The sequence below is a fragment of the Lagopus leucura genome, unplaced genomic scaffold (genome assembly GCF_019238085.1).
Source record: "Lagopus leucura isolate 7727_CA_CO unplaced genomic scaffold, USGS_WTPT01 Super-Scaffold_100037, whole genome shotgun sequence".
Lineage (NCBI taxonomy): Eukaryota > Metazoa > Chordata > Aves > Galliformes > Phasianidae > Lagopus > Lagopus leucura.
In genome coordinates, this window is record NW_024962286.1 from 4,679,115 (window position 1) to 4,823,293 (window position 144,179).

A 144,179-nucleotide genomic window follows, 5' to 3' on the forward strand; every position below is an offset into this window, starting at 1 on the left:
TTTGCTGCTCTGAGTACTTCAGATAGAAACCCGTTTGGATGCCGCATCCCTAATGGGGCATCTGTTGCTGTGTGCAAGCACCAACCTGGAGTTCTCTGCACTTGGGGTGTGCAGACACAGCTGATGGTGCGTGGTTCCTCCCTCCTTGCTGCTGCTCTGCGATCCTTGGAGCTGGCACTAGGCTGCTGTGTGCGGCAGTGCTGGGCTCGGAGCTGTGACACCTTTTTCCCTTTGAAGGGGACTTCAGAGCACAGAAACACAAATAGTGTCTGAGCTCGGTGCGATCCTTGCCCGCATTGATCCTGGCTGAACCTCAGCCTGTTTGGTTTGGTGAGGTTTTTTGTTTGCTCTTGTAATTGTTTGGAAGACCATGGATTTGCTTCACTTTTTTAGTTTACTGGGGTTTATCTTCATTTATACCACGGTGGTAGAGCTCTTCCATTGGAGAGCAGGCGCTCACTGCATCACGAAGCAAGGCTATGAGCAGTGCTTCAAGTCGTTCTTGCATCAGAAATATCTCAGTTGTGTGTACGTGGCACTGCTTTCCAGCCTTTTCTTTTTGCGTGAGGTTCGCTGGTAACAGAGCTAAGCTGTCGGGCGTGTGTTTTACGTCTGTATTTCAGCGTTAGTCGGAACGCTCCAGCCGTTTTGCTCCCTCGGGCCGTGCAAGAGAGGACGAGCGGGCGCTGGGGCGGCGCTCCGGCTGCGTTCCGCGGGCTGCCACCAGGGGGCGCCGTTCCCTGCGCGGAACCGCGGCTTCAGCCCGACCGCGGCCCTCCGGGCGCCGCCATTTGACGCAGCGGTGGCCGCCTCGCCCGGAGCTGCGCCGGCGGCCCCCGGGTCGCGGATGTCGGTCCCCGGGAGCCGAGCGCGCCGTCCCCGCGCGGTGGCGGCGGCTCCACGCCCGGTGCTCGCCGCGTGAACGCGGAGCGCGGCTGGTGCCGGACCCCGCGCTGCGCTGCTTGCACGTGTGGCATCGCCTCTGCTGCGGCTCCGCGTTAAACTCGCTTGCCGCAAGTAGGTTTAGCGGCGGCGGGGCTTAGGTGGTGCTCTCGCGCTTCGCGTGCGCGCTGGATACACGCGCTGCCGTTTGTTCCCTTTATTTATTTTTTTTAACTGTTGTCCAGAAATAAAACGACGAGAGGAACGAACCCGCGCGCTCCCGCCCCTCCTTCGCGGCGCGCCGCTCTGTGAACCCAGCAGTTCTCCCTCCCCCCGGCGCGGCCGCCCCAGGCTGAGCTGCGCCTGCCCGTGCAGCAGCCGCGCGGGAGGGGGGAGGCGGCCGCTGTTCCTGGAAGAGCCCGGCCTGGGGAGTTGGTCACATTCTTGGCCGGGATTCAATGACTGAGGCAGACACCAACAAACAGAGGGGGGGGAGGAGGAGGAGGAGTGAGGGAGGCTGAGCCAGCCCGCATTAGCTCAGCTCTCAGGCACTCTCAGTCTCTGCTGGAAAGAGGAGCTGGGAGGATGTGCGCGCTGTTACCGCGGCTCCCCACGGCACGCTGAGAGCGAGAGGAAGAAAGGAAGAAAGGGGAGCGCGGCGCCGGGGAGCCCGCCCGGATCGAGCGAAGGGACCGCGCGGGGAAGGCAGCCCGCCCGCCCGCAGCCCCGCGCCGCTTTGGAAGTGCCGGAGATTGGGGCCTTTTAATTCTATTCCGCGTTGCTCCTTCCCCGCACCGAGCCGCCTTCCTCCTCCCGCTTTTTACTTTCCTCCCCCGCTCCTTCTTCCTGGTGGATATGGACACGAGCGGGATCGCTGCAGAGAAGCAGCAGCCGCCAGCGCGTATTTAACCCGCGGTGTCCGGAGCGCGGTTCGGACCGGCGTTCCGGGGCTGGCAGTGCGCGCTGCCTGCGGCCGCCGGCTCGGATGAGGACCTCGCTTCGACGTGACTCTGCGCTCCGGCCGGGCGGCGTCGGGGCCGGGCACGGCGAGAGATTGTGACGGAGCGACAGAACGGAAAGGAGAAAGAGACGCGTCCGAGAAGGATTTATTTCCTCGCCGTCTGTGGATTGCTAAACCTGAGTGGGAAGGGAAGAAAACAAGGGTGGGTTGTTGTTTTGTTTAAAAAAAGAAAAAATCCCTTAAGTGGATTTGTACCAGCGTGGAAGATAACTGGGGATTTTTGTTGTTTGTTTTGGGAATAGAAACTAAAAAATGGAGACTGTAAGTAGAAGCAGCTTCCAGCCTCATCCAGGACTGCAGAAGACCTTGGAACAGTTTCATCTGAGCTCTATGAGCTCCCTGGGTGGCCCTGCTGCTTTCTCAGCGCGATGGGCACAGGAGATGTATAAGAAAGACAATGGCAAAGACCCGGCGGAACCTGTGCTGCATCTGCCCCCTATCCAGCCCCCCCCAGTGATGCCTGGTCCATTCTTCATGCCCTCGGACAGATCCACTGAGAGGTGCGAGACCATCCTGGAAGGGGAAACCATCTCCTGCTTCGTGGTGGGTGGGGAGAAGCGCCTTTGCTTGCCCCAGATCCTGAACTCGGTGCTCAGGGACTTCTCCCTGCAGCAGATCAATTCGGTGTGCGATGAGCTACACATTTACTGCTCCAGATGCACCGCTGACCAGCTGGAGATCCTCAAAGTCATGGGCATCTTGCCCTTCTCTGCCCCCTCCTGCGGGCTGATCACTAAAACTGATGCTGAGAGGCTTTGTAATGCCTTGCTTTATGGTGGCACCTATCCTCCCCACTGCAAGAAGGAATTCTCTAGCACGATCGAGCTGGAGCTTACAGAGAAGAGCTTCAAGGTGTACCATGAGTGCTTTGGGAAGTGTAAGGGACTCCTAGTACCAGAGCTTTACAGTAACCCCAGCGCAGCCTGCATCCAGTGCTTGGACTGCAGGCTCATGTACCCGCCTCACAAATTTGTGGTCCACTCTCACAAATCCTTGGAAAACAGGACTTGCCACTGGGGCTTTGACTCTGCAAACTGGAGGTCCTACATCCTCCTCAGCCAGGATTACACTGGGAAAGAGGAGAAAGCTAGGCTGGGCCAGCTCTTAGATGAAATGAAAGAAAAATTTGACTATAACAACAAATACAAGAGGAAAGCCCCCAGGGTAAGTGATGCCTTAAATTCTTATTTTAAGAAGGAGTAGGGGGGAAGAGAAAGAGAAGAGGGATTTTCGATGACGTCCATAGATGTACTCAATTTGTTACCAACTGTTTTCCTTTTAGAGTCGTTTAGCAATCTAATCGCATTCTTAATTCTCACCACGTGTGCGTTCATGCAGACGACCAGCGTTCGACATGGCTCCTTTTTTTCCTTTTTCCTCTGGTTGCGTTCTGAGCACAGGAGCTGGAGTTCAGTGATACTATATATATGTTTGTATATCGTGTTGTACACGGAACCTGATCTTTGAAACCCATCACGCTGCCCCACTTCAGCAGGAAGTGATTTGGGGTGCCAGGAGCTTCACTGGAGGTCGAGACGAGGAAGAAAGAAGGGGAAAATAACTCTAATTGCCCCAGACACAAATGCATGCAATTTTCTTTTCGACTGCATGCCTCCAGGGATGGAGGCAGGGGCTGAGCCGTTTAAATGCTCGAGCTGGAATAAAATGTGGCTGCTGAGAAAAATCCTGACAGCGATGCAGGTTACTGGTGTTCATTGAAGTGCAGAATGGGAGCAGAGAAGTCTGTGCTTTTAGGGGATCCCAGATCCCAGCAAGACAGGCTTTTGTATATCGGATTATGTGTACGTTCAGTGAATGGATCTGAAGGGCCAGCTGCAGCAGCTCGTTGCGGTGTGCCCCGCTGTCCCGAGGCCGGACAGCCCGAACGTATTTCCAGGTGCCCGGTGTTTTTCTTTCAGCCTGGGCTGCCTGCAGGCCCCGCCATTCCCGCTGTGTGGGCGAAAGGCGCGGTGCCACGGGTGGGCAGCGGGGGGGGGAAGGGGGGCGGCAGCTTCTGCCCCTTCTCAGCCCCCCGGAGGGAGGTGAAAGCAAACCAGAGCAGTCTGGCCTGCAGGTTTGGGGGCGGATTCTGCCTTCTCCATCAGAGATCTTGGAAGTTTTCTTCGGTTTTGTGTGTCTGGAGTGGAAGGGCAATCACATAAAAAGAAAAGGAACTTCGAAAGCCTTCTGACAATGTTAGGTGAAATTCTTGGTTAACTTCCCAAATACCTGTTTAGACGTGCAGATACACGGTCAGACTAAATATGGCTTATATTAAACAACAAAAAGCAAACCAGGGAGGTTTTCAGCCCCCCGCACGCAGTGCAGCAGGCAGTCCAGCTGGCCCGAGGGGCCTGGCCAATCCATTTGGTTGGGCTCCGCGTTTCTGCCTCTAGGATTCTCTCTCTCCAAGTCCAGTTTCTCCTCTGCTCTTCTGCTTAGCCCCCGTTTCGGTCCTTGTCCTCACCCCTCCCTCTTTCCTCCAGCCGGAGTGTCAGAGCCGCTGTGACAAAGCGGGGCTGTAATGAGCCCCATTATCTCCGTGGCTGGAGGTGGATGTGTTTTTAATGGCTTGTCTATTCTCTGTCAGTCATGTGCTAAGGGGATGCTGGGGAAGATGCGCATGAATGTCTGCGAGAGGAGAAAAGGGCTCCGGCGGCGGAGCCGTCTTTCAGCCTGCGCGGTGAATTTTCTTGGGCGTGCTCTGGGAAACTAAATAAAAGAATCCCCACTTTCTTCCTTCTGGGAGGAGATTGTGCGCCTGGGTTGGTCATTTCCACAGTGTGATTTAAATGAACGCTTTTAGAGGTCTGCATTTCTTTTCTTACAAGGCTCTTACGGCACTTTCTGTTGTGTGATTTATCCGGTGCCCCAGGTGAGGACGCGGGTGGAGAACGAGACAAGACTGCAAAGTTTTGGCATTGCCTTACACTTGTGGTGACCCCTTAGCAGTCCTGGCTCAGAACATGGCAAGCACTCTTTCCGCCTGCCCTCCAACATTTGCTTGCAGCTCTTCTTGGAGAGTGACTTCAGGGTATCTGATAGTACCTAGCAGGGGACGCCAAAAATTAGACAAGAAAATCATAACTGGGTGTTTCTGAAACGATTTTGCAAAAGTGTCGTAACAAAATGTTAAAAGTCTCCTGTGTAGGTTCACTTGGGAGTGGGAAGGACGGTGTGGTTGTGTGTGCTCAGATGACAGGATAGCACACATCCTGTGCAGGACGCCTTTGAGTTTCCAGGCTCTCGAGTTGTCTTCTCGGCTCCTATTCATGTGGCACACTCTTCACGAGGCCCTGACATCACTGGTGGAGTTCTGAACGCTTATCCTTCCTTTTTCTGTAGTCTTTTTTCCATAGGGTTTAGCCAACGGATATCATATGCTAAGGTCATTTGTGCTAGCAGAGTGTGTGGATAATTACGGCGAGATTTAATCAGGCTGTAAGGTTGGTAGACTGTGGCCAGGGGCAAGTAACACTGGAGTAAAGTTTAGATGCCTAGTAAGGAAATGAAAGGATGATCCTGTGTCTGCCTCTGTGTGTTACTGTTAATCGCTGTCAGTCTCTGTGTGGGTTTTATGTGTCTGCTGGGCTCTGTGTCTGTCTGTCTCTGTGGATGAAAGGGTGAAGCATATGTGTCTTTGTGGTGGTCTTCCTTTTTGATGTAGATCTCTGTGTTGCTTTGTTCTGCTTTATGCAGAGGTGTCTGTGTGTGTTGTATGCCATAATCTGCTGTGTCAGATGCTGTCTTCTATGTGCAAGAGGCTTTCTAAAATAATTTTCCCGATTAATTTGTGTATGTTGTACAGTGTTGTGCTTTCCCTGGGTTCTGCCAGTGCGTTGCAGCTTGGGATGCAGCTGCCCTTTGCTGTGGCTGGTTAAGAAGCAGTGAGTTTTTAGACCATTTTGTGTCTTCGTGAGGTTTCTGTGATGAGGTATGTAGGCTTTTGCTAGCACAGCTCTGCCTTTTAAGGGATTGACTTCTAAATGCAGGAGCTGGGCTGGCATGAGCCCCCACTGCAGACTTGGCATACTGGCCAAACTGCCTTTTTTCCTTCCCCAGCCCCCCCTCTGTTGGGTGGTTTTAAAGCACTGCTACAAGGCATCGCTTTGCCTAGATGCTTACTTCCCACCATGTATTTGCATCGAGCAGCCATTGTGCATATCTATCCATCTATTTATCTGTACTGAGAAATAGATACATAGATACATTGTCTCTCAGCATGGTTGGTTGAACCAGATGAGCTTTTTCTGGTCTTGCCACTTGCAGAAGCAGCTTTAATCTACATCTATAGTGCAGTGAAGTCAGCAAAGGGTCCTAACCAAAGCTGGGATGAGTTGTGACAAGAGCCCCAGCAGAGGGGAACCATCCGTAGGTGGCTCAGCCACTTTCCTTACCCTCTTTTAAAAATCAGATTGTTATATCCTCCCTGTTAATCCGTGGATAAATGATTTACCTCCCATAAGCTCCTTCACCTTCCTGCCACTTCCTGAAGCTTTTTCTGTTTTGGGCCATATTGTAAGCTCTCAGTTTTCCTTTGTATCCTTTGCTGGGTTTCCACTTTGTCATGTGCTGATGCGGTTTCTCAGCTGTGATCTCTGCCTGGGCTTTCAGAGTCCCCACGTACCAGCACTACTCTTACTTTTGTGGGTGTCCTCCCTCCCTGCCTGTCACACATTGCGTCTGCCTTTACTGCCATGGAGCACAGCTGTAACGTGCTGGGGGAATTTAGAGAGATTCAAAATGTGAGTAACCTGACGGGGTTGCAAAACAGGGTCCTGGAAATGCATCAGCAGTGCCAGTGCACTTTTCTTGAGCTCAGCTGCTGGTGCATGTTGTGTTCACTTGCTGGTACAGATAGGGCCTTGGTACATCTATCATATTCTCTTTCCTCTTTAGTGTAATACATCACTGCTTTTTAACATCAGCATGTCTCCTACAATTGGATTAGTTCAAAAAGCAGGCCTGAAGGCTCTTTGGTTGCTGTTTCCAGTAAAGGAGGGTGCGTTTGGCTCTGTCTCTTTTGAACTTTTTTTTTTTAAATATTGAACTGAGCAACGTTTGACAGTGCTTTCATATCTCCTACCTGTGTGCCAGACATCTGTATTTTTAGCAAAACTGTGTATGATCAGACACTCAGAAAATACAAGAGCTTCCCTTGCACATGTGTGAACACACCCACACATGCAGGCACCGCCGTGTTCCCACGGTTCATGTCCCAGCAGCACTTCTATGAAGTAGCTGGAAGCTAGAAGCAACATTCTGATACTGACACACAACCAAGCACGTAAGGCCTCCCACTTCATTTCACAATGCCTCCCAGCCCAGCGCTGCCACAACATGCAGCTTTCTCAGCTGGAGTAAGGTTTAGCCAGGTCAAGTGTGCAGCCAAATCAAAGAACAGAAACTGCTGGAAGTGAAACGGGGGGACTGAGTGAGTTCTAAGGGAGCTGTGGCCTTTTAGGTGCTGTGTGGTGGTTGCTACGCTGCATTTTGTGCCCACTTGAAATGTTGCAGTAGTAAATCTTAAATGCGTATCTTTGCGTATTTCAAAGTCCTGCCTTCTAGCAGTAATAAACTTATTGAGTTGTTAATGGTATGTATCCCATAGTGTGTAGAGCAGAGGGATTCTGGTATTTTTTTGCAGGTATTGGTGTTCAGACAGCTGGATTTATTCTGTACAAACTGCCTCAACAAATACTGTTAAAAATTTTGCCTGAGAACTGTTTGTTCAGGTATTTTTCCATGCAGCAAAGAAGTAATTTGTTCACTTGCCTAATGTTTAAGAATTATATTAAGAATTATCCAGTAACAATTTTGAAGACTATAACAAAAATGCTGAAGCCTGCAAGGAGTGATTTAAACTTGGAGTCATTGTACAGCTTAGCAATAGGACTTGAAAAAGGATGCCAACCTTGAGCACAGTCCTGCAGCACTGAGGAGGTGTCACTGTTTGAGCAGACGTCAGCATTTTTCTTCCAAGAGTACAAACAGTTTTACAGATGTTGAGATCGAGCAGGTACGTGCATGTGTGCGAGACAAAGAGTGTGCTGCACATAGCAATGTGGAGATGTTGAGTCAGCTGTGGCCCTCTCTTGCCCCAAAATTAACAGTTTCTTGAGTTCAGTCCTATTGAATTAGGGACGGAATTATAGAAAATCTCTTCTTTACAAAATCACTGCCTAAAATATTAGAACGTCTGCTGCTCCTTTCACTGTCTGGGCTGTCTCACTTGCTTCTCCATTGCTGTAGTCTTGGGCTTGGGTGGATGTTCTGCCCAAAACAGTAGCGTGCTTTGAAGATGCATGTAAAAACAGTGTGTTTTTTGGATGTGCTCAGAGCCTGTAACACCTGGTGAGTCTGCCAGGAGATGAACACGGATATCACTGGCTGGAGCTGGCTGACCGACGAGGGTGTGCTTTTATTTGCTGAGATGAGTGTTGACACCAGTGTTGTAAAAGCATCTGGAGGCGTCTGTGCAAGGCTGCTCAGAGCATGTCTAGACAATGCAGCGGGTAAAATCCTGGCAGCTGCTGGTACCTTAAATACACCTCGCTTGGCACTGCTGCGACGGGGAGCTTGGGGGCTGCGTCTGAGTGCTTGAGGCTGAGCAAAGCCTGGGGGTTTGAGGAAGGTCTGTCATCCGTTCTGACTGAAAGTTCACGTCAGGTTTGTCTGTTAGCCAGCATGTGTTGCTGAAGGTCAGGGGTTCCCTGTACTGACTGCAGCGAGCAGTGGGCTGGCTCTGGGGATAGCTGGTGGTTGGAATTCGCCCTGCTGGCTCAGCCAGCCCAACTGCTTTGTCATCATACTAGGAATGTGTCTCAATGCAAAGTACTTGGACCCAGAAATCTTGATTAAATTTTAAAAAAACAAAAACAAACAAACAAAAAACCCCACAACACTGAACTCCAGAGTCATTTTTATTTAGAGGGAGCTCTGATGGAAGAGTCGCTACGTCCAACAGGAGGCTCTGGGAAGAACACACAGACAAAGTAACTCAATCCGAGTTGTAGGGAATCTATCAGTAGAATATTATCAATTACTCAGCTGATCTGTTTCATCTGAGTGGCCATAGAGCACTTAAATCAAATTGATTTTCACATAAAGGAAGCATTACTTTAAAATGTAGTAATATAACACACTTTTCTTTTAAATTTGTCAATTATAATATATGTGTTAATAATAAATAGGCACCGCGTTTTTATTTTTAATGCTGTTCTGCTCAATTTCTAATGTAATCAGTATTTGTCATTCCGGGGAGTGGGAAACGAGCTGTTGTAATGTTTTTTCTTTGCAAAATAATTATGAAGAAGCAGGATTGCTCCGAATGGATGTACTCCATTCCATTGCTCCCTTATATACACCTTGTCTAGTCTTATGCTTTTCACATTTCATTGTCTTCGTTGCCACTGTAGAAATTCAATCTCGGGTTGTTCTGGGCTGGTTCTGCAGTTCTCACTACAGCAATCAGCAGCTCAGTAATTGGAACCAGTTCACCCACAAACCGCAGAGAGCTGTCTATGGATCAGGCTCCTTCCTGTGCCTTGCCTGGCAGTGCAGGCAGCCACGGGGTTGAGCTACAGATTCTGAGCCAGGGTACAGTGATGCCAGCACAGGGTAGATTTGGTGAGTTTGTGGTGAGACCCAGCATTCATGGCCTGTGCTGAAGGTGATTGTGAACCTGTAGCTTTGTGCTGCTGTGTTGTTTTGGTGATGCTCTGATCCTGGCCGACTGTACTGAACAGAGCAGTGGCTCCTGAGCTGCAAACTGGTTCCTGGCTTCAGACTGAAAAGGTTTTGTTTGCTGCTCACATGTGTAAGACTGTGCTTTCAAGTTGCTGTAGGTATCTATCAGATTGGGCTTTTTCTTGTTCCCGTATTTAGGATTTGTCGGTCTTTATTTTTTAGTTTATTTTTTCTACTGCCTTAGAGATCTCTAAGGCTGAAATGAGGGTCAGCTTTATTTTCCTTGATGCAAGTTTGAGGACTATAAACTTGGCCTCAAAATTGCATCAGGTGCAGCTCTTTGAACATGCCTCAGTTTGCCCATATTGGGCAAACGTGCTGGCTGACACACCGGCCCCTGTGCACTCAACTCAAGTTGTTGCTTTGACCTTTGGTTGGGTGAGGTAGCAAAAACAGGTACAAATTCAGGTCCTGATCCTGCCAGCGTTTGGTGCGCAGAGCTCTTCTGGGAGGCAGTGGGAATTCCTGCCTGTGGGTCTTTTATCATTGGCTCCACCTGAGGGTTGGTTGCTCTCACTTTTATTTGGGTTGCTCTGAGCACTGGGTGCGTGTTAAAACAACCTGTTGTGCTGCGTGTTGGGATGATCGTTGGCATGAGACGTGTTCTGCTACCCTTACATGTGTCAAGCAGTGTTCTGGCTGTTTAAATAGCTCTGCTTAGAGTCAGGGGTAACGTGCATGTGTGCAGAGATTGTGTGCATGTGTAGAAACTGCAGCATCATTCTGTATACTGGAGATAAACAGCAGAGGAGCTGATCGATAACCTGGTTCCTGGCTTTGTTGCTTATTGATTGATATGCAGTTACCTTTGCATATGCTTCATAGAAAATGTGACTTATTTTTTTTAAATCGCAACTGTTTCTGCTTTGGTGTGAACATCATTTGAATTGGAAGCACAAGAATTGCTTGGGTTTTAATGATTAAAAGCCAGCAGCAACATAAAAACAAGATGGAGACTGCAGCTTGTCTTCAGTTGTTCTAGGGAAGGTTCAGAGGCCGCGTACCCCTGTGCTTTGTTCATCCTCCATTCAGCCAGTGGCATCGTTTTATAGAATAAGGTCATTGACTTGGATTGCTTGTTGGTTTCTCAACCCTTTTCACCAGCCAGTTTGTGTAATGTCTGTCTGAAATGTTGAGTAAGGGCATTGAAATAGCAGACAGGATATCAAGTGTTAGGAAGTCTGGGTTAAGTATAACAGACAGTTCTGGCTGGTGAAAGGGGAGCAGCTCCTTGAGCTGGGCTACAGCTCAGTCTCTGTGGAAGCAGCAGGCTCTGGGCTTTGCTCTTCCAGCCTTCCCCCTGCTCCTCTGCATGCATATAATCAATTGTGTGGGTGCACCTCTTTTCTAGAGATGTCTTCTTTGTTTCTTAGTGGCATGGAATTGTCTGTAATAATGTCTCTTTCGAAGGATTACATAAGTTTAAGATGATTTCTCCGCTGGGAGAATTATGCAAGTTTAAACTGAAATGTATTTAGAGAGCTTTTATGTATGTGTTTTCTGACTCACAATGCAGAGGGTGATTTATTTGCATCCTTAATTGGACAACATCTGTTAGGGTTGGAAGAAAAACATTTCCTATCCTTCCAGTGCCATAACCTGCATTTTTTTTTTTGGAGCCCCTTCTGCCTACTGCAAGGTCTGTGCAGGTCTGGCTTACGCAGGCACACAGCTTGGGAGCTTCTGGGGAGGGATCTGCAGAGTTTTGATGCATACTTGCAAAGAGAAAAAAAAAAAGTTATATGTGCCAATGATACTGTTAAAATCAGAAACAGTAACACCTGTTTTCTGTCTTTACTCTTCTCCTTTTATAAGAAGATGATGCTTTTGTTATCATTAAACAGAAAACAAGGGCAGTAAAACTTCCCAATTCTGATAGCGAAGACGAGAGTCTAAAATATTTCTGTAATGCTGCTCCCAGTGATCTCTGACCGTTTAGCAAAAGCTCTGCTGCTGGTTTTCAGCACAGTTAAGCTGTTTTGTAACACTTCATGCAGGAGAAGAAAGCAGCTCTGCTCATGTGTGGACATTGACTGTCAGGAGGCCAAAGTAACCTCTTGGCTTAACGTGAGCTTCTGTGTGCGGCTGTGTGACCGGCCCCTGCAGCCCCAAATCTGGCACTGACCCCTGCGTGCAGCCCTCATCGCTTTCAGTGGGGAGCTGCACAGATCTGAAGAGCTGCCCATGCAGATCAGATTGCAGGAATGGGATGGGGACGGTCCTTGCTGTCATTATGTAATACTGGAGTGCTGAGTGTCTTGGACTGAGTGCATAATGCTTGTTGATGGTTTTTTCAGGATCCAGCTAACCAAATTAATTCTGTTGAGTATTAAAGTCTATCGGTTGCACGGGGATCCTGCTGCTTGCTAAAACAGGGACTGTAGTAGTACCAATTACAGGCAGCAAATTACTTCAAATAATTAAAAAAAAGCAAAAACAAAAAAAACCCTCTAAATATTAACTTTGGCTAGGTCTACTATTTGATTTGACAAATAACTTTAAACAGCAAAAAAGAAACCTCTGGAATAACACAGATAGTTTTTATGTATTTATAGCTGCAGAGTAATAGGACAGAAAGCAGCCAATGCTAAATGCTAAGGCTGCAGTGTGGTCTGATTCCAGTAACCTAGATCCTTGACGTTCTAGATTTCCAGTTTACACTGCTGTTATTGAGGAATTCCAGGCTTCTAAAATCCTGTCACTCCACAGTTGATAAACTGAGCGGAGTTGGAAGATAATGAAGTTTCCTGGAAGTTTTAAAATGAATTAATTAATTTACTGAATGGTTCCCCATTCTGAACTCCCCACTAGCAGTTGCAGTTAATTCAGTGGGAGTGAATTCTCACCCATGCTGGTATGACTTAGCAATACTCTGTTCACTACGTGTGCTCAGAGCAGTGTTGGAGCTGCTGGGAGAGCCTGCAGCATTGTGTCCGTTATTGATGTTTCCTTGTTCCCATGTAACTTGCAGTGTTATTTACAGCGTTAACCAACCCGTGTCTTTTAGGTACATTTGGTCATTTTTTTTTTTGTTTATTTTTTTTAATTAACCTAGCCATGATGAGACTTGAATGAATATCATCTGCACACCTGTTTAATATTAAAGATCAGGCATTCAGTGCTTTGTGGCTTTAGCTTGAAATTCAAGTTGCTTTGAGTCATCCCTTTCGTCTTTTGTTTGGGTGGAAAAAAGGAGTGGCAGTAAACGGCCTGCAGCTAAGAAATGAAAGAGTTGAATTAGGTTTTAGAAATGTTAGTCTTGGCATTTGGGACATTTGCATTTGTACAGATTGTCACGCTCCTCTGTATTTTATTTGGAGTATAGAAGTTCAGTGCTCAGGATGAAAAATGTTACATATCTTTTTCCTAGTATTGTGACACATGAATGCTGCACTGGAGGAGTGGGAAAGAGCTGCAGTGTGAGCTGTGCTCTCACACGTTGAGCAGATCACTGGTAGGCCAGCCTGGTCATTGTCCCATCTGTGTTCCCAGCTGAGGGTTCTTTTCTGACAATAACTTCTAATTCTGTGAACAAGACGATAACCCACATGTTAATTATAAGAAATCAACGAGACCAAAACTGCAAATGAATTCATTTTGGTGTAGTTTGTAAAGCTTTCTCAGTTCACGTGTAGCTGTAGGAGAAGCTGTGTTAGTGCTGCCTGGAAGGGACAGAACGCCCAGGAGATATGGCAGGAGCATCTTAACCCTGGTCCCGACACTGAGCAGCATGCAAGCACTGTTACATCCCTGAGTGCTGTTACAGCAGATGTATTGTAAGCATGTGGGTGACGTTCAACTTCTGCCATTGTACAGAAGATAATATCTAAAGTGACTCTGGTCTAGACCTTGAGGGTCTTTAATCAGCTTATTTGCATGGTGTGCAGTGAGAGTAACACATGACATCAGTATAGCTGTGCTGCTGTGCAAACCATGCCAGGAAGTGATTCAAGTAAATGAAGGAAGCAGGAGCTTCTTCAGAAGACCCTGAGTGTGATGGTGAGTGCTTTGGTCATACTGTGAGGGTCACATTGCACGGAGATTTGCCACGTGAAAATGTAGGAATGTATCCAAGTTGTCCTCATTCACTGGACGAATTTATCAGTGCAGCTTTCTCTTGTTGCAACTTGATTTGATTTCAGTCGATTCACGCGAATCAAACTTCATTTCTTTCTTTGTTTCTGAGAGGGATGCTCATGCTCATTCATGCTCTCCTTACAGAGCAGCTGGATCTCATCACGACAGATGTGAAAACCCTTACATTTATGTTGCTGTATTTTTTTGTGTGAGAGTTTTTCATGAATTAAGCTCTTGTCCTTACTGGCCTCCCTTCAGACTTGTTACTTGATGTGCAGATGGTTCACATACCACAAAGTGAGCATTGGGTCCCAGGAAAACAGAGAGATGTGTGGACAAACTTCTTAAAAATAAAGTATCTATATTTTTAAATTTTTCTTTTAAAAAAAATAATGATAATTGCAAAGTAAGAACTGCATTGCTCCAAATTCCCCCTCCAAAGTCTGCTTCAGTAGCCATGCAGATTGGCTGAGCTGGCTTCCCGTCCTTTTGGTTTTGATGGAGAGCTTTTTGTTTGGCATTTCACAGTCTGGTTTTCTCCTTTGGGCTATGTTACGGTAGGACCAAAACTGAATTGCTACCATGGAAAGCTTTTAAGAAACTGGCGTGGCAGAGCCGTGTCCTGAAGGAGTGCTTTGCAGGAGTGAATTCACAGCGAGCAGCTCAGTTGCTCTTCGTGCTGTTTGGGACACATGTCTCACTTTTGGTGGTGTGGAGGGGTTCTGTTTGTTTGTGTTCTTTTTTCCCCCTCCAAGCTCCTTCTGTAGGCTTTCAGCCCGAGTGCATCTTGGGATTTCCCTTTTGCTGAATGAGCTGCTTGTTCAAGAGGGAGGAAGTGAGGTCCCTTCTGGATTAGGAGGGGATGGGGGAGGAGGGCGGGGAGATGTCCTGTTTCATATGCAAAGCGCAATGAACTGGGGGAAAAAAACAACAAAAAACACATGGAAACCTATTTAACAAAACCATCCGTGTCCCGGGCTGCCAGAGGAGTTGCTGGCTTTGTTGGGGAGAAACCTTTTAAAAATGAGATAAAGGTGGAACTTTTTTTTTACTACCAGCTGAAGGAAAGAAATAAATGTCTCCTTATGGTAGGTCCCTGTGAATGGAGCACGCAATGAACTGAGGTGATGCCAACCTCCACAGCAGTCACGAGCTCACAGATGTCCGTTGTGATGTATGCTTCCCTAAGGTTGGAATTGAGGGATGGCCACCATTCTTTGGTCCTTCACATCAGTATCAGCTGTGTGTAATTTGATTTCAGTTACATTTCTCCTACTCAGCCAAATAAATATTTAGCAAAAGAAAAAAGTAACGTAGTTGTTCCAATGTTACCATAACGTTGCTTCAGTTGGGAGCAGTAAAGTCTGTGCAACAAATGGTGAGTCGAGGGCTAAAGCTGTTTCTTTTTTCTGCATTGATGTTTCTCCATTGAGGATCAGATGAAAAAGTTGCAGTGATGCAAAAAGTATGGAAGGCAGTGATATTTATTGGGCATCCTTGGGGCAGACTTTGGAGGACTGGTTTTGTCCTCTGCACTTTTGGTCATTTGTTAGCAATGCCGATGGCAGATCTTTGCATGTTTTCCTTGACTCTAGTTGATCTTGCAGAAATGAATATTACTGTTAAAATAGCAACTGCTCGGAATTAGTTGCCATGTTTTGATGCTGTTAGTTGAAAACTTCTATTCCTTTCCAAAGTTGACATTGCTTTTTCCTATTACTCTTGGTTTATTTCTTAGCTGTCTTCTGTACAAGGAAGGGCTTGCGTAATGCCCGAGCCATTCCCATTCCTCACTGAATGATATGCAAATCTAGTCAATTAAGCAGGGGGGATTTAATTAGCAGTTTAAGTTCATGTGTGAAGTGTCTTGCTTTAATTACTTAACAGTTTTGTTGCAAATTTGCTAATTTTTTTTCCTCAGAACTATCGAAACTGTGATTTTTTTTGTGTGTAACATTTTCAAATAGTGAGTATTGCCCAGCACGTCTGACCTTTGTACTGCTGTGTGTGTGTGTATCCCTTCAGTTGTAAGGGTCTTTTCCAAGCTGTGCAGAGAAAGCAAAGCTATGTTTGTTGTTTCAGAACAATACTTCAAAAAAAATTTAGGATTTTTGTGCTAAAAATTTGGAGTGAAAGGCTGTCTGTTGTTCCTGCTCTTGTAGCTGGATGATACCAGTGTTGTGGTATCTGTCTAACTGCCCCGTGTAGTTGCAGTGCGTTATATCAAATGGTTTCTTTTGTCCAGACAGAACTTGAAACAAGTGGCTTTTCTGCACGGCTGCAGAACGTCAGCACGTTGCTGTGTCAGTGTGGCTGCAGTGATGGAAGTAACTCAGCGTTACAAGAAACAGGTTTGTGACAGTGCAGAACTAGGGCTGGTTTTTGTATCCCCATCTTTTTATTAGAGGTGCCTGAGCATGTGAGAGGGGCACATTTACTCAGGCGATACTGCCAAGGCCATCCCTGCCTTTCTGAGTCACCTGTCGGGGTGGTGGTGGTGTCTTGTGGCCTTGTTTGGCTTCTCCAAACGTGGAGGTGATGGTGGGAATAAGAGGAGAATTGAGAAGAAGATGGATTGATTTCTGTGACTTCCTCCCTTAGCATCACATGTTAATGCACTTCAGACAGATATGAGTACATGACTGCACTTTCCTCTGGCTCAGCACAGCAGATGGCCCAGCTGAGGCTCCTGGCGCTCTGCAAATTGAGTATAACTGGGTACAGATCTGCTGTTTGGATACCTGCTACCTGTTTTCAAATAACATTTATCCCAGTGATAGCAGATACATCAGAGGTGGATCTGGATTGCAAAGTAAAGTTTATCATCTGTTGTCATTCGGGCATGCTGGCTGTGGAGAGCTTCCATGCACAGCCTGTAGGTATTTCTCTCTTCCTTGCTCCCCACCTCCTCTGCCTAGGTTGCCATATATCAGGATGCTGCCATGAATGTGCATGAACAAATAGGAATGGTAGCTCATGAGAGGTCTGTAGGATATTTAGCCATGAAGCACCATGCTGTAATGCAGCATTTGGTTTGGAAGATGCTGGTTTGGTACAGAGAGCTTCCTCTGAGCTCCCAGCTGCAGGATTTTAGATGTTACAGCTATATCATTTCACACGTTGCACTTCACGTGGAAGTCCAGAGAAAAATTTAGAGAAACATCTGTCTTGTCTGTCTTCAAAAGCATCTCTAGGCAACAGTCAGGTGATAAGTGAAGGAGGTGAAGAAGCTAATGTTATTACATGCAGATCTGCCATTATGGAGCAGCCCCAAGCCTTGTTTCTTGGAGTAGCTGTAGTGTGCAGGCAGTGATCCCGTGGTGCACTGAAGGACCCAATGCCCATTATGGTCAACTGCAGCTTGTTTCTGTTGTTTGGAAAAGTCACAGCAGGAGTATGCAGGAGATCCAGGATGGAGAGTGCTGGGTGCCAAGGTTTGCTAAATGAGCAATTTCTCATTTGTACATCTGGTGCTGGGAGGCTCCAGCAGCCATTCCTTAGGATGGTAGATAGCGCGGCTTTTGGGGCAGCAGAGTTTTTATTGAACTGGACTCCTGCTGTAGGACTGAACCACTGTGAACTCTGGTACACTGAAAAGCCTTTCTGTGGTGGACTGAAAGTGTTCCATCTGTTTTGGTGTATAAGAGCAGTACGCTGGCTGCAATTCCTTTTGCTGCTCATTGGCTGCAGTTGTGTGTGTGTGTGTGTGTGTGTGTGTGTGTGTGTGTGTGTGTGTGTACATGCACAGATGAGAGGCTAGGAAGGAACAAGAACAACATTTGCACTTACAGTCCAATGCACCACAAGTTTACAGGTACTCCCCATTCATTGTTTTACAGTATTTCTTTATTATTTGGCTTAACTTTGTCAACACACATAGAAATTTTCCTCATTTATCTTCTACTACAGTCTTCAGTTTCACTGTAGGGTTGATGATCGAGTAGTGGCAACTTCACTTTAGAGCTTTTAAACTGGAAAATGGGGTTTTTACCAACCAAGGCTTTTTGAGAGAGATGGATAAGAAACTGCTGCATTAGTTTTAGTGACGATTTCCTGCATCTCTGCATCTTGGATAGATTTAAATGATTTAACAAATGCACAGATACTGGCTGTAGCAGCGGTGCAGTTAAAATCACTTCAGTCAGCAGCCATCCAGGCTGGGCAAAAGGCTGCAGCATTTGATTGAAGGACCCTGTTTAGAGAGTCACTGTGGTACGGAGTGTTAAGAAACTCACCCCATTAATAATTCTTTTTATAAAAACAGGAGAGGCATTTCCAAACCAGTGCTCTGTGTTTCATGCATCTGCTTTTTATGAAATGCTTTTGTGAAACAAAGCAGTGTTAGAAATGCAGAAAAATGTTACACTTCTGACATGTAGGAGTTCAGTCTTTGCCATATCCTCAATGGGGATCTCAGCACTATAATGCAGAGTGCTGCTGCTTTTAAACAAGGAGCCACTCTGCATTTTCTGTAGTCCTGTCCTGGTCCCACTTCCTGATCTCACTGTTAGTGGGCCAAGGAAGCAAAAGTTAACAGCAAACATGGAATCTCCTGGCCTGTTTGGTTTCCAAGCAGAAGCAGAGATGTTGTAATTTAGAAACTTCTTTATACTTGTAAAAATAATGGGATGTATTAATTCCTTATTTCTTTCTGTGCTATCTTTTCCAAGATAGTTTCTGGAGACGTTTCATTCAAATTTGTTATTAATCTTATTAAGAACCCGTGTTACCGCTGTTCTATTTTTAATAGAATATCTTTCCTGTTTGGCCAGGGCAGCCCTTTTGTTGAACCTCCTTTTGGACTGTGTTCCCATGTGCTGTGAAGGCGCTGACACATGACCTCGTTACACATAGAAAATCCTAAATGTCCTGCCCCTTGCCAAACCTATCACAAAGCTACCCATCACCCCCTTTTCAGGATCCCAGATGGTAAATAGCAGCAGGAGGTGAAAGGGGAGCTTTGTCTCCATTCTGAGTCCTGTTTTAAGTATTCTGTGTCTGTCTGTTTCCCTCTGCTTTTCCCACTCTGCCCATAAATTAGCAAGCCAGCTTTTCTGACAAGGGAAGACAAAATGTCCATAAGCTGCAGTAGCATCACCTACTCAAGATAACGTTTTTGAACATTCTTGGTTTTCGTTCTATCTGGTTGTGATCTCCTCCTTTGGGTAGAGCAGCTCTCTGGCTGCTTGCTGGAGTATTTAGGGAAATGCTGCTTTGACGAGGATCAGGCTGCAGCTCTTAGCTTCTGTCCCAGCTTCTGAAAGGGGCACATCTCACAGTGACGTTTACCTACACCCTGGGTGGCTGGGCTCTGGTGATTTAAAAAAAATCCTACAAAGATCTGCCTGCCCTATTGTTTTCCTAAAGCCCAAGTTGTAAGGGAGGCAGCAGTCTGTGCTTGGGGTGCCCTGGGAGCAGCTGGCTTTATGAGCGTGCAGGGGGTCAGCAGTGAAAGGAGGAGGGACGTGGTGAGGGGATACTGCAGCCCAGAGCCGTTGCCTGCAACTCTGTGACTGTTTTCAGAAGCTGGGCTTCGCTCCTAGGATTCACTGAGCAGGATATTGTCTCTAAGCACTCTTCCCATGGAGTTCCCCTCGTTTTGTACAGGAAAGCTGGCTTGGGCTCTTGTGCAGGTGGAAGTAGGAGCTGTGCCGGTGTCACTTCAGGAATAGTCTGTGTGTATCGAGGTGATAACATTCAGCTTGGTGTCTGTGATATTTTTTGGTGTGATAGGTGTGAAGGACGTACAGAGCTTTATCCATTAATCATCTCTCCAATCCAGGGCTGTGGTAGTGTTTCCTATGAGAAGAGGAAACTGACTTTTTTTTTTTCTCTCTCTACTATTTACCTGCAGCTATACTGTGTAGGTTTGATGGCTTCTGCTAAGAAATGCTGATTTATGCTAGCTGAGCATATGCCTTTGTTTGTTGGGGACAGGTTGGTTTGTTTCCATTAATGAAGGCACTGATTCTCCTTAGCCCCATCTAATTCCAGGAACAACCTGCGATTGCCCGACCTGAGCTCTGACAGCTCGGTGTGATGCTCGTCTTTTCTCTGACCTCAGTGCAGCTGGGAAATCAGAGACTGCTGAAATGAAATGCTGAAAGTTTAATTAATTTTATGGATTCCCTGTTTTTTGTGCATCTTTATTTTAAGCTGTTGAATATTAATGTGGAAAGGGGAGTAGGAGTGCAAGGTCTGTTTACTGTCTAGTGCTTGAAAGTGGTTTCTTTTTCTTTTCCAGTTGTTTCATTTTATGTTAGAAATACAGTTGCATTATTCCCAGGTTCCTGCACGGTCTTAAGATGCCAAGTGAGTGTCAGCAGGGAAGCTGATGGGAGGGATTTAAAGCCATAATGCAAGCGTTGTGGCTCTGAAACATAAGAGTGACTCCACTTTGAACATGAATTAATAAACTTTGATATTTAAGTGTCGAGAAAGATTAAGAAGAAGAGAGGGAAGAGCTCCTATGTCTTTTGGCTCTGTTTTCTGGGTAAGAATGCTCTGTTTTCCACATTGCGAGTTAATTAGTACAGTGTTTTTTTTTTCTCCTCTGGGATCTCCTGCATTTCTTCTGACCTGTAATTCTCTGTATAGTCATCAAGTAGAATAGATCTGATGGGCTCCGTTCTGACACGTTGTGTTTTGACAGCACATTTTGTTCATAGTGAGTCAATACTTTTGAAGCTGGATTGCTTGGTCACTTTAATTTGACATATACCTACTTGCTGCCAAAACTCCTTTTGGCTTCTGCCCTAACACCAGCCTACTGTTCTGTCACCTTCTCTGTCTGTCACTGGTGCTTTTATGGCTGCACAATGTGCAGCAGCTCACCAGGGAATCAATCTGCCTGAATTAGTCATTATATAAAGGGGAGTTACAAAAATTAACTGAACAAATGTGCTGTTGAGTGTGCAGAATAAGCCAGTCAAGATGGGTTGGCGGCTTCGTTCACTGGCATTGCATTATTTGGGATTGCCAAAGGTATGGAAGTTTCAGATAAAATGATGGTGTACATGTTAGTGCTTTATCCTGAAGTACTGGCAGTCCAGGGAACAGACTTGTGATGGTGAGAGCGAGGATGAGATGGAATCAAGCAGTGCTGCTTCAGCCCCAGCTTCTGTCATTTGTGAAACCTTTGTGTAGCTGCTGTAGCTGCTAAAGATTAGGCCAGTATCTTTTAACACCTTATTAGGCTGTTGCTCTAAACCATGAGCTACTGTGAAAGTATTTTTCCTTCTTTCTTTGTTCTTTCTTTCTTTCCTTCTTTCTTTCTGTGTTTTTTTTTTTTTTTTTTAAGGCTTTTGGTGGATGAAGCTCTAAAATGAATAGCAATAGTGTCTCCCTCTTCCTTTTGCCTCCTACTCCCCGCTCACACACACTCAGCCCTGGGGTCTTTTCTTTCTGTGTGGTTGGCAGAACAGAGAAAAAGAGAGAGAGGGAGACTGTCTGGGCCCCTGGTGCTGTCATGAGAAGAATAGTTGTGCTGTTACTGCTAAATCTAAAGGGACAAGCTGGGGTATGTATGGTGCAGCAGCCAGCGGGCTGAATTAGTGGCATTTAGGCACTGCTAGGAGGCTAATTGAGTCACTGGTACTTGCTGATTAAACCAGCAAATTGAATAACGTATGGATATGTGCATGTTTGTGTTTGGGTCTATGCTCTATGAAAAAATAATGTCAGGTTTTCTTTAACCCTTTTGCTCAAGCCACTTAGTAGCTTAAGGAACACCAAAGCAGCTATATAAATATGAGGAGGTCAGTCTTATTTTATTCTTTTCTCCCTGCAATAATTGATGGGAGGGCACTAACACAGTTCCTTTACTGGTTACTGAATGGTTGCAGCTGAAAAAAGTGCAGTGTTGAGCAAGCAGTGTTGTTTAATATGGGGTATTCAGAGTTGAGGTGACAGAAGGGAAAGAACTGAGGCTGTCCTCAAGGGAGGTGGGTACAGCAGGTGAAGCCTTTGTTGGAATCTTGGTTGGCATCCATCTCAAACCACTCCACCTTCTTCAGAACTGTGTCAGTGACACAGCTGGTGGTTGCACCACTGCTTCTGGATATCTCAGCAGCAATGCCTAAACAGTTGTCCTATATAATGGTGAGGATTATAGCATAGCTAAAGAAAGCGGGGTTGTAAGGGGAATACGCAGAGAATCTGCAAAGCTGAGCTAAACTTTAATATACCCTTGCTGTGTATTTTGTAATGCGTTGTCGCTTCTGAAATCTGCCCACAGACTCAGGCCCAGCTTTGCTTTTGCTCACAGTGGTTTTTATAATGATTGTGGCTTGTTTAACTTCAGTAGAATTATTCCTAATTTATAGCACTATAACTGAAGAACAGAATTAGATTCTTGTGTTTTTCTTTGAAGTGCGCAGTGCTCTTAGGGAGGCTGTTGTGCTGAGGGCATATTGCTCTCAGTGATTCTTTTTAATTTTGTTTTTAGCTTTTAAGAAGAATGAGACACCTCTCAATCTAAACCAGAAGGACACGTATGAAAAAATAGTAAGACTCGTAGAGGCGAATGGTGGGTTCAGAACCTTGTGAGTCATTGCAGGGAGATTGACAGTTTGGGAACATGAACGCGGAGGAGTGAGGATGGGATGCTCAGGGGCTGATGAGATAAGGGAATCTATAGAATGTCAGCAGAGGGGTCAGCAGCAGCGTGCATCTCATTCCAGAGTTAAACTCAGGCATTGGGAAATGGCATTCCTTGATGGCAAATACGATCTGACAGTTCTCAGCTAGCTACAGTGTTCTCCTCCTCCTCCTCCTCCACCCTCCCTTCAGCCACATATCAGCGGATGCTTTGGAGATCATGTCTGTTCTTGCCTTCAAAGCAGCAACAAGAAAATATTTAAAGCCACAAGCACACCTTAGAGGTTCTGCAGGGTAAGCCAGGTTAGCAATCAATTTGTGTACTTGAGAAATTACACCCTTATTTAGGCAACTCAGTTTCCAGGGTGGTCAATCTGTTTTATCTCCTATTCAGAGATTATTGAGCTTTACTCTGATTTTAGCACGTAACTGTTGTCTTCCTCCCTCTTTCTTCCTTTCTTCTCTCCCGTGCATGTGAAAGAATTTCTTTCTGTTCTTGGGCAGGCCTGGACTGGATCCACTCCTGGAATTAACTACACAGGAGTTCATTCATTCCTCCTCTCAAATTACTTGGTGTTTGCTAGGTATAATTTGTTCATGGGTGGTGGGGAAGGAACTGTCCTCCCCTTGTTATTACCAAGGTGCAAGGAGCTAATACTGCTTTAGTGGGCAGGGCAGGAGACTGAGTCAAGAGAACTGTTTTATAGTCCCAGCTCTTGACACCATTTAGAGGGGTGACCTTGGGCGAGTTACTTCACTTTTCTGTGAAACAGCAGCAAGTGTTTACCTCCCTGCCCAGCAGGGCTGTTGAGAGGATTTCTGTGGATTGTTTTACATGCATACAGGATTATGTTGTTATTGCTGAGTGTTGTTTTTTTTATGAATATGTATGAAAGGCACTGGGACGTTACCTCACCTTAGGCCTCACACTCAACTCATTGCAAGCTTGCGGTTGCTGTGAATTTATGTAATGGAAGAGATGGAAGAGATTAGGAGCATTATCCTCAGAAGCTGTTGATGTTCTCAGAAGAGAAAGTGAACCCCGTTTCTCCTTCTCTACGTAGCTCTCTGTTTCTTTTCTGACTTTGTCTTGTTGCCGGCATTTGGGGCATGGGCTCTGGAAAGGCTCCCATCAAACCAGAAGTATTATTTTTCTGTAGGCTCTTTGTGAGATCCTAAAATACAGCTCTTCTTGCGATGGAGAAAGGAGGAAATAATGGCAAAATATTGTGCTGTTGTTTTATTTTTGAATCCTGAGCTTGTGGCAAGGGAACCGACCACACTGTGGAGGTTGCACAAGTGCGGTCTCCAGGGTGTCACTGGTGGTGTCAAGGACAACTTCCTCTTTTAATCAGTCCTGTGGTGCAGCTGTGCTGCTGTGGATGAGTGGGCATAGCTGGGAGGCATCCACTTAGGCAAGGAAAGGCCAGGAGAGTGTGAGCCTTGTCTCACTCCATCTCACTTCATCTTTTACGTGAAATGGGGAAAGGGCAGCACTGCTGAAGAGGGATCATTTTCCTTGGCAGAAACTGAAACACATATATACGACCATAAGCCTGCCTTACGTGCTCTGCATGCAAACTGTAGGGTTCTGAGGCTGAAAGTGAGCTCAGGGTGACTCAGTATGGCTGTGACCTCAGCTTGTCCTGATGCCCCAGTATGTGGTGCTGCTGCTGCCCAGGCAGGGATGTCCAACCTACTGATGTTCTGAGATGCCATGTAAAGATTGAGTGGGTTATTTCTTAACGTTTTGTGGGTGTTGCTCCTAATCTCTTCCAGTGTTTCACTCTTTAAGTCATCTCGTCTGTTTAAAATTAAATAAATGAAAAGGCCTCCATCTGACTGTTAGAGAACTTCATGTTTGAGTTTACAGTTGTTGAAAAATAGACATGTGAGTACAAAGTGCTTTACAGTAAACGTTCCAGCCTTCTAGGTCCTAGGTCTTCTCAGGTGACTTGAGTCAATTGTATGATGACAGCTATCAAGCAGCATCTTCTGTCCCAGTTGCCTAATGACAGCTATCAAATAGCATCTTCTGTCCCTGCCTGGAGCCAGCAAGCTTAGATTTTAGTCCGTTGAGTTGGCAAGGCAGGTCCAGGTCAGACAGAAACCTGTCAAAAGCTATGCTTTAAATCAATGCCTATGCCTCTTTCTCCTATTCTGCCATCCTTTAGTTTTGGGCAAGGTGTTAACAGTCGTTTCTGAAATCTCACCGTATTTTCTGCACATGCTTTGAGTATAATTAAATAAAAAGCAAGCTTGTGACATGAAGAAACAAACCAGTGTAGGATGGATTAAGCATGAGAGGCAAAAGTTGCTTCCCAGAATCCAGTAACTTCATTTTGAGGTTCAGGGGAGTTTTGCTGTTTGTTTGTGGCTCCATGTGTGCTCCTTTACCCCCAGTGCAGCTGTAATCCGGTCGGGTCTGATGGCTGCAGTGGGGTGACCTGTGCTGAACAGCAGCTGTGGCACAGCCGGTGGGGATTGAGAGGTGGGGTTAGCCTGCTCCTTTGCCTGCCTTGACCCTCACTCTCTTTTCCCTTACTCATGCTCTGCTTTGTATTGCAAGGAGGGATTTGCAAAGTCTTTATGCAAGTAATTCATTTGAAAATGCATCATCAGGAGGGCTCCAGGTTGAGGATTTGTCTAAATCGAAATTTTCTGCGATAATCTATAAGTTTCACACAAGGCAAATGCTGTGTTTCCTTGTTTTAAACACAAGCACACTGATTAGCACTTCCTCTCTGCATTTGTGGCTGACTTTTCACGTTGTCATATTCGTACTTACAGTGAGATATGCGTGTCACTTAGCACCTGATTCTCCTATGCAAAGGTCTTGTCACACAGCTTTCATCGAATGCATCTTTTTGTGAAGTGGGTGCATTCCAATATGCCCATAGCCACCTCATGGCACTTCTCTGTGACCTTTTTGCTGGAGTGACAAAGGGAGTTCCGAGCCACCCGAAGCAGTCTGCATTCATCGCTCATAACAATACCTGGGGAGATCTTATCTTGGTTTGATGTTGGAATCCTTATGTTTGAAAACAAGAGGGGAATTTGAGTGTGGGGAATTACTCTATATTAAACGTGTTTTCTTAATTTGTAAAGCATTTGAATAAATGCTGGCATGTATGTGCTGTAAAAGGGTAAGGCTGTGGCAATAAAAGTGCATTTTGCAAATTTCTGCACTGTGAAAGGGCTACTTCTAATGGAATTGAATTGTTTAGTTGAGACAGCTCTTGCTGGAGAAAATTAGAAAAGCTTCATTCCTGTCATAATGAAATTGGGTCATTGTCTTTTTTAACTGGGTCATAGGAGTTTCCAGCATGGGAGGCCTCTTGCCATGTTTGATGAGGGCGAGGTATGGGAGCAGCCTGCTCTGTTAACCCTTGCAGCAGGGCTCAGCTCTGCTCCGTGCCCTGGGTGGGGGAGGAGGGGGGAGCTGCTTCTCCAGGCACCGTGCTGTGTGTGAGCCAGGCTGGGACTGTTCTCGTGCTCGTGCAGAGCCTGGGCTGCGGGCACCAAGCATGGCAGCAGTGCAGCCCTCGAGCCTCCCACGTCACCCCTGTGGCTTGGCTTCTGCTGTGGCCAGAGGTCCTCCCGTCCTTCACTGAAGGAAGGGGAAAATGCTGATATATAGAACTAACTACAGTGCTGTGGGGTCTTAATTCACTTACCAATTTCAACCAATCATGCTTGAAAAACATTTTGTTGCTATAGCAGTATGTGAGAGGTGGCTCCCGCCCTCACACCACAGTCTGGGAAGGCTTGCAGAGATACTGAGCTACCCTTCTCGCATTTGGGAAAGAAAGAGTCTTCCCTGTTTGTCTGCGCTGTGTGAAAAGCAGCAGTGTCTGAAAACCAAAACAAAAAGCCCCACAGCACAACAACTGGCCTCCTTCCATGAGCCGACCCTATTTCCAGCCTGTCCGCCACGGTACCAGGGGCACGGGCTGTTATTGAGAGGCTGCTCTTGTACATAAAGCCTTGTGATTTTTGTTTAGAACCGTGAGTCTCCTAGAGTTCAGCTCCGCCGGAACAAAATGTTCAAGACAATGCTGTGGGATCCAGCTGGAGGTTCAGCGGTACTGCAGCGTCAGCCAGATGGAAATGAGGTGCAGAGGGTTGCAGGGGTGGGTGTGGGGAGTTCCTTCCCTTTAAAGGGAAAGGAAAACAACAGTGATTCTGAAATACATGCGTTCACGTGTGTCTGTAGTGTTAAATGCTAACCATGCTAGGCATGTTCTCATTCAGCTCAGTTGCCAGTAAGATGTCAGTTGTGCTTTGTGTGTGGCTGTTACAGTAAATAGGGCAGAGACTGCTCTCAGTGAAAAGCCCGTGTAACTCCGCTGATTTGGGATGTACACTGACATAACTAGAGCATAATTTGCTCATTGCCTGTGATTTTCAAATGACCCCAGTGAGTTTGTGTGTATGGCTGGACATGCCTTACATTGGCCTGGATTTCTGGAAGTGCCGAACTCAGGCATTTCAAAATTACCAATATTCAGAGGTGCAAATAACTTTTTTCAAATTCTTAGGCTTTAGCAGTGATTGCCCACATTTTGTCCTCTGTTGTCTTTTATTTCTGCTGATGTGAATGAGCATGCTTATGAAGAGCTGATTACAGAGCAAGGTGTATCAAGTTTTTTGGCTTCTTTTTATGGAATTGCTTTGTTTTGTGGAATGGCTGTAGTGATGTAATGCATCATCAGTTCAAATAAGGTGGTAAGTGAAACAAAGCTTCCAACTCCTATTTCTGCATGTTGATACGGTTGAAATTTTAGATATCTTTTGGCAAAGCAAAATTTGATATGAGAAAAGTAATATGACATAGAACCTTTGAAGAAAAAAACTGTAACTGTTCCATTTAATCTCTGGCAATTGTAAACTCATACCAGTGAGCCTCTGTAGCCCTGTGAGAAACAGGGAGTGTATGTATCGTGATTTCTGTAGCTGAGTAGTGGTGCTGTCAGGAGCACTGAAATGAAAATGGGTGAGAAGGAGGGAGGGGGAAAAAAAGCCCATTTGAGAAATGTCACAGAAGTTGTTCGTATTGTTTGTGTCTGTTTTTCTATTAGTTTTCCATTTGAGCAAGCAAAAGCAGAACTACCTGAATGCACATTCAAAGAACTAGTTCTGCTTTTGCAGAACTTTTTCTCCTCCCACTCTTTTATTGCCATATTTTGCTCTTTCCTCTTCAAAAGGAGTGGTCAGCAGGTTCAAGTGAAACCTACTTGAAAAGACTGAAATACTTTTTGGCCTGTTCCTGTAAGCATTCTGGATTCAGCAGTAAGTTGAACAACATTTCCAGAAGTGCTGTGATCTCCTGCATTGTGTTTTGGGAGCATTAGATGCTGATTCAGGTGGGCAGTGGTGCAGCGGCACTCGTTCTTCCTAGGAACATCCTCAGGGAAAGAAAACTTCCTGTAAGGAAGGGAAAACCTTTTATTGTAAGGAGAATGAGGAGAGAAAGCACAGTGACCTTGTCTGGGAAGGATCTGTAAGGAAGAGGAGGTCTCTCCTCTAGAATGTTTATAGGTGATTCTCCAAGGAAGTGAAGACTTAAAGTATCAGAGTTGGCTGTAGTCGCGTGTTGGATGCTGAACTGTTAATTAAATTACAGCATAGATCCTTGACCAAAGCTTTCAGAAGTCTTCAACAGTCTTTCATCTGTGCCCTCGTATCTTCTGGGAGCAGCTTGCAATTCAAGTCAGATACTGATGGATGTTTAAGGCTCTCAAGCAGTGTGATGTCAGTAGCAGTGAAAAAAACAGACAGCCGTTTACTGGTGGCTGGTCAGGGCTGGGAAAGCCCATGCCCTTCCTTTAAAAGTCCCTCTTTTAGAGCTCTCCTAAACATGAACTTCCCAGACTCATTCACTACTCATCTAGAGAATGAATGTCTCCTTTCTTCTCCTGTGTGTGTTCCCATGGTCTGTGTGATCATAAGTTGCATTGCTGTGCTCCATTTTCCACAGCCCGTGGCTTCCAGGCTTTTGTGTGGCTTCTTCAGAATTTCACAAGTACATCACAAGATGCTATTTTGGGTGGCTGTAGGATAAAGAGCACTTAGGTCTTCAGAATGCCCTTTGCCACATTCCATTAGGACTGTGAGGTACCCAGAGAGCAAACCAGAGTCTCAGTAACTCTTAGTCCAGCACGTTCCATTTTACACAGACGTGATCAGAAGGTGCTGCTTCATCTTTTTGCAGCGTTTATCTGGAGCTGATGCTTGTGGTGGCACCTCCGTGTGTAGGGAGGGTGGCTGGCTGGCAGTGCTGCTGTTCCAGGGGCCGGGCTGCAGAAGTACCTGCCTGTGAGCAGCTGAACCCAACCTGCTGGCCTCAGCTTCCCGTTCTGTCATGCTGCATTCCTGCCAGCTCCCACTCCCGCACAAAGCTTATGCAACTGTCTCTGAGGCAGAACAGGGGTCACTTCAGGCGGCTGTTTTGATCTGGTGGTGCCTCCTCTCCTCTCAAACGCTGTCTGGAAGGATTTGTTAGATTCTTTTTTCAAAAGAAGAGGCCAGGCACGCAGGCACTTTCACGCACACACATCATGCTGCCGCGCTGGGATTTAAGGGCAAATGGAAGCCAGGGCTTGACAGGAGGCTGATTAGGAATACAATCCTTTCACAGTGCTTTGCTTTTGCATTTAAAGAGACTTCTGTGTGCTCAGCATTTAGATTTGCTGCCCCAGTGACATCACACGCTGTCAGCACTGCGGCTCCAACAGTACCACCAGCAGTGCTCTGCCTTTCCTTCGTAGCTTGCCCGAGCCTATTGGAATCATTTACATATGTTAAACAGCCATTGTGTGACCCTGTGACAAAGACTTTTATCTGTGTCAGAGAGGAGTAAACTGAGATAGGGAACGACCTGGTGGCTTGTCTGTGGCCACGCAAGATGTTATCTGGGGACCTTCAGTGAGAACCCCAGCACCCAGGCTGTGCTGTCCTCTGGGGGCACGCTCAGCTCTTCCCCTGGCACACAGCCTGGAGCAAGGAGTCCTCGCCTCTTGCCTCGAGTTCTGACCTCTCTATTGTGGCTCCAGACTTGCAAATAAAAGCTGGGTGTCATGACCACCAGCCTCTGTTTTGAGGCAGCAAACTGCAGCGCGAGCGCCCAGAGGGAATGGTGAGTCGATGAGGACGTTGATCTGCCAGCTTCCAGTGACCTGGTGCAGCCTTAAATCAGCTGAGGGTAGTGCTGGGAGCTGGTCTGCAGCTCAGCTCCCTCCTTAGACGCTGCTAGTACTTTTTTTTGGTAGCTTTGGTCAGTACAGTGCTAGTTAAGGACAGATATTCTCTCTTCCTGCCTCTCCTGTCCCTTTCAGTTTTGGGGTTTTCAGCTTTGGAATACTTCCAGGAGAACATCCAAACAGAGCTTCCCAAAATCACTCTAAATCATCGTCATAGGAAATGTTTCCTGCATGCTGCTGAAGTTATTTAACAGCCACTTCACTCATGTTTCCCTGTCAGGCAATTGTTAGTGTTTTTATGTGTTCTTCGTGTGTCTGGAAACTGAACCAAATGTGATCAAAGCAAGCATCCTGGTGATACTGTGACACTGTGGGATCTTGTGTGAAACGCCCAAGGTGAGCCACAATGAAAGTGATAGTTGCTAGAAAGAGTACATAGTTTGATGGGATAGGGTATGACCCTGCCTGCATGGAGCTGGCAGTCAGCTCTACTGTCTCTGGGGTTAGAAAGAGGATGAGAAACCTAAGGAAGAGGTGAGAAAGAGCCCAAACCAGACCTGTGACAAAAAGATTTTCTCTTCACTGTATTTCCAGTGCTTCTGGGGCAATTCTGTGCTGGAGACAGCGTAGCTCTCAACTCACCTTTATATGTCAGTGCTGGCATATTTTTATAACTGTATATAAATAATTAAGATTACATTTTTATTTCTGTGTGCTAAATTTGTACAGATTCTTCTAAAATTACAATTTTGGTAGAAAATGAAATACACAAATGCTTCAGAGATCCGCTAAGATAAGAGAACCTGAGATAATGCATACTGTTTGCATTATTTAGATTATATATATATATGTTATTAAAAATCGTGAGAAGAAACATGTTTTTAAGAGGTGTTTTCTGTAGTGCACAACCAGATGCAGCTTCTCTCTCAGCTTTGCTTCTTCTCTTCTTCCTCTCAGTCGTTTCCCAGGTGTAAAAATAGATGTTATGCCATTTCACTTTGACGATCCCAATTAACAAGCATATAAAGGAAGCTTTGTATCTGACATCTCCTGTCTGTTGGGATGTAGGTTTTTCTCTTAATGGGCCACAAAGTAAGTCATTGCCCTTCCTTAGAAGGCAGTTGGGACTGGTCAGAAGCATATGTAATTTTATGTTATATGTGAACAGCATCAGAACTCTACCCTGCAAGCTCTATTATGGTTTCTTGCCATATAGATTGACACATGAAGTCAACTGGAGTTCTGAGTTGTTTGTGGTTTTCTTTGAGCAGCTCACACTGTTAATGTAAGTCAGGAACACCTAGACCATAGTTAGGAGTGACTCACCTTAAGACCAGCTTTGTTCCACAGGCTCCTTAGGGTGCTTTGCCCTGACTGGCATGCAGCTGTAGCCAGTGAGCTATTAAGCAGATAGCATTTCTCCAGAATTTTGTGAACCTAAAAAATTCTGAAGGCTTCATATGTGACTCGTTTATCTTAAGCAGTGTACAGCTCTGCTTTTGCTTGAAGCAGTCATTTCTTTCCCCTCTGTGGCATCTTTGATGTGCTGCCTCTGAGCCTGCCTTCATTTTCTCAGTAAGTGCCTGATTTGTGTACTGCTTTGGTGGTGGTTTGTTTGTTTGTTTTTCTTTTACTCGTTTGAGTGGCTGCATATGGACTTTGGAAATGCTGTACTGTCTTGACAGGTGAGAGAGCAAATGCAGCACTAGGAATTCCTCCTTCCCCCAGCACTGCAGCAGGCAGCTGGATCAGGAGCTGCTCGAGTCAGTAGCAGAAGAAAAATAGACCTTAAAGAAAATCCATGTGCCACACTTGGCCTGGTGAGATGTAGGGAAGACTTACTGCTGCCCTTTGTGCACACAAAAAGATGAAGCAGGATCTTGTTTGGTAGCATGGAATCTCTTTATAGAAGTAGAAAACCCAGAAACCAAACCTCAGTGCAGGAGAAGAAACATAAAAGTTTGGATGGCTATCAAAATAGCTCTGAGCTGCATTCAAAGCAGAGTTACTTGGAAACATAAATTACAGGGGACAATTAAATAGCACTAGATTGACAGATCACAATGTTCTTTCCCATATACACTATTTATTTGTAAAATGGAGGCTCTGTTTAGCTCTGGTTCCTCCCTCAAATTTTATTTCAGCTTTGCATGGGAAGAGTAAATGGCATTGCATGTTATGAAGGCTTTCAACATACATGTTCTTTGCAAACTAGAACTTAATGAGTGGTGCTTATAGAGAAGACGTCAAAGGAGAAACTGAACCTCTTAGTTTTAGCAAGAATGGAATGTAAATCAGCTTAGCGTGTCTTGCTGTTTAGGAAGCCTTAATTTCATGTTCCTTTCCTCGAGTGCAGGAGGAACTAATTTGACTGGGCAGTGTTTTTTCTAATTTGGACTGGATTCTGGATGTCCCTTTACTTTGCTGAAGAAAAAAATAGGGATGCACGTGTAAATTCCTGACCTCTTTTTAAGACATTGATCCTTTTGGTATCCACATTCCACATGCCCCTCTCTCAGAAGGTTTCCCAGCACATTGTTAATTAATAAAAGACACTCGTCTTTTTTTTCCCCCCCCTCCTGGTGTTAGCTTATAAGCAGAATGTTAACATTGCATGTTAAATCAGTAAATAACTTCCTTCATTTTTATAAGCATTTTCTGGTATCTGACTTTTTGGCACTACTGGAAGAATTCATGTGCTCTTTGTTTAGTGCTGGGATGTCAGTTACATGCATGGAGTAGGAGGGATGTTTCAGCCCTTCTGCTGGCCAGATGCTAGGGGAAAAAAAACTACAAAATCCTGCATGTAAAAACAAGAATTAAAAAAACAAGAGCAAAAAATAGACATCGTAAGAATTTCCTTTTCTATTCTTATATAACAAGTAGTAAGAGAGCACAGAATGGTCAACATCATGAATCCTTGTCATGGAAATGAATTTAAAAAAACTGTTGTGGGAACAGAATTAGAAACCTTTCCATGCTCTGGAAGCAGGAAAGGGGGAAATACAAAGACGAAGCTGGATTTCCCAAAGAATTCAAGACTAATTTTAAGGCCAACAGATTTTCCTTTCCAGAACAGTGTCCACCTCCAGATGAAGAGATTAGCAGGATTCCCAAGGGAACCATTGGGAAAGCTGTCTTCATGTTCTCTGGTCGTGGTCATTACTGAATATTGGACTACACAGATCATTGAACTGATTTATTTTTGGGACTCATTCATGAGTTATTGGCCGTTTCAATTCTGTTTTGTAAAATATACAGAAATATGTTTGAAGCTGTCTTAAGCATACAAACACAGTGTGTCAGTTTTTGGGGAGAGATTTATTGTTGTTGTTATTTGTTAAAGACTCCGATGTATTCTGTGTTATCTTGAGGATGCCTGCTGCCATCTGGGCTTGTTATTTAGCAGGGTAAGATCAGGGCACAAGGGAAATAGAAGTAGTGAGCATTGCAAGGTCTTCTGGGACAGCGTGTTGGTTGAGAATTATAGCTGGCCAGGATGAAGGCAGACAAGAAAATTAAGGCTTAACTGATGAGCCTGAACAGAAGTGGATAAGAAATTCTACCTGAGTCGAGCGTGGGTGCTCATTTGGCTGTGTAATTGTTGGCTTACTGCTAGCATGGGTGAATCTGCACCGCTGCTTTATGGCCGTGGGCCCTGCTGCCCTGGAGAGCTGGAAGCACTGCAGTCCAGCTGAGCGCATGAGGGCGGAATCCAGCCTGATTAAATATAGATAGAAAAAATAAAGGTGCCTTCTGAGCTCCTGCGTGAGCGTTTCCTTGTAAAGTTCACAGAAGTTAAAGATGTGTGTAATTGAGAGAAGAGCGGAGTTGTGGCTTTCTCTGGTTTTGAAAGGCTGAATGCTTTTTGTTTTCTTCCTTTCTCCTCCTTCCCTGCTCATTAAAAAGGCGCTATTTGTGGTCATTAGGAGGCACCCAGAGCAATTAGATCTAACTGACCTTCGCGATAGCTATTCAAGACAGAAGCTAAAACAGGATTGTATTGTAAACAACAACAGAAAGGGGGGCACACTAAACTTTATGGCGTGTTGGTATGTTGGGGGGGAAATTAGAGGATTATGTGGTCAGCATCCCTGTAAATCTTGTTTATCACTGATGTGGGGGAGGACACCATATCTGAGGGGAATCCTCGGACAGCGAGGTTGTGAACTTTGTGGTTTTATCGGTTCAGATGGCAGAGGGAAGAATGGAAGGAAAAGGGAATGAACTAACTGAGTAAGGCCAAATTCCTCTGCTTTTGGAGTAAACTGCCATGGGCTGGTGCGAGAAGGGCTGGTGCCAGAGGGCTGGTTGGGGGTTGGACTCGATGATCTCTGGAGGTCCCTTCCAACCCCTACAATTCTGTGATTCTGTGAGAATGAAAAAACCTCTTATGAACTGGTGTGTAGGGATGCCCCTCCTGAGCATCCATCCAGCCCAGCCGGTGGCTCTGAAACGGCAGCAGATGTTGTTGTGGTGTGCTTGTGAGTTGAGCAAGAAAGAGGAGCTGGGGGAAAAGGAGCCAGAAAGTTATGGCAGAACAAGATGGCAGCTGATGTGTGGCATCATCCCTGCCTCACTGTGAGCACAGGGCCTGGGGCAGTGGGAGAAGCTGCTCTCCTGGCCGCCTCCTAAAGAGATTGTATACTTTCAGTCCAGTACGAGTCTTACAAATAGCTAACCTGCTCCTGCTTCTAAAGCTGGGCGTGAGTTCCTTGCACAATTGAAACCACAGTGATACAAATGGGATCAGCTTTGAGGTTGGAAGGGCTCAGCATCCTCCTGCAGTGGGACGGGCAGAGCAGGGCTCGGCCCCTTGGTTTTATGTGGGGTCAGGCAGTCAGCAGGGTGGGAGGAAGGTTCGCAGGCGGTGAGCCCACCATCTGGCAATCATAAAACAAGTCATCAACGTTTTTTGGAGGAGGATGGTGAGGAAACAAGCTGCAGACGATTGTCATGAGCTCGGGGCCCTAACACAGACACCTTTATGGCTGCTCTCTGTTCTGGTTGGGTGTCTGTAGTAGGGGTCAAAAGTTCAGGCTGTTCCCCCTGCATGTTTTTTCCTTCCAAAAGGTGGGATGTGGGTATTATGGGGAGCCGTACCACGATGGGGATCCTGGGCAGTGCTGGCCCTGTTGGTACCCCATGATATCTGTTGTATGAGGTAGACTGCCTAGCGCAGCCTCGGATGGGGAGCAGAGAAATTAAACACAGCTTAACTGTGCGAGATGCTGCAGTGAGATGCAGCAGCCAGGCAGCCTCCCAGATAATGAACTGGCAAGTGCAGGCTGTCCAGTTACGTTTTTTCCTGAACACAATTAGTAGCTTATAAAAGGTTGTTACGCCACTGTACCAGACCTTGGAGGAAAGCAACCAGATGAAGATTTCAGGAACTGCTGTTCAGAGCAGCATGCGAGCTGGTCTGAAAAGAACAGAAGCATTGCCAATAGAGCACTGTGTGGGGAGCATTGACAGAAACAAGCGGGATTACGGGCAGGTGATGCAGCAGAGCTAGTGGAGCTGTGAGGTATACTGTAGGAAGGGAAAAGTTGGCACAGCTCTGTGAGGCTGCTCTTCTGCCGACCTGTGTTCTGTGTGAGGTTGTAGCTCCTGCTCAGCTGCTCACCAGTTCTGCACCCACCTCGTGTTAAGGCTGGAACTTCCCGTTTGCCAGATGTGGCAGGGATCACAGATCCGCTTTGTGCATCAAAAGGATGCCGTGACCATTGGGCCTGATTCTTCTTCTCATAATGAAAATGAGGAGTATGAGTAACTGTGAATGTGTGCTGCTACGCCCGAGGCAGGATCAGTGGGCAGGCAGAATGAGGTGCAGGGTATTGTAACAACAACAAAAACTTAGAAATGTCTGAAACATTTGAATAAATGCTGTTCTGAAGCAGTCAGACCTGGTTAAAGTGAATCATTCTGTGAACTGTTCTAACCCCCCTCACAACACAGAGCCTCCAGATTAACAAATGCGCTGGAATGCAGAATGCACATCTGGTCTTCGTTACTGCGGCCCGGCTGTAATCACATGGAGAAAGCTACCTTGGGTTTTTATGTAGAAATGTTTGTATTATACAAAACCCCGGTTGCCAAGCGATTTTTATTAAAACGGCCAGTTTATGCTCAATGTAGTGTCCTGCTGAGGAGCTCTAAATACCATAAAATCTATGCACAGCGTCACTCCCATTGTTAGAGCTCCGTGGGCTGAGGGTAAGCAGTGTGCTTAGGGGATGGCTTGGCGCTATCTGAGCTTTGTCTGTCTCATGCTTTTCTCATTGGAATGTCCAGTTGTTGCTGCCATCTTGAGAGCTTTGCCTGTCACAGGCTGGATCTGGAAGCTGGAGCTGTAACCACAGTTTTGCCTAAATGCAGCAGATCTGGGTGATGTGGAAATGAAAATACTGCTGCCTAAACTCAGTGCTCATGGGGGGGGGGGGGGGAAGAGTTTGTACTCTGAACTCAGTAGTGGGGAATCTTTGAAGGCTGAAGGGTTTCTTAATGATGCATGGAAGATTAGAAATGCATACTTAAAAATCCCAATTTACATGACATAATAGTAGAAGTTGCTTTGGAGAATTCTCCGAGGGACTTAAAATCAGTCAGATTTACAATGGGCTTTAAGCATGCTTCTCATTAGAATACAGATCTGACCTGACCAGCAATGCTTTCCAGAATTTGAACCTTAAAGGGGGACTTGGGGTCTGACTTCTAACAGAAGTTTGGCTCGGTGAAATATGGTTAATGAATACAAGTGAAACTTCTTTCACACAACGTGCGTTCATCTAGACATACTGGTAGGAAGTTTGAAGCAGTGATTGGCAAAACTATACTTCTATTAATGTTTGCAAGAATCAAGAGATGTTTTGGTAGGCGAGGAAAACCTCCACAGCATTTTTCAGAAAATAATACTGCCTTGAGTTAAGGCTGTTATTTTGTGTTTCCAATTAACAGCTAGATTCTTCTGTACAGTAAAGCCTAACAACTGGTACCAAAGGTCACAAGACAGGAAGGGGAAGAAGGAGGGCTGGTTTCGTAGCATTGTGTCACTCACAACTGTCTGCCGGAAAACCACAGAAACCTACCTTCATCCACACAGACAGCCAGTCACAACATTCTTGGGTGGCCAAGTGGGTTTTTCCTGTCCAGCAGTTCTGCCTGTCCTCATGCAAAGCACTCTCTTTACTCACCCTGCATTACCAGCGAGGGAACTAGGAGCTGTTACTGAATGTGCACAAGTTTACGTCCTGCTCTGGCATAAACTGTTACGATTTAGCTTGTTTTAAAGGGCTGTCACACACAGAAGCAAGGACTTTGATAACAAGAAGGGCTACAGGTAGTCCATCTGCTTCCAGTGCCATTTCCTTCGTTTCACAATAGAGACGCGATTGCCTGCAGATGAAGGAAAACTGACGCAGTTCCTGTCCATCCTAGCCAGAAGAAACCAAATGTTCTTTTCAGTTCAAAGTGGCAATCCGTGATGGCTTTCCTTGTGTTAATATTTCCTTCAGTGTTAGCACACGAAAGCGTGCCCACCCAGGGAATGAGTTTGATCTTCAGGTGCTGTGCCTGTGGCACCAGAGTGTATGGTTGGTGAGTGGTGCATGGCCTGCACAATGTTGCTGCTTACTTAGAAGCACGTGTGACTTGCATGCTGACCACGTGGCAAAAGTATCTCTAGTTGAAGATCGCTGGAATATGGCATGTGAAGTGTCTGGAGGGCAGCACTTGAGTACTGCAGGCACATCTTCAGAAAAGTGACCTTGCCCTCCCTGCTGTTACTCAGTTATGCCGTAAGGGAAAATACCTCCCTGATTGTCTGTGGCATCCCAGAACGTCACAGCCCTGCTCTGAGCATGGCAACGTGCTTTGATTCAGATAGCATTGCAAAACTGTGTTCTTCTTGTTTCAGCAGTGGTTACTCAAGAACTGTTTCGTTAGAGGAGATCAGAGTTTGATTTGGTGTACTCTGTTTCTTGAGTGCTGAGGAAGGTGCACCAGGTACAGTATAATACGAAGGCAAACATCCAGTACCTTCATCCAGTACCTTCCTGGCACATCTTTCTGGGGTACTGCATGCAGATCCAGAACTCAACCCTTCTTACTACATCTTAATGGATTTTTCTTATGCAAATTCCTCTGACTGCTTTTGGAGCTTTTAGAAGCGTTGGCATCTGCGGGATCTTGTGGCAGCGAATCCCCAGTTGTATGTGGTATATGAAAAACATCTCCCTTTGCTTCTTCCCCTTTTTCCCATATGTGAGGGAACTTCCAGTACCTTTACCTTAAAAAAAAAAACGCTACCTTTTTTACTGTATTTTCTTTAAAATTTTTTCCCTGTTTATTGTGCTCATAAAAGCTGCACTGCAGTCTGTGTTTTAGGATGACGGTTGAAATACTTCATCACACTAATTTTAATGCTTTTATGGGATATAAGGAGTGTGAGCAAAGAAAAGGAAGAAAGTGTACTGTGTGCTATTAAGTGTTAAGTGTATTAAGCTTGAGATAACAGGAACTGTGAAGTCTACCTTAAATCAAATTTCTGGTCTTGTTATTGTTTGTTTGGCTAAGAGGTGAAAATAGTATTGGTTGGCATCCCAGCTGACACTGAAGCTCAGAGTGGGCTCTGTGTACACGTGAAGCATTCAGCAGTTGGTAGAAGAGATCCTGCACATGTGGGATCCACCGTGTGCCTTGTCCACATGGAAGACTTGTATTGCTTGTAATGTAGCTGGTGAATTTTAACTCCTGCCCCTGAGTCAGTGCAGCCATGCTTGGTGTGTGTGTGTGCAAGCAGACCTGGTAAAGATGGTCTAGTTTACAGCTGCCTGTTAGAAACATCTGAAAATTAAATGCAAAATATGTGTCCATTGAGCTGAGTTTGGTTTGAAACTAGTGCAGCTTTTCAGTATAGGAATGACGTCAGTGTTCCTTTCCTCACGCACGGTTTAATTGCTCTCCTTTAAAAAGGAAGTTTATATCTCCAGCTGAGTGTATGCCAGGCTCCTGACACGCATGACAATTGAACTGTCTTTTTCTGCTGGCTATTTAACACCACTATTGGCACACAGAATCACGTAATTTGAATGACTTGGCCTAGCAGGAAGTGGTCGTAAGCGTGAAGATGAAAATACAGCACCATGAAGTTGCCTAGTTAGCATAAAACTGAATTTTGCCCTGATAGTCTTAGTACAGTGATAAATTAAAGAAATACCCATCTTGTTGCTACATCCAATTGCACCAATGCAGTGAGGTGTTACTTTCTCTTCTTTTATACTGAATCCTCTCATTGTATTTACTTTTTTTGTGTGTTACTGCAGAACACTGTTAGAGCTTTAGACACACCACTTTTTTTTTTTGAACACGTTTTCTTGGCATAAATTGCTGTGTTTTCTTGGTCTGTCACATCAAGCAATATCTCTGTCAGTGCCAACTAATTGCTATCAATCAAATGCTGAGCATGAAAGGCTGGTCTAAACGTTTATTAAAGCATGGTAGAAGTATGGGGCACACGATTTCTTGTAAAATGCAAGGCTAGAATGATGATCTGTGGGAAATGGGCTGACACATCTACGTTTTGCAGTTAGGAGCTGCTATGCAGGTGGGCAGATGAAGCAGGCGTGAGTGATTTCTGTCAGGATTTAGTGCCTGTCACTTGGGGGTGAGTGTGAAAGTGGTCAGGAGGAAACGGTTCCTCCTCAATTGCTGCAGGACCATCAGGACCATCTGCTTGCTCACGAGCTCTGCTGGCACAGCCACAGCCGATGGGATGGTGCTGCAGGGCAGAGAGGAGTGCATGTGATAGTCCATGTCAGATAGCTGAAATAGTCCACTAACATTCTACTTGGATAACTTCTGGGGTAATCCAGTCAAGTGTGAATCTTCCCCTGTTAATTGACTTGTTTGTGGGCTGTTCATTTTAGCGTTTGTCTTGGCGTCCAACCTGGTGTTTATATCACATGTATTTTATTAAGAAAATAGCAGCCTGTAGTCTGGCTGTCCGGGCCCGGTTTGGAAACTCAGCACCTCCTACCAGACTGCAAGAACCAGGAGTGGGGAACAGCGGCTGCATGGGGCCAGGTATTCCCTTCCCTGCAGAGCTGTGGTGTCTGGTACCTTTGTATGGATGCAGGGCTCAAAAGGTCACAGCTCTTTTGTGTGTGCGTGTTTATTGCCTCCAGTTTAGTTCTCAGGAGTCCCATTTCATGACCACCATCAGTCCTGGCCAGGGCATCAGACAGGTCAGGGGTGTTATCTCTTTCTTTATGACTCTTGGATGTTTTTTTTAGGAGAAGTAGTCATTCTTTCTCTTTCTTACAAGCCCATTTGAAAGTTCTATAAATAACCCTGGCTATCAGCCTTTTAAACATTTTTATTCTTTAAAGGATGCTGAGTATTTACCTTAACTTTAAAACAAGACAAAAACTTTAAGACCCAAAGCAATTGAGACACTTCACAGCTGCCTGGAATTAACAGCCTGAGTGTAGGGGAAATAGTGGGGTCGAAAATGGGACAAGCAGCAATGCATTATTTTTGCTTCTGTTTTCTAACAAAAGCAGAGGGCTTACACTGCAGTTGCAGTTGTAATTTTTGCCCTCTCTTCTCATAGGGAAACCTCAGTCTCGTTTATTAGAAAAGTTGGCTTTCTTTTTTCATAAAGTTGTGCTTTGAAGATGGCACTGAAAAGCTTTTGCTGAGATGCCATTTGAAAGCAGTGTCCAGGAGAGGAGAGGCATGTACCATCCTATCCCTGTAGCGTCCTGGTGTGGTATTTTGGCTTTTCACAGTAACCTGTTTGCTGGAGGAACGTGGCCTCACATCAGTTGACTTCAGACCACAGGGCTTGTAATATGGGCTTTTCTGGGGTTTACCGCTACCAGATGGAGCTTTGTTTTCTGTGTGCTCGAATTTCATATCTCATATAAAGACACTAAGTCAGAAATATTTAAAACATATCTATTTCTTTCCCCAACGCAAATGGGACCAACTTAAAGCTTGTCAGATCTTGACTTCCCTCCTGAAGTCTCCCTTTCCTTTAGGGCTGGGGTGGATGGGCTTGGCTGAGCCCGGGGTGCTGGACTTCAGAACCAGATGAGCTGCTGCCTTACCAGCGTTCGCTGCCAGACTTTGGCATCCTGGCTGCTTTCAAGCTGTTCCCTTTTTGTCACAAAATGCTGGACGTGTGCAGAGTGTGCTGAGGGTAGGATGACCTCAGTGGAGCCCTGCTGGTATCTTACCTTCTGAGAAAGCCAGAGATCTTTGGAAGTGGTTTTCAGAAGTGAGGAAGCAAATATCTGTTTGTGGTTGGCCAAACCAAAACCACGTCAAAAGCTGAGAGCACTTCTGTGTATTTCGGTACATCATACAGTCTTCCACAATATCATTCAATCCTTGTGTATGACTTTATTCACGGATTATTTGTATTACTGGAGAAACGGAAAGTCTCTTCCCCGCTGTGCCAAGTAAAACAGATAGATGTTCCCTCTCAGGAGAAGGTTGGTATGCAGGACCAAAGAAAACTGATGGACACATGGGGTGGGTGGAGAAAGAAAAACCTCCCAAGCAATGGTGTCTACACTGCAGAACCAACCAAAATGCTCTCCTGTTTCCCTCGGCTTGGCTGCCAGGCTACAGTAGTTCGCAAATAGAAGAAATACCATTGCAAGCACGCTACATTATGTTCTGTGAAATAATAATATTGCGACATTCAGATCGCATCAGATCTGCCTGTCAGTGCTTGAACACGGGACAGATCTGATTCCCAGCTGCGCTTTCAGAGGAAATTTGAAAAATGAAGGGTCACAGGGAGGGGTCCCTGTGGGCTGCATGACTAGTTACAAGATTATTGGCTTTTTTCATCATGCTGTATCCAATGACAAGTGCCTTCTCTGTATCTGTGTGCAACTGAAAGCAGAGTGATTTGCATTAGATAGCATAGACAGAAAAGGACATGCAGATTGTTTTGAAGGAAGTGAAAATTGTTCTGTTTATACAAACCGGTGCATTCTAAAATGTCATCAAACAATTTCCAAACCTTCTTTTCCTATAAGCAGGTTTGTGAAAGTGTATTTAGGGGTTAACGTTATAGGCTCAAGTGACTTGAAGTTGCAAGAACCCTTGGAATGTGTAAAGAGGGGAAGGATTCCATAGATAAGGCTGAACTGTGAACTCAGGGCACAATCCAGTTTATGCCTTAATCTCCACCAATAAAAGCAGCATCAGCTGTCTGTCTGAGTCAGGACACTGCTCCTCCTGGTAAAGTTGCTCAAATAAAGAAAGTAGGATGTCACACCAGAGAAGATGGCACAGAAGGTGTGCAGTTTTATTCTTGCTCTTTGAAGCACATAAAGCAGAAATGTTTTAAATAAATCAAAAAGCGTTCATATGAGGCTGCGTATTTAACTCAGGTTTATGAAACTTAGGAGATTCTTACATGATTTTTAAATTCGCTCCTTACTCTGTCACCTCCCTCCATTCCAGTATATTTCAGCATTTACAGTGTTACATTTGGATCTGCAGTTGTGTTAAAAGTGGCCTGGGGAGAATCAAACATTTTATTTTTTTAACATAATGTTTGTGCTGAGTGGCATTGGGGAATTTGTTTTCTTCTGGCCAGCAACAGTTTGGCAAAGACAGCGAAGTGCTCGTGCAGCAGGTAAGAAAGCAGGGCAGGTGCCTGCAGCATCCCAACGTATCAGGACACCAATCCCATGCAGCTGGGCAGCAGCAAGCTGGGAGCAACCTGCTCTGCACAAGCAGGGATGTGGGGAAGAGCGGCACAGAATGAAAGCGGAGTTCAGACGGAAGTATTTAAACATCAGCATGGAAAAAATCTGCCTCAGTCGGGACTCTGTGTTTGATATTTTATCAGCAGAGGCCTATTATTTAGTTTGCACGTTAACTCGCTTTCCTTGCCATGACTGTTGTGGTTGCCTCCTCCCAAGTTTTCTTCTCAAGAAGTTCCCTGTGTGGAAAAACACGGGAATGCGTAGGTTTGTGCAAGTCTTGTTTTCTTGGATTCAAACTTGGATTCTTTAAATGAACAAACAAGACTGATGGTATTCCATGTCTGTTATATGAGAAGTATCTCTTTGACGAGAGTTCAGAAAACAGAAAAAAATATTGTGGATTGGAATGCAGAAATAAGGTGAGACGTTTCCTTGGATCATAGTTTATATTAAATGTAATGGTCACTGGTTGCATCCTGGGGTGTTTGAAATGTGGAATTGCTGGCTATTTGAAAATCTGCAGGAAAAGAAATGAGATTGCATTAATTTTAAGTCCTGTAACTTTCTTCCATTTCCAAAAGCGCCTTGTGAATTTGGGATGACTACAGGAGACAGCCTGAGAACCCAGCTTTTTAAGAAAGTAATGGCTGGGCAAACGTTGAAAATCAGAATGTAGTTGAACCTCTCTGTTGCCCCCGGAAATGAAGGCGTGTAAAATCACATACTTTTTCCTGACCATTTCTAAAGCAGCGTTACAGGCAGAACTGGCTGTTACATGGCTGTTCTGCATGGAGCAGCGTCTCACGACCTTATTAAGATCAGGAGATTGCTATGTCGTTCTAATTCTCATTTACACAGTATCTTTCTTTTTTGCATCATTCCAGCTCATTTTCTGACCTAGGACATCTTTTATTTTCTTATGGTCTGAGTATGTTGCGATATTAAGAACTGGGCATGAGCGTGAAGGTCAGAACAATTGCCTTCTATTTCTCTCTGTTGCTGAGTGATGGACTCAAAATCCTTGCCTCTGTGTTAACCTATCTGCAAAAATGGAGATAATGCTGCTATAGGCTTCTGTGAAGCACTTAGAGGGTTATCTTTTTTGATAGGCTGCTTCTTAGAGAAGGATAAAATGACTTGAGTGCTTGTGCCAAAACTAGACTGCACTGAACATTTGGAGAAATTGATTTTAATTTAAATTTTCACTCTTGCTGCTAGTGAAAGCCAGAAGGGAAGAAGTATTTCAAAAAGCAGGCTTCACTAGCTTGCTTCTTTTAGGGCTCCTGGAAAGCAGGGAGTGCAGCAGTTCTTATGAAAGAGGTGCAACCCCTGATTTTAATGAATAAAGTTGGAGAATTGCCTACAAGTCAGCATTCTTATTTAAACTAAGCCTCAAACCCCACTACTGGTATTTAAGGACAGTCCAATGAGGTGCTAAAAATACTCTGTTCCTCCATCCCTTTTCAATTAGGGATTGCTAATTTGAGCTAAAACTCTTGCTTACGAGATTCCGAATGAAAGGACTTTGAAGTGGAGACAAGACCAGAAAAATACCGGAGTGCTATGCAGCACCTTTATAGGGCAGTGATGGCAGAACTCCTGGGTATAGGTCACTTCTATTAGTACCAGGTCCTTGCTGGTGCCAAGCAGATGTCGATGGCTGGCTATCCCTGCTCTCCACGGGTCCCAAGCTCCAGAGAAGACTTCTCTGTCACGCTGGAAGTGATGTCCCGCAGGCTCCGTGGGCACGGAACGAGTGGGTTCTGCTTTACCAGGGCCTGGTTGCTGCCCAGCCTGCAGCCCATGGGAGTAGCGGCCAAGGTAAGGAGCTCCTGCCTGCTGCGCTGCACCCTGCGCCGTGTCACCTGCTGCTGCTGAGAGCTGCTCGAGGTTTAAAGTTGGGTTTGAGCAGCCAGATCGCCGTAAGGCTTTACAAAGGGAAACAAAGGCTGAATACAGTGCTGTAAAGGCGACCACTAAGGAAGCGGCTCGGTATGCCTGGATTTACAGCCTTCTGGGACCATCCCAAATGCACTGCCCAGCTTCTGCCTTCAAAAGAAAAGTGTCCTCTGGCTCTGTTTTCAGCCCAGTGTCTGCCCACCCCCCTCCATCTTTTTTTGAAGCCACCATTTTCTTCATATGCTTATTCTCAAGGATTTTTGTCATTATATCATGCTTCTCAGAAGAGTTGCTTTAAAAAAAAAAAAAAAAAGAGAGAAAAAAGCAGCCTCTTGTCAGAGGAATGTGCAAGCAGAGTACATTTAAGAGCCACATTCTGTGCTGCCATGGCAACTGGAGTTTTAAAAATGATACCATCGGTGTTCCAAAATGATGCAACCTACAATGAACATCAGGAATAATTAAGAAAAGTAGAGTGCGCTCTGTGCTAAGGAGGGGAAACAGTGAGGGGACCATTCCTCTGCTGATAAGGGGAACCGTTCCTCTTGTTATTATTTTTTTCTTTTCTCTCCTGCGAGTGCTGTCTTCTATTTGGGTTTTTGTGCCTGTGCTGGGGATGCCCTCCCGGCAGTCAAAGGATGTTTGTTAGAACCTGTCACGTTTGGCCCTGCTGGTTCTGTGGGCGGCCTGCTGATGATGCTGCAGAGCCAATTAATTTATTTTTAATAACAGCAGTGCCGGGGTGCAGCTCTGTGCAGGTCGTGTCCCACTGCTGGCCTTCTTGCAGCGGCAGTTCCAACAGTGAGGGATTCCTGCCGCAGCCTGGGATCTCTGTCATAAGCAAAGCCGTGCGCTGAGCATCTTAGCATCGCCCCTTGTTGTTCTTCATCCCCAGCTTCCATTATCCCACCAGCAATGCAGAGGCAGCAATAAAAAATGGAAGTCCCGGGGCAGATGATGGTGCATGGAGGAGTCAAGAGGGCTTGAAAATGGCAAAGGTCACAGGTTAAGACCCTTTACTGGGAAGAACAGAAGCAGTCTGAGCTTGTTAATGCAGTGACTGGGATTTTTAGTATTGGGTAGAGAAAGTGAGGAGGCTGGGAAAGGAGAGCAGCCCAGGCTCTCTGTGAAGTCTCAAGAAGCTTAATTGTGAATATTGCTGCTAATCCAATGAACTGGATACCTCCTTCTACCTCTTTTTTTTTTTTTGTTCTTTTTCCCCATGCCAAAAATTAACCTTTCCTGGCTATACTGTTCAGTCTGTCTAGGAGAATAAGACTGAATCCTGCTGTTTCCAGGAAACCAAACAAGAGGCCATATCTGCTAATTAAATTACTAAAGCCCAAATAGCCATGAAATTTCCAAACAGGACTGCTTACTCTGGGGAAGATTATTGCATTTCCAGTCTGAGGATAAGCCTGCGTTTATCGAGCTGTGTCAGGTTCTCCTAGTGGTACCTCAGGTGTAGTTTCCCACCGACCAGGAACCCTAAACATGGGTTGGTGTGTGCAGGTAAAACGGTGTAACTGCCCCGACTTCCTGGAAAGCTGTCGCTGTCTGGCTGTTTCCTGTTGCACACATATTATGGTTTCTATGCCTTGCAGCCTTGAGAAACATTCTGTATTCTTTCAAGGTTGTCTAATGATGTATTTTAAACAAACAGCAATGAAAAAAAAATAGCCAGAAGCAAACAGTGCAAGGACAGCTCTCCCTGCCTGCCCTGAGGAAGGCACATGGCAGCAGTGCTGCTGCCACCACCATCCCTGCCCAATGTGTGCTGCTGGGAGTTCCTTCATCTGAACTGGTACACGCCGAGTTCATGCCCCAACCACTTCCCAAAAGGCTGGTATTAAAAGAATCTGATTTCGTTTTTCTTTTGCTGATGAGACAGATTGAAAGTGTGTTTTATGGGCACACCCTTTCAGGTTTCTGTATCTCCTAGCTTGCATTAATTTTTAATCACTTCCTCCACTTGGCATGCAACAGCACCTCTGAGGACTGGCTGCATTTATTCTCAGGCAAGCACTACTCAGCCTCCTTTATCAAAAAATCTAAGGTGACATGACCTTAAAACTTAAGAAAATGGATTGTAATTTCAGGTACACTGGTATGCATTTGCTCCAGGGGAGCAATAGGAGCTTCGCTGAGATCAGAATCTGCCTGCAAAATGCCTTACAGTGTAGAACAAATTTGAGCTTCTGGATTTTCTGGCCTGTTATGTGCATCTGTTAGCAGAGGATTCGTTGTGCATAATTCCCGAATTGCTGCTCTCTTTTCAGGCAAGAATCCTATTGGTGCAGGGTTTCATTTACTCTATTGTTCCGAAGGTTGAAACTCATCATATTTCAGCAGGCGAAATGAATGCTTAGGAGAGTGTGTGTGTCTGTATATGGATGCACATTCAGAATGTCTATATATGAACCCCTCTGTGGTGATTAAGCGTGCCGTTCCATTCCTCAGGTGATGTGCCAGATTGATTCCAGTTAGAACATGTAACTAGAGAGCTAGCATAGAGGAAGGGATGGGCAGTAATGGGAAGTGAGTAACCTTCTGTGTGAAGGGTGGGCCCACGGCTTTTAGAAAAGCAGCAGGCCCTGCATCTGTAGGATCCAAAGGCTCTGCTTTAATGTTCTGTTTTCAGGTGCTGTGGCAGCAGGTCGCAGCGCTGGAACCTCACTACCAGCGTAGCAGCCTTTGCTGCTGGTCTATAGGCTGAACATTCAGGTCAGAACCCCACAGAAGCTCAAGGTAAAGGTTGGGGTGGAGGCATGTGCGCCTGCATACGCAGAAATGCAGAAGTCGAAAGCCTCTGCCATGCAAATGCGCCTTTAAACCACTGGCAGGGGGTTGCCTGTCCCGAAGGCACAGGAGGAAGTCATGCAGTGCTGGTGAATGGGTTTGCCTTGGCCGCGGTCCCAGCCAGGGAAATTGCGCGACAATTTTAGGGCAAAGGTTCCCCTTGGGTGACATTCTACTGTATTTCAAATGCGCCGTGCGTGCCCCGAGCCCTGCGCGGTGCTCCTCTGCCCTGAGACAAACAAGGCTCAGAGAATTACCGAGCTGCTTGATGGGGATGACCCCGCTTGTCGCTGAATGACAAAGGAGCGGCTGTGCTGGCCGGACAAGAGCGTGCTGGCAGCTGCGCACGACTAACAGATCTCTGGGCAGGCGCGTCACCGGGCGTCGCTTTTGCGTAGCATCTGCACAGGTACCCGGGGCGCCGTCAGTGCCGCTGGACGGAGCCCAGATGCCTACTGAAGGACACGTGACGCGTGTCTCGCATGCCGGTGTGTCATTCCGGAAAACCACACGCGGATTTACCAGGCCGTGGAGGCCGAGCTGCCTCTCGTTCCCGGGCCTCCCTGCTGCGGCTGTGAGGATGCCTGCGAAATGCGTCAGCCCTGGCGCGGCGGTGAGCCGGGCAGACGGGGCGGCTGCGCGCAGGACGGAACAGCCGCAGTCTGGGCTCCCAGCCTCCTGGCTAGACTGGAGAAACTTCTAATTGAGTTCCTGAGCCTCCCCTCCCCTCCCTGCAGCTCGGCTGAAAAACACCCTGGCTGCCAGCCATGCCCTTTCACAGTGACCTTGCCTGCAAATAGCACGCAGGAATTTTTACAGGCACTGTGTGCACTTGGAAAAAGGGTTGGGGGTGTCGGGAGGGAGCTAGGAAGGGAGCAGTGCTGCTCCTCTGGGATTAAAGGCTCGATCTCGTTGGCTTCTGCCCCCCACCAAAACTGCCCGGATCTTGAATTGCAGATTTCATTTCTTCGTGCTTGCTCTTTTTTTTACGATGCTCTGGATTAATTTCTCTCTTCTGATTCCATGACAAATTATAAGTCTCTAAAGATTGAGGTAGATGATGGCTTTAAAGGAAATTGTTTGAAACAGGGGAAGGATGATATGCGATATGCCTGGGCTCCTTCTGCATATGATTATTCTTTGGCATACGTGTTAAAATACGTACATGAGATACTGAGGGCGAGAGAGTGTATATACGTGCATGTGCATATATATATGAAGTCCATCTATCCAGTTATGCACCAACATAATGTAAAATGATACTAGCAATGGCTGTCCACTTAGTATATATACATAAAAAGCAGCAACAGGCATTGGTTAAAAATAGCCCCAAATTCTTCTCTCAGATTACTTAAATTAAACTTAGAACATTTGATGTAAAAAGTTAGGCCCTTAGATTCCGTTTAAGAATAATTACTTACTGCTTCTGAGCCACTGTGATCTGGGCAATAGAAATCACAGGGTTAGGGACACAGGAGCAACACATCATGTTGCATCTGATCCTTGTGGGACATAGAACAAGCCACCTTGGCTTCTACGCCTTCTGCCATCAATATTAAGGCTAAATACAAACTTTTTTGGGGAGGATGAGTGTTGTACGGTGTGACCAACGAAAGCATAGGCATCCCTTGAGCCTTTGCTGTGGCCTCTGGGAGTGCTGCAGTGGTGTTACTGCCCTTGTGATTTCATCTGTAGCCTTGAAAGCCAGGCAGAAATGTTCTTGCTGTTCCGTCCTGCGGTGTCACAAGCTCTGTTCCTGCCGTAGCTGTGCTGTGCAGGCTCTTGGATTTGAAGGTGTTCAGCACTTCTCAGGATGGTGCTTTTCACACTGCAGTGTGTCAGATGTATCAGGCTCTTTAGACTTCTATTAGGACTGCTTGATACGAAAAGGAAAATTGATTATATAGAAGCAGCTTTAATTAAAACTTGTTTTTCTTGTCTGCTATCCTATGTTTATGTCTGTGGCAACCTGTTCCCTGTAGTCAGCAAGCTTCTTTTCACTGCTTTGAGAAATTCAGCTGTTGCAATCAAAGGTAATTTTGTTTGTGCAAGATACTCATCTCCAAAGGAAGGGCCAAGAGTAGGGGTGAAAGAGAGGACAGTAGGCAGATAACTTAAGTGTTTCTGCTAGGCCTTTCTGACAACCCCTGTAATTCTTTAATGGCTTCCTAATAAAGTTTAACATAATTATGTATGAGAGTTTTTTTGGATCACTTTTCTGCTCAGTGTCTTGAAGGGTATGAAAAAGAAGCAGTCAGAACCAGAAGAGATGTGTGTATTTCTCAGTGCTGCGTTAATATGATACTGCTGCAGTCTGAGCTCTTCTTATCTTTCATACAGAAAGGGAGTAATGGACTAAATATCATTATGTAAACCCAACTGTAAGATTCATTGATGCACATTATGTTCCTGGCAACCTGTATGTAAGCAACCCAGAGACTCAGGATTTTGATACCTAAAGAAAAAGGGATTCTTCTGTTACAGGATAGAATATGCTTAGTGTGACTTTTTCCGCGACATATGGTGCAGCAGCACCTGTTTTATAAGTATGATCTCAGTGCAGAGAGAGCAGATCATCCAGAATAGAGGAAATTTCATCTCTTTCCCATAGTTCCACCTGGCCACCACCTGCTCCCCCATGGAATTGGCCCCATTCCTGGGGCTCGCCACGCCGACCCTGGGAGGAAGCTGAGGCAGGCAGTGAGCGCAGAGTGCCGGGGAGGCAGAGGGGCCTGGGAAGAGCAGCTCAGACAGGAGGCAGGCTGTGTCGTGTTGGCTGGCTGTCACCGAGGGGTGTTGACTGGCCTGAGGGCCGTCGGCTGTCGCTCCTCGTCTACCTGGTGCAGCAATCTGAGTAGCTGGGTGTAAAACGGCTGGTAATTCACATCTGAAGAAAGATCCATGGCCGTTTTGATAACGCACTGGCAGCTCGGAAGTTTCCATCCTTCCAGTCCTGCATCACAGAATGCTGGTGATAACAGCTGGGAGTATCCAAGTGTAGTTGGCAATGATGTTCACGCACCAGGGATAAACATCCCGACAAAACTGCCGTGTTTATTTCTATGTGGGTGTTACTGCTTGGTAAATTCCAACACATCTGGTTGACACCACTGAGATTCGCCAGTAAAAAGAAGGGTATTTTGCCTCATTTTTTCAGAGAACAAATTAAGTGTGGCTGCTCTTGCAAAGAAAATTTGAAAAGTTCACAGATTTTATTCCTCCTCTTCTCCATTCACCCTACTTCCCTTGAGTTTAGCCACCTTTCTTCACTTACTTGGTGTGACCACAAATATTCAACCATGGTTTGCTAACTTAATCCAACCACACTGGTGATCGTGGTGAATGCTAGCAGCTTCAGAAGGAAGAGCTGCGTTAACGTAACGAACCTGCATGGAGCTGCTTCGTTAACGGAGCGCTTGGCTGAAGCACGTCCTGCTGGGGTCAGTTGGGAATGGTGCCCATGGGTTTCATTAATCAGCAGTGAATTTATGGGTTATGGAATGTCAGGCTCTGAAGCAAGTTCAAAAATTAAGTTGTTCATCATAATTTTTAAGCCTTACATATTGCACAGGTCAATGGTTTACTATGGCAGGTCACCATCATCCCTAGTTTTCCTCTGGGTGAAGTGAAGCACAGGGGAACAGCTGCAGTTTGCTGGTGGAATCAATGCAGCCGGGAATCTGCTTGCTCCTGTCCCAGCCTTGTGCCTCACTTCTCCCTCTGCCACCCACGTGTGCTGAACAGGGCTTGCTGTAGGTTTTGTGTCAGCCCCTGGTTGGTGTTAGAGGATGGACACCTTCTCCTTTATCGTGCAGGGAAGGAGAGAAGAAGGACATCCGGAAAAGAAAGCGACTTACATGTTCTTGGCATGGCTGAGAAAGAGTTTGCTTGAACATACTGCAAGTTGGAGCCAAAAGAGACAGCCAGCTAGCGTGGTGCAGCTCTTGTTGATCTGCAGCATTAATTTAAGCTTCCTTCCATGTTACTGCATTTTCGCTTCCTTTTCTAGAAGGACAGCAAGCTGTAGATAAATGCTGCTCTTATTGCCTGTGTGCCCCCTGTGCATGCTGCAGCACTGGGGAGAATGTGGGCAAGGGGGAGATAAGTAAATCACCTCTGTTTAATGAGAATAACTTGTTCTTGCTTTGGTTCCAAACATTCCTTTCCTATATTGAAAGCTGTAATGGTTGCCTTGATATATGGAGAACCGTATGAAATTGTCACAGTGGGTTTCCTTATACTCTGAGAGGATTAATGCATGCCCACATAAGACGTCAGAAAAATGCATAGGAAGTCTGCCTTATTGAGCTTTCCTATAGTTTGTCCTATGTATATTAAGGCATATGTACACTGGTCAAATACAATTTGTTTGGAACACCGTTGGGTTTAGTGGAGGAAGATGAGGCCAAGATGGCCTGTTAGTTGCTCTCCATAATCTAGCTTGTGGCTTTGGCCTCTCGCCTCTGTTGAATTTGTTTTCGAGCATTACAGGTATTAATTAAGAAGGCGATATATATGGGGTTTGGATGATGCACCCATGGAGAAGTGGACTTCTGCAAGCAGGATCATCAGCAGTCATCCCAATGTGAGCTGCTTTTGTTGGTTGGTTAGAACCAGCAGCCTTATTGTCTCTTGGCATAGGTGCGTTCTTGGGCTGTGCAAGCACAAGCAGAGCGTGTTCTTATACCCGTGGTCGGGCTCAGCAGAGCTTGCACCATTATAGAAACCATTTGTTTGCCATCTATTCTTATGGGGCCCTTTTTGTTTACTTTGAAGCTCCTTTATGCTGCCGTAAAGAGATTTAATGCAATTTGAATGCAATTTAGAATGCACTGTGCGGTCCGTCACCAGCTTCCGAGCGCATAAATGGGAAAATTAACAGCTGTTCTCGAGCGAAGCTGATTTCCTGAGGACCACCTCTCTCCCCCTCTAATGGGACACGAAGATGATTGTGACACGTGCTGGTGAAACACAGCAGTCAGAGCTGACCCTCTGAACCATCCCGAAGTCCAACAGCATTAAAAAGCTCCCGGTGCCGCCTGCCAAGTGCGTGTTATCGTGGTGTCTCCGAGCTGTGTAGCCATTTACAGATAAGGAAAGGTTAGTGCCCTCGGAGCACTAGGGCGGTGTTTACAAAGGTGCCGGTACCACTTTAGCACGTCATTACGCTGTTTCTGTGCCTCTTATTCGTACCTGGGGGCAGTCCAGCTCCAGGTAGGACATTCCTAGTTGTGTTGGGCAGGCAGGCAGCCTGGCAGGCTGTTGTTGGGGCTGTCGGTGGCCCATTCACTTGGTGCTTGTCAAACCTGAGGATAGCAGTGTCATGCAGCCCCTCCAGTAGAGGTGGGACTCACGACACAGAAATTGCATTCCTTTGTCTCTTAAATCCTCTGTTAGCCCAACCTACACCTGTGATCTTTCTTATTGGGGTTGTAAACTTCTGGGGACAGAAATTGCTGGTGTGTGCACGTATTTGTAACGCTGTGCCTTTGCTTGAGATACGTGAAAACTTCTGCAGTATTAATACAGGAAGAGCAGGATAAATTTAAAGTTTTTAAAGCAAGGTCTTATCTGTGAACTGCGAATTCTTTCTCTCTGCCAAGGAGGAAGAAAGGATATAGATAGCCTCTCACTGCTATGTGATTGCTGAACAAAGAAGGAAGTAATTAGGCCACACCCTTTCTGTGTTCCCTTCCCCGCATGGATGTGGATTTGAGGCTGAGACTTAAAAGAGTCTTAAAGGTAGGGGAGGACAGGTTGCCTAGGAAAGCAGCCGGAGTGATACTGAGCGCATGCAAGGCATCGTGCACCAACCTCATCTGGCTTTGCTGCCAGCTGAAACAAGAAGTTAAATATGATTCTGTTTCTCTCCTTCCATATTTCTTTTTCCCATTAGCTTTATAGTCAGTTAATGTTTATACAGACTGAGTCACCCATCCCTACCCAGCCACCAAAGAATGCATTTAATTCACAGCTCAAGAAGCAAACTGAATGTTTAAATTGACTCAACCTTTGTGAAGGCTTTATCCGTTCTGGAGGAGAGCGACTAAGTGAAACCAGGGGAAGTCAGCCTGCAGTACCCCAGCTTACAGCTCATGCTGTGGGATCGTTTTCACAAAGAACACTGCGTGTTCAGAGCAGATTGGGAGTGGCATCATGAATTCTGGAGCCGGGACAATGGCTGCTTTTTGCAGCGCACAGAAGTGCAAAATGACTGGGCAGCGTCACAGAACATTTGGGGCTCTTCAGACTGTTTCTAGAAGTGTCAAGCCCTTAGAGTGCTGGGATTTGGATACCTTACAGGGATTTAATTTTCATAAAGTGCTGAATACACACTCTGAAAAACAGGATGCTTGAAACTTGTCATATGAAAAACCTCAGTTGTTGCCTTTCAAAAAATGTTTGCTCTTTGGCCAGTTTTTCAAATGTCATGATGTTGGTATTAAAAAAAGCAATCAAATGTGGGCTATATAGCATGAAACCAAGCTTTGTTGTTGTTTTTTTTTTCTTTTGTTTTTAATTTCCATATATGTTTGATATGCATTTGGACCACTAAGGGAATTTAATGCAGCTGGATTGAAGGTGTAAGTCGCTAAGCTGTGTGTGGCTGGTTGTGGGAAGCATCCTTGATCTCTTCTCTAGGGACTCCATAGTATCTGGAGAGCCTCCTTTGCAGGATGCAGTGCCATTCCCAGCTCTCTGCCTGCTGTTCCATACCGAACCAATGCTTCAGCAACCGGGTAGCAAAGCAGCAGAGAAAGGGGGTAAATTGTCCCTCTTGATTTGCACGATTTCTGTTCAATATTTTTTGGTAAGCAGCCAGAAATCTCTCCACACTGCCGCTCTTTCTCCCTCCTATGCACACTGTCTCTAGCTTTTCCCTTTCCTTTTGTGCCAAGAATGTGGCAGGGGGAGGGGGAACCGCACAGGAAATGCCTCTTCTTTTCTCTAACGACATTTCCAGCTGCATTTGGATGGGAGAATTCGAGGAGGGGGAAAGCATCAAATCAGTGGAAAGTTGTTCAGCTGCCAAGTCAAACTGGTACATTTTAGCTCTGGAGACAGTAGAGCCTTTTCTCTTGAATTTTGGCCCATTTTGAAAGTTCCGTTTTTGGAAAAGCAGGGGGAAAAGAAGTTAGTGACATCAGTGCTCCTGGTTTTTATTTACATGCAGATTTCTTTGCAGGGCTAAATTATAGCTTGACTTTTAAAGGTTGTAGTTGCAATCAGTTTAGAAAGGCTTAAGAAGGGCGATGCCTTTTTATTTTATAGCAAGGAGTGTCTGCCTGCCTGTCCGTGCTGTGCTTATCTCACCACACACCTCTGTGCCCTACCGCAGCCTCCTGCTTTCTGCAGGCTGTCCTCTGCTTGGTGGTGCTTTAGTAACCTCTCTGTCACACCTGGTGTGCACACACTGCAGTGCAAAATCAGCCTCTTTTCAAGAAACTTCGTAGCTCGATCAGTGCAAGGATAGCCTTTCAATTTACGAGGTGCTGGGAAAGCAGAGGGATTAGTTGTGAAGAAGAGAGATGTAGATAGGACAGAAGATGAAAGGTGTTCTAACCAGATAGTGTGATTTGTCATCTGCATCTGAGCCCAGCGAGGAGGAGGAGTTCTCCCCACATTGTCCAAGTGTTTCAAGAGGAGCAGGCTCTGCTTGTAGCATGCTAAATTTGGAGTTTATAGCAGTTGTTGGTTCCATGCCCAGCATCCTGAGCTCTTTTGTTCCCTTATGTTCAAATAGAACAGACTTGTGAGAGTAAAACTGGTGCTGGACCTAATGGGAGCAGCAAGCAAAGACTGGGATCCTCCTGGTGGTAAACGTTCCAGTCTTAGCAGCTCGAGTGCTGTGTGTTTTGCAATTGCTTGCCATATAAAAGGTGTTCCTTGGAGTAAGGTGCAGTGAGACATCAAAGCTCTGCAGCAGCTTACCTTATGAAAAAAAAAAAAGAGGTTTTAAAAGGAGGAGGGAGAAAAAAAAAGCTTGTCATTAGCAGCCTGGTTGTCTGCGTTTAGAAAACCTATTAAAAATGTATCATGCTGAGGAGACAGTCTGCACAGTGTGTAAAAAAGACGGGTTGCAGTAATGCTGTCTGGGTGTTTTGAACCACAGTCTCAGACAAAATACACAGGACAGGGAAGGGTGGGGGGAATAAAATCTTGACACAAGTTGTTTATTGCTGGTGCAGTTGCATTCTGGACTCCAACCAAATGTGTGACTGTGCAAGGGTCACAGAGGAACAGCAGGCAAGAGGGAAAATGGGAGTAGAATGGCAGTGGTGCAGGAGAAGCATCTTCTCTCTCACATGAGGAGGTGATGTGTGTGCTGGTGAGGTACAGTGAGGGCTGCAGCTTAGCTCAGCTGGATTGATCCCAGTCACACTCAATGTTGGGTCACTGAGAGGTATCTTTCTAGAAATCATGTGGCAGTACATTGAGGGGAATCCCCACTGTGACTTACCACAAAGAGACCCAGATCTGCAGTTGCTGCCTTTACCTATTACCAGTGTTGCTTCTCGAGCAGCATGGAGGAGCAGATGGGGTCTGGAGGAATGCCAGCTTCCCTGGAGGTCCTCCTGGCCTTCTCCTCTGAGCAAGGAGGGGAAGTGAGTGTTGAAGCTTCCTCCTTTCCAGGGCTGAATCATCATTTGCCCTGAAGGAGCCCACAAAAGCAGGAGTCACCAAACTTGTCTGGAACATGCTGTTTTCGCAGCCTACAGGATAATGTGGTTGGCGGAGAGCAGTCGCAGCCCCTTTCCTTCTCTCCAAAAGACTGGATTCCTTTATCTCTCTGCAAACAAGCCTTCTGCAGTGTACTCTGCTGTCCCTCACTGCCTTGGGGGTGTCCAAGAGAGGCCAGCCGTTCCTACACCACTGAGGGAGCTCCAAGCTGGCCTCCTGTGGTTGCAGGAATTGTTTTCACTTGGCGTTTCCATGCTCTGTAGCCGTGCTGTTTTTCTTACCTGCTATTGCAGAGCAGTAATAGTAGCAGTGGAAGGTTGGGAGTTTGCTTGCTGTGACCTTTTCAAAATCTTTTGATTTTGAAAAGCAAACCAAGCATACTAAAGAGAGCCCTAAACTCTGATAAGTCACCTCTTCCACTTACTGCTTAGTTGTTCTCCTCTTCTGCCTCAGTCTATTGTATTCATATTTTTTGTATGAAATGCCATATAGTAGTGGAGCGGATCAGTACCCAGTAAGGTATCTGTTTACAGTCTCTCCACTCAGAACCTTCATTTTAAAATTGGAAACACACTTCTGCTCTTGCAGTGTAAGCTGTTCTTGCTTAGATAAAGGAGAACCATCTAACAGCAGCACATCTGAATTGTTCTTGTGTGTGGTGGGCTGTAGCACTGATTTTAGGAGAACTGTGTTTTGTTCTTACTTGCAGTTTTGCAAGTACTTGCAAACTGTTGTGTCCTCACAAGTCTTCTGCTCCAAATGCAGAGTATTGGCTAACAGTGTCTGTTGTACTTCATGCACTTTGTATGCAAAGTTATATATGAATGATGTGTGCTGCTATGTTGTGAACTATGACAAACTGCTGCTTATTTAGTGCAGTTCTGTGCCCTTTATTCTTTCTATCATATTCAGATTTGTTCTTAATTATTTGTGATGGGTAGTTTCATAATACCATTGTGCTCATTTAATAGATGCATGAAAACATGCCAGACAGGTTCCAGAGTGTCTGCTGTTACACATCAGGATGGAGGCTGAACTTCCCAGTACCATGCAGTAGTGTGAAGGCAGCGAATCATCCCAGGTTGTTCTGGGCATCCTTGAGTTCTGCTCATAAGCTTTTGTTCAAAGAGTGATGCCCTCTGTGTCACATCCCCTCACCTCTGTTATTATTTGTTAGCTGCAGCCGTTGCTCTAAGCTGTATTAGAAATACGTGACCCAAATAGAACAACGGTTTCAGGTCAGTTGGTGATTTACAGTGTTCTTTTTGATACGTAGCTTCAAGAGGCTTGTTGAAGGCAGGGACAGCATGTGTTGTGCTCCATACAGGCTCTGACAGTGGTGCTTCAGAAATGCTTCAAAGGCAACAGAGTGCTGATGTCTGGTGGGATGGACTGTGAAGTTCACCGTAGGCCACTGTGCACTGAAGAGCTAAAATGGAGCTCCAAAAAGAATTGGGTTTCACTCAGTCTTCACAGTCTTCTTCTGTGTTGTCTCTATTTTGGAGTGAGCTGTTATTTTTATTGGCACACGTAGCTTGGTGAAGGTAGGAGAATAGCAAGTGTATGAATTATGTGAAAAGGTGAAATTGTTCTTCTAATTGCAAGATTGATCTTAATCTAAAGATAACTTGAGGCAGTAAAAGCTGCAAAATTAGATACTGTGCTCATGTCAGTGGGTACAATCCACGTAAAAACCTTTGACCTCTCTCATTCAGCTCTCCTTTGTACTCTAAGGGAAAGTGGGAAGGGGAAGGAACAGATAAATATTTACTATAAGAGATAAATATTTACCATGTTTGGGTTGGACCGTGGTGTTGTTTGAGTCCAGCTAGAAGCTTCAGAGCTGTGTGAGCATCTTCAGAGTAAGGGCAGTGCCATCCACAGCAGGCCTCCTTATTGCCTGTTGGTACAAAAACCTCTGAAGAAATGTCCTGTCTGCAAGAGCAAACATGTCAGCAGTGCTGTGTGAACAGAACTAGGTGAGCAGTGAGTTTTTCTGTGCTAAGAGGGAGTCAGAATGTTCTAGGGAAATTTCCAGGGCTTCCCAAGGCAGTCCCATTTGGGCAGCCTTGCCCTAGCTGAGAGAAAGGACAAGTTGAAGTAATGGGGATTGCTCACCGTGCACAGCAGCACTCAGCAGCTGCTGCCACTGCTAGTCCTTCTCCAGGAACGTGTTGCTTTTTTTGTGGTAGATGGGAGAAAACCTGGAAGTCCATTGGGCTGCAGGCATTGCTCGTGGAGGCCCTGTGCAGCTGCTCCTCAAGGCGGTCTTGTTTCCTTTTCCTTCTCACTCATGGCCAGGGCAGGTAAGGCCTGGAGGTGTTACTTGCTCAAAGAGATTGTCATGTGGGAGCAAAGCTTTTCATTGCTTTTAGACCAGCAGTCTGCTGGCCTACCATTGCCACTACTGTTCATTCCTCCTTGGAAACCTTTTGGAGTGTTGTTTTTGTATTTATCCCATACCACAGATGCCTTTTTAATGGGGAACAGAATGTATTTATGTCCGTTTTTTTTGTGCAAATTCTGTTTGCAAAGAAAAGTGAATGAACCGTTCGGTTTTCATGTGAGGACTTCACGACCCTGTGGTCTGGTTCATGTTGCAGAAGACCCTCAAAGCCCAAAGCAGTGTGGATACCTGATTCCCCTCCTTCTGGAAGCGTTCATTCTCCTGGTAGCTGCAAAAGGCAGACGAAAAGCCAAAAGTTACACCATTTTTGTTGCTGAAAAGCTGTATCTGAGGAGGGCAGAGCATTCTGCTGCTTGCAGGACGGGGCGGATGGGACTGCTGCCTCTGTCCTGAGCAGTTCGGAACAATACCTTCAAGGATCAGATGTGCTTGGCAGCCTCTGGCTATCCTGGACATTTCTTTCCATGTCTCTGTGTTTCTCTTGAGCCTGCCCTGGGCCAGGCTGTGTTTGTGGAGCTGAAGGCTGGCTCGAACTCGCTGTTATGTCGGTTTCTATGGAGGAAAAAAAAACATACGGGTTGCCAGACCTGAAAGAGTATTAAAAAAGGAGAAGAAGAAAGTGTCGGGGGGAGGGATGGGGTGGGGAAGAAATGTGATCCTGTGATCCTAGTGTGCTCAGAGGGTGAAAGCCTGACTCTTCCCCCTCCTCCCAGTGTTGAATTGTTAGGGTGGGTTTTGTCTTCCCAGGCTTGCAAAGCCAGACTGAAATCCACATGTCTTTACCCAAGATGTGCTTTCAGCAGGGTAGTTTCTGATCCCAAAGCCACTGCTATGGTTAGCCAAGACCAGCTGGGGTGTTCTGTGCTGTGGGAAGCAGATGAGGGCTCACCCATGGTAGATCACAGGGAGCTGTGTGCTGTGCTCTGCCAAGCCTCCGGATGGGCTGCACGATTAGAGGGTAGTGGAGCTCGTTTCGTGTGTGTAGCTCCAGCTTTTCTTAGGCTTTAAGTCCATCAACAAGCTTTGTGCCACTCTTCCAGGAGCGATTTCAAACTGCCGCCCCTCTCCCCCCATCTGCACTTGTTTCCCTCAGCATTGTGAGCTACTTAGATACAGTTTCAGTAGCAACCTCCGGCATCAGATAAAAGCCCCTGCAAGGTTTCTGCTAATGGCAGGGAATGGGCTTTATAGTACTGCTCTCCATCTGCCTGGTTTGGAAGATGTCTCTTGAGATCTTGGCTCTAGGGAGTTCTTGTAGCTTCCTGTAATGTGGCAAAGCACTACATGCATTACATGTTCTGATCAGGATGCAGAAGAAAGCAGAACAAATCACGAAGAAATTATCTGCCCTCAGAATAATACTCTGGACTCCCTTCCCTTGAGATTTGTCACCTTTTAAATATATCGTTTCACAGCTGTGTGTTTGGATGGATTCTGAAACTGCATCTCTGGCCTTACTGAGGCAGAACTTCTCCAGCCGGATGTACTTCTCCTGTACTTTTAAATGCTCTCTGTATTCAGGGAGATCCAGCAGGCTGGCAGGATCTGATCCTCCATCTGGTGGCTTTGGGCAGCTGTATGGTGAGAGCTGAGACCCCTGCCTGTTTCACTCATGAAACAGCCTGAAGCAGTATCGGAGCTGCTCGCTCTCTGGCACATCCCACAGGCAGCCTGTAGAGTCATCAGGTGCCATGACAGCACTTGGAAGTGGGACCAGGATCACTGAGGTTTGGGAACTTGTTTTTTGAGCAGATCTTTAGCCAGGTTTCAGGGAAGCCGGGGAGCAGTTGATGGTTTCGTGTAGAAACCAGGCAAAATTTGTGTTTTTTCTTTTCTGTTGAGTTTTGGTTTTATTGCCACCAGAAACAGTCTCAAAGAGTATACATAAGAAGATATGGCCAAAGCAGAATCCCCCATCACACAGCAGATTATTTGGTTCTTCCTCATCGTGAGGAATTTCCCTCTTTTTAGGACCTAACGGTAACTCTACAAGTGCTGACTCAGAAAAGTTTGGTATCTCTGCCTTTAAGAGAAATCAGTACTTCTGGGGCGTGCAGACCTTCCTGTGCTGATAACTGCGTCACATTCTGGGCTCTTCTTGCTTCCTCATTTTCCATTAGAAATGGAAATCATTAGAATTAGAAATCGTGAGAAGTCCAGGAACAAATTCTGTACTGTAAGCACACCTATTTGCATAACATCTTCTCAGAAGGAACTCACAGGACATGCTTCATTTTGTATGTTGTTTTTACAGCAAAAAGATGCTTTCAAAAAAAAAGTCCACCAGAATGTTGTGTGTTAAAGACAATCTCTGGCTTTTTAGCTGCATAAAAGCTCAGGATTGAAAGAAGTTTGGAAATGGGGATTTTCTCCAGGTAGGGGTTGGATTTAGAAGGAAATCTAAGCTTATAGTAAACAACCACATTTGCCCTTTTATTTTGCCAGTTCAGGTGGTGGCTGCAGGGAGGGCAGTTACAAATATCTTAATTGCAACACAGTCTGCAGGGTGAGACTTTTCTGTTGTAATCCTCCTTATTTCATCAGCCTGGCCCTGGGTGAATAGATGAAGGCGTGCAGTTACACAGTGACAGGCAGGCTGCAGTGCTGCTGTGTGTGGGGCTGAGGTGTGGCATCTGAATAGCACCTGACACAGCAAGGAGGCTGTGCAGTTTACCCTTGTATATTACCACAACAAACATGATTATTCGTAATTACTCCACTAATAATGAGTGGCCGGAAAAGTTTGGTAGGGAGGCAGGTAGATGCAGAGAAAAGCAGCACTGGGTCCAGTGATGGCGGGGATGCAGTGGGCACAAAGCAGTGAGTCCAATGGAGCTTTGCCTCCCCAAAATCTCCTTGGTTCCTAGCGCTCCCCTCCATAAACATTGGCCTCAGCTGGCAGCTGAAGCAGGACAAGAGTTTATTTTTATTTCTTGGAATTCGGTAGACCTGAAATCTCTGTTAAATGTTAACTTTCAAGAGACACATGCATCAGCATTCTGAGCCACAGCTGGTTCGGAAAACGAAGAGATTATAGAGCACATAAAATGAGCTCGATGTTGTCCTTTCCCAGCATTGTCTCTTCTTGCTCTCCCATGCGTTTCTGTATGACCTAAAGAAGTCTGTAGATGACTGTACACCATCTAGTAACTATGGTTTGTTATTTTTAATTTGATCGTAGAAGAAACGGAGCTGGCAGAGATTTAATCCCGTTCCCTCCTTTTCTTTTTTTAAGACTGTTTTCATTTAAATAATTATGGTGGTTGCCATAGGAAAAAAACCAGCAGCTTAGAGAGTCGGTGTGCTAAGTGTTGACTCATAGATTGAGTGCTAAATAGGTGTTTGAGTCTTTACTGAACTGTTATCAAGAATGGCACAAAATGTCTCCCCTGACTCAGTTTGTAAACTGCGTATGGGTACGTAATTAACAAAGAGACCTTGTTAAAAAGATAGTTTTGAAAAAAAACAACAGAACTTCAGCTTAACTACAGCTAACCAACCGGGTTAAACCTCCCAATGCAAAGACCTGAGAGCAGTGCAGACCAGCATCCTTCCTATTGCGTCGGGCGGTTTGTCACTGTTAAGTTTCAGCTAGTCATTGTAATTAGTTTTTTCTTCTCAACGAGAGTTTGGAATTACTCCAGGTTTGTGTCAAACGAGAATGCTGGTGAGATAGTTGAAAGAATTGAACTTAATTTGAATCCTCTCCCACTTCTGGGTGCTTGTGGTCACGGATGATCATCTGTGCAAGTGAATAGTCCGATTTTTTTTGCCCAAGTTTCAAACATTGTTCACTGTGACAGTTCTGTAAATCTGGAATGTCTCCACTGACATCACCTCAGCACTCATTTGTTGGCATTTCTTTCTGTGCTAATAGCAGTGTGACCCTTTCTGATCTTACATTGTGATTACGGGTGCGTTGCACGGCAGTAGCATAGCAGTAGTCAAGATAGTTGCTGTGCAGCCTGGTTGTTCCTCAGAATGCTAAATGTGAGTATATAAATGTAAACCATACCAACTGCCTGCACCCAGTGCAGCCGTGTAGGCGTGAGAGCAGAGCCACGTTTCACATAGAGCTGTGTGGCGGCTTCATGAGTAACCTCAAGCAGGAAAATTCCACCTAATGAAAACTTTTCTTGTGTGCAGAGGTGGCATATCCATACAACAGTGTGCATGTGGCAGTCCAGGCATCTTCCACAGAGATTCTTCTACAGATTGGAAGATTGTGCCCTGAACTTTTTCTGTAATAGGTGCTTTGTGAAGTAAAATGGTTCGTATTCAGGGAAGAACAGAAGTGATTGGAGAATCAGACTTTTTGGAGGTTGTGTTTTGCTGCTGCTGGTTGTTTTAAAGATGAGTTCCAAAGCACATCAGTTATGTAGTAAAAATAATAACTCCTACTTTGCTTTCTTTCACTTCCCGTGTTATCTGTGCATTCCATCATTCCAGCTGTTCACATTGAACTGGGGCAGAAACATTTGTTTCTCCAAAAGTTTGTTTATAATATAAGCGTTTGCAACCTTACTGTAAGTCTGAATAGCAATGGTAAACTATATTGACAGAATATAAATGTGTAACAGCTGTCTCACAGTTAGCACAGGCTCTAGGAATACTGCTTTGAGTGTTTATAGTGCATCCTGAGATCTCAAATAAGGCTCCTCTGGCTGTAAGTATCCTTTTAATTTACACAGATGTTTCTTCATCATCTATTCTTTTCAGGCTGTTGGAATGATCAACAATTTAGTCTAATTGTGCTGGATGTTTGGGTTGTAAGGCTGTTTATTTTGTCTGTATGTCTGGAATATTCACTCTTTCAAGGACTTGACTCGTCTCCACAGACCGCACATGATTTAGAGGGAAATGGGTTGTGTGTTTGCTGCGGCCCTGAGGATGAAGTTACCAAGCTTGGTTTCAGGCAGTCTTCTTCTGTTGCTGGCTGTGCCACGTGGCAGGTTGCTTCACTTATCTACAGGCTGCGTGTGTGAAGTGCTGGTGATGATAATAATTACCTGTTAGGATAATGGCTTGAGATGTGTGGATAATAAAGTGCTATTATTCTACTCCAGGAGAATTACTCCCTTTTTCTGGAGATGACTGTAGTCAATGGCTACGTGACTCTGTCTTCTGGGTCTGGTTTTCTTAAAGCCCAAATTTGGCAAAATACTGAACTGAGCAGGGTTTGCCAAGCTGTGATAGTCTTTGTCATTGAATAAATAAACTATAGTGGAAATAATGCAGGAATTCAGGCATTTTATTGGCCCAGCATTTACTGCATGAGCCCCAGAGTTCAAAGTTTATTTGGTGGCAGATCTTGTGCAGAAAAGCCATGAAGTCCTTTCTTGATGGTCATGGGATCGTTTTTCCACTTGCCTGCTGAGTTTATACTGAGTTAACTCAGTACAAGCAGGACCCTAGAATGTTTTATCAGGTTGAATCAGTTTTCCGAATCAGTTTTCCACACTAATTAAGTTTGCTTCATGCTTAGTAGATGAATTCTGTATACAGCGCAAATACTGAGAAGTTGCTGTCAGAGGCAAATATTTTACTTTTGTATTTTTTTATGGGCTTTTCGTAGAGTCGGGGAAGGGAATTTGAAGAGGAACTCAGAAAACAACGGAGTAATTATTCACTTTATAGCAAATCCTGTGGATCTTTAATGATTCCAGTCAAACAACCCTTCTTCACCTTCCTTGATAATGATAGATAATCAATTTTCCGGGACAACTGATGTGCAATAAAATCCCTGTCAGTGCAGGGAGGCCCAGGGCATGGAGCAGCAGAGAACCTTTAATGACTGCAAGAGCATTATTTAATCCCAGTGTGTTCCTTGGAGAGTTCCTAAGTTTATAGAATTGTCTCAGTCCACAAAACATTAGGTTTGCAATTAACAGCCAGCTTTCACCAAAGAAAGAGCTATTTTAGAGCTATTCAAGTACGACGGTGTGAGACAACGAGTAAGTTCAGGTATACGTGTGGCTTCTGGTGTTTATAAATAAGGCAGTGGTTTTCTCCATGGAGTTATTTGTGCCTGTAGTGTACATACAGCTTTTTTGGTGGAAATAGGACAGAAGTGAGCAAGATGTACTTTCTTTTTTTAGGGGTACAGTCTGAAAATTCACCCTTAGACACTATGCCTTCGTTCAGTGAGAGTAAATTAGTTGGTTGGAAAAATAATTTGATACACTGCAAACCTCCTTATGTATGCTGTTGGTGAAGCTCCGTGTGAGATGTCTGAAGGTTGGTTTGTCACTGGTGGGATTTGTGGCGCTCCTGTAACCGTCAGCCAGAGATCCCACGAGGTCCTGCTGCAGTGGAACCCCTGTGTGAGGAGATGTGGTTTCAGGTAAGACTGGAACTGAAGCACTGAACCATGTTGAATAAGACAAAAAAAAAAAAAAAAAAAGATTGTTGCTTTATATCTTGTTCCCTTCTGAAGGTGAAGGAGACACGGCAGTGCTTAATTAGGCTATCGCAGTGACTCACTCGGCCTTCTGAGAGGTTTTGCTAATTGCTGTTCTGTCTGTGGCTCGTGTTAGGAAGCACGTTGGTGAAAGAAATAGTTAAGCCTGGCTTCTCATCAGTAGATCAGTGATGGGTGTCTCTGTAGCAGAGGTCTGTGGGAGGAAAGGGCAGTGGCAGCCCACGCTGTGCCTGCTTGGCCTGGCCGTGTGCTGGGGGCAGCGGGGCTGGGGGTGTCCTGGGCCTGCATGGCCAGCTGCTACAGCCCCTACAGCCCTTACAGCCCCTGCAGCCCCAGCACGTGCTCATTATTCCAGTGGCCTTACAACGAATAGTTACTATGGAAAAGGAAATAATGGAATACCGTAGCTGGGGTTTTCTTCTCCCCTCGCAGATAGCTTATATTTGCAATAGTGTTTTGTCATGAGGTTACCACCACTCCTTTCCTGGGGGATGCAGATCCCAAACTGTAGGAGTGGGGTGGGAGCTCTGCCCAGTGCTTGCTGGGAGCTGTGGGGCGCGCTGTGCCCCGAGTGCATCTCCATTTGTAGCTTAGGGCTGGTATTGTACATCTCTGAATTCTTTCATTCCCCATTCTGTTTTATTTGGCTTTTCTTCTAAAGCTGTGAGCAGCAGCACGTCCTACCCTTTCTCAGCTTTCCAAAAGTTGCCTGAATTCCTTTCTTTTTTTCTTTCTTGTTACTTTATCCAATGTTCCCTTCCTTCCTTCCTCCCTTCCCCCCTCAAATTTTGATCCCTCCTTAGCACTTTTCAGCAGAATTGAGCTATAATGTATAATTTACCCTACCATGCTGAACCATGAATCGTTTGCGTGGAAAGAGAGAGAGATGGAGACATTTGAACAAATAAAAGGTTTTATTTTGCATGGAAACTTGGCAGGCTTTCATGTGCCAGCTTCCAGACACAACTAATACTGGGCTTATTTTGCACAGAGGGGTGGTTTAAAGAATTACACCTCTTGCTAGAAATGTTAGAACTTCTTTTCCTCCCATTATTTTTTCTAGCTCTTTCCCTTACCACCTTCATAATCGCGTATTTTGCAACAATTAGATCACTTTTGCTAACATTCCTCTTGTTTGTCTTTAAGGAAAATAGCCAGTGGAAATAGCTGATTCCTGTTGCTCCTTTTTGGGTACATGCAAATAGTGACAGTGCTTTGCAATTCAGTCTGAGGATCTCAGAATACTTTGCAAACACGTGTTAATTACAGACTCCTGGTGGGTGGTCTTACAATATTACTGCAGCGAACAGAAAAATAACAAGAATTGGTAATGCCAGTGCTCAGAAGCTGCCTCGCACCCTGTGAGCAGTGCTGGGAGGCAGAGGGACGTTGTGGGCTGTGTCACAGCTGGGTGTGCAATATCTGGGTACTGTGCTGCTGTTAGTGCAGATGTGGGCAGCTGTCCTGAACTGTAACAGTATCACATCTCAGGAACAGTGTTGTAAAGTAAGGTTACCTTCCTGATTCTTAAAGGGCTGTAGTACAAAAATGCAATGTGTTGTGGTTTCAAATCTTTCTGCTTTTCTCTCTTGTTCTCCTGTAAGTCTGAAACGGGTTGGAAATGGGTTGGTTTAAGAGTGTTTTGTGGGCCCCTCATGTATTGGATTTCACCAAAGGTGGGAGAATGTCCAGCCAGTGAGTGATGTGATTTTGGAACTTGTTCAGACATTTTTCTTAGCTGGGATGGGGGGTTCTTGCATTTGAATTCACTCCAGCTTCCAGTGCTGCAGAGTTCCTGCTGCTTTCTTAATGACTTTTCACTCTTACATTTAAAAGCAAAACAAACAAATAGAAACAACAAAAAATCAGCAAAAAGTATAGCAGAGTCAAAGTATTTCATCTGATTCTACGTTGAAGCTGACTTTGAAAACCTCAGGCCTTTGTGTGCTCCCTCCCCCATACTGACAGGGTGTCAGTGAAGGTCAGAATACTTCCCAGGTGGGGATTTCTGAGGACTGGACCCAGGAAATGCTAAGCCATATTCTGAGGGCTGGGCTGGATGCGAAACCTGCACTTTATGCCTTGCTGGACTGGGTCTTTGTCCAGGTGTAGAAGCTGTGGGCAGCCCTGAGGGAGCTCGGGACAAGTGCGTGACCCAGAAGAAGCAGATTCTCACCAGCGGTAACAAAAATGACAGCAGAAGCCCTTCTGGTATCTTCACAGAGTGGGGCTTGGAAACCGGCTTAGAATGGAGGCCTGGTTGCATCCTTAACGCTGGAGCTGCTTTCAAGCAGCTCTGTAATTTGGAATGTGAGTGACGTCAGTTCTTCTGGCCATCTGGTTAGAAAATCTAGTTGTAACTGAAAATATCCAGCCCTTTTTTTCTCCATTGCTAGGTGGTGACTACACACTTATGTAATTTAACAGCTCAAATTCTTTTCCATTCTGGTGATCTCTTCACGAAGTCATAACAGAGTGGATGCTACTGAAAGGATATCAGCAACCTGTGCAGCTTACATTAGCGGTTTGTCAGCTCGAGGGAGCCTCGCTGCAGAGGAGGAGGGTACAAGGCTGGCCTCAGGAGATGCCCGTCGGTGTTGTGGCTGTGCCTTGGGACACGACCTTGGACATGTACATCCCTGTTCTCTGCCTCGGTTTCCCCACTCACTGTGCAGTCACAGTGGCACTTCCTGTCTTACAGGCGTTGTTAGCAGCCAGTGAGTCATGCTGTGGAGCACTGGGAAAGGCAGAGAGGTACTGTTATAATTATTGTCTGCAGAGTTCTGCTCGTTCCTTGCTTTTTGTTTTTTCCTTTATTTTTGGTTGGTGCATCCAAACACTCCACTTTAATGTCATTCTTTCGGTACTTTCAGAGCCTGCTCCTCCTGCAGCAGTTGTGTGCTACGAAATTGTAACGTTTGTACTCACGAAAAAGATGCGTGCAAATGCACTCACTGATGGCATACAAAGCATAAAGGGAGGGAAGCCTCCCAGACACTTTGTGAAGCTTTTTTAATAGAAAAACTCAGAAGAGCTTAAGAACAGTTTGTGATCTGTAAGCACAGCCGTACAACCCTCATATTCTTACAGAACATTCCTTTTTGGTTTGCTCAGGTTCCTAGTGAATAAGCTTTACAAGCGGAATAACCACCACACCCCATTTCATTTTTATGTTTAGTGTTTCCTCTCATTCTTGGAGGAGTGGAAAAGTGAAGTCTTTTTGTGTCATTGATCCTTAAGGCAGCAGGGAACCAGGAGTCCCTTTATTGCCCCTTGCCCAGCTGGCTGGGCCCCTGCATGCTTGTAGGTGACCGGAGGGCTGATAGTGCCAGAGATGAGTGTGGCAGAGAACTTGCCATGGAGAGGCTGAAGGTTACCTTCTGAGAGAAAAAAAATGGAGTTTTTATTCCCTGCATATTCTCTGTTTATTTCCAGGTTGTGCTTACTAGAATCTAACTTGGGTGGGAAGGAACTACTCCATTTTATTATTCCAAAGGAGCGTGTGAAGGGAACTGCATTAAAAAACAAGTGATAAATAGAATAGAAAGCAACTTAATCAGTAGAAGTGAGAAATGATCACACTGTTCCACCCCCTCTCCTTTTCTAAAGCAAACAAACCCCATCTCCCCCAGCAGGAGTGTTTCTGAAGGAGCGGTGTGAGCCAGCCCTGCTTTGGGTGCCCAACACGATGCTGCAGGGCTGGGGGTCAGCAGCAGCTGCTCCCATGGATCCTCTGGTGGTGAAGGAACCCAGCACTGGATGGAAAGCTGCCCAGAGTTTATTGGGGCTCTACAGCTCCTTCCATACACTGCCCATGTGCCGGCACTCCTGTGCTCTTAACAAATCAGTTTGAAGGCTCCGTTGTCTGTAACAAAACTCTCAGCCCTAAGGAAGGTTGTGGTAGGCAGGAAATGCCTTGTTTGTGTAATTTTTAAAACATTTGCTGCACAGTAATGTTTCTTTTTTTTCTCCTGGAAGCTTTTCCACTTGTCACACACAGCAGAAAGCATGGAATAACGGTTCAGCTGGCCATGGCACCCACTACCACCGAACAATAAATCTTTGTATCGCATCTCTTGTTGTAATGCACCATTTTTGTGCATTAATACTGAGCTGCGACTCCACAGCTTACGACTATTTTCCTAAAGCACTTCAGTACCGCACTAGAAAGAGTGATTTCATATTAGAGGGAAAAAAGGAGTGGGAATTACTCAGTGGTTAGGTTTAATTGTTCTGATTCCTTACAGCGTTTCATGAGAAAATGTACCGAGGAGATGTGCAATAGAGGGAAATGTGATGGAAAGGTATAATTTGACCACCTACCACTAGCAGCTGAAAAGTAGTTCTAAGGGCTGCATGCCTATCAGGATTAATCACTGTTTCATTATTGAAAATACCTTCTTTTTCCCTCCCTCAACCCTTTGTGATAGGCTCTGGGCATCAGGAGGTGTTTGTCAGAGGTAAATAGGAGCCACAGTCCGGCTCTGCCTGCAATGCACACAGCAGCACCTTTTGTTCAGAGCAATTTCAGAGCCCTTTGCTGCAGCGGTCGCCTTTGTGGGCACAGAGGCAGAGGAGTGCTGGTGAACCCCCCCGCGTGGGGCAGCACATCCCAGTGTCCCCAGACGCTTTATGGCCCCAGGTCTGGCCATTTACCTCCGGCTGAACTCTGCCGATGGACGTGGCCAAGTGTTTCATTTGGACAAGGAAAAAAAGGAGCATTATTGAAAGAGGCTGACCTTTCCATCACCCTCCTCTGTCGTCATGGTGCTTTTATAGCATTTCTCTCTACCAGCCCCTACCCTTTTCTAAACCACAATAATTCCCCTCCTCCTCACAGGCCGTCCTCCCAGGAGACTTGGTGCTTGCTCTTTATTTCCACAGACACCTGCATTCAGTGTCGTCACCAGCAAGATTTGGGGACAGCGGCCCTGGGTCCAGCGCCAGCCCTTTAGGAGGAAGACTGAGCCTGGGAGGGCACCAGGGGCTGCTCTGCCTGGTACCTGTGCTGCTGGAGCTTTGTGTTGGAGCAGGGGGCCTGCAGCTTGTGGAGCAGCAGTCTGGTGCCTCTCCTCTGATCCAAACCCTGCGTTGGTGGTGGGAAATGGTCCTGCTGAGCCCAGCAATCCTTTTCAGGGCTGGCTGTCAGCTGCCTTGAGGCTGCCAGCACTGCTGCGCTTCGGGGCTGTGGGCAATGGGAGGAGTGAGGCCAGGAGAAGGGCACTTGTTATCCTGAGGGAAAAGCCCAAGCTGAAGATGATTGCTTCTTCTCCTCAACCAGTATATGTATTTTCGGCAATGCAGTGGTAACAGTGAAAATTTCAATGTGTTGTATTTAGTTTTTATTTTCTTTACAAAATATTGGTGAAACGTTTCTGCTTGTGGAACTGGTTTATGCCTGGTAAAGGAAAAAGCGCAGTGATAGAGGTATTCCTGCAGAGTGAGGAGGCACAGATTCATCTCTGTGTGCCTGGAGATGTGAACACAGGATTTTGCCCTTAGCTTCTAATGAGCATCAGAGTCATTAGTACACTGCTGTCATTATAATGGGCTGCAGCTACAGAACTCGATGGGCAGTGCTGCACGGTGCCTCCTCGACTGTTTGAAATGCTTTTATTTAAAACTAAGCATGATGCTGGGGCCGTAAGAAGGGGTTAATTGTGCTCAGTCTCTCAGGTTAAACCTTGGCTGCTTGGACAGCCTTGTCCTTGCCCAGGTTGTATGTCTGCTATTTTTATTTTGCACCTCTGCAAATTTTAATCTTTGTTGTAATCATGCTTAGCAGGTGTGAGGCTTGATTATAAGCCAATAAAAAGAAGAAAGAAGACACGCTGCTGCCAGGTTGTTCCACCAGCCATGGAGCTGGCTTATTGATGAATGTTGGGCTCTCAGCCAGGCTTCCCTGCCTCTGAAGGCTGGGGGGAGAGAGGTGGTGCTTGTGCGGCGCGGGAACGAGCCAGACAGAAAAATTGATTGTTACTTTAATGTGATCTGACGTGAGAGAAAGTGGAAGTAGAGGACAGGAGAACTGCAGCCTCAGCACTGCGCTTGGAAGCGCTGTGACTTTACAGAGCAGGCTGGCGTTCCCTTTCTCTCCCAGAGATGGATTTGTAGAGTTCCTTCTAGGGAAGGAGGAGAGGAGGGAGGGGTACGTGTGGTGCAGCTGCACGACAGCCTCGTGCCAGACAGCCCTGCTGGGCTGCGGGGCTGCAACCTTGTGGGGATGCGGTAACGGAGCTGCAGGATGGCTGGAGGCACAGCTGTAGCAGGTACAGTGATGCACGCATGCAGTCAGGGTGGTAAAAGCCTTCAGGACTGTGTGACTTGCCACTTTCACACAAGGACAGCTGAGTTTGTGATCTGCACTTTTGATGCTGTTTCAGGCATTTACAGGTAGCACATTTTGGCAACAATGAGTTGAAAGTGCTATAGAAAATGAATGTGATGTGTGTGAGGCGTGCAGGTGGTGCCTGGGATGTTAACAAATCTTGGCCAGCCGAGAGAAGAGGTCTGGGAGGAAAAATGCTTAAGCATTATGCTTTTAAGGCAAAGACCGGTATGTAGAGGCTCTGATACTATTTACACTGATGTGGTTTAATGAAGCACTTGTGTTTACTTGATTTACGTGAAGATATTCAAATAGCATCAGTACCAGAGCCAGGAATAGAGCGCAGTAATCCTGGCCTTTGTAACTATTGGAGAGCTCTTCTTGCCCTGAAGCAGATAAACAGATCATTCTGCAAGCGTCAGAAGTAAGGAGGGGTTTCTCTTGCTTCTGTTTTATTTTATCTGTGAGTTGAGCATGTAGTTTCCAACAGCTAGAAATGAACTACAGAAAGAGTAAAGTTGAGGTTTCTCTTCTCGTGGGATTTTTGCCCAGCTTTAATATTAAGAAGGGGAAGAAAGAAGATACTAGTGTGAATGCTTTTCCACCCATCTTAAAGCTCCATCACTTGCATTCCACATGGGTCCTGACAGCTCCACAGCAGTATTGCTAGCAGCACATGATTTTAGTATCTAATCCTATTAGTCATGACCCAAGTCAGCCTTAAAATGGTTAAAAACACAGAAAGGGAGTGGGAGTAGGGTGTCAAGAATAGCTTGGAAGAAGATGCTATCCCACATACTGGAAGAGAGTTGGTATCTGGAAGGTGTTGCAGTGATACGAGCGAGGACAGACAGAAGCAGCAGGCTTACCACCTAAATGCTGCCTTCCAGCAGACTGCTTTTCAGAGCATCCTTTGTACATTTGGTGCAGGTCTTCCATTAAGATTGGAAGCTGCTGCTGTTCTCCATCTCTGAAAAGAATACCCATCAGTGCTGCCAGTGATTTCTGGTGGTTAGGATTAGGAGCCAGCATCTCACAGCCTTCCTCCTGAGCTCTGGGTTCCCTGGTGGAGTCACTAGGCCTGCTTTGATTGTGTAAAGTGAAGATGGGAACAGGGCTGGTGCACGTGGTGGCACGGCTCATTGGCTCTTCATACAGGCCATGATTGAGGCTGCTTGAAAGTAAGGCCTGATTTCTGAAATTAGTTGTCATTAGAAAAGTGGTTTTGGCCTTAATGTTTGTGACCGCTGCGTAGAGCTGTGGAAAGGCAGCTCCTTTTACGTTTCTTACTCCGTTTCTCACCACTCCAAGCATGCTATCGTGCTGTCTTTGGATGGATGAGAAGAACCGCAGACCTACAACATAGCAAGTGGAAAACTGGAGGAAAGAATGTCGGGAGCACTGACAGGGCTGAGGTAGCTGTGCTGGAAACCTGCAGTGTGTGTGTTGGAGTGGAGTGGGTGTCAGAAAGCCCACGTTCAGGGGTGTCTTGACAGTGTTAGTGCATTCACATTAAGTACAGCCCTTAATCCATTTGCATATTTTGATCTCTGAATATTTACCCATAGTTTTACACCTTATTCAGAGGAAAGGCAACCCAGAAGGCAGCAAATGGTAAGGTGCTGCTGTTTGCCAGAGACAGATGCAGCATCACTTCTGATTTTGATGGGGAGCGGGGGAAGGCTTAACCTTACAGCTATCCCTTTAAGGTTGTGGTTATAGTGCGGGTTTTAATCGCTACTTTGACCTGATTAAACCCTCAGCCACAGAGAAATCAGCTTACAGAAACATGTCTCCTGTTGAACCTGGGAGCAGCAGCAGGTCAAAAAAACAAGCCAAGCCAAATACCATTAGAAAAAATAAAAGCTTTAGCTCTCACAAATAGCATGGTGATGTTGCAAATCACATAGCACTGCTTTGCAACAGGATATTTCAAGTCTGTTGATGGTGAATATCCAAATGGAATCATGTAACTGTACTGTGGCTTCATCTCCCGCACAAACAGATTAAACCCATCCCGAGCATAAAACATAACCTGGATTTTGTTAGGTTTTTATTCTTGTGCCTTCTGCCTTTTAATATGGGGTCAGGAATCAGGTGTGTGTAGGATGGAGAAAGGGAGGAGGTACTTCCCTGGGAGTTGGGGATCAAATGAATTTTTAATCTTCTTTCAATCCATCTGCCCTCTTATTAAATTCTCCATCTTCTTTCAAGACATTATTCAAGTCTGTGCACAGGTCTCTTTACCAGTGTTAAAACACAAGAAGTATCCGACTAACGACTGTGGTGGTACCCAACAAAAATCCTTCATCTGTGGATCAGCAGTAGAACTGCATGGAGGAGAAAAAAAAAGGGGAGGTGGGTGGGAGAGGGATGAGAGAAAAAATCCTTTAAAACTAGAAACCATTTTCAGGGTAGAGTGAAAATTAAGACTTCCAAGGGACTGGCCCCATCGTGGGCTGAGTTCTGCCGATGATTGCGGAAGCATTTGGAGCCTCCAAGCCTCACAGTGATACCTGGCCACACAGAGAGCTGGGGGTCTTTTTTTTTTTATTTTAATGAGGAAGTTGTGAGGAGAAAAGGCATGTACAAGGCCAAACCCCAGCTCTGCCTGGAACACAGCGAGCCAGCTATCCTGGCAAGTCAGCAGCTAACAAAAGACATGAGAACGGCAAGAAGACAGAGGGCCCCAACCTATTGTTTTCCTTCTTCTTTCCAAATAATCATGACTTCCCTGACCTCCTGGCTTGTTCCCTCCAATGAGGATTTCAGGACAGCTGCTACCCTAACAGCTGAGCCAGACATTATTTGCCTGGCTTCCCGCAGTTCCTTCCTCCCACTTCAGCAGCAGCAGTGCGAATGATAAACTTCTCTCCCACAGAATTAATCTGTATTCTTTAATAAAGGTTTGGGATTCTATTCTGTGTTTTAAATAACCTTCCTTCCCCCTTCCTGAAATTTGCTGCTTTATCTCCATTGTGCTAACACTGTGTTCCATTTTCAGAATCTTGTTTCTGTACAGTAATGGCTCAGCCTTTTTCTTATGGAAGTTGACTAAACTTGGCCTTGTAGAGAACAGTGTTACCAGGCTGATCTGCACTTTCCAAACTGAGCTTACAGTAGGCAGGATGGTGCATTTATACCAGCAAGTTGTTATTTTCTTCCTTGAGAAGACATGGGGAGGCAAAACGTATCTCCACCAGGCCTTTTTTGCCCACTGTTGCTCGATTTCTGCATGGTGTGTCACATTCTCAGGCCTGCTTTTGCCCTTGAGTTAATAATTCCCATCCAGAGCCTTGCCCTGCTGGGTGGTGACCTTTGTAATACTGCATTGCTCTGCTTCCCGTGCAGGTCTTGGGCTTCGACTGATGTAGGCATATTCCATTAAACCTTGAAGTTAACCTCTTTTGTTTAGGTCTCATCTGAGAAAAATGGAACAGAGGTATCCTTCAGATGAGATAGGTTAAAGATTTGGTGGTGGAATTGGTAAAATGTAATTTAGTGTCTTATTGCTTGTGACTGCTTGTGCTGGCACGGAGTGTGATGCTGGGATACATTGTCTGCTTGCATTTCCATTACTGGTCTGTTACCTTTTGCATGAAATCAGATTCAAGAACATTACACGAGAGAGTCTTTTAGAGACTCATTTCCTTTGTTTTGTCTTGCTTTGTTTTTCATAGTTGTCATCCTTGTCTCTCTGTAAGAACAGTAACTGTGCATGCATCAAGTGCAGGTAGCTCAGTGAGTGCCACAGTCTAGCATGTGGTGTGCATGCATGTTGAGTCATCCAGGAACATTCAGCAGCACTGCGAAGACCAGCAGCACAGGAATTGTTGCCTAGATTTGTCTTTCTGAAAACGACTGGTGGTTTTGTACCACCCTTCCATCTGGTTTCCCATGGGGGATGCAGCCCTGTGTTATCAGGATCCCTTCTGTGCCTGACCCTCCCTTGTTTCAGCCTCGGCCATTAGAAGATCACCCATCCCTGCTCCAGGTGGCTGCACACCATCTCTTTCCCTGAAGTTTTCTCACTTAAGGTCATTGCACACAGGCTGTGTGAGAACAGGGTTGAGCACAGACCCCGTGCGCCTGCTGTTTGTGTTCCCATCACCCAGCTCTGATTGTCCTCCTGCCCCAGGGATGGTGCTGTGTTTGCTTTGATAGAGTGAGGGCCTAATTCAGGATTTGCTGTGACCTAAGATTTGAGGGTCAGGCGTTTATTGCTGATTTATACCACAACTTTCACCACCAGTGTAGCACAGCTCTGCTCTTCTCAGAATACAGAAGGCCACAACAGGGGCTTATGTGAGGTTTTGCTTCGTTTTGGCTAGGCTGCTATGGTGGCTTTTCATTCTCTGCGTTATAGGCTTCATCAGTAAACTACAGCTCACACCTGGGGCTGAGGCTTGAAAGTTTCTGACAAAGAAAATAAAATCAGAGACTTTGAAGCCATCATGATACCAGGGCTGAATTTCATTTCACTTGATTCCCGTGATGTGTTTGATGGAATGTCAGAGACTTGTGATGGCACAATTCCCCAAGAAGGAAGAAAGGCAGGCTTAGACTGTTGCCTTGGAAATCTTGCTTACTTTGCAGTTCGCATGTCAGTTGTGTTGGTGATAAGAAGAGAAAAGCCCATCCCATGGTGCAAGGAAAGGAAAAAAGGGAAATGGGGGAAGGGAGGTCAGTGCTTGTGGCTCCAAACCTTCTCTGAACTCCTTTCCTCGTGTTTCTGGTCTCAGGCTGCAGGCCAGACTCTATGGTGGTTTGTAATTAAACCCTAATTGTGGAGGTTCTGCGGAGTTCTCATTGCCTACCGGGTCAAACTGAGTCTGGTTTCTATCATGAGATATTTCAGTGCAGTTGCCCCTTGAGGAGGTATGGGAACAGACAGTCCATTCATATTGAACAGATGATGAAGGCTTAAAAAACCGTTTTTGTCTATTAAGCTACGGCTAAGATATTATGAAAACTACTTAATAATGTTCCCTAACATTTATACCACACTATTTTCTTACTTTAATTTTCCAGGCAATTAAAAATAATTGAAAGTTACTGCCAAACCCCCTGAAGATATACTTTTTGTTTCAAATAAGCTTATTTTCATACTTGTGAGGTCACCAGATATTTATTTGACCGTCTTTATAGGGGTCAGACACATTACACACACAGAGAAGGATGTGGAATAGAACTCACATTGTAACACAGAAGTGAGAAGTAAGGGGGAAAAAACAGTGCTGGTTGTGCCTGGTGGGTGTTCGTATCCATTACCTGGGCACGACAGACAGGACTCACCGTGTGTGTGCCAACCAAGCCCTAAGTTCTGCCGTGCACTTAAGCACTTAAAACTGTGCTTAAAGCCTGATAAGTTTAAATAGATGTGAAGGAGAGGTTGGGTGCTTTGGCAGATCTGGAGGATGACCTGGGGCCAGCAGATGCCCTGGGCAGCCCATGCTGGTGGCGCAGACCCCATTCTGGCATCCCAGCCAGCCTCTGTGGCACTGAGGGAGCAGAGACAAAGCAGGAATTGCAGTGGTAGATAGAGGCTGTACGTAGTCAGACCTCTCTAATCTCCCATCCTATTAATAGTCATAGCAGACACAACCCATGTGGCTGCGCAGTCACGCTGCACTGCAATATTGCTTAGCCAGTTCTCCCCCTAAAGGCTTAAAATCTGTCACGTTACACAAGAGCTGAAAGCCTTCTTGTGGTGCCCCAGATTTTCACCTCCTGTCCATCCCGATCCCCTCCCATTTTCCCCTTCAGATTATCTTTTACTGCCTCCTTTGGTTATACAAAATGAAGTTGTTGAAATACATTGTGACTCTACCTATAAACATCTGCACATACACTAAGGGCATTTTCCTTTAGAGCTCTTACCTGCGGTCAAAAGGTGAGTTTTCTCAGAATTATAAAAATGGGTCCAATTTGTTGTGTATGGAATGAGGCAATTTGCTAAAGGCTCAGTCTGCCATGTTGGTGAGCGTGGTGACCGCCCCGCTAAAGGACACGAGTCCTTTCCTATCTGTACTGCGTGGAAAATGCTCCAACTAAAATGAGCTCTGGATGGACTGCTCACCCTGTGGAGCTGAAGGGCTTCTCCCAGGCAAAGCCGCTCTGGCAGGAGGATGTGCAGCGTGGGTTTGCTGGGCAGGGTGAGCTGAAGGGCCGTCTGCTCTCTGCCCTCACCCCTCAACTCCACATCTGGTGCCCGCAGCGCGTGATGCTTATTTCTGAAGGCAGCAAAAGAAGCTTTGGAAGTCTAAGACGGTAATTGGTTGTCTGCCTTTATCCTCAGAGCTCTGGGGAGGTTTCAGAAGTAATAACTGTTACTTAAAGTAGATGAGCTTCTTGTGAATTTCTTTGAATTGTAGAGCACGTTAGTTGTTGGGGACTTAAGGAAGCATCTGCCTGTCTGTAGCTTTCAAAACATTTTGTAAGCAAAGAATTAATTTTTTCTATTTCCTATATATATGGGTGGTGAGAATATAGGCCTCAGAAATTGTGTCTTTATAGAAATGGCCTGTCTTGATGGAAAAGGCACCAAGAGAAAGACCTTCTTGATGATTTTGAATGTGTTGAGGATCTAACTCACCTAAACCCATTTGCACCTGAGCTGTCCTTAACTCTATGGTCGCTGCTCAGCTCCTTCAGTCAAAAAATGCAGTTGTCTTCATCAGATGCTGAAGGGAGCAGTTCCTGCAGGAACCAGGGAGATAAATGGGGCCTTGCACCGGTTTTTCACCAGGACTAGGGGTTTCCATTGCACTTTGTCTCATCCTTAATAGGATTTGGAACTATTAATCCGTGATCAATGAATTGACAGTCTACTTTCACCCATTTGCTTAATGCAGGCTGGGGCATCAGAACGGGCAGCTTGGGCTCTGGGTGAACATCACTGCCACTGCCCAGGAGTGTTACAGCCGACTGCAGGTGTTCTTGTGCTCCATCCCGTGATGTGACACAGGCTGCCTCTTACTCAAAAGTGTGAAGCTTTCCTGAAGCAGCCTCCAACAGATTAAACACAAGTGAAAAATAAACTACTGCAGCCCTTGGGCAGTGCTGCTGTTGTGCAGCCAGAAGAACCCAGGTATCTCCTTCTTTTTCTAGTGTACTGCTGGTTCCTGCAACGACACCAAACTGGGTCTGCTGACAGAATGCCTTTTTGGGACGTGGAAGAAGGGCGGGGAGGCAGAGCAGGTTGTCAGTAAAGGCCCTATAAATAACCACAGGGAAGCACAGAGCGCGGTGCAGACGAGCAGGGCTGCGTCTGCTGCGCTCCGCTGGCTCTGCAGCCTTAGAAGTAATTTGTCACGACGTGTCAGACGGCCGGCCCTGGCGCGGGCTGGCAGCAGGCCCTGTCCCCCCGGTGCCACATGCGAGTGCACACGTGCCAGGCGTCTGCAGCGGGGTGGCAGAGCGACCCGGCGGGCTGCAGATCTGGGCTTAGTGGGGACGGGGCTGGTGGCTGCTTTTCCAACTGAATTGTCAGAATGTGTTGTACAACGAGCGCTGCCCGGTGCTTGGGGCTGCCTGGGGGAAGCTGTGCTGCAAGGACGCTCGATTCTGGCAGGATGGGTCTTTGTACCCAGCGTGTAATATAACACGTCCTACCAACGGCCATAAAACCTATGGCACTGGGGATCCGAATTGAGCACCCAGAGTTGGCTGCTGCCCAGGTGCTGCCAGGAGCTTGGTGCTTTCTGTCAGCCCTCTGTGGGGTTTGGCACCGTCTGGTCTGTCGTGCATCAGCTGGTGTTTGAGGGAGAGCAGTGCCTGGTGGGGCCGGTATTAGTGGAAACCTCGGGGGGAATGCTTGCCCTTTTATGTAACATTTGAAATTAAAATGAGATTCTTGGCGGGCAGAGTGGACATGTCTCTGCAGCACAGGAACCGAGGCCTTGGAGAGAGCTTGAAGCTGAAACCTCAGTGCAGTTACAGCAAGAGATGCTGGTTTCATTTCAAAGAAAACACCAAGAGAAAATTTCATCCACAGAGGGCTTTTTAATTTCCAGAACCATGACCCCACAAACAATTCAGCAAGGACTGGGCAAAGCAAAACCTGTTTGTAGAGGAAATTTTGATTTTCCTTGCTGAATCTGATGGCAAAGCTCCCCTCGGCCTCAGTTACGAGAGGGGCCGGACGCGGGGCTCCTTCCAGCTGCCAGCACTGCCTGGTTGTGTGCAGGCACAGCCCTGCTGCGTGCTGCCCTCTGCCAGCCCCTTTCCTCTGCTCCGGGGCGCGCTGCCAGCAGCAGGCAGGGATTGGGGCCCTTTTCCTCTCCAGTCCCGACCTCCTTGCGCCGCTCCCCATTGCTGGCTCAGCTCAGCTGGGGAAGTGGGAGCTGAAGTTTTTGTTTTGTTTTAAACCACAGGGCAGGGAATTCTTTTCAAGCCATAACTTCTAGTTTCCACTGGAAGGGCAAAACAAGCTCTTAGCCAGTGGAAAAGAGGCTTCCAGTTGCTCTAACCAAGAGCCAAAACCCAAGTACATTGCTTAGCAAATAATCAGCTATCTTTTCAGATGTCTCTTCAAAACAAATAAAAGTAGAAAAGGAAGAGAGAAAATCAGAGCAGTGTTTTTTTCAGTGGACTTAACTGCTGATTCGGGATGCTGACGCTGTGCTCATACCTGGCATGGGCCTCGACCTCACTCCGTGTGCCTCCATGGCACCCCGCTTCCCAGCGCAAGCACTTGGGGATCAGGAACACTTTGGGAAATGCCCATTTTGTTGAGCAGCTGCTGAAGAGAGTCAAAGAGTGGCTGTGGAAAAACTCAGCGATTGTAGATTTGGAAACTTGTAGGGTTGAAGAAGCTGGGTGGTTTCACGGCATTTGAAGGGAAGGAGTGCTCTCTGAAGACACTTCTGTGGTACAGAGGATGTTGTTTTGGTTTTCCTTCCTTCCCCTGCCGCTCCGAAAATGTTTCCACCTTTCTACCGCTCGGTTCCATGTGATTGAATTGTCTCTTCTTCCATTTGGCTGTCAGGCCTGAGATTTGAATTCGTTTCTCATCAAGCTGTAAGAATGGCGAGAAGGGCAGATGGCTGGTTTTGCTGGGAACTTCTCCTTGGGCCCCCGAGTTAACAGCCCAGGGATACTCAGCTTAATTTCTGATGACAAAAACGGGTTAAGCTGAATTGCCTAGGGCACAGTGAGTCCTACTACGTGAGTGGGGCAGGCTGTGTGCAGACAGCACAGCAGTGTGGTGCTGGGGCTGAGGGCTGCAGCAGTGCTGCCAGGCCTGCCTTGAGGGGTGGGCTGTGTGCTCAGAGGGCAGCCGGGGTCTGAAACCAGCATGAGTGGTTTGCTCTTGCTCCCTTTGGTGAGGTGTGTATCTGTGTGGTTTTTCTTTGGAGAGATGCAGATAAATCCCAAAATGTTGTCTTCTGCATAGAATGAGTAAGTTATCTTTTATCTGAATTTGGTGTAGTACAAAGAAGAATATGCTGAAGTTAGTTTGGTGTGAGAATAACCAGTTTCCAATTGTTTAAGATGAGCATGCTGTATCTCCACACATTCCTAAGACTCCCTGCCTGTGTCCATAGCACCCTGTCTGACAGCTGGGCAGCTGCGTTCACCTTGTTGCCAGAGCAGTACGAGCTGCCCTGTGCACAAGATCTCCCTTTGGGATGGGCAGCACGGGGTCAGGGGAAGCTGGGCTCCAGGCAGGCTCATACTCTGTGCTGTGCCTGATAGATGTGCTCTGGAGAGAGGTAAGGTGACTGTGATTGTGTGTCCCCAAATGGAGGGGCAAAGTGGGAGCATGTGCATCACCAGAGCTATGAAAAATGGGATATTGGGAAGCCCTCTGTTCTTTTGACTGGAATATTTTTACTGTCTAGCGTTTTATTCTTGACACGTTTTTTGAAGTGGAACAGAATTAGAGTTAGCTTCCTAGGGGAGGCTCAACTGGTAGCAAAACTTGGGGTCCCAAGCCCTTCTTTGCACGTGCTCTGCCCGTGTCCTCTACTAAACCACCTGTCTTGTCCAGCTTACCCAAAGAGTAACATTAGACTGATAACAGGTGGTAGGTTGGCCCTTCATAATTGCCACAGCCTCTGGTGCAGGTGTGTTCATTGCAGCAGGGCCTGCACTGCTCTGGAGGATATGCTGTTTCAGGACTTTGCCTCAATTTCATGTTCCCTTGGGGTAAAATCTGAGCTGAGCTGGTCCAGAGCAGGACAGGAGAAGCACACCAAAGAGCAAGCAGGTAACGGTTCAGCAGAGACTCACGGGGTCAGTGGGAGACCCTGGGCCCTCAGGCACAGACCTGGTGAGCTCAGGCTGTGCCACAAGCAGGGCTGCAGCACCCAGGTGCCAGCAGGGCATTCTGTGTGCTCACCACAAGCGCTGCTCTTTCATTTTTAATGTGTTCTTCGGATGTCTGACACGTTTTGAACCCAAGCAGTCTATCTCTGGGGTTTCTGCACATTGTATCAGACCGGCGTCTGGTCTTGTGGTTTGTGCCTCTAATGAGAAAGCTGCTTGATTTTCACAGCCAGGCGAGCATCAGAGGAGGCAGGAAGCCCCACCCTTCCTCCTGGTGTAACCGAACTCAGCTGTTTGCATGAACCCGTAGCAGAAGCGATAGCTTGAACAAATGACAGCATCTATCTATAGACTGAGAGCCCAGTTTTTATTTTGCCTATTCTGGGTTTGCAGGCTTTTTTAGCGGTAGGGTTTTCAGTTGAGATGCTTCTGACTTCCACGAGAGGTAGAAATATGAAATTGAGTTCTTCAGCTTCTAGATATTTCCCAAATTCTTTTTCTTAAGAGACTGAAATACAGAGTTCTGTGTATTGGGATAGCTTTTGAGGACATCAGATCAACGGTGAGGATGGACAAACCTTTATAAGGATGCTACGTGGGGACTTCTGATGCAGGAACATCATTTCCAGCCAGTGAGCACAGGAGTCAGCCAGGCTGGGTGGCAGCGAGCCCGTGGTGTTCTGTGTGGTTCCACTGACTTGGCCATTCTGCAGCATTTGGCTGGCACTCAGCTCCTTCCCAAGGGAGCACTGTCCTGTTCTCAGTGGTCTTAGCTTATCCCCTAGTGGATGGCAGCTCACAGCACAGAGCGGCCCGAAGATGCGGCAGTCGCTGAGTGCAGCAGAGCCAGGAGAGAAGGGCTCAGAGAACACGAGCCAGGCACCCAGCCCAGCCCCTGCAGAGCTGGAAATAAGGTAGGGGAAGGCAGCAGATTGCTTCGGGAGTGTATTTGGTAAATCCACAGGCACCAGCAATCACATCCGTGAACAGCCCAAATCACCAAAGCAAAGCATTTTGTTCTGGGCCCACCTTTGCCTTCTCTCACCCACTGAGCTGGCTGTGCCTCCTGGTCAGCCACTTCCACCCTGATAGTGTGTGCCAGGGAAGGCAGTCAGAGAGGTACGGGGTCAGAAATGCTTTCTGCTGGTTTCGTGCTTTGTTACTGTATTACTGAATTGAACCAGAAAATTTGATCTGACATGTCCAACGTGGCCCTGGTTGGCTGGAGGCCAAATTAGGCTGCTTATTATCAGTTTGTCTTAAAAGGGATAACATTGAAGTTCACATGCCCGAGTTTCCCTTTGGAATTTACTTAAAAAATAATAATAATAATAAAAATTAGGGAATATTATAAATCTTTCCATATGTTTTTCCCCCTCAAAATGTCATTTGCTTTAGAAAACAACAGTCTGAAAGCTTAAGGAAACGCTTCACATTATATTTCTGGGCCCACTTTGTATCAGTAAGTTTCTTTTCTCTATGGATTTCAGAAAATGCAGTAACTACTTTGCCAAATAAAAGCCTGGTTGGTAACAAGTCACCAAGTTGCTTGGAATGGAAGAGAAATCAAGGAAGAAAATAAGGAAATATTTATTCTGGTTTTGCAGGGTTTGGTTTGAAGTTTTTGATGAGTCATTTACAAAAGATGGCAGAAAGTTGTGTGAAGTGCATCCGTGGGATGGGGTGTGCAGCAGGCAGTGCAGTGGGGCAGCGACCCCTCCTGTGACTGAGGCTCCTGGGCACCTACCTCCGTGTTTTGAGGAGCAGCATGGATTGCCTGAGCGTTTCATAGCGTGTGAAAGCGAGAATTTTGGCACTGCTGAAATGGAACCCAAAGATTGTTTTAAGCGTGTGGTGCAGGATGTGAGATCTGCATAGATAGAACGGGGCAGAGTGGAAAGAAAAGTGTGCGAGGTCATCACAGCAGCTCAGGTGTGACTGAGTCCCATTGGTGAGCTGTGCCACTCGGCACCAGTTTGTTAGCAGTGCTGCTGAGCCCTGCGATGGGAGATGAGTGTTGGAGCTGTTGAGCACCTGTCTCCTTTCCCCGTTTTTTCACCTTGTTTTCATCTCTTTGTGGAGAGGGTAAAACCGTTTCCCCCCATGCACACATTTACTGCTTTACTCCTCGCAGCATCCCACGCTGTCAGATCGGTGCTGGCTCCTGGCAACAAAAGGTTAAGCATCCTTCCCACGTCTGCTGCTTTTTTTGTGCTCAGAGCCCTCCTGAACCTCGGATGTCAGCCTCGATTTAAGAGAAAAGAAGGGTGACGGTGGAGAAAGCTGGAGAGGAGGCACGATTTCTTTAAAAATGCAAATGAGATCATTCTAGTTAAATCTCTCCCCTCCAGCCCCTTCTGAACCCGCCTCTCCCTGAGCCGCTGCTTGACGCTCGGTGCGGGGACGAGTCCGGGTCCGGCTCCAGCTGGGTGGTGCCGAGGGGCACGAAGGCAGCGGGTGGGGGGAAGGAGGCTCTGTGAGCCCCACCACCTGTTGCCGTTCCCATTCCAAGCCCCCTTCCTCCTCCCCGCCCTCCAGCGCTGCTCCCCTCCCCACGCCGCTCACCATCCCCAGTGGATAGGGCTGGGATCGGCAGTCACTTGCCAAATACCTTTCGAATGCTGTCACTAATTCTGCACAGACAGCATCTCTGAAAGCAAGAAACAGATCTGTTCCAGTGCATTGTCCTGTGATTTCTACAAAAAGCATTCAGAAATGCCTTCTCTCGGTTGGGTTGGATGGGAGGTGCCGTAGCCAGTGCCGGAGTCAACCCTAAGTGAGCCTGAGGCTGTGCTGCAAGAACTCTTTGCAAATCCATCGAAGCTGGCATTTAGCACTGGTACGGGCTAATTTTGTACTTGCGGTTACACATATACACACCCATGTCATTCTACTTCATCTGCTACATATGGAAAGCTGCCCCGAGCTCCAGAGTGCCAGGGAATGTTTTACTAAAACCTCCAGACTTGGTTTGATTATGTTGCTATGCACACTGGGCTATAGAAGCCCTAGGAGTGTGCGTGCTGCCAGATGAACTGGCATGAGCTGGATATTCACACTGCTGCCCTGCTTCCATGCAAGGAGCAGGCTGTTCTCGTACATGTCAAAATTTCCTCCTAATTAAGGTGTGCAGAAGGGATGGAATTGCTCTGGTTTCATTGGCCTGGAAGTCAGCTGGGAGTCTGAATCAGTGCAGTTTAGCAACACTGCTTCAGTTCCTCGTGTATTTGGGTAAAAGTCACCATTTTCAGGTGTGAATAACAATTTGGAGAAGCAGTCTCAGAATTCCCAGCTTAAGATGCCTTGAAAGGACTGGTTTTCAGAAAGCGAGATGCTGACCAGTGAGGTCCTAACCTTCTATCACCATCCATTCCTCTCCTTGAAGCATTCTGGGCCCTCAAAATTCTGCCATACAGGTGTGTCTGTAAAAGGAGCATAACTGCTTGTGTACAAAAACTGAAGTGAGATGTTGGGCTGGGAAAATGTAACGCAAAGATGAGCTACTGGTGGTTCTTCAGCATGGTTCTGCCACCTCACTTAGAACCAGACTGATGGAAACACAGAGCTCAGAACTGCGAGAAGAAAGACGAGAAGATGGAAGAGAAAGCGAGGCAGCGTGTTGCTCTTGTGATTTGTAGCCATGGTGCAGAGCAAGGTCCAGAACCTTCTCCCTCCTTGCCGGCAGACGAGTTTGTACTGGCAGGGCTTCAAGCTGGTGTCCCCAGTGCACCAGTTAAACCAGTAGTTACCAATTTTTTTGCAAGCCACTCTGGGACTATAGGAATTTTATTCCTTCACAGTGTTGAAGGAAAGGGGTTTTGCTTGCCAAAGGGCTTTCTTATGCTTGGGGATGATTTATGGGCCAAGCTGAGCCACTTGTGGAAAAGGCAAAGCAGCTCTTGGCAGCACCCCCAGAATCCACTGCAGCTGTGGGGTAGTGAAGTCATCGGCATAACAACCACTGCAAACAGAATAACAAAGTCTGTTCTGTTCTCGTTTAAAATAATCTTTCCAGTTCAGCAACCACATTAAAACTTACCTTTCTGCATACAAAAATAATAAAAGGCAGATACTTCTTTGCAACATGGTGTGAATGTCTCACATTTCTGCCTGTCACTCCTGCACCACCTACGCTTTACCTGGGTGTTTTAAATGGAGGAATGAAGCCACGTTATGTTGTAATTTGTGCCTGTCCCATGTTTTCACTCCTTTGTTGTTCCTAAGAGTTAAAAATGCAGGCAAAAGTGATGTTTCTTATATTCAGATACAAAATTTGCTTTTACTTTATATCTTGTTTCTAAACTGATTGCAGAATTAATAACTGTCTTTGATTTTTTCTCTTTAGGTCCCTTCAGATCCTCCTGCTTCCAAGAAAACCAAAATAGATGACTCTGCTTCCCAATCTCCAGCTTCTACTGAGAAGGAAAAGCAGTCCAGTTGGTTACGGTCCTTATCCAGTTCATCTAATAAGGTGATTGCTGAGTATTTTGTAATCAAAAGAGATAGAATTAGCGTGTAACATCCCTCTACCAAAACCAGAAGAGTTAATGTGAGAAAGACCTTGCCCAGGCTTTCTAAATTAATCACATTTCTATCCTTTTCCTAGCAAGCATTGAGCTATGCGGTCCTCCCAATTTCCTTGCCATCTTCCAGTGTTCACTGACCTTGATTGTGCTGATGGAGTAAGCAATTCCTTCATGCCTTTGAGGTACAAGAATCCTGAAACTCAGGAGCCTCATGTGGTCTGTGCAAACCACGGATAAGTTGTTGGCAAAGAAAAAAACATGGGCTTTCTCATTGGTAGAGTTACCTCTTCCAGTGGAACCCGCTAAGCCAGTAGGCCTTAGCCAGTGGGGGAGCAGCTTTAGAGATAAGAGAACATGAACTTAACCGAATTATTAGTGCCCTGTTGGGAATAATTCTTTTTAAAGATGTTTTGTACTTATTTTTTGTTCTCCTCCTTCCCAGAGCATTGGCTGTGTCCATCCCCGTCAGCGCCTCTCAGCTTTCCGGCCCTGGTCCCCTGCTGTATCAGCAAATGAGAAAGAGCTCTCAAGCCATCTTCCTGCATTGATCCGAGACAGGTAAGGAGCTGAGGGAGGAATGGGGATGGCAACCGTGGAGAGTAATTGGTGAGCAAGTTGCTTTATGTTTGCTGCATTGCATTGTTTGTTAGTTGTTAGCTCACCAGTACTGGAATAAAAAGTATTTGCAGCTGCAGTGTTTTAGTTAGCAGAAAGGAATCAAAAATATTATTGGTGTTGTGTGCACTCATTAATTGTGTTTGTTAAGTAGGCTCCCTTAGGTGAAATGTACCATAAAGATCTGAAGTGATGGCTGCTTCCATGAACTTCAGATGATTTTGGGGAGCAGTTATCAGAAGTTCTCAGGCTGTTTAAAGAAAGATTGAGTTCCTCTCTTGGGGCAGTTGGTAGGAAGCAGCCAGCCATTTCCAGGTGACTGCTGAAGCACTGCCTGGTCAGCAGGCTGCCAGCCCTGCTGTGCCCCTCCTGTGCTGGCAGAAGAGGACGGAGGTGTGAGGACAGCAGCACAGCCTGCCCACCAATGGCAGGTGGCTGGGGGAGCTCATGGCAGGAGAGCCTGGGGGAAACTCCGGGTGTGAGCCCTGTCAGAAAGCAAGCTGGTGCTGTTAGCTGCTCTTGAGTAGCAGCATGATTGAACTGCTGCAAGAGTGAGTCACCATCCGTAACAGGAGGGGCTGCTGGTGTCACAGAAAGCATCAGGGCAGTCACACGTTCCCTTGCCAGCCTTCATAGCTTTCAGTCTGAAAACCCTTGGTGCCAGATTTCTGCCTCAGGGTAGTGGTTTCTTTGGAAAGTTTGATGGAAGTTGCCAGGTGTTGTAGTGATGTTGGGGAGAAAAGTGTTTTGCTGCTGTGATGAACAAGTTTCTTAGATGGTGTGGGGGTTTATTGAAAAAAAATAGGGGAAAAAAACAGAGGCCTACCATCATATCCTTGCCTTTAAACAGAATTGTTGAAGTAGGCTGGGAGAGAAGGGCTGAGCAAATATCAGAGTAGGACTTTGGGCACCTGAAGTGTGGGGAAAAAATACTTAGACCTTCAGCAAGTTCCCCTGTTTTAATAGGTAACTGAAGATACTTTGTATTGTACATGCTGAGTTGAAGCTGCAAGGCCATCTTTGATGCCTTTCCTGCTACATTCTTTCTATTTAATGTTACAGTATTACTTTCTTTAACATAGTTATTTTTTAATGTGGTTTTATGTGCAAGTACTCAGATGCATTCTGTGTCAAGAAAGTAAAGATGCACAAGGATATACTTCTTGTCTGCTGTGGCCTTTGTAGGGAAGTTGTTTCCAAGCTTACAAAACATTTATGGATAGACAGAACTAAAGAAGTCCAGTTAAGAAAATCAATAATGCACAAAGACCGTGGGGAAGCAGCATCATTTTTAGACTCTGGGAGAGCTTGGTACTCAGAGTACATGATCCCTCCTGACCTGGATGGGAATTAGCAGTAAAAATCCCCTCCACATTTAATCGAGTACTTAACAAATAGACAGCCAGATTCTTAGCTGGTGTGAATCAGTGGAACTTCACCATCACTCCAGTCAGAGTCTTGCAGTTTCAGTGTAACGCACGGATGGGGAAGGCTTTTAAAGTCAGGAATATGACTCTTTTCTCCTTCCTTTTGCCTCCCCCTCTCAAGCAGTTTTTACTCCTACAAAAGCTTTGAGAATGCTGTGGCTCCCAACGTGGCCCTCGCACCTCCTGCCCAACAGAAAGTTGTGAGCAATCCACCCTGTGCCACAGTGGTGTCCCGCAGCAGCGAGCCGCCCAGCAGCGCCGCACAGCCACGGAAAAGGAAACATGCTGCAGAGACCCCGGCTGTCCCAGAGCCAGTGGCCACTGTTACTGCGCCTGAAGAGGATAAGGAATCAGAAGCAGAAATTGAAGTAGAAACCAGGGAGGAATGTAAGTGTATATCTGCCTTATTTTGTTTTATTTGTGCTCTGTTTTCCTCTGGTTAACCTCCAGGAGTTAGCTCACAACTCACAACTCTGTTGCGTTCCAACATGATTCTGGAGGCCTGATACCTCAATGGCACATTAAGATACAGTTTTTGGTACTAATGAAAAGTTTGTAATAGTGAAAAATGAGAATGGAATGTAAATTGAGGGAGTGTTCTCCTGGGGCAGGAACAGAGGTGCATGAACAAAAAGTATCTGAAGCACAGGGGTCCACAAACCAAGAGATTTTCATTAAAACAGACAGCCTTTAGTTAAAGCAGGTTGGTGTTGTGCGGAGGTGAACGTAATGTATGTGTAGTTCAGAGCAAAGTCTTTGTGGTGTATGAACACATAGCCCACAGCAATGCACACACACTTCTAAGCATGGAATTTTATATCAGCCAGAGAGTGCAGTTGTAGTTTCAGAGCTACATCCATGCAGCTCAACACATAAGGCAGGGATCAGGAGTTGGAATGCTCTTAGACAGTACTGACATCTTGGGCCCCTCAGTGAAGGATGAAGATACTACTGTTGCCTTACCAATGTATCCTTTAGAGAATCCTGCTGCTGATCTCAGTATGTTCAGTCCATACCTGCTGTGTAGTTTTGGCAAAGTAAGAGGGTCTGCCCACTGAAAATGTGAGGATCATGTAAATTTGTGATGTAAGACAAAATCACAATTCAAGCAAATAAGTTGGTTCTCTATGATACCCAGGTTTGCATTTTCATCACACTTCAAAGTATAAAACAAGTATTTTCTTTCTTCCATGTTTTCATTGACTACTGACTGTCTCCTCTTTAGAAATGGGGCTCAGCATATTTTGAGTTACATTTGTTTTCTACATTTTTTTTTATTAATTTTAGATGTTTCTATTTTTCAGTCACCTCCTCCTTATCCTCGCTCTCCTCCCCATCCTTTACTTCATCCAGCTCTGCAAAGGACATGAGCTCACCTGGGATGCAAGCCCCAGTCCCAGTCAACAGTTCATATGAGGTTGCAGCACATTCTGACTCTCACAGCAGTGGGTTGGAAGCTGAGCTGGAGCACCTAAGGCAGGCCCTGGACAGTGGCCTAGATACAAAAGAAGCCAAAGAAAAATTCCTCCATGAAGTTGTTAAAATGAGAGTGAAGCAGGAAGAGAAGCTAAATGCTGCCTTGCAAGCCAAACGCAGCCTACATCAGGTAATGTTGAAGAAAAGCTTTCTCTTATCGCTGTCTGCAGATGCTCTTCCAGATAGAAACCATTAAGTTGTCTCATGTTAGAAAGAATTGCCTCATTTTTCCCAAATAGCAACAGCCTTTACTGGAGAACGTTTTGTAAATTCAGCTGGGAAACCAAAGTATACAGGAACCATTCTTACTTTTTTTTTTAAGCTTGCCACCTGTTTTTGCTTTAGAGTATAAATCCATGGTTACCAAAATCAACATTTTTCTTTTACTGAAAAAATCTTCTATCCCAGCACAGTTTATTTTATTTTAATCTCACTGAACTAGAAACATCTCTGTCATTTTGGAGCTTTTACTCATAGTTTAAAAGATTTTCAAAAGTCCTGCCATTGCCCAGCTGCTGGAGGGAGGGGTTCTTGGGAGACGCCTGCCCAAGCTCTCATGAAGAACTGAACTGCAGCTCTCCTGCTTCATCCAGTGGAGAAACTCCTTATTTCCGTAAATCCCAGGTGCATCAGGAAGTAGTCAGACAAAAAAAGTTGGAGATAATGTGGCCATTATCAAATGACAGTGGCTGCACAGAATGGTGGGTGAACTTCTATTTTATTGGAGATAGGGCAGAATTAGGACATAGGAATGCAGGAGAGCACCAGATTAGAAGCTTTGCCTGTCCTCTTTGAATATTGTTTGTGGAGCTGGAACCAAGCTAGAAGTGTAATCCATGAGATAGCTGTGGGGTGTCAGCTGTAAAGCAGGGCCCAGGGGACAGAGCACTGGTATCTGTACCACTGGTCAAGAGCAGGTGGATGCAGTCTGGCTTTTCTTTGAGGAATGAAACAGAAGACAGCAGCTCAGGGACATAATTTGTGTGCATCATCACTGCTGTGTTAAAAACTGGAAAAACAAACAACTCAGAGTCGAGATTTTCTACTAGCAAGTAAGAGGAGGTGAAAAAGTTAGATTGTGAAGTGCGTAGATAGGATCACAGTTAGAGTTGTAATGAAATTTACCAACTCAGATTCTTGCAGAGCTTTGTTACAGCAGAGCTCCCTGCGCTGAATACTTCTTATGTGCAGATGGCTTGTTCTGTGCAAGCTGCAAGTCAGGTCCTGGAGAAGGGAGACTGAGCACTGTCTTTTCCACAGAGCTGCTTTTTTTGTTCATCACTTTGTGCAAAATCAATCACTTCATTCCTTTGCATTTCAGTGAATCTGCTTCATGTTATGCATTTAAAATTAAAAATATTTATATGAAGTATTTAAGTATATATACTGGAAGCTAACTGCTAAACTTGTTAACTACATACACAGTGTATAGTTAAAGTAAAATAGGAGTTATATCAGGTAAGTAAGTGATGAAGCAGCAGAACTGAGCTTTGAGGCATTAAATCCAGCACATGGTAGAAGAACTTATCCTAACCATCCTTTTCCATTTGGGCAGCTGTGGGCTTCCAGTTCCACATACAGAGCAAATACATTTGTGCATGCTTCCAGAGGCAGGGCTGAGCTAACAATGGCCTGGATAGGAAGTGAGATTGTCAGAAGAGTGAATTTCCCATGACCCGACTGCAGTGGTACTTAACAGAAACATGCTGCTGTGAGGGTTGTGTCTGACAGGGAGGAAATGCTGCTTCTGAAAAAAAAAAAAAAAGAAAAAAAAAAAGTTCCTAATTTAACCATTTGGGAGACTGGCCTTTGGTCAGCCATGTTTTTCAAAGCATGCTGAGGGACTCGTCTTCTAACAACTTTTTTGACAACTTCTGAGAGAGGTGGCAGTTCCCAGAGCAAAGCACAGTCTGCACTCAGTCGAAGGTTTCAGCCTGGGATTTCCCAAGAGCTGTGACAGAGCAGCCTGCTGGCTGGGAGCCAGGAGAGGTAGGGCTGCACACCGCTTACCTACAGCAGAACAGAATTCCTTTCCTTTAGAAAGAATATTCACAATTTGCTTTTTCTCAGGCTTACCCAAAAAGTATTCTGGTGGGGGTTGACAAAATGGATCTGCGTATGGATTTCTTCAGCAAGCAATAAGTTTCCTTGTTCAGCTTTGCTGTACACAAAGAACATTCACAAACAGCACATATCACAGCGTTGTGCCTCTTTGCTGTCTTCAGTTAAATATGGCATTTGCACTAATTCAGCCTCTGCCCCTCAGTTCTCACGTTTACTGCTGGTGTGTTGTAGGAGCTGGAGTTCCTAAGAGTGGCAAAGAAGGAGAAACTGAGAGAAGCAACGGAGGCAAAGCGCAACTTGAGGAAAGAGATTGAGCGTCTGAGAGCTGAGAATGAGAAGAAAATGAAGGAAGCCAACGAGTCTCGGATACGGCTAAAGAGGGAGCTGGAACAAGCCAGGCAGATCCGGGTCTGCGACAAGGGTTGTGAAGCTGGCAGGCTTCGGGCCAAGTACTCTGCCCAGGTAAGACCTCAACACTGACAGCAAGCAAACCCACTGACTGTGCACTTCTCAGCACTGGATTGTATCTGTATTTTCTCAGATGCCAACTGGCCTCATTTTGTCTAATTTGATGAAGTCCAGCTCTTATCTATATAATGTCTGTGTCCCCATCGTGTCAGTTTACATCCCTGGTCCTAATTCAGGGCTTACTAACTTGCCTGAACTTCAGTTCAGGTGAGTTCTGCCCTGAACTTCGCACATTTGTCCATTAAAAATTACTGTTTACAGGCAACTAAGACAACAAGACTAAGACATTACTTCAGTTCCACTAATACTCTGTTGGCTGTGCCAATGCTTAGAGATCCATTTCAGTACAGTACACAATAGGCAGTCACTTCAGGATAGTTCCTGGAATGCAAGAACATGCCATTACATGTAAGGTGTATGCTTAAAGCTTTGAATTAAAAATCCTTCCCTGCCCTTTCTTCAGCAGATTCTTATGTAAGAAATTATTTTACTGTTTATTTAAAGCAACCAAAGCCCAGCATTGACCCAAGAGCTCAGGCTTCGCGTCCTTAAATCACCTTGTTGTGTCTTGCTGTTGCAGGACATGTGGGGATGCAAGGCAGTTCACTGTTCAACCTCTGAAATAACCCAGCCCAGCAGGCTAAGCTGAGTTAGAAAGGAAATCCAGGAGGCTGCCATGAGAAACTGCACTGAAAAGCAATCCACTGCATGCCCTGCCTTCCCCTTCCTCCAAAAAAAAAGAATCCCAGTTCCCCAGTAATACATTTCCTACAGAAGAGCATGGTCCCCTATTCACAACCCACACCTCACATACAGAGAGCCCCTGGCCTTGATAGAGATTTCAGATGACAGCCTTAAGGCCATTTCCTTGCTGCATCATAAATAAGAGGCATGAGTCAGGAGTTAGCCACAAAAGTTTCAGGAAAATGGGGCACATTGGCCTGAATTTAAACTGCTGCACACAGGAGATGTGTACCACTGGCAGCTGCCACACAGTATCATCATACATTCACTTAACTTGCCTACTGTACACACCTGTGTTAATGGTAAAGGGAGTTCTTCTAGATCACATTTACTGTAGCTGTGTTTCTGCTGTGCCTGCTGCTAGATGCACACACTTTATGAAGGCACTGCTATGCCCAAAGCACAAGATACAAATACTTGATGTGGTTACTTTAAGGCAGAAGGAAAAAGGAAAAGAAAAAGCAATAGAAATCAGAAATTTGTCTAACCCAGGCTCTCAATAACGGGAAGGGGAGTGGTTCATTTGTTACCACTGTGAGACACGTCTAACCGGAGACCAGAAGCAGGAAATGATGTGGGCTTCCTCTCCAGCATCACAGGATGTCTCACTGATAAGAGGTGTCCAGACTAAACATAACCAGATTGAGAACTGCTGCTCTGGGCGTTACCTGCAGCTCACTTCCACTTTAGCAGGAAAAAAAAAAAGAAAAACCAAGGCAACAAGTGCAGATAAGCAGAATTCCTCACAGGCTGAACAGAGCTTTGAAAATCCACAGGTGCCTCTTTACAGTTCCACACGTTTAATGGAAGAGGTTTACAGGTTCCTGTTTGTGAGGGTACTGCAGCTGATACAAAGAATACATCAGAAGTATTTAAGAATTTCTAAGCTAAACAGTTTGTGTAAAGCACTTGGATAATTGCAGAATAGCGCATGGAAACAAAGTAGGGAAAAAGAGAATTCTTCTCCTTACCTCCACTTTGGTAGTTTCATGTCTGGCTTTTCTTTTCTCCAGATTGAGGACCTACAGGTTAAGCTTCAGCACGCAGAGGCTGACAGGGAGCAGCTCCGAGCTGACCTGATGCATGAGAGGGAGGCTCGAGAACACTTGGAAAAAGTAGTCAAGGAACTTCAGGAACAGCTGTGGCCTAAATCAAGCAGTCAATCCAGCAGTGAAAACACAACGAGCAACATTGAGAATTAAACCACCATGTCGTCTCAGACAGACAGAATGACAAATATGCACAGTAAGGGAGGATGTGTGGGGTACGTGTGTAAGTGCATGTGTGAGTAGTGGTGTCCTAACACACAGATCTATGAATACGGATTCTTATTAGTTGGAAGGCAAATGTTACTCTTTATAACAGAAGCACTGAATTACGCCTCTTTTGTTTTTTTTCCAATCCATATAGCACAACATCTTACTGTGCCTATGAAACACAAAGTGTTTATAAACAAGATACTTTTAAGTCCACAGCAAATTTTCTACTGGCAAACTCCAAGCAAGCAGCATCGTCCAACTAGAATCAGAGAAAAAGGCAAGCATGGCAGTGTTTTTATGTTGCCCTTCTGCCTGTCGGAACATTTTGGAATTTAAAAACAAACTTTTCTTATAAGCTATTTAAAGTAATTCATTACACAGACTTGGTATTAAAAAAATTAACAAGATTTTTTATAATGAACCTTTAAAAGCAAAACAAAAACCTTCGATGCACAATTTTTATGACTTGTTAAAGGCTTTGGGATTCTTAACGCAGAAGCCCTTTGGTGATGATGCCATTTCATTAGCAGTTTTCCAGCCGTCTAGGAAGCCATCACAGTTTTAATCCTGTCCTGTGGTTGTATGAGAATTTCAGAGTGCTTTTCAAAGTTGATTTTTTCCTTAGAAACAATCACCTTCATTTCCTGTCCTGAACACAAGAAGAAAGGAAGATGCAGGATTGTAAGGGTGTGTGTGGGGGGGGGGTGGGCAGGAAGAGAAGATGGACACTTCAGAATTACAAACCCAGCCTTACAGACTTCAGTGTTTCAAATCACACCATATTTTCTACAGACATCTTCATTAATCGATGTGTTCAAAAGACTCACTTCATCCAAGAGCACTTCAGCTTTAGGAAAAGAAAGAAGTAAAGGAAGGAAATGGATGATCTGTTAAGTTGGTTGAGAAATAAAGCAGGAGATGTGTTTTGAAGTCATTCTGAAATCTTCATGTCAGCTTTCAGTTCTCTGGAAGACTCATCTTTGTTGCACCATCTTACCATAGAATTCAGTATTTACCTACTTTTATTCTGAACTGTTTGTCAGGATTTCTGTGCCCAAGGAGAGTGCAACATCGCATTACTGGATACTACAGAAAAGAAGAACGACACTTTTGCTGCTGTGAATAAGCCTACATCTTTTTTAAAAGAAAAACTTCTGTTTTTAAAAATAGAAATTACTTTAATTTTGGGATCCAAGCCGCAGCCCCGGAATAAAAATGCAGCATAGCATCACTTTGTCTTACTCTTACTGTCATTGTCGTCGTCGTCAATTTTTTAAACTGCACTTTGTCAGAACATTACTCTGCATTTTATTCCAAATTCTGGAAGTTTACAAGTTAAGCATTCTCGATTCTACTCTGCAGATGTTAAAATCATCACCACCATTTCCACCACGCACCGTCATTTCCATGTGTGCAGAAGGGGAACTCAGTGGGTACAGAATGCTACCAAGCACAAAGGGTTTCACAGCTGTGTCTGTCGAGGCTGGGAAGTGCTCAAATTCAGTTGGTGCTTTACTGAATGACAGAGGAGTTATTTTCACCCACACACACTCACCTCTGATACACTCAAGCTCAGTGAAAAGTTGATCTGGGGCTGCAGTTGTGCCTTCCAGCTCATTTTTCCTCTCAGCATCTTCTATAGGCAATGCTGACTTTTTTTTTTTTAAACTTTAAGAATAAAAAGAAAAAAAAAAATCCTATGCATCATCATACCCAGAAGTTATTCTAAACAAAGAAATGTATTTCCAGTAATCTTTATTTGCTTTTGGACATTAATGCAAACTATGTAAGCTTAAAAATTATTTCCCCGTAGACAGAAAGCGGCTTCCAATCCTAAAATTACAGTATTTACTTACAGTACATTAGAGGGTTTTTTGTTGTTGTTTTTTTTTGTTGTTGTTTGTTTGTTTTAAACAAGAGCTGTTTGCTTGAAACCATTATAATAACCATTATAGTAACTGTGAGCATTAACAGAGAAGTTCATATATGCGTTTTAGGTACAAAAAGAAGAAATATGAAAGGAGTAGAATTACTGGGACAATGTAGAACTGTTGGGAGCAAGAAACAGTGACAGCAAATAAATGACACAAACCTGCCTGGTTGTGCAGGGCTTGGCCCTGTGCGTGGGATGCTGGAGCCTGAGGCTGGATGCAGAACTCCTCTTCTAAAGTGCAATGCAAAAGGATTTTGATTATGCTTAGGCAACGTTGTTGGGTTTTTTTAATGTGGGTTTTTGTTTTGTTTTTTTTTGCTTCTTTGTATGTTGTTTTTTTTTTTTTTCTGCAATTATTAAATCATATGCATGGAATTAAAATCTCTGCCATATGTATATTCATTAATGGGCATTATTACTGTCTTATGTAAAGGGTTTATTTTGTTATGCAGTATGCATAAAAATGTTCTCAGCCTTATGATTTCCAGATCTGTATTATTCACTGATTTCTTCAAGGGAAACTGAACAATTTTAGCTTTAGTTGATCATTGTGCATTTCAGAAGTCTCCCATTTGCTACGTTTTGCTGCCGTGTCGAGAAATTACACATAGAACACATCTGTTCTCACCCCAATATCAGACTCCTGAAATCTGCTTCTTCAGATACTGTTGTTTTCCTCCTGCTGTGACTCACCCACTCATGGGCAGCACAGCCCTCTCCCTTTGCTGTTCCTTCCAGGAGCGGCGCCCACTGACCTGTAGCACATGGCACTATTTATTTCGTGTCTCAGGAAGGATAGTGACTCACTGCCACAACTTCTGTGCATATGATGCTTTTAGCCTCCAACATCAATGAATTCTGCTTTTTTTTTCCCCAAAGAAAAAGAAATTAATAAGAAACATTTTTCTTAGCTGTCAAACCACCATCATCATCTTTGTTTCTCACATAGATCAGATGAGATTTGCAAGAAATCTTTCTAAAATGAATTACATTATGAATTATGTACTATTGTTAGAAAAGCACGGCTTCTTCTTTTGCCATGTCTTACAATGAAGTGTAAAACGTGACTAAATCACAGCATTTGAAGTTAAGACTTATTAGCGTTTGATTCTAGGGAATGGAAACATCCTAGTAAAAAATGTCTGCAAAATCAGGTTTACAAATCATTGTGATTGAATGAGGTGCACAAAGGCTGACAGCAACCCCTTTCCACCAGCAGTTAATTGACAGGGGAGTTTTTACAGGATAGGAACTGTAAATCATTGTGTGTCTTTCCTAAGTACGCTTTTGCAATGAAATCTTGATACGTTCTGCAGAAATAATTATTTTCTAATTCAGAATTCCTGTGTATGTAATTTATTTTTACAGTAATTCTGTCAGTATGAAGCCATAGAGACACTTTCTAAAAACGCCTCTCCAAGCGGGGGGGGCCTTCAGGGGAAGCCGTGCTGGAGGTGTTGAGGTGAGGGGTTCTGTGTGTAATTTCTGTGTCTGCTGCCCTGCCGTGGGGCAGCTCTCACTCACCGCTCAGTCCGCAGGTGTAGGAACTGTAGAGGCCATTTCTCACTCCATCTCCTCTTCAGTTTCCTTTACGAAGTTAAAAGGGAGAAGAGGTGTTTCACACAGGCTGTTGACTCTCCCTGTAATTAAAAATATATTACTTGTATATTCAGTTTAATCACTCATTGTTTCTATTACTGAAAGAAGACTTAACGAAGGGAAAAAAAAAACCAACAGCAATAACATTCATATCTTTGGAGCAGCTAATAGTATAACATAATATTCTGCTTTTCAAACAGAACTAGCCAATGTAAAAAAACTTAACAGTAAATTCAACATGTAAATACTTTTTTTCATTTTACACTGTTGTATTATAAGTGTATATGGTGTTTACTTTTTCAAAACTCTTTCTTACCTGGTAGCTGTCTTGTTTTATGAGTTGTGTTTTTAACTAAGAAGAACCTTTGCTGTCTGTTAGGAAAAACAAAACCACAAAAAATCTTTTTGCGAGTTTCAATGTGGGTTTAACCTCTCTCCATCATTTGCATTTTATTTGTCCATGTTTTCACTGTAAAGTATTTTATTACCAAAAGGTTGATTTCTCTTTCTGTTCTGCCCTCCCCTCAGAATCAGCCCAGATGTTTTAGGACTTTTTTGTTGGTTTGGTTTTTTTTGTTATTGTTTTGGGTTTTTTTCTTTTATTTCTTTTTTTTTTTTTTAAACGAAAAATCACAGAAATGACATTTTTTCAATTGAAGAAAAATAAATCTATACATTTATAATAGCCAATAGCATTTCAGCACATTTTTGTTATCCTGGTCTCTCCTATGCTGCTGCTAATGACAATATTATGACTTACTCTACTATTCTAGAACTATTTTTATGTAAGTAATGTATGCTTTCTTGTTTATAAATGCCTGATTTAAAAAAAAATAAGAAAAAAGCTTGGCATATTTATCTATTTCGCTGTGTACCTTGATAGTCCTTTTCCACCCCCTTTTCCACATCCCCTCCCCTCGAAGCAGATAATATTGTAAAATAAAGGACTTTATGAGATTATGTATGAAAATAGCTATGCTTATATACCACAGTGACTGAATGTACAGTGTATAGACGCATTACCTAAAATAAAATTGTTTGTCCAGAAAAAAATAAATAGATATGCAATGGTTTTTGAGTTTTTTCTGCTTGCAGCTGGGCCCTCATTGTTCAGGACAGATGTCAGAGACGTGAGAGGTGTCTGGAAAGGTGTCAGGGATCTCTGTGTGAGAAGTCAGGACTTATCAAAGCAGTCTAATTTAAACACTACAACAGGCAGAAACTCTGCTATGCAGACGCACACACACAACTTGTTCAGATTGTCATTTCCCTTGGGACAATATATTTACCTAGAGCAGCAGCAGAGGTAACTGCACCAACACCAAACACTGCCTGGCCTGGGCAGGCACCAGTGCCAGCTGTGCTTCCTTTCCTTGAGCCTCTCAGACCCAGCAGATTAAACAGACGTCCCTGGGCAGCAGCAGTGCTAACAGAACGCCAGACTCACCTGGAGATCTGCAGGCTGGAGATGTGCTCTGCCTTGTGCTTAAGGAGAGGTGTGGAAGAGGTGAGGGCTGAGCACGAGCTCTGCGTCCTCAGCAGGTTCCCTGTGGGGCTGCTTGGCTCAGTCTGTTGTAGCTGTGGAGAAACAAACACAAAGCTCGTGACTAACATGGGCCAGATGTCTTCACATGGCATGAGCCACCTCACAAGTCTGATGACAGAACAATTTATTATTATGTGCTAATAATACTATATGTATATTTGTTGTATGCGTGCATATAGATCTGGACGAGTCATATTCTGTCAAACAGCAAACTTTTTTAGCCTGCAAGCCAATTCCTTGTGTTCCAGTTTTGAGATCATGCAATGTAGCCATGCATTCATCTGCTACACACCCACACACCCTAAAAAAAAACACAAAACCCCTTCTGCCTATGGGTGGAAGTGGCATTAAATTGTCATAGATGCTGGAGGGAAGCTCGGATTTCCTGCCATGGTTTATCTTTTTTAGCATCCAAAAAAAAACCAAAAAAGGCTGACTGCTTTAAACGCTCTCAGGCCCACAAGCAACCTGAGGCTGCGTGCTAACCAGAGCACCAGCCAGCCCTGCCACGAGGCTCTGAGGCACCACTTAGACAGGCATTCTCAGGTCTGCACGTGGCAATACTGATAGAAGAAAGGAATTTAATTAGAAATGATGCGCACCTCTTCGCGGGAAAATCCTAACAGTGGATTCAGTACATTTCCTTTGAAGAGGAGACGTGTAAGCACATAACAGTTTGTACCAGGTCAAAGAAAAAGAAATACAAGAGGGGAAAAATGCAAAAAGCAGGAGATGGAAACATATGTTAAAGTAATTCTCTCATGGTTTTCTGAGAAATGGCTGCAGAATTTCCACAGCTCTGGTACATTTCTTAATGTGCCCTTGTAAAACAGTGGAAAAGCCAGAGAATGATCAAAGGAAGCTTAAAAAAAATGGTACTTCTTATTTCTGACTCATCTGGCCTTGTTTTCTAAGGTGTTGGTTTATTTCCTGTTTCTACCACCTGGACATTAGCAGTGGGCACAACCAGCAGTCACATTCCCAGCTCGATTTCTCAACAGGACACAGCAGAATTCCTTCCTTTAGGAATAGGGTGACAGTCCTCAACCTCATTTACCATTGCACTGCAAATCAGTAAATTAACTCAGACACAGATTGAAAGGATCCTACTACACTGATAAAGAACAGTGTAGCAATAATTCAAAATTATTATGCAAGTAGAGAAGGACAAGACAGAGTTACCTTCCAGAGCAGGAAGCTTCAAGCTCACCCACCGCCCAGCACTGAGACGGAACTGTTGTGATGCAGTCCTGGGTTAGAGCCAGGTTCCCAGCTCAGATAAGGACATAGAACTCAAGACAGTTTTCAAATAAATCTGAGAGTAAATCATGTTTGTTTCATTTTCTGAAGTTAGCTAACTTGGAAGTCAGGCCTGGCCGCACATACGGCAGTCTCAGATGTCTGCATCCAGCTCCCAGTGCTATTGACATTGTCCTTATTCTTGGACTATCCCTATGCAGCTATCCCAAATTCATCTGGCTGCTCTGCACTCCAGGAGCTTTCACTGCACTGACCCACATCACAGGCACCAACGCATGGAGCAGACCCCTGTAGATTGTTTGCCTCCTCCGCAGTTCTGAGTTCACGTCCTTTGGAGGGAGGATGAATACATGGCTGCTGTAATAGAAGACCATGGAGACAGGGGTCAATCTTGGCAAAACCCAAAATAATACACACAATTACTATCTTTTTTTTTTTTTATTTTAAATACTAACTTGCTTACATACAGAAACGAAAATGATTGAGAGAAATCCACAGCTGCTGATTTGCTAGCTGTAACAAGGATGCCAGTTTAATGTCACATCGTAAATGAGGCGTTCAGAAGAGGTTTGTGAGTTGAGATACACAGCTGGGGCCACGCTGAGAAGAAGTGCATTTTCCAACACCATTAAGTTAGGTGCCTGTCAGTTTCTTAGCAGGCAGCAAGAAATGGAGGTGTCCAGGATACTCGCTCGCCCATGCAAAGCTTTGCTTTCTCTCCATTTCCTCACCTTTCCTGGACTTCTGTAGTCTTTTCCTTTGGCAACCTGCCTCTGCCCACACAGCTGCAGTTCAAGAGGTACCAGGATAGTTTCATCACTGTATCACTCGAAATATCCACTTGTACACAGTAACCAGAGCAAGGAGACTGCTCTCGAAAATGCAGGGCAAAGTCACACGTTCCTAAAGCCACCAACTGCAAACATGGTGCATGTATTCGACGAAAGCACTTGGATGGAGGACAAATGGTAAAAATGGCCATGAAATATCAAAACCAGAAACAAGAGCTCAGCACCGTGTCTCGCTCCTTTCCAACCCTTATTTATACCTAACAGATGGAGCAAAGGGAAAACTCAGCGCACATACAGGGCAGAGGTTTGATAGGGATTTGGGGCAGAAATGAAGACAGCTCTTGTTGCTGCCCATGGTGTCCAAACCACACTTTTTATGTGCTCCCATGTTCATCTGCTGAAAAGATATTAAAGAAATACATCTTGGCACATCTGCAAGGAAGGGATAAAACTTGCAGAAGATGATAGGAACCAGGGAAGCAGTAAAAACCCAGGAGTGTCACAGTTAATGATGATATGTGAGTAATCCAGTTATAAAGGCACTGTCAGTGGGAAGAGAGCACAAATATAATAAAACCCAGCTGTGTGACGTACACTCCAGTGGAATTTTTATTAGATGGCTTATGTGCACTTTAAGTATACCTGACTGCAATGCAAATTCTCACAGACTTGTGTTGGGGAGGAAAAAAAGCTTCCACAGATCTCTGTGCTGAACTGATGGAGTTGAATTGTTCTGTACAGTATCCGTGGGTTTTCTTGGCTCATCTTCTTGGATTTACTTTTGTATTTGTTGTCTGCTGAGTCAGCTCCTTAATCTGGAAGCTTGAGAATTTCATGCTCCTAAATAATTCCCCAAAGCCTATTCTGGCCTGGTAGCTCAGTCCTCTGGCCTTTCCATCACTTATCACTAATGACTACTCTTGTCTCTGCCGTTCGTATGAGCTACAACAACAACCACCACCACACGGGCAGGACAGGAAGAAACAACAGAAAAAGTACTGAACTTACAAAGACCAAAGGAAAAAAATCAGAGTTACTGCTGCAAAGATTTGTTAAAATAAATAGATAAATAAATAAAATCTGCACACTGTAAACATCTGCTGGATTAACCCGGCAGCTGGCTGAGCTCCACGCTGCCGTTCACTCACTTACCCTCTTCCCAGTGGGATGGGGGAAAGAATAATTAAAAAAAAATAAATAAATAGAAGCAGAACTCGTGGGTTGAGATAAAATATTTACTAAGATAAAGGAGGAGGAAAATAGCTGGAGAGATGGATGCACAAGCACTTGCTCACCACCCCACAACTGATGCCCAGCTATCCCCGAGCAGCAGAAGAGATGAAGTCCCACCCCCTCCAAAGCTCCTTCCACATGTCAGACACTATGGAACATCCCTTGGGCCACTTCCAGTCAGCCATCCTAACTCTGCACCCTCCCAACCCCTCGGGCTCAAAAAGCAACTAAAAAACCCCACCATCTGTAGCGTGCCCCTGCCCATGAACTCCAGACTTGATGACTTGCCATAGCTCTCAGTCCTGGATTACATTCTACATACCACGAGTGCACTGCCAAAAGGTTCAATAAACAGATCATTTTTAAGCAATAGTTTCATTGCACGCTTAGAAACAGAACTAGTTATTGTACCTCTGCTTGTATCATCATCACAGTTGCCTTCTCTACACTCCATTAGAATAGAACTGGAATGGTACGTTCTGACCTCAAGAAGACACGAGGTTCACATCTGGAAGTGGTGCTGTGAGGTTAAGCGTTCTGTATGTTGAGTTCTGGACTTCTTTTGCACACAGAAGTGCTGCTGATGTTAGGAGGCATGGATGGAACTGCAGGTAAGTGAAAGTGTCCATCCCTCACCTGCCTTGCCCACGATCGAGCTCACTATAAACAGATTCTTTAAGTTCTGACTCTCACAGTGTATAAAGCTGGGATCCCACGCTGCTTAATTCAATTTGGCAGATAACATTGGTGAAAGGCATTGATTTCTTCCCCCACTGCCTCCTTCTCTTCCATCAATTTTCCCAGATAAGAGGCCTGTGGCTCAGACCCTGCTGGTGACGGATGCCTTGTAATTGCTTTGAATGGATTATCACCAGACATCTAGCAGGCATTTACAGTGCTGCAGCTGTAATCAGAAACAGTCTCACCCAGTAGAAGGGCTCTGAGGAACAGACAGCTGTTCCTAGTGCCTCTGCTTTGCCTCTCTGCTCTTATATCAAGCCTAACTTCCTTTATTTACATTTTTATTACAGTAATATCTAGGATGTCCAATTGAAACCAGCATCCAGACAGGCTAAGTGCTATTTAAGTCCAAAGAACCTTTCTCTGCATCTGACAATGTACAGAATGGCTCCAGCTACAAGACAACTATCCTTCCACTTTTCTGGATCAACAAAGTTTTCTGCCTTGCACAATTTAGTGTGAAAAGTATAAGGAGGAAGTCTCATATATCCACTTGTTCCAAAATGAAACCTCACATGCTCATAGGCATTCATCCTGCACCAGGAATATGCCAACGAAACCTAGCAAACATGTGCATGTGGCCTTCCTCACCTCAGAGGTGAGGCTGTACAAATGGCTCCCATCCCTTCCCCTTTCCTTCAGCAAACTGATCACACTTAGCAGGACAAAACCAACGTCATCCCAGCTCACCTTCTGTTTTCTGTTGCTGTTTGGGAGCTATCGTTCTCCAACACCAGTTCTACACTAAGGGTTCCTGTGCTACCTAACAGAAGCTGTGTGTTTTCCTCCTCAAACTAACAGGACTTAGATGTCCTCATTCCCTTTCAAGAGGTGCTTTTTATCAGTGCTTACCCCACACTGTCAGCCCTGGTTTCAATTCAGTCGTTCATGCAGGATCATAGTTTAGTCAGTCTATTGAGGACATTTACATAGAAATGGCATCTTGATAGGAAAGATTTTCATGTTGAGTACAAGCAGTACAAGCTTCACACTTCCAGTCCTTAATTCTAACCAAAAATCAATGCTACTTTAAAACAAGATTCATCTAACACGATGTTCCAGCTGAAAGCTCCCTCTTCTATCTTTGAGAACACCACGAAATCTTTCTTGGAGCAAATTAAGAGTTACTGTCAGTCTGGTACTTGCATCATCAGTGAGAATCCTTCCCTGCATGCTGCACACCTACGTGTCTCACAAAGCACTGATGGGCCCCATTTTAAGTGATTTCCCAGAACTCCAGTGAATGCCTCCTCAGAATCTTTCGTCCTGGCTTCTTACATGTACAGAAGTTGACTTGTATGTATGTAGGTATGTATGTATGTATGTATGTATGTATGTAAAAAGAGTTTTTTAAAAAAGCATCATGAGACACAACAAGAAATAGGAATATCCTTCATAGTTTTTTGCACCTTAGAAAGCAGAGTGAAGGCAGGGGAAGAGGGGACAGTGGATTTGCTGGCTCACATGTACGCACAGGCTGTGGGGCTTGTGCAGCTGGGAGATAATGTGCTTTGCAGGTCACTGGCTCCTAAACACCGTGTTATCTCTGGGTAACATACACCTTGTTGTGTCTCACCGCTTAATTACAGCTGATATGCAGGCTGTAATATTGCTTATCATTAGCTGGAGGATGACAATTACCTTTTAAGATTAAACTATTTTCTTTTTTTCTTCAGCCAAGTCTCTGTATGACACTTCCTTAGCCCAAGAAAAGATTTGCACAAGCAGAACAAATCCATGTACTAATTGGCTATGTGCTCCTCATAATGATGTATCATTTAAGCAGCACGCGTTCCGAACATCACCAACAGTCCTCAACACTGCACAGAGCCTGTGTATAAACTCAGAGGGTCAGCTAGTCAGCTACAATTGCCCAAAAACCTCAGACAGCAATAAAGGCAACAAAGTGCTGTGACCTTCTACACCAAAAAAGCTCCAGCCTGGTGACTGCCAACGGCTGTCACAAAGCTGTCCTTCCCATCACCACCACCTTTCAATGCACTTTCCATGCCAGCAGCTTTGCCCTCTCTTCTTCATTCAACCCTGCATCCTAAGGAGGCTTGGAGGTGTTTTAGACGACTCCTGACCTACAGGCAGAGCAGCAGTTACATGCATCCGTCCTCTTCCTCCTGCATTATAGTGCACTGCACAAATCTGGGACTTACTTCAGCAGGATACTGAGGCATACTTCGTTTGAAAACAGCATTCCATACATCCTAATGTGTTTTTGTTGTTGGTTTTTTTTGGGGGGGGGGGGGGTGTTTTTTTTTTTTTTTTTTTTTTTTTTTTTGTTTTTTTTTTTGCTTTATCAAGGCTTTTGTTTCAAAAATGGACATAGCTCAGAGATGGGGAAGTAGCTTGAGAGAGTGGGCTGTAAAAGGATCAGCTGAAAGCAGTGAGTCTGCTCCAGCTGAACTGCCATTAAGTAGCTACACCTTTTCCAAGAAACAGAGAAGTGTTGCTACACTCAAAAATTGCTCACAAATACTCTGCACTAAAATCCACAAGGGCCCGAAAGGAGATTTAACTACTGATTGCCACAATAAAACTTAAAGACTGAATAAGAACTGTTTCTATACCCCTACTAATCATTTATGAGAATCCCTTAGAGCAAAGCCTTCAGCTCCCAAGCATAAGTGCCATAACATACAGTTGTGATGACTCAGTGTCAGAGGTCAATGGTTTAAATCTCCTGTCCTGTAGTTTGTCAACTCCTGTTTATCCTATCCAGCACAGCACAAGGCTACAGCATATAAATCTTCCAAAAACGTGTTTTGATCTTTCACCTACAGTAGATTAAAAATAGCCCAGAGCGAAAGCTTTCAGCGTTTTGTCATAGCAATTTCTGTGTCAAAAAATGATGGATAGCTACGTGGAAAAAGGATGAACCATCCCAGAGATGGTGTAACGAAGGAGGCTGAATTATATCCAAGAAGGAAGAGTTTTACTCACGGTGGAAACCCCCACCCAGCTCACCCCACTGGGCCTATGTGCTGCAGCATGGGACACGGCACTACAGCCATGCTGGGATGCTCCCTTTCTCCCTGCACGTGTCTCTTTCAAACCTCAGAGCAGTTCTGGGAGCTCAGGCGAGAGCCCTGAGTTTGTTTTGGATCTCATAGCCTTCTAGAGTGGCGTCAGCAGAAAACCCTTCACATTTCATTGAACAAAACACAAATGTAAGGGTGCTAATTTTCCCACATTTCCATTAATCAATTATTGGTTTAATAAAAGATGCTGTTATCACTGTACATCACGCTCTGCTTGTACCTGTAGATCACCAAAGCCGCAGCTACCAAAGTGAAAAAGATCCCCCAAGTATTTGCAGATGCCTCCCTATTCATTCAGAATGATGCACACTTTCCTAACAGCTTATAAAGAATGTAACATCTGTTTACCAGACACCTTTATGACATCCTACCTCTGTGAGCAGCGTGCTAAGATTTAAGGAATTACCGTGCTAAATCTCACACAGGTGCTAAATTAATGGCACCAAGAAACACAGAATTGCTGACAACCTCTTCTTTCTTCCTGGTCCCCATCCTCTGAGGATTCCACAGCAAAACAATCCAGATACTTACTGAATGTAAACCCATCAGTGGGGAAAAAAATAATAATTCTGGCAGCTCTCTAACTCTCATACATTCCGTGATGCCCAAAACATCCATGCTGAGTCTCAGAAGTCACTTAAGCTGAAAGAGGTGCCTTTCAAACACAACTAACAAACAAAAACAACAACACACACAAGAACAAGAATAAACCAAACTAAACCCAACTAAGTTTTGCACGAAAGGTCTCTAGAAATGCTTGAGAAGCTGCAGGACTGCACATTCTTACCAGCAATACAAGTCCCAGAAAGCCTGTCCTTTTACTTCAGATTCAACTCAGATCCTGCTTTGTTAGAATCCGAAGAGACACGATGCATCATGGTTGGATCTATAGAAGGAAAAGAGCCCATGACCAGCCAACACAAACACCAGGATGCTGGGGGGTTTAACTGAGCACTACAGAATCCTTCTGCCCCTCAGAGCTTTGCTGTTGGATGGATGGAGCACAGGCCCTTCCAGTCCCAGTCAACAGCGGCACAGATTCCTATCTGGTATTGAAGAGCTTTCTGGCTGATGTAACCACGTAAGAAACTGTCTGTCATCCAGAAAGCTGCAGTTTCACATATACAGCAGTGAGAGAGAACACATGGATAAAAGGTACAGCTGCTAAACTTCACACCAGAAGCCAATCCAAATGGAGGAAACGCAGGAGCTCCAAGCCAGACACAAAAGCATCATTAAATGCAAGACGAAAGAGAAGAATAAAGTAAAACGTGCTTATCACAATTACACTACAGGTATTTGTATTCTCTGTTATTCATATTTGGTACATTGTTGAGTTGAGTAGAATTTAGAGGATCAGACAGAGTATGAAGTTCAGACCCATCCTCAAACGATGCATAATCTAGATAGTTACGTCAAACAAAGTGGTTGGACAAGGAAAGGCAGTGAGAAGTGAGATAGTAAGGAACTGATCCTCCCAGTGCCACATCACACAGTGATGGAAACGTAACCACGCAGTGCCTCCCAGCACTGAAGCAGGCAGCACTTGCTCCGGCCGGCACTCAAATAACAGCAACTCATCTGTGCTCCCCAGATAAATCCCATCTGTATCAGAGACCAAAGGGCCCTGACAAGTTCTAGATAACGTACAGCAAATAGCCCAAGTGCAAAGGGAGACAATTTCCTCCTCTGGTCACAGAGCCAGACAGTGTCCTCAGCTCCATGCTACGCCATGAGAACGGAGAGGATCTCGGTAACAGGTCAGAGCCCATCTCTGCTCTGCCAGCCTGCACTCAGTCACACGGAGCACCCAGTTATAAGCAGTTTATATGGAGGCAATAAACTATTTGCAGATGTCATAAACATTTTACAGGCCGGGGTACTAAACATGCTAGGGTTAATAATTATTTACTAAAGCAACTATTGATCATTTACAAAACGTCTATGAATTGAAATGCCGTATAATGCATCACTACGTGTAATGGCTGTTATCTGGGTGACCACACTGGAGATCGGTCCAAGGATCCCTGCAGCTCAAAGATTAACCACATTTCTAAGGCAGAAATAGCTACAAGCCCTCGAAGGACCTGTGACAGGCTCACACCCTCCATGATTCAAAGGACTGCAGACAATACTGTGAAGTCAGCCAGGACTCCTTACTGAACAACCAAAGTATTAGCTCTTTTTGATTCACTGTCACCTGTAACTATAGCCAACCTTCCAGCACTTCTTTTTTCCCTTCCCCAAAACAATCTGGCTTGCAAATTAGAAGAAAACAGTGAAATCTTCCCCTCCTGGGGCTGAATGTCTGTCACCTCTGCAAGCGCACACACAAGGATTGCACTGTTGATGGATAGCTGTCAGCCTCAGTTACATCAGTGATTAGAGAAATATTGAGCAACTCAGGCTGGAGAGCAAGAGAATAGGACCCACTTGCTCCTTCCACTAAATACATGCCTTGGTAGCTGATTGCAGTCATATTACCACTGAATGGGGTGCTTCACACGCCTAAGTACGTGCTTAAACCCTTTCCTGAATGAAGACTGTTAACCTGTGGGACAGACTAAACTACAACGTAACCCTGGAAATACAAGAATAGAGTCCAGGGTGCGTCTGTGCAGTCTGATAAGTGCTAATCTGATAAAGTCTCAGCCACACAGACTGCGTGCGTCAATGAAGGCAGTGCAGCAGGTGGATACGACATGGATGCTGCTGATCTGCCCGACAACAAATGGAAATTCATTCAGAGAACTTTGTGCTTTTGAGATGAAAGTTGAGGAGGCCTTGGAGGGCAGACACAGAAGATGAAGTTATCAGAACGACAAGCAGACTTAACAACACCACCACCTCTTTATCTTTTAATTGCCAATATAATAAGGTCATAGACCTTCAAAAGATAGACAGATGCCTCACTCTGATTTAAATCATTGGGCAGTAAAGCATCTCTGAAAATCTGGATCCGCATGGCACTGATTTTAAAGCACAATCAAATTTATTATACAGTACCAGTGTTTGAGATGACACTTTCCTTTTCCAGTCAGCATCAAGGCACAGGAGGAACACACACACACCCCACTTTCTGTGTACCAATAACCTGCGTCAAACTTGGCCCATCAGATGGCTTACCAACAATAAGGTGAACCACAGGTCTGTGGTGATGCTGATCTCAATCTGCTCCTGCACTGGTGGGTTGCTACCGCAGTCTGGTGGAAAACACCACGTCAGGGCAACCACCTTCCAGCTGCTCTTTGCTACATCCACAGGTTATGCATTTTTACCTCACGGTAAATGCACGACTGACCTGTGAGATATAAAGCCTCCCGTTTTGAGAGCTGAAGAGAAGGTGATATTGACCACATCTCCATGTCCCGTTCAGTCAGTAGGAGCTCAGGATACACCTCTGCAGATACCAGGTTCAAGAAGGGCAGCAGCTCAGAGCGGCCCAAAAACAAAGCAGTCTTTGCTCGCACCCCGTGTGCTGAACACCCATGGCTCTCCAGCTGACTCAGGCAGCTCAGGGACCCAACGCTTTCGAAACTAATACTCGAGGTCTCTCTAAATTAAGTCATTGATGATTAGTTCTGAAATTTCAAACAAGAATGTTTCCCTGTCTCAGGGCAAGAGAAAATTTAAAATAACCGTTTCTTCTTCCTGTCTCTTGAACACTTGGTCTGTAATGAAGTCCAAACCCTACAGCAAGGCTGAGTTCTCACCCAGCAAAATAGAGCAAGGGCCAGTTTCATTTCCCCCCAACACCAAAATGCTTAAATTCCCTGCTTAGCAGAAGAATGGTGACTCTGAGCTAGACTCAGTGGTTTCAGTTCGCAGGGGGTTTGTTTCCCACAGCTGCTCTTCAGCCAAGCTGTGAACGAAGCTGAAAATTCATTTGAAAAACCTTCTATGGTTTCTCATGCTTTCACAATTACATTATAGCTCTTTCCTCAACATTTACCACCCCCTGCAGGGAATTCCCCAACACATGGGTAAAATTTACCAGGCAGGCTTATAAAACACTTGACAACTATTTTATCTCAAACAATGCAAAAATTTGGTTACAAATAAATCTGGGAAATTCTCTTTGATGAGCCCTGGATTCTGTTGTGGAAGCGCGGATGCTTGATGTCCTGTTCTGTGGGCTGACCTGGAGCCCAATGAAGCAACTGGAAGGGGCTGCATGGATATTAATGGGCTCTGAATTCTGCAGCTGCTAATGCCTCTCCCTTTGCCTGCGACTCAGTAGGAAAATCCCAAGAGCTCAGGTGAGGACAACAGCCTCTCCATGACCAGAAGCTTTTAGTGGCTGGGGACTCTGCACAAAACATCAACTGAGCCAAGCCAAGGGCAAGAGTTGCTGTCTATCAGATAAGAACAGGCTTTGCAGGTCTCAGTGCAGGGTCAGACTCAGCTCTTCACCAATTTCATTTGTACCAGTCCTCAACTGATTGCTGAGGCCACAATACTGCACATCAGAGTAACAGTCCCCATGGAAACCAGCAAACTGGCACCTGCTTGATGTCTTGTTTTAAAGGAGCTGCAAAGCTGCTTGCAGTCACAGAGGAAAACCTTCTTCAAGCGTGCAGCTCCTGTCATTATAGCATTTATATCTTCCATGCCTCAATTACACATTTCACATTGCAGCTTTGCCCTATTACTGAGACACTGCACACTCTAAATGCTCAGGTGCTCACCAGAATCACTTGGGCCCATTTACAACCCCTTCTTTGTTGGCTGTTAAAGATGCTGTCAGAAAGTAACATGGAGCCAACGCCTGAATTCCCATCCTGGAACCCAAAGCACTCATTTCTGAGCCCCACTGACAAATCAACTGAATTTTGAGTTATTTGATGTCTATGTCAGAAGTGCCTGAATTTTACATCAGCCACTATTCCTGGACCCTCAAACAGATAAGAATGAATCTACAGTGTTTCTTTAGTTGGATTACCTCCCTAAACCATACTATTCTGGGGTGGGAACTTCCTACTACATACAAAAGCTGTCCTAAAGTACATCTTTGATCCTTCTTTACAGCCAATACAACATAATGAAAACAGTTCAGAAGTTTATAACATATTCACACACACTGCTGCATAAAGTTCATGCCCATAAACACCATTTTTAATTGATATATTCTGTCTGATCAAAGGAAATCACTGAACATGGAATCAACTACAGTAACACACACTGGAGACTAATTTCAAATAAACATCATGTAAACAACTTCCTGGAATGTGCTCAGTGGTACCAGCACGTTCTTTAAAAAGATGACACACAAAAAGGGGTGGGGGAGAGGGGGACAGCCAGATTTTAACTTGGTGTAACAGATACTTACACTAATAAATGAAACGTGTGTGAGAACGCTCCCAAACACATTAAGGGCAGCTGACAGAGAATGGCTCCTGCCTGTATCAGAAAGCTCTCTCACGCGGGGTGCCTGCAGATAAGCTGCTCGTTGGGAATGGTTTCCCACTCCAACCCGTACCTGGGAACAGTTCAGAAAAACATTAGCTGGCATGGGCCAAAGCTCTGCCCAGAAGCATTCCATTGCTTCAGTAGTGTGGTATCGTATTCCACATTTGAAGAACATTCCTGGGAACATTCCCAGGCATCCCTGGTTTTACTAGCATGGACAGTCTAAGATTTCCAGATGCTTACTAGAATAATGTTTTGCTACTTGGACGCTATCATCTGAACAAAGGACCCAATGCAAAATAAAAACGAAAGGCTTAATTATGGCAGAAATGAACATTACAGTAACAGTATTGCCAAAAAGAGATTTTTGGTCCAGTTTGGAACACGCACACTTCTCACTTGCCAGAAAGCTGTACGTTCATCAGACAGCTATCTGACACCCTCATTCGATGCACTATTATTCTGGAATGAACAATGACAACCACAGTACTTAAGAAAGACAGCTTGTAGATGAAATGCAAACACCACTGGCAGAAGATTTTAACTCTGGAATTTAAAAGAGATCTTAAAGCTTGAATTAAAACGAACTATGATGAAGAACGTCAAGCGTCTCTGCTAGTGAAAGCACAACCACAGCAATGCTTCCTGCCCACAGGTCTGAGGCTTCTCTTTTCCTCCTTTTCACCTCTTTCATCCTCTTTGTCTCTTTTGATCAGTGCAACAAAGGTGTAATTTTAACACACCGAGACAAACCAATTCTAGCTGCCACGCAGATACATCTTAGGTTTGTAACAAAGTTCCATTAAATCATCATCATAAAAACCATCAGCGATGTTCAGAAATGCAAACAGAATGCGAGGAATCACTAGTAAAGGAAAACAAACATCAGCACCATGCGTTTGGGCTGATCTCATCCTCTTTTCCTGGGGACACCATGCTGGCAGTTCCCTGAGGCAGGATATGAGGAGAGACAAACCTTCTGCCTGACCCAGTACAGCGGTTCCTATCTTGATTTAATTTAGTCAGCATAGAGAGCAACATGCATTAAATGACCTAAAACGAATGCCACCATCAGGACAGGTGAATCAGGGCCTGGCACCGTGACAACAGCAGCCTTAGAGGGATTTTAAACTACTGACTGAACAGAACACGGAGCGGAGAAAAAGCTGTGCCAGACGTCACAGGATAAATGCACAGCCATCCCTGCCATATCAAAGTTTGTGCAGCCCCAGTCCAGCACTCTCTCAGCTCATTCATGTGGGGAAGCACTGCCAACTTCAAGTTATTCAAAATCTTTAGTCAGACTGTGAAACGCTTTCGATTCAGAAAAATAATTTTTTAAATAACTGAAAGATCTTGAGAGTCGTTTGGAAGAAGAAGATGAATTTTTCATTTGCTTCCTCCCATTTCCAGTTCCTGGTGTGCTTGCATTTACAAGGATTTTCTTCTCTAACCTCAGAAGCCATAGGAACTCAGTGCTTGGAGAGGAAAAGCCAAAGGACCCATGTCACGACTCCAGAGATGGGCAGGAAGAAAAATCCCAAGTGTCACAATGCTAGGAATCAGAGTTGGCAAAATACCTCAGATCTGAAGAGGTGAAGAAATATGAATGGCACTAGACGGACTCGAACAGCTGTACATACTTCAGCCCAAGATTTCAAATTTTCTGTCAAAATATTACACTGAAGAACTAACATTCTCCATGGAAAGCAGATATTTTTGGTGAAAATGCTATTTTATCAAAACTCCACTTTCCATTAAACACAGTTTTGACAGAAAATTTTCAGCTATCCTTATTCAGTGTTATGCTCTGTAGTTGAAAACGTTAGCAGCTTTTTTAGGCTGTCTCTACAACTGCAAAGATTTATAGGGTCTTGGCAAAGACGGCTAACAGGAAAAAAGGCTGATCTAACCACCAGTACCTTCATATTACACATGTTCCTGAACATTATTTTCACTTAGGTTTAGTAGTATAGTGACAAAGCACAGCAATGCTACTTCAACAAAGTAGGATTCCCTTCTGTGTTGTTGTCTTTGTTTTTAAATTACTACTCCTAAACAGCACTAACAGGATATCCCTCTTCTCCTAGTAAAGCATTGGGGATCTTCACTTGGTTCAGCATGCGGGGTTCTCACCTGGTCAGACCCGACACTGCTCAGTAAGCTGACCTGGGGAGCTCTGCAGGTGGAGTTTGCTCCTTCCTCAAATCCTAAAGAAACTTGAGCAGGATGTCTGCTGGCACCGTGCAGCTCTCCCTAGGCTGTGCTCTGAAGGCAGGCTGCTTGCTGCTTGTGTTGCACTACAGGTTTTTTTTTGGAAAACAACAACAACAACAACACAACCACCAAAAAAACCAAACCAAACCCAAAAAAAAACTGAGGTCAGAGGGCACAAAACAGAGGTACTTGGAAAATCAACAGAGGTATTTGGAAAATCAGAAACACACTTTCATAGAAAAGGAGTGAGAAGTCTAGAGAATTTCTATTATATTTTACAAACTCTTAAGATTACCAGAATCTCTTTACAAGATGTTGGGGCTCTGCAGCGTCCATCCCTACCCACTGAAGTTTGCCTAGCCTGGAAAGTACTTAGAAACAAGGTAGATCTCATCAGCAACAAGGCGAAACAGAAGCTGCAGCAATGACCTTCATACAGGCCTCAGATAACACAGAAATGATTAACAGGCAGAGACCTTCCATCCTCAGCACTCCAGGTGGGCCACTTGTGCTGCACAGAAATGAAGTGTTGGGATGTCAGCTTGTGTAAATCAGTGTCTCCAGTGCAGTCAGCGGGCCGCACTCAGAACTGCTGTGAACCAGCAAAACATCATTAGGGTCAGTGGAGTCAGTGTTACAACCACCTGAAAAGCTGACCTGAATTTTGCTGCCAATATTAGAGCATGTATTACTCATGTCCCTCCTTCACCTCCATCCTCTACTCAAAGAAACTCACTGGGTCATAATTATTAGCAATGGTAGCAAAGCTCACGTCCAGTCACCGTACGACAACAGACAGCCTATTTTAACCTGGCGATCACTAATGCAACACATTTGCAAGATAAGCACATGCTAGCAAAAGCAAGGCATAAGCCACATACACAACACTTCAGACCTAAGAAAAACCACTACACGTACTCCAGTCAGACTGAATGTAGATCTGAGAAAAGGAATGCCTCCGTATAATGTCACTCTCCAACTAGATTAACTCATAAATGATGCAGAGGAACAACTGCTTCCAAATCAGATGTGTAGACACGTACACACAGAGACATACATACACTTTTTGCTAATTGTCTCCGTGGAACCTCTAAATATCCACTGACATTATTATAAATCCTTCCTTCCTGCAAGCCAGCATTCCCCGGCCCGTTCCATCTCTCACTTCCCCCACAAAAATGACAGACTGACTCTAATCTCCCACCTGCATAAATCTCCTACAGACAACCACAAATATTTTAGCTATGCTGATTTATGGAAGCAAGAGCAAGACTAAACCAGGAGATATATCCTCCATGCACAATGACTGATGGCTTGCTGCAAATCTTTCCATTTAAAGCACTGTCACTTTTGCAGTTCCGTAGAGAGAGAGGAGAGGAATAAAATAACACTCAATAATGCAACTTATGGCAGCTCCTGGGGAAAAAAAAAAAAAAGAAAAAAGCATTTGTGCAATCTGATTTCTCCCAAGTTTTCCTGCATAAAATCCTTGCGTCTAATTGAAGAAATTCTGCTGGAGAAAAGACATGAAAACAGCTGCAAGATTCCCAAGCTTTCTGCCTCTCCCCCCTCCTCCAGCCATCCCAATTTCTGACTTTAACTGACTGTGGCAGTCTTGATTTACAGCACATGGGAAGATGGCCTCTTAACCATTGCTGTGCTTACTGATGGTTGCCCACTTCAGTATCCATGGACGGAAAGCACAGATGATTTCAGAATTCCAGAAAAGTTAATGGCAAGAACCCTCCTGAATTCATCAGACTAAGTGCCGAGGATCACAAGGTGCAGGCAGCTCTCCTGGACCTCAGCAAATATTGAGCTAAGGAAATACAAAGCTGGCTTTACTCTGACAAGACCAGGTCCATTGAACTTCCTCGTGTCACACAAGCAGAAAAGACACGAACTGCCCAAGAGGCCTGTAAGCATTTGGCTCGGTGTCCTCATGCTGTATAAGGGCCCCGAGGAGGCAAGAGGGTTCAGAAGAGATTGAATTCACCTAGCTGCTCCGAGCCAATCTGCTTTAAGATGTTTCCCTTTAGTGTTTTGCACCAGAACGCCAACAGGGACAAGTCGTGCTGCTGTGGCAACACATTATCAGCCCTCTGCCGAGTGCTGGTAGTTGCACTTTCAAAGAAGTGGCCTGAGACCTGAAGTTAAGAGAGCAAATAACGGAGCTTCTGTGTTCCTGGCTCCAGTGACACCATATTCCTAGCACCATTTCCTCTTCAGCACCTTTGCTGTAGCAGGCTAAGCTCCCCACGTTGCCAGAAGCCCCAGTTTCACCTGCTATCACAAGCACTCAGTGGCAATATCCAAGCAAACAGCTGCGTGCTTCCTGTTCCATCGTGACTGATGGACTGCTATGGAAGACCTTACAGCCTGACCACTGACCACACTACTTCTAGTGTTTAAGTGATTCACCAACGTTTTGCTGGCAACAAATCATCTATCCTATCACTTCAAGATACTAGCTAAAAATAAATAAATAAATAAATTAGGGCAAAAAGAAAAGAGGGATCGTGGAGTGGGTTAAAAAGAAAAGCAATGGATATTTTCTGTCTTTGCAGTGGAAAGCCACACATGCATCTCTGCAATGTGACGGTTATTTCAGGGCCTGTTACATGCTCTACACGGTCTATTATATAGAAATTGGGACTAAATATCCCCTCCGTCTCTGTGAATAATCACTTCCGTTCTCTGGGTCTTAACTTCCTCAGTCAGTAAAATGGAGAAGATTTTACATCCCCTCCTTAAAAATGCGTGCAATGACAAACCTTTATGTAATAGTTAATTTTGCTATATCGTTAATAAAGGAGGAGACCAGCTGCTGAGGATCTCGGACACATTCCCATCCGTATCAGTGACAAACTTGTACATGCTTCTTTAGGGTTCTCATCCAACACTCAGTACTGAACCTTGGGAATACCTGTTTTCCCAGGAAAATCAGCTTTCTCTCACTATGAGTAAAGATGAAACAAACCAGCAGTAACACTTCGCTTTTACCAGCTTCAAAATCCAACTCAAAGACATGAAAGCCAAGTCCTTATTTAAAAGGGAACAAAAATAAAAGGCAGTGGCAGATGCTCCACAAAGGCCCCAGAATGCAACTGCACAGGGATTTTGCTTCTGTAGATTTCCTTTGGGTTGTTTGCTTAAAGTGGACAAACAGTGCTATTAAGCAGGATCTGAATTTATAACAAACAAACAAACAGTGCAAAAAGTATACAAAAGGTAAATTAGGAATTGGAAAGCTTTGGCAGTGGGCTAGAACAATCAACGATACGAGGGCAGCGCTCTTCTATTCCAACTATCTTACGAGCATGCAAAACTTTTCAGTTGGCACGTCAGTCTGACAGCAGTTGACTTGGAGAATTCTATTTCAGTTTGTACAGTTTTAAGTACAAAACAGTAATTTCTGAGTTCAATAAGGCAGATGTTGGTGAACTGCACTAGTGCAAATTGCGTGCCTGTATAAGGACATATCAGCTCAATGAGGCTTACAATGATGCTCCCAAGGTGATGCTTGGTTCTTTGCATCTTAACATGCACACTGTCTCTGTGGCTGCACTGCGACTGCATAGTTGGGTTAGAAAAAAAGATTGATTCTGCTAACACAAAAATTGAAGGCACAGACTTTGACAAGCACAAATTGTAATTAATGTACTTGCTGTGAAGTAGCTGCTGCCAGGAAAAAATGAATAGGAATCTGGCTTAAATAGCCTAGGAATCAAAGAACAGTTCCAAAGAGGTCTATGTAAAAAGCTGTGTGGTAGGAACTCAAAGGGAAAAACAGAAAGGTCTTAGCCAAACCATGAGACATCAAGGAAATGGGAAAGAGGAAAAAAAAAAGTTTTCTATTGCTTTTGTGTTTCTATCTGTGCCCCTTTGGACACCTGGACAATGATTTCAAATGACTGTACTTAACACTAGCAAAGCCTTTGGTGATGTGCAAACCCAAACATGGCAGAACAGTACAAAACAGTGCTACAATAACAGTATCATTATGTCAGAAACAAACACGTGAAGTATAGATGTTGTGGTCAAGGTGTAGGAGCCTGCCAGACAAGATAGAGAATATAATCTCTAAAGCAGTCCTAGTTTAAATTCTGAACATTCTTTAGAATGAATGAGTAACTTTTGCTGACAATTATTGTATTTCCACCCAAAAGTATGCCTGAGACCAAAAATCTTGCACATACATGCATGCACAAACAAGGTAAAGGATCCAACGTTTACTGACTTCAAATAAAAATCACTTCCACTGACAGCTGAAGCACGATGCTCTGATTTAGACCCAACATGCAGTATCTGTGTTTTCTGCACGGAAGCTGCTACTGCTCAGACAGAATGAAGCAGGTGATCTCTGTACTCCACATTATGGGGGCAGAATGATATAATACATGAGAGGTACACAGAGCCTTAGCAGTTCATAGGCTTGACCTACTTCAAAGAAAACCAGGCAGGGCAGTGGCAAGTTCATGCTGTGAAGAAATTGTTGCTGCTCCAACCTACCATGCCAGATCGTAGGATGCTGCTGTGAGGTCACCCACGCTGATCCACTATAGAATTCAAAGACACAAAGTGACCTATTTTATGTCTGGTTAGGAAATAAGATGCTAGGAATAGCATCCAGAGGCTTAAGCACCTGGTCACTGACTGCAGGGAAAGCTCAGCACAGACCTCCCCAGCACTACCTGCATGGGTTTGTGTTGGAGACGTGCTGAGCATACAACAGTGCTCACCTTCAACACATCTGTCGTTTTTGTGAGAGATCTGCAGAGCACGGAGAACCAGAGACAAACCACACCAATCTCAGCTCAGAATACTGAAAAGAAAAGTAACTCCTTAAAGAAGTGCTCTCCAACCAGAAATTAAAACAGGGGTGTGCTTATAAAATTAAATAGTGAACAGCTGCCTGAAAGGTTTCCGGAATTTCAGGAGGTCAAGTTCTGAATTAAGAGCCAGGAATTTCAAACTGGAAGCAGCAACTCGTGACAGTTCAATTCTTTCTGTAACCCCTTCACAAATACAGTGGTGTACATTCACTGTTCACTACCAAAAATTATGAACAATTTTTTCACATCAACTCCAAACGACGACGTCATTTTGGGGGCAAAACCAGCGTAGTCCTGCTTCCCTGACAAATGAAGTACACTCTCAAAACACAGCAAGTGCGCCCCAGAACTTCTCTCTGCTTTGTCACTTTGCCATGAACACAAACTCTATTGCTCTATTCTGACCATCAAGCTCTTGGAACAGAAGACACAGAGCAGCTACTACAGCAATCCCCATCTCAGTTCTCCCTGCTTCCTCCTGAAGGCCTCATGATCTCACTGCTAAATCACTCATCTTGGTTCTGCACACACATGGGTACACACTAGCTAAACCGGTGACATATTCTTCTTTTACTGCTGGGTGCACTTCTCTTGGCATCCAAACACTTTTGGTTTTGCCTTTAAAAACAGCTTGTGAAATGGAAAAGCTGGGAATATTTTCTGTGCAGAGAAAAAGGAAAATGTATTTTAAAGCAAGTAACAAAGCTGCCATTCCAAACGCTAGGAGGAAAGGTTCATGAAAGAAAACAGCTTACCATCTTTTGCACTTTTAAGCAAAATTCTGATAAACTGAGGGAACCTGTAACACTGCAGCCTGGATTATTAGCCCTGAACAGGCACCAAGGGCATCACCAATTGACTGTAGGTGCGGATTCTGCATGCCAAGAGAGACAGATTTCATAGCGTCAGCTGAGATGTGTGTGCCGCCTTCTTTTGCTCCAGGCTGCAGAACTGGCATATAATAGGCAGACTTCAAATCTGAACTTTCCTCGAAACAAAAGGGCTGGATGGTTCACATGAAAAGAAAATAAATGAGAAAAGCAAACAAATGCACTCAGTAAGCCAAGTTTCACTGCGAAAAGCAGCATCAATCCATACCTTAAGTAAGCCATGGCCAGCCGACACAGCATGTTAACAAGTGGAAAGGATGAACTACTCTGGATACTCCACCAAGTTAAATGATACACCAACACCAGTGAATACAGCACACTTATAAAATCTTTCATAAGCTTTAGTATTTTACTCACTTGAGAACTCTTGACAGTTGTTAATATACCTTCCAGCCATCCAATTAGGGTAGAGGAATGGCACAATGCTAGTAATTAATTTCAGAACATAAGAGAAAACGATGGTGATTTTTCTTCCCTCTTTTTAAAGAAAACAAGTGCTATAGCTGACATCTACATCATCTCTCTAACAGCGGTACTGGGAAAACACTTGCACGTCAAACAGGCTGAAATCTGTGTAAGACTAAATCCAAAACAGCTCACAGGACTGATGGATAGATATATTTCTTAGATAGTCACAGACAACCGGGAAGGTCTGTTGCAGGTTTTATTTTTGGCTTGGTTAAATGTGATATATAAGATTATCAGCTGTACTACAGACAGATATAGCAGTAGTACAGAGACAAGATCTGGGCTATTTAATGAAACACCTTCTGTTAAATCTGAGCTACATAAAGAGACCAGATCCTGCAAGCCTCCACAGGCACAAGCTGAGGGCCTGATCAGCACACTGTTGTATCTATCAAAGACAACCAAGCACAAAATTCTCCACATGTTTGGGGAAAAAAAAAAAAAACAACAAACCAACCACAAACCAATAAGCAGATGAACATAACTCCAGCAAGACTTAGGAAACCAGAGACCCCCTACCTGTCTTGCCACCAGTATCAGCTTAGGATTCATCTCAAAAAGGACTGACCTCCAGAGCTGCTCAGCACAGCACAGTCTTGCAGTTTAGACGTAAAACCCACTGAAAATGGATCATGGTCATGTGGGAAAGACGGGATGAGCACGGAGCCTTGTAGGCATTTGGAAGCATCTCAGCCATACAGCAGGACAAGACAAGATCTCATGCTGTGTCATTTGCATTGCTGTGGCTTCCACATTTTTAGCAATCTATTGAAAGGTAACATGGACAAGCCACTCACACAAATTCACCCAGATAGCTCCTGAGCTCAACCAGTGCCTGCGAGTCCAGCTATTTCTTGCCAATTTTGCCCGTCCCCTTATCCTGAGTTCTGCGTATAAAATAGATTTAATAATAGCTTCACATGCACTGAGGGAGCAAGATGGGCACGCAGAGGTGAAATCAAGTTTGTAAAGCTCTTGAAAATCCTTCAGTTGCAGACACTGAAGAAAAGTAAATATTCAACGTTAGACTCCTGTGACTTTAAATGGACTCCAGATGGTCCAAAAAGCTTTCAGCTGCTTTGGAGGTTTTCTCCCATTGTAACTGGGAAGTTCACACATTCAACTGTCCTTTTTCTTGAACCAAGTTAATTTCTCTTACTACTGCAATCACAAAGCATGATGTATTGCTTCAATCCAAGTTCTTGGCCGGTGGATTGCGGTCACCACAAAAAATGCAGTCTAATTCTCTGCAAGGTACGCCAACTCCATATAACCTTGTAAATGCCAAGAATGGTGAAAGAACAGGGCCTGAGAAAAGCAGAATATATTATTTCACTGTGCAGATAAATAGCTAACACTGAATTGCTTGCAGCAGGGAAGGAAATCATATCAGACATCTCTCCGTGATCTTGGCTCTTCCTACACAGATCCTCACTTTCCATAATAACTCACATGGAACAGGAATATTGAAACAACTGCTGCGCTTGTCCAGCAAGACAGGCAGCAAAGGGCTTGAGCAAAATGACCACGGGTGCAAGGTGCTGATACTACGTGGTAACCTTTACCATTTTCTCTGTTTAGCCAAGATAAACATCCACACTCACAATGTAAGGCAAAAAGAGGCTTTCTGAAGAAAGAATTAAGAGATCTGAAGTGAAGATTCAGGTTGTAAAAACGTTGGGCCAATTGGCATCTGCCTGTCCGGTAATTCCTTCTGTCTTTTATCTTCTGAACTGTGTAACAGTGTGTGACTAATATCAGTCCTCCTACTTCTTCAGCCTAGTCATTTTAGCTGGTATTTTAAAGCGTACCACACTATGTGCTGACTTGCCTCCACCCTCTGCTAGCTTTCCTGTTCTAGAGAGAGACAGAGAGAGAATGACTCATGCATCTCTCCTACTATTCAAGCATTTTAAGCAAATTTAAAGGAAAGTTTTAAAAGTGCTCTCTTGATTTGGGAATGCCTCGGTGGGGTTTTCTTTTTTCTGCATGCTTGTTTGTGCAACATCATACGTAGCTTTCCAAGCTTTATGAAACCTGGACATGAAAATTCTGTGTAATTTGAGCTACTTTGAAAGCGTAGGCTACCATTAAGTGCTGGTTTTTCACTAGATGTTTTCATTTGAGCTCAACTCTTGACCTCACACATGCTCTGGGGAAAAGCAAAACTCCTGGATAAGGGCACCTACTGTTGTCCCCGTGACGGCTGCCTTAAGAAATTGAGATGCTGTGTTCCCTCCCAGCAGGGATTTGGAGGTGCTTGTTCTTCTGGATCTCAGCTACCTAGGAAAGGCCTATGAGGATGAGGCGAGCAAGGACAAAGGAATTTATGCTGGATAGTTTGCTTGAGGGTCTAAGCTTTCTTACGTCATGCTTTAAGATCCCTACCTCACTTCAGGTACAGTGGCAACCTCAGCTTTAGGGGAAGACACAAGTGGCTGCAGAACTGCCCTTTTTTGACACAAAACCACACCGCCTGCCTCTAAAGCAACCCAAACATGGATGCCAGCACGCTCTGCCAACCTGCCCTGCTGCTTCATTTCCCAGCGCTGCTCTGATGCCAGCAGAGGACCAGGTCAGCGCTGCTGTGCTGCCCAGCCGCTGCTCTGAGCTCCTCTGAGCACTCTATGGGTGCTCCCTCCTCACCCTGGCACCACCCAGACTTTTCACAGAAGGAAGTTCCTGCTTTACAGTTGGCTCTTCTGCTCTTAGAACTGAATGCAAGTGCAACCGAGATTTCCTTCTAAGGGCTTTTTTTTTTTTTTTTTTTTTAAACGGCTCAGCTACTTTCCTTTCATACAGCTTTCCCTGCACAGCTTCCAAACACAGCTGCAGCCTTTCTTCCATCCTCACGCCCCTCAGCAGCAGCAAGAAGACATCCTCGTTAGACAAGAAAGCGATGCTGCTTCCGGCGGGAGCGGAGCAGCTCCGGGCAGGAGCCCACCCGCCCAGCCTGGTGTCGGGCCGCTCCCTCAGCGAGATGCCGAGCCTCCTCAGGCGCGAGGCGTTCAGCAGCGCGCTGCCCGGCGGCTCCCGCCAAGGCGAAGCACGGAGGCGGAGCAGCGCCGGGCGCGGAGCTGCCCCTACGCGGGCCCCGGGCTACCGCCCGCTCCCCGCCGGCAGAGCGGAGGCGAGCCCCCGTGCCCGCTTCGGCTGCGCCCCCTGGCGGGCAGTGCAGGCAGTGCCACAGGCCCGCGGCCCCCTCGCTGAGGAACCCACGGAGCCGCAGCGCTGCCACGCGCGCCCCACCGCCATTTTAAGCAGCTGCGTGTTTCAAAACCAAGCGAATGCAAGATAAAAATTAAAAAAAAAAAAAAAGCTGGATCCTAGAAAGCTCGGGTCAGCGCTTGCATTGCAGGATGGTGCCCCGAGCGGCGCTCCCAGGCACGCCCCATCTCTGTGCACGGAGGCCGTCCGCTGCCTCGCGGCTTTCCAGGCTTCTTCGCACCCGCGTGCTCAGCACGTGCAGCAAGATGCGAGAACCTCAGCTGCAGCCCCTGCCCCGAACCTCGGCTGGGGCTGTGCCTGCCGGGCTGAGCCTCGTGGTGCTCCATCAGCACAGCACAGCGCAGCCCGCAGCGTCTGTGACTCACCATGAAAACCTCGTTATTGATTTATTAAAGCTTCGAAAAAATAAAAAAAAAGGGACACTGAGAAGCAGACAGCATCAGTACTGCCAGCCCATCGCGTCCTCCTCACAGGCCAAACTATTTGTCTGACCCGGGATGCGGTGTTTTATCACTTAGAGATCGCAGGTTGCATTGTGAACCCTTGGCTGGCTGGATAATTTGTCTCTCAGCTCAGAGAGAAATGATGGAAGTCAATTTGACAGCTGTGAGGCTCCCCAAGGATTCCAGACCCGAAGTGCACAGAGCAGTGACAGACGTGGCAGCGCTCCGCATATCAATGAGGCTGTGCCTGGGAATAATGCTGAGGCAATACAAATTGCACGTGTTCAGCTGGAAGGTTATCACTATCATTATGGTTATTAATTATTGTTATTATTACTTCTATTATTCAGGCAAAAAAAAAAAAAAAAAGCCAAAGCAAAGCCAAGCTCCTCTTGGTCTCATAGAAAACAGATGAGTTCCCAGTTCTGACCTACACACTGCCCTCAATTTCGTGCAACAGCAGCAGTGTAAATGGAACTAGAGGGTTAAGAAGATCTGGCAGCATAAAAAGCTACAAAGCTTTTTGCTACTTAGAAAAGGAACAGTTGGACTGAGATCAGTGAAGAAACTGCCTGAATTGGGACCCAGCTTTCCCTGTGTCTTGTACTGAGTGCTGCAAGTGAAAACTCACTTGATTTCTCCTCTCACAGTGATGGTCGCTGCCCTGTAGATTGTAAATGATTAGTCAGGACACAAGGCAAGGGAGATGGGAACCAAAATGAAGAATGAAGTATAGGCAGCTCTCCTGCTGTGTTTTCAGACCAACACCACAAATCTACTGAGTTGGTAATTCCAAATGTTGGGCAGAACTTGGCCCTAAATATCTGTAATCTATTAACTTAAAATAACAACATGTAAATCTATTACCTGGGTGCGTGGATGGGTGGCAATAACACTGAGTGCCCTTTTCTGCCACTTGCAAATACATCTGAAAGGCAGTTTAGATCCTTCCCTTATTCCACCTCTCTAGGCATTCCTGGGAAGTCTTGGGCCCAAATATCATTAACATTGAAGTTAAATGCAGCATAAATGAAAAAAAGAATAAAGCCTCTAAGCTTTAGTTTCATATTCATATTTTTTTTGTCATACAAGAGAATAGAGGTCATTCAAAACAATATACTAGATCTGCTTACATAGCAAATTTATCTGTAAAGAAGTAGATTTACAAGGGAAACCAAAAGCTCAGTGGCAACACCATCAAATGACTCAAAAGCAGCACAACTGTGTGACTAAAACTATGGTAACTGTATAGATATAACATGCAGTCCTGCTTTATTAAATGAAACCTCTAGTGAATCTGTTATCACCATAGCAACGCTGTAGTTATGACATGGAAACATGCTGAACTAGTTTGATATTAACATCTGGTTAGCATCTGCACAGTTTCTTATTCACATTACTAAAATTATAATCCAAGCTGAGCAAAACTTAAGTAAGACTGCAGCTTTAAGGCCAAATTCTAGTCTCGAGTGCATTATATTCAGCACGCAGGTCTATGAGACATACCCTATTTCTGGATTTACAATTAAGGTCTTGGTGAGGTATGTAGAGGCTAGTTTGAGTATCAGTATGCATTGAGGATGTAAATGCACACACGCTGTGTTGTTGGTAAGAATATCCAGGCAAAAAAAAAAAATTGCAAAACCATATGATGATTGCAACTGACCTTCCCACAAGTGTTCTCCACAGCAACCCTGGTTTGCAGAGACTGCTTCATACATTTCAAAGCTGCAAGCAGTTTCAAACACAGCTTGTTTTATTCTTATTTATTTTAAGCCACCTGCCACAACATTTTTTCTGTCTTCTTCCTCCCACATAAAGTGTGGCACTTTATTCACAAAACGGCACTGGCCTGAATACAAAGTTAGGAATTTTGCAGCCTGAGGAAAGTGATAGGTTTAAGGCTCAGAATCTACACACGCTCAAGATGAGAAGTAGCTGAGTTATATCACTAGAAAGAGATATTCCTGGATTTAAAAAATAGAAAAAGGGGGAAAATATTTTGCTTTTGGGCTAATAATAAATTGTGATATGCAGGGTAACTTAAACCACAATATTCATATATTAAAGCTTCCTTCCTTCCTCCCCCCACCTCCCTTTTAAGAATGGTTATGCTTCCTTTGCCACTGAGGCCTGTGCATTTGAATTCTAGTAACCATACCCTACATTCATAGATAGAAGAGGGGAACTAGTAAATATTCTCCCAGTTATTAAAGTCTTTTTTTTTTTTTTTTTCAGGATTTTGGACATATGTATGTGATGAAACATTGCACACAATTCTATTCTAAACATGCCTATCCTTGCCTGAGCAAAGCCTGTGCTTGGCATAACCCAATAGCAAAGATGGAGGAACACCACGTCTTTAAGAGAAGCCTGCAAACTGAAACACTCTCCTCAATCTGTCTTTAACCAACTGAATCAAGTACCAAGAGTCAGTAGAAATAATCATATAAGTGAAGCCTGTAATATCAAATGAATCATATAAATAACATGCAAAAGCGTCGTATAATTTTCACCCCAAGAGTTAGATTGCTAGTTAGAGTTCTCCATATGTCTTCCTTCTCGTTCTCATAACTGAGTATTATGCCATATGAGAAGGCAGCACAACACAGAAACAAGAGTGACAGAACTGAATACAATTTCTAGTAGCAATTTGCTGCCTTAAAAACCACCATATAAGTGAGGTATCTATTTCACTTGCGTGACATAACAAACATATCCTCTACTTAGCCGACTCATGTTTATCTTCCATCATTACTAACAACCTATCTGCTGCTCCTGCTTGATCTCAGTTATCTAATGCGAGCTGTTTAAACATATTTCTGCTTGGCAAACAAGTCTTTTAATGCTTTGATGATTACAGCTGTCTGAGGTTTCATCAGTTACTTGTTGAAGCTAAGAACCCTACCAACATTCAATTGCAATAGAAGACACACGTGCAGCAGCAGTGTAGTCTGGATAATATCATGACAGAATCAGGAAAACTAAATGCTATTTCTGCTTTTCATCTGCTGTGACCTTGAGCAAGTCCTTTTTAATGGCCATGTTTGTTTTTCCATTTGTTAAGTAGGGGTTAACATTACTTTATTTGAAGCATTTAATTGAAGGCAGAACTCTGCAAGTATACATATAACAGCTTTACTATTGCAGCTGTAAGACACAGTCCCAAATGCTATAGAATGAAGTTATCTTCACTTCATCTATGGCACGAAGTTGCTAAACAGCCAACAGAAGAATGCCTTCAAAGGCAAGATGCTCAGGGAGGTTTAGCTAATCTTTGGTGAATATCTGATACACAATCTGTAGTACAGAAGTACAATCCCTGAATTTCCAGACACTTCAAAATTTATTCAGGTTTTTAATTTTTTTTATTTTTAATGATCATAAGATGGAAAAATTGCACTACTCAATCAAATACCAGCTGCAGGTCTACAGAGCGGCTAAGGTGAGGCCTCATCCATGACTATATATCAGAGTTCTTGAGCACCCTGAGATTTTTTTTCTCCTCTAAGGTAAGCCTGGGTCTGAGCATATTTGAGATTAACAGTGCTCAGCTGTCAGAGTTTGCCCTACCTTCACGCTTTGGGAAATACATTCAGTTTTTATTTGTGTCTGCATGTATGTTTTGGTGGAGCTCATAGGTGGCAAAAGGAGAAAATACTTACAATCCAGAAAATACACAGCCATGAAGCTTTCTGTTCCTTCCAGAGGCGCCTGCATATCTAACCTCATGCAAAAGGCTCGTGTAGCCTAAGCCAAGTGCTGTGCTTACAGCAGCTACTGAGAGCAAGGAGCATGCTGGATTCATGGACAACAAGCCTAGAGAGCACTTTCAGGGCCATTTCATCTGATTCCCTGCATAGTTGGGGTTAAACAGCCCCACTCTACAGCAACCGCCACTGAGGGTCATTCTTCCCAGCTGTGTCAGTACAAACAAGCAAGCCTCAGTGCCACCTGTGTGGGGGAGCAGGTGATGCAATTCTGGCACTACTTTGGGAAGAGATGAACATCACTTGCATTTTACTTACACTTATTTTCCAAAACCTATAATAAAAAAGCATTATTTTGGCTCATACAATTTCCACAGACTGAAATCTAGTGCAACAGGCCCTACAATAACATGATGCAAGCAGAGAGAACAGCAGCCATCACACCTTACAAGTCCAGAATTGGGCATTTTTGTTACTAAAGAACACCATATAGTATTAAAAAGATAGCACAACTGACATCACCACTAAAGGCAGACAAACAGAAATAAAGACAGTTGGGAAATGCATTAAAACTTGCAGTTTTTCTTCCGCTTTTACTCATACACCAGATTTATATGCTTTTCCTCCTTATAATGCCATAAGTACGTTTCTGCAACTCCCTCCTGCCTCCCATGTAAAGCAGCAGGCAAAAGCAAGTAAAAGACATGATCTCTCCCTTCATTCAGTGGTAAGAGACAACTTCAAGAACGCAGCAGCTACACCATTAGAAAGCCAGCATCAGAGAAGGGTCAGGCTCAGCACCAAGGAGTTCTCAGGCAACTCAAAAGTTCACCCCAACTCAATCCACCAAGCACACACGACTGCTGAAGGAGGACATGGCTGCAGGGTTACCACAAGGTGAATCAGGCGAGGCCAGCAATCTGCTGGGACTGATCCTCCCTGGCTTACTTTGTGGTAAAACCCCAGTGCCACGTACTCACTGAGCTGCTCTTCAGCAGACTCACACACACTGATTACTCCAAGATCACCCTTATCTGATCTTACATTTGAAATAGGGGGCGAAGCCCACATCAAGCAATCACATCTCTAAAAGCAAAAAAGGATTCCCCAAATGTACCTCGCTCGAGCAAAAAGCAAAGCCACCACAGGACTGATCTCATGCAGTTTCTCCTCTCTGAACTTTGGTGTTGCCTTCTCCACCTTTCAAGAGAAACTGCTGCTTCCAAATGGCAACTTCAGAAGCACCTGTGAGAGAACTTAATTTGAACTAATTAGCTGTTGGTTGTCTGGGACCTGAGGAGTCATAGCAATTACTTCAGTCAAGAAACAACCTGGGGGAGGGCATTGCTTCTCTGCAGAAAAACGAACTAAGCTGATCCCCAAAGGAAAGTTTTTAAAGAGATGGAACTTTTCAAAGCACTGAGTGGAGCCAGCAGTGATCTAAACTAAAGATGAGTTTGAAAGCATGTAATAGAAAATACTTTCATGATCACTTCTATCTTAATAAGCTATTCTGATGTTTGAAATTATTTTGAAAGGTAGTTTTTGCAGCTTATTTCTGTATTTTTTTTTTAAACGTTCAACTTTTACCTGCACGGCTCTACAGGATTTTGGCTGAGCAGGGATCCTGTGGGTCACCACCCTACAGAGGTTGTTTGGATTTGCATTCAGTGCAGAAAGGCTGTGCTGGGACCTCTGAGATGCTCTAGCAGTAATATGCCTGCTGATGGTAGGATCCCTCTCACTACAGGGTAAGTCATAGCAGCACTGGATATGCCTGCTATTTAGAATATAACATTTTGCCTTTTTTTTTCTTCTGTCATCTTGATATCATTTTACAGAAGGGTGCAAGTGTCCAAGCATTTTGAGGCAAACTATTAAAACACCACCTAATGGTAAACTGATGTGTTCCAGCAGTTATTAGGGTTTACATCAGGTTTAGATTACTTCTGTAGCTGTTTTTGCTTTTTCACAGATAAATCCAAATCAGTGAAATCACTACAACCAATGATTTGTTTTAAATGTTATTGTTATCATCATCAATAAACACATTTCTAACATAAATATGAATATGCTTACCAACAATAAGTCTTCTTGTTCTAGCTTTTCTGTGATTGCAGAATAAAGATAAGCCCTGAAGCGTTCATTATCAATACAGATAAGGCAGATGCTGCTATTAAGATACATAAGTAAAATGAATAAGAAGACAACAAGCAAGCTTGGATAATTTTGGGTAGAAATCTAATTGGGAATTATTCATCTACAAGGAGGAAAAAGGAAAGGCAGTGATGAGATGTGACTGGGTAAAGAAAGAATGATGTTTACTAGAAAAGGCTGATTTGGAAAAATAGATGTGTGCTCAAAGGAGAAAGAATTCAATGAAAACTGGAAAAAAAACCCAACCCCAAACTCTGATGACTTGTAACTATAATTCTCATTCTTTGAAATAACGATAATTGAAATTAAGTTCTCTATCAACACTACAGGACATTTCCTTTGTGATGGAGATAAATCCCTCAAGAACAGTGAGTGTACAAGTGTACCATGTTTGGGGCTATAGATGTTTTCCATTATTTTTAAAGGTCTTAGCCCTTTAAATGTTCTTCTTGTCACCTAATTAAGCCCTTTATTATGAGTACTACAGAGGTCTGCAGTACTCTGGTCGATGAGAAGGCAAGGAAATTGAAAGCAGAACACAAGCAGCAGCAGCAGGGCGACAGATTTTCCAGGTCCAAGACCAATTCTCAAGGTTTCTCACAACCACATAACAATAAACTGTTTTCTGTCACAGTCCTAGAGACTATGACTGAAGACTCTGGTCCAACTTTGATGTTGTCCTGGTTACTGGTAATGTGCACAGTGCAATGCCTAAGGTAAACAGATGAGGAAGTACGAACTGATTCTCTAAGATGCTTGGTTAATCAGGTCCAAAGGGGCTCACCTAGCTGGGGGGTAGTTCAAGATTTTGACTTTGTAGGTAGCTCTGAGAATCTTGCTGGATAAGACCCTAAATGCTTGAAATAAATGAGCGTGGCCATGTTTCATGGGAGACTGCAACAAGAAAATTGTTTGAAGCTTTATCATGACTTCCATCTGCTGGCTAAGCTCCATTAAACTTGACAAGAACTTTTGAAAAAACCCACATTGAGAGTGAAGAACTGTGATGATGAGGAGAAAAAGACAATTTTAACAGCTTGTATATGACTTTCCATAAAACTCCTGTTTTTCCTTTCTGTGTAATTTGATGATAAATTAGGGAGAAGACAATCTAAGATTATTGCATAAAGTAGAAATATGCAGAATATGTTGTATTCTACTCCAAGGAACTTCACAGATCTGTTTCTATGATCTTGGGAAGGAAGCCAAAGAAGATTAGAAATACACAGAAAACTTTGAGCAATTGATCTTACTGGGAGGTTACACCGGTACCTTTTATCCTCCTTGTATCCAGATGTTTCAGAAAATGCCCAGAAGTGAAACACTTGTAGGTTTTTAGGAGATGATGGAGAATCATGCTTCTCCCTCCCTTCCAGACTGCTGTCAAGCCATCTACCTTGCCTCCAGGACATGCCTGGAAGTTCTCTGTGGTGCTACAGACAGCCTGCCTCAGGCTTCGGATCTCAGATCTTACAAAATGCACATAAGAGTCACTGGAGTTAGGAGCTGAAAAGGAGCATCCTGAGGAAGAAACTGCATGTTGCAGGTCGTGGGTGGCACTGCTGAAACAGAACCTGTTAAGGACTGTGATGCAGCTGGACAATGCTGTGTTTTGGATCACAGTTTGAAAATCCAGACTTTTAATGCTTTGAGTTCAGAGATGTCAGGAGCGGCTGCACTTCAGTGATGGCTAATGGGCTGATGGCATGCCTTGCAGATGGGCTTCAGTTCTGTGCTCAGCAGAAGGCTCAACACTGCTGCTCCAGCACTGACCTCCAGAAGCTAACGGTGGCCGTCCAGATGCTAGATGCAGCCCCTATCCTGTAAGGCATTACAGAACACTCCAAGGTACTGTATTATCTACAACTGCTAAGAGGCTTGCATTACTCTACCCTATTAACTACAAATCTGATGTGCTTTCCTGAGGCAGCTTTCGATGAAGAAAAATCCTCTGGCAATCCCCACCCCCTTCCAGCAGCCCTAAACATAAAATCTGGAACATGCCACTTTAAAACTAGCCTATTTAGGCCACAGATGCTAAATGAATTCAGCAGACAGACGGAGTAATGGAATGTCAGTGTTCCAGTCTGCTGCCTCGAAGCAATAGGTTTCTTTTTATTATTAATTTCTCCTCTCATTTTCCAATGCTGCCTCTGGGCTCCATGCTTTAGATGCAGTATTCTTGTCAGTCTCGCTAACCCAATTTGGAAATAATTAAATTTTAAAATATTAAAGGGATTATAAATACTTCCCACCCCACTTCCCCCGCCCCATTCCCTCTTATACTGTCCCTATAAAACTGCTGAATTTTGCTTCGGGACTTAAAAAGTGTTACTGCAGAATCTGATTTGTTACTGCAGTTTCCTTTGCAAAGGCTGGAGAATATCTGAAGGGAAAAAAACCTAACTGTTAATTCCAGTAAAAGGTGCCCAGAAGCCTTACGAGATAAAGAGCTTTCTGCAACCCTGACACCTTGGAACCTGCTCTTATTGCCACTGAAATTAACGTTAAGACTCGAGCTCTTCCTTCCTGTGAGATGTGCTGCTGGCTCCTGGTCAGCTCAGTGCCCATCAGAACCCCGAGGTTCTTTCTGCAAAGCTGCTCTGCAGCCGGTCAGCCCAGCATGTGCTGGTGCCTGAGGTTATTCTTCCCCAGGTGCAGGAACAATTTGCACTCCCCTCTGCTGAGCTCTGTGAGGTCCTCAGCCCAGTTCTGCAGCATGCCTCACTGCCTCTGCCTGGCAGCCACTGCTGCTGCCTGGGGGTGAGCTCTGCCCACCAGCCACTTTATTGATGTTAAACTCTGCTGGCCTGGTTACACCATTTCTGACGCATGTACTTTGCATTTCACTGCTATGAAGATCGAGACAGGAAAGGGATGTAACTTGCCAGAGATCAAACAGCAAAAAGAGGCAGAACTGCAAAGGGATCGTAAGAGCCTGGCACACAAAACCTGGAACAGCCAGTCACTGATTTACCACTGCTTCAACCCACCTCAAGCTGCAGGCACCTGCTTGATCACTGCCTCATGCTGGTGAAAATAATGGATGTTTTACTTGTTGATTTTATGGTTTAAATAACTAACTTTTAATCTAATAAGGGAAAGCAAACTTTGGCATTCACTGTCAATTTCTTCAAAAGCCTAAAAGAAAAAAACAAAAAACCCAATGAGATAACCAAAAGCCAAAATTTTCAACCAAGTTTAGCATCACACCAGAAGTCAGAATCCAAACCTCTCTGTTTTCATTCTAACTTCTATGAAGAATATCTGGATTTTCAAACATTCAAGACCACGTACCTCTCATTGAGATCTATAACTTACATCCTCATTCTACACTCTGTTTCTTGATTACAATGCTGTTTTCATGTTGTGCTAACTGATAAAACCTGAAACTTCTGGATGCTGATTATCTGGACGCTGCAGACTAATAGATTTTTAAGGCTGGAAAGAACAGTGTCTCCTGCACAGCACATCCCAGTTGCATCTAGTAATAGCTTTTAAAGATATATATTTACGAGTCCTGAAATGGAAACTGAATCATTCTGATAATGTGCCTTCAGCTCTAACAATTGGAATCTTTTAAAATACAGTTCTCCAGGTTTAGAAAGGCAAAGTCACATTGTGGGTCTCACAGCAGATAAAGGTTTCCTCACTCTCAGGCATGTCCTCTTGTGCGTCCAACATGCTGCTGTTATTTTAAAGCTACATGTGGAGGAAAGCCTACAAAAGGAAAGATGAGACCATTACCAGCTCATCTCTGCCATCTTTGTTGCACATTTCCATCTTGAAAGCGTTCTGTTTAGCTTCAGATCTTTCAGGGTCACCAGTGATTTGTTTCAGCAACTGTACTCCAGACCTCGCTGAGACTCAACCCATCTTTTTTGTTTATGGCTTCTATTTCCTGTATATTCTTCTCATTGATTGCATTTCCCAGATCTTGCCACATTCAGATGGACAACAAAAAGAGGAAGAAACGAGAGCAATCCAGTGCGTTATGCATTTTGTGTGTAACACATAAGCTGAGGTTAACCAGAGCATGAGAATGGCTCTCGAGGAACTTAGACTTCTTTTTGCCTAGAGACGATTGGGTAGAACCCAAATTACCCCAACTTTGTGTCATGATTTGTATGGAAAAATAACCTGACACAGCTGAGAAAATCACAACCAAGGTCACTGTATCCAGGAGCAAAGAACATCCAACTTGTTTCTCAGTTGTGTGACACTGAGAGAAGCAGTTTGGTTTGAGCACCGTAACTCAGAAGCGTAAAGTTCTGTTCCTCATTCTGTGCAAAATCATTGTGTATTCTTGGGCAAGGAACATTATACTGCACTTCTAGAAAAGCCAGGCCCTGGTATGCATCCTGTAATAAATGGAAATGTTGGCTCCCCATCATTTTGAAGATCAATGCCTCTGTAAGTCCATTTACCTTCTTTAGAGTAACTTTTGTTTTGTGAGCATGCAAAAATATATTCTTGAGATTATCTGAATTTCTCAGTTCTCACAGAATTGGTCAATCTATATTGCTGTTTTTCTAGAATCAGTGTAGTAGCGTGTTCAGATTTTTTTTATTTAATGTAAATCCTCTGTGTTCTCCAGAATCATAACATGAGTTAGAAGCCAAATAAGCCTCAGTGATAGTAGAAGTGAAGAGAGCAGCAGTGGCACATCAAAAGGACAGTATGACATTACTGTAGGCTCATGCAGTTGTAAAAGTATGAGCTAGTCTGTATCAAAATGAAGGATTTCCTAGGTAGGAGTCCCTGCCTAGGCATACGATAGATATCCATTTTTTTCTGCATCAGGCAAAGAAGGGATCCATTATACAGTGAGCTAAACTTGGGTTGAAGAAAAGAGCTTTTAAAAGATAGCAAGTGATGCCATACGTTTTCATTATGGAGCATGCTATGCAAAGATCTGGGTAGTCAGCTCCCACCAACCATCTGGAGAGAGAAGTCACTCAGATTTCAGTGCTGAACCTGCTGTGGTAGACAATCAGTGCCAGTGAACCACTCACTCCTCTCCCCCTGTCTGTTTTCCTGCCTTTTGCTGCAATAGAGCCTTAAAATAAAATAATCTGGCTACCACTTTCCAAACACCCGCTTTCAAACAGCTCAGCTTCCATCTGCAGAGTGCACTTCATTCATTGGACATCACAGGCCACTTCCAGGGAAAGAGCTACGCTGAAGGTCTGGCAAAACAGAAATGGCAGCAAGGAAACACACACAGGGGAAAGAAAAAGAAAAAAAAAAGCCTCATCTTTGCTAAGCTCCTCATGGCCCTGTGTTAAACCCTAAATTTCTGTTTTATGTCACCCTGATTCCTCCCCAGCGCTTAATGCCTTTTTTGACTCCAGTTAAAAGCTTCCTGGGGCTGAGACCTGGGGAACCCAGCAAGCTCCCTGGGTTTGCCTTATGAAAAGTGATTTTATGTGCCAGGAAAGGTTTAGCAGCTTTGAAATAAAAGAAACTTTCAACCATGTTGCCATAAATTGCTTTGTTGCCTGTAGTCAGCAGGAATCAGTCTGAAGACTTCTGGAGCCTGAGGGTATCAATTGCTTTGTTTTTTCCCTCTATCAAATCTATCCTCCAGTGACTCGTGTTACACTGCAGGCTGCTCTGGGATGCTCAGCAGATGCTAAATGGGGCACAAGAGACATATCAAGCCCCTTGGCATGTATATATTTTTAAATCAAATAGGCAGAGATGGGCAGAAGAATCTGTGCTGGTGAATCAAATGTTCCTAGCCTGTTCTGCTGTATGCAGTCATCCTGCCTCCCTGTAGGACTGGAATGTAACTGAAGTGACTAAAGTCTAAATAGCTTGGGATCAATTGCTATAAGGCTTACTCATGTAAGTACCAGTTCCAGTGGGCTCCCTGGGATGGTTCGTATTATAGCAGGTCATTTCATGGATGAAGACCTATGAGGAATATTTGTAGGTGGGGAATAATCTAATAAGAACAGAATAGAGATTATGTCAATTACAAAAACAATTTGGTGCACATCAGCTGTGAAGAAAAAACAAGTAGGATGAGGAGTGCTGTTTCCACAGTAGCATGAGGATTACTAAACATTGTAATAACACTGGGATGCTCCTGGTTTTTTTCCAGTCATCAAGATAAAAACCTTACCAAAGAAAGGGGGCTCTACCTATCTAGAGGTTTATCTCTCTCATATAAAGAAACCTGTTTGTGAAGAAGAAACTGACCTAACTGAAACATAAATAATTAGCAATATGTATGGGTAGCATTTTTGTTGTCAATGATTATCTATAGAGAACATGGTGCAAGCAATATGAAGCATTCAAAAACCATAACATATACAAAAAAAAAAAAAAATTCTATTCTGGCATCTCTGTTGCTGAAGTGTGAGAGCTGCCTAGCGAAGCCCAGTGAAAGCTGGTGCAATGATTACAACACTAATGCAGCAGCTGGGAAAACTGTGTTCACTCTCCTTTGTCAACACAGATTTTCCATATGAGCTCTGCCAACTGATTTAGCTTTCCTGGGTGTCAGATTCCTATCTAAAATGCTGGAAGAACAATGCTCTCCTACTTGATGAGAATAAGGATTAGGGAAATACGCTACAGATTGTGAGACAGCCAGGGACTATAGTGAGAAACACAAAAGACCATGAAACAGACAGGGAGCGTTGCTTGGTTGAGAGCATGCACTGAAGAAATGGCAGGGGAAGGCTATCAGAGTCCAGCACTGTGTGCTCTAATGCCACCAAAGAGAACATGCTTGCTGTAAGAAGTATGAGACACCCAATTACACATATTGGAAGTTCTTTGCAATTGGTTGATATATTTGGTTCTGGAGCTTCAAAATCACAAGAGATCCTATGTATTTCACTGGCAGAAATAATTACTTACTCAACTAGAACTATGCAAATGAACTGAGGGACTAATCATCTCCCTAGAACTCCACTGAAGTCGGTGCAGATTTAGGAAGCAGCAACCCTAAGACCCTTAGATAAACAGACTGCTGCTTGGAACAACTTCATCACTGTTTCTCCTCCACTGCATCTGCTCACCTTGCACACTGGTGTCTCTTTACAGTAAAACCAATTACAGAGAGGCCAGAGATTCCAAGAGTGATTACGAGATTGTGAGCATCTATCAGAATTTTATGTTCATAACTGCTTATTAATACTTTCCCAGTTATGGAAAATAGGGCACAATGAGCCAAGTGATCCCGGGGAACCACGCACCTGAGAACTAACAAATAATCAAATCAATGACCACAGTGTCAACCTTGCATGTTGCACGTTTCTTTGCCTCCCATGAGCTGCAAACTCGGGGATTCAATCACAGCAGCCTGCAGACCTTAGGGCCCACACGTGGAAACTAAAAGGGACTTTGAGGGCAAGGACCACACAGTGCAGCCTGCCTTGCAGTCCCATTTCTCCTCCTTAGTTGACAGAAGCATCTAGTGCACTTGTGCTCGGAGGTCTATCCTATATAAATATCCCCAGGAAATAAATAAATGCCAGTGCACTTGTGCATTTCCCTCAGATATTCTTCTCCCAGCTGCTGTGCTGACAGCGCTTACCAGGAATCAGACATTTCATTCTGGCTTACTGTTCAGCTGGAGGGAGATGGCAACAAGATGCTTCTGAGGCAGGGAAGGAAGGGGTAACAATTTAATTACCAGAATATTAATCTGTTTATTTCAGATGTGCATGCACACATACAGAGGAAATTAATTCATTTTCACCCAGAAACTGAAGGAGATAGCAGAAGCCTGAGATCTTGTTCAGAGGAAGAGGCTCTGAGAGTTGAGGTGAGAGTTTAGGCTTTAATTCCATCCAGAGGAGTGCTGAGACTAGTTACCCCTTACGAGAAGTAAAATAGAAGGGCATTATCTTAGTGATTCAGTTTTGCAGCAATTCTGGCCATGGGCCACCTGACTGTGATTGTTTTGGGTCCCACAGGAGTCTGTGGAGGACAAATGATGTGCCCCAGGGCAGGTGGCAGTGCACTGTGGCATCAGTGGGAACGGAGGTAGACTGAGCAACTGTGACTAAGTACTGAGCTTGCAGACCTCTACTCTCTCAAAACCCAACCAGGATTACTGGTGTATCCATTTGTTTGAATCCTCAGTACTATTCTAATGCTATTAACTAAATGAAACCTATAAAATGGGTTTTATTTAATTCTTGTATATCACTGTATGGATTTATGTCAGTCCCCATCCTACCTAGCAGTAACGTACAATTTATTGTCCTGAACTGTCCAGAACAAAGCACACAACATCTGCTTAACTGTGTTTACCTGCCTTGTCATCAAGATCTTGGGCTCTGACCCACAGCTCTTCAAATACTATTAAAAACACAATGAATTGAACACGTGTTGCTGAACAGGGACAGAAAGTCGGTGTTCTCTTCCATAGTCTGTCTCTTACATCCTAGGAAAACCATCACCTTGATGCCTTGGTGATCTATCTAGAAGGATTTAAAAAAAAAAAAAAAAAGCTCATTTTTCCTGAGGTTATGAATTTAATTATTGAAATGCAGTGGAATTTTCTGGGTCCTTTGGAGCAGAGGCACTCAGAAGACAAACATGAGGATTACGCATGCAAGTGGAACTGCGTTCCTGTGCCAGAGCAGCCACGGCTGATCAATTCAGCCCAGTCTTTTAACCTTTGACAGTGACTGTGGACAGATGAGCATAGCTCAAGCTGACTGCCCTGGTTTTTGCTTGGCTTTGTGTCTGCGGATGGGTCTGAGCCAAGGAAAAGCCCAGCCAGCAAGATTTCTGGTGTTACATCCTTACAGTGGGTCACAAACAACCCTGCAATGCACATTGCTTCCTGGCACACACGCACTCCTCTCTCCCTGGAGACCATCTCTGGCAGACGTGGAGTCACATCTCACCAGGTTCTTGTATGCAGCAGACCTGTGCTCAGAATGGCTAGGTTTCAGGGCTGGGTCTCCAATGGGAGGCAGACCTTCTCAATTTAGCTCCCCGTTAATTACTGCCAGGTCATCTGGTTAAATCTCTAATAACAACAGACACACACATTTAATTTCTATTGCAATCTGGATTCTGCTGTCGACATCAAGTTTGCTTGCCAGTGTTTATCACTCCCCCTGGCCCTCAGACTAGGCTGCACTTTAACTGGAATATATTCAGACAATCAGAATCGATGGAGACTTCCCCATAAAACAGGCACCCGTTCTCATTCACAGCTGGGGTCAGCAGCACTTTGTCTTCTGCCACCACCCTGCCTTCCTGCAAAACTTTAAACAAGCCACTATCAGTTTCACTGCAGTTATGCGTGGTAAATCATGGCTGGGTTTGTGAAGTATTTTTCTGTTCTGCCCATGAAATACACCCAGTATTGTAATGAAATGGTGCAGCACCTCTGTCCAAGTGTGGGAGTTCAGGCCTATTTCAGGTCAAAATTTATGAGCATTATGAAATTCTGTGTGTGAGTTTAGGACAGATATAAAACTAGAAAGAAAAGGACAGAACAGATCAGAGACGAAGTATTTCAGAGCAGTTGTGTGGTACCTCATGCTGGAGACAAGATATGAGAATCAGAACTAGGACAGTTTAGTTGTAAACGACCCCAAGGATCGCTGAGTCCAAACACACTGCTTGGTTAGGATTTGAAGGAACCAGCCCATGTGTCCTGCCTGTACCTCTTGCTGTCCTTGTACCGTGACCAGTCCTCAAACATTCAAATACAGAACTAAGGCTCTTCTTAGTTTCTTTCTGTGCATTGTGTTCCATGAACTAAAAATATAGGTAGAAAGAACTGTTATATGCACTAATATGGCTTAATGGACTCAATATTACGATTTTTGCCAGAAGACCATGCTACAATGCCTCAACTGCAGCATAAGACTCTTTTTCTTTCTTTCTCTGTATTTCTTTAATCCTCTTGCGCCTCCTACCTGGATCACATCCTTCTGATCTGAGAGCTGACCCCAGCTCAGACTGAATGTATGATACAGCCCTTGGTTGTGGCCCACTCCCCTCTCCCTGAGCAGAAACCGTGCTGTGTTTACACAGGGATCCACGTGTTTTGCTTAGTGCTAATGAGCTGGCCTGTGTTATCTCTAATGTCATTTTAAAATTAAATTAACCCCAGACTGTGGGTGTGTGTTTGCATGGCGATAGGAGCACGCAGGGAAGGAAGTGCTTTGGGTGCACACGGGGAACCTGCAGAGCTGCTCCACCAGCCTTGGCTGCTCTGGTTGGCACCACCCCGGGGGGGACTGTGCCCGTGCATCACAAATTTGCTTTTTGGTTCCCCTTCCACCCACCTCCAAGCTGAGCTCTTTGCCAACTCAGCTTCTGTATAAATCAAAGGGAAATATTCTCCCCCTCCTGCTTTTTTTTTTTTTCCCCTTCTTTTCCTGAACAGATTGGATGTCATTATGTGCAGCTGAGCTCACTGCGCTCGGGCGGGGGGTGGGGGACACGACAGGAGGAGAGATGGGAGGAAGAGACGGGTTTAGAAAAACTGCTTACAGTCCATCAGAGGGGGAAAGCAGCCTCCAGCTACAAGGAACCAGCACTTCACACACTGACTTACGAGGGAAACCCAGAGAGCTTTAATATTTAAAAATAAAGTAGAGTGTCAGGAAAAGGGAGCTAGAAGGGAAAGGATGTAAACCCCGCTGATGGAGCAATGAGTGGGCATTGCAGGGTGCTAATGGAGGAGCTGGGTGGCAGAACACCTTCTCAAGCTGTCTGGCATCCTGGGAGTGCTCAGGGGGGATTTCTAGAGTGCGTGCAATCTTACAGACATTAGTGTGCAGGCTGCAGTGAATACTCCTGATCGTTATGCAGAAAGGCTTCCAGCTCATCTTTTGCAGAGTGAAAAGCACCCCTCTGCTCCTCCAGCCAAGTTCACCATGCAGTGTAATTTCCCATCATTACTGAGAGGACTGCTAGGTGAGAAAAAGGGAAAAAGAAAAGGGAGAGAAGGGAAGGAGGGTAAAAAGGGAAGGAGAGAGAAGGGAGGAGAAGTGGGAAGGGGGAAGAGAGGAGGAAAGGAAAGAAGAGAGTGGGAGAGAGAGGGGAGAGAAAGGAGGGAAAGGGGGGAGAGAGAGAGAGAGAGAGGAGGGGTGCGAGCCAAATGCATGGCATTCAAAAGAAGCAGCTTTCAAAGGCTTTGGCTGGGATGCAGATTTGCAGAATCTCTGGACCCATAATTCCCTGGCATACAAAGCATGCTGGAGGCATCAATGTGCCCAAAAGGGGCTTGCAGAATAAACAGCAGATAAAAAAAATAAAACAACACAACAATCCTATGAATTAAAAATGAAGGCAAGGGAAACAGCTGTACTTCCAATCTGCAGGTGACCTCATTGTGGAAGCTCGGCCATAGCGAGGCATGCTCATGTCCAGTAGCTCTGAAATAATAGGTATTGACAATAATAACCAGGAGGAAGAATACATCCCCTATCTGTATTAAAGAGTACGTAATTGCCCATCTCTCCTGCCAGCTGTATTTTAATCCAGAACTAAATTACTCTGAACATTGTTATAAACTTTTATGATACGGCATCTCCTAAAACCTCAACTGACTGCTACCTATTGTGCCTAGTAGCAAAAGATAGATTGTTCTTGCTCAAGCTAAACCAGCCACAAGGAATGTTATCCACTAAGATTTGCCCAGGATCCCAGAATCTGTGGCAGAATACTTATCTAAAGGAGTCAAGTTTGCAGGTGAGAAACAAAGGAGACCCCTACCTCGTCATTCAGTTCATAGATTTGGCTTCCCAGTTAATAATTATCCCCAACTAGTATCCTCAGTAGGATACCACTCTGCTAAAGTACAAAGTAGTGGAAACTTCCTATCCTATGACATCAGATAATTAGAAATAATGTAACAGTAGTGAATAAATTGTATTGACTCCACTTTGCAAATGGGGAACCCAAGTCAGAGAACAGCAACATTTCCTTCAGTGGAATTCAAAGGGAGAAGATGGAAACAGGTTTTACACAAGCGTTGAATGTTACCAGAGCAGAATTCTTCTTTCCTCAGCATCACTGATATTCCTAAGCAACTAATAACTGAGGATGAAAAATAATGGACAAGAACCATGCTAAGCTGAGACATCTTTGACTCTGGAGAAAGAATGTAAAAGAATTTGCTGACTAATAAGACCATATCATTTTCCAAGGGTTGGCCATTCAACTGCAGTATTGAAGTCAGTGTAATGTTAAACCCAGCATAAAAAAAAAGATAAATTTTAACAGCCCTCCAGCAGAGCTGCAACCTCTCTTTTTGTTTTTCTTTAGAATATTGTGTATTAAATTTGTTTAAATTTAATGGGCTTGTTTCCTTTTGACCTCGAATATATGTATATATATCTTCTACCAACACGAAGAGTAGGGCAGGAATACCTACCACAAAGATGACAGAGAAATCTCAAGGGGACTGAAATGTTGGCCACAGTGTGCCATAGGTGAACCTATGAGGTTTAAAGGCCCAGACTTCTCCCTAACACTTACAAACTTACTCAAGCTGTTGAACTGGATGATCCAAACCAAAACATTTGAACTCTCCTCTCAAAGCATCCAGAAACATTTTACAAACTGACCACCATACCCAGGCCCTGGGAGACAGAACGGACGCTGATACGAGCAGCACCAGCAGCAATGAGTTTCAGTATTCCAAACTTCCAACTTCTGTCACTTGTTATGAAAGGAAACAATCCCACAGTAAACCAACACAAATCAAGCATAGCTGCCTACACCCTCGCTATTTGGCTGCACTCCACTGAGCTGTCTGTCCGGATACTCATGGCGATGTGTGGTGCAAGGGATGCAGACCTACAACAATGGATTCCCAACTGGTTTCGCCCGCTGGAGATAGGAATGCCTCAAAATGCAGTGTTCAGTAATTGCCATCTTAAATGCATGCTATGCCATGACCTACTCTGGGATGAAATAAAGCAGGTTTTTTGAAAGCCCACAGCCTTATTGTTCAATTTTAGAGCAGAACATGACAAGGAATTATAAACCCACATGGGAATATGGAACAAAAGCAGTCATTAAAAATTGTTGGTGAATTGGTAGGTTTTTATTAGAGATAATTCCAGCACTATTTGAGAAAATCAATTACTACTGCAGTTCTTGTTTGCAGTGCAGAGAATGGAAATGGTTTTGCTATAAAAGAGGCCCTGATTCCTTCAGAAAATGACTGTTCTCACTGGAGAGAAGCTGCAGCTCTGTCACACGGGCATTAAAAATAGTCAGAGATCATGTACCACCAAGCAACAGTAATTTGCTGCTACCAAAATAGTTTACAGTATTTAAAAAAAGCTTAATCTAGAGATAGTTCTCTTGGCAGCACAAATCTTTCCAGTGCCAAAAGAAAAATAATTTGCATTGGTGTCAATGGTAATACTACCATGTTGCCTTAACGCTCCAGGAGATGCAGCCAGCTCAGCACTGCTTTCAGAGAGAAAATCTCTGAAAATAACATGGAGAAGAAAAGAAATTCACATTGCAGTTGCATCAATAACGAATCTGACATCAGCAGGTGATGAATCATTCTTCAGATGAAGAATTTATCTAACGAAACATAACCCTGTTTTGTTGGTGGGCTTTTGTTGTTGCTGATTGTTTTAGAATTTCAATCTCTTGTTAACAGCCCTTGAGGAGTTAAGTTTTCAAGAGTGTGGTTGCCTTGATACTATGCTCTCAGCTGTGATCAGCAGTATGTAACAAAAAACACTACTTAAGTGGATATTTTTTTTAAGTATTCCCCACTGTAAATGTGTAATTAATTCGCTTTCCCCTCCCCCTCTGCTCACACAATCAGACCCTCAGGGACTCTCCCTCCTCTTCCTATCAAAGTCAGACGGTGACTGGGAACTGAATTATTCATCCAGCTGTAGGTGTAGCATCCATTTAAGTGATTTAAAGTTTAAGCACTCTTGCTGCTGTTCGGCAAAGAGAAAAAGTTTAAAGAGAAAAATAGAGCCCAACAGGAATTTTGGAAGTTCTTTCTTTTCCTAAACCACTTGTTTGACTGCAACATCAGTGCAGGTTTTTGTGAATTGAACCTACTCGAATGAAAAAGGAGGGCTTGCAAAAGCAGCACATAAACAAGAGCACCTGTCACTCATTAAGAAAATACTATGATTACAAGCATTAGTTAAAGCTTTTGTTCCAGTATTTCTAGTTGAATATTCTTTGCTCTGATAGCTAAATTTATGCACACTTTACTGGAAACACATGGCAAGTGAATTTCTTATTGACAATCACAGAAAATCACATTAAGATACCTATTTAGTTCTCATTATCATTGTTATCAGAGAAACTCACGCTAAAAATTATGTTCATCTAGTCAAGGAACAAATTAACCATAATTAACAACACTCTGTAGCACTTCTGATTAGATCTGAAAGTACTTCAAAATCTTGAGTTTTCTGAACATTTCTGTGCTGTCAGGCAGTGCTATCACTCCTGATGGAAAGCTAGGGCTGCGAAGCACAGTATGTAATTCTATAAAATGCGCTGCATTTTGGGGAAGGTCTCTGTGCTCCTAGCAAGCACTGCAGTGGGAGATTTGGCATTCTGGCCACAACCCTGACCTAACTGAAGAATCAAGATGCGTTCTGGTCTGCAGTCCCAGGCTGGCCTACAGCTGAGAACGGTGGGTGTCCTCGATGTAACACAGAGGGCCTGGGATGGAAAGAGAAAAGCTGGGTGTGCAAAACTGGAGCCGGACACAGTGAGTGCCACAGTCACTACGTAACCTCTAGATCACAAACTAGAGTCTGTGTTAGATGTACTTCCATGCAACGTGATGTGTCAGCTCAAAGCAATTCAAGTAGTGAATACAAATTCTGAAGACTGTGATTGCATGAAGTACCGTGTTGCCAGTACTTAAAATTTTATTAGCAATACCATAATATGTGCTATTTTGCTTGAAGATGCAGCTGCCTGAATGTCATCTGAATACCTCAGCCTTTATTAAAAAGTGTTCTATTTTTAAAGTCATGATTATGCCACTCATGATTTTGAAGTACAGGCTTGTGCCTTTATTAGG

At 44.7% G+C, this 144,179-nt stretch overlaps 1 protein-coding gene across 4 annotated transcripts; it reads left to right on the forward strand.

Annotated features, from left to right (window-relative positions):
• The first annotated feature begins 1,433 nt into the window (after nt 1-1,433).
• On the forward strand, nt 1,434-98,236 carry SKI (SKI proto-oncogene). Of its 4 annotated transcripts, none has more exons than XM_042883181.1 (8): nt 1,434-3,067; nt 26,332-26,442; nt 85,414-85,539; nt 86,037-86,152; nt 87,758-88,023; nt 88,941-89,242; nt 91,408-91,638; nt 93,402-98,236. In XM_042883181.1, exons 1-8 carry the CDS (start codon nt 2,156-2,158, stop codon nt 93,588-93,590), a joined length of 2,253 nt encoding a protein of 750 aa, XP_042739115.1. In that variant the 5' UTR covers nt 1,434-2,155; the 3' UTR covers nt 93,591-98,236. The 4 variants fall into 4 exon arrangements, with proteins under 4 accessions (XP_042739115.1, XP_042739116.1, XP_042739117.1 ...); XM_042883182.1 differs by having other exon boundaries at nt 87,761-88,023; XM_042883183.1 differs by lacking the exon at nt 26,332-26,442.
• The last annotated feature ends 45,943 nt before the right edge of the window (nt 98,237-144,179 follow it).

Coding starts and splice junctions, on each gene's coding strand:
- SKI (XM_042883181.1), top strand. CDS start 2,156: ATGGAGACTGTAAGTAGAAGCAGCTTCCAGCCTCATCCAGGACTGCAG. Junction 85,540..86,036: donor TATCCAGTTCATCTAATAAG/GTGATTGCTGAG, acceptor CCTCCTTCCCAG/AGCATTGGCTGTGTCCATCC. Junction 86,153..87,757: donor CCTGCATTGATCCGAGACAG/GTAAGGAGCTGA, acceptor CCCCCTCTCAAG/CAGTTTTTACTCCTACAAAA.